Raw genomic sequence first — 133058 nt, 5'->3', positions numbered from 1 at the left:
ACTTAGGGTTAAGTGTCTTGCTCAGGGACACAATGGTAGTCAGCGGGGTTTGAACCCGGGTCTTCTGGTTCATAGGCGAGTGTGTTACCCACTAGGCCACTACCACCCCTGTTGACTGAGAGGGTGTCGGGCTCATAACTGTCTGCAGTGGCGGCTTAGCCGCTCCACTGACCTATCTGTCTGCGGGTCTTCTGTGGAACGTTCTAAAGGGACGGGCCGAGGGGGGGGTTGGGGGCTATGGATGTTTGTTGTGACGACCTCGATTGACACGGCGGCATTTTCAATTGTGCACAACCTTCATTTCAACAGAGTAATGCGCGTTTTCCCCGTGGCTTGTGCGTTATTCCCTGAGCTCGGGAGGCTGAGATCAGATGGAGGTGTGGAGGTATGTAAGAGTGTGAGGGGCTGGGGGGCGTAGGTGGACGTGTGGTATTCCTGAGAATGCCAGGTTGTGCGTCACCGGTGGCCGTCCGTAAGCTGTCGCGGTTTGCGTTGTGCTGCTGACGCTGAATTGTGCTCTCACCGCATCTTTTTAGCGGCTACCCTGTGGGCAGTGGTGCACAGACACCGACAAGCACAGAAACCGGGAGCAGAGACATTCACATGCAGGCAAAGCGGCCTTCACAAGGAAAAGCCCCGAGTGTGGCCTGTCCGGTAATGACAGCGGCACGGTGGGGTCCATCCGCTGCTCACCTCAACTTAATCAGCTCTCGACGTGGCCGTGACCTCCACAAGTAGACAAACCGGGTGCAGACATATTCATATACAGGCCGAACCTACCCATAAAGCGTCCATTTTAAATCAGCCCGGGGAAGAAAAGAAAGAGTAAAACGCTAAAAGAGCTTAACATTTTCTTGCCTGCTTATGGGGTTTATGGACAATGTGGAATTCTTTGTGCGGCCATAGGAAATGCGGGATCAGTCTGTGGTGTTTAGTCCACCGTGAGTGAGGGAGATAGAATGTGTGTGTGTGTGTGTGTGTGTGTGTGCGCATGTCCTGTAAATGCAATGGTACCCTGGGCTGTGCATGTCTGTGTGCGAGTGTTTGTGTGTGTTCTTGCATGTTTGTTTGTGCTTCGGTGCAGATAGCTATCAAGACGCTGTACGATGTTCCACAGTGAGCGGTAGAGTGACCTTGACTGTGATCACAGGGCTGAGAGAAAAAATAACACAATAAAAACGTTCTTTTCCTCTTCCTGGTCTTTCATTTTTTTCAAATGCAGGTCAAAATGCATTTCTATTTGCAGTACAGACAAATGCACAAAAGTACACTTTTATTGGACTCCATCGGGAATCTATTTAGTGACAAAGCTGCACTATGATAGGTGATGACTTGACAGTTTTCATTCTTTTCGACTATTTCTGATGCATCTTTTATCTCATAGTGCACATTGTAGCTGCATGCTTTTATACTTTGGAATGATGTTGCCATTCTTTGAAACAGGCTTTTTTTCTGCAACTTCTGGCTCAAATCTTCAAGTTTTGGAGATACTTCGTGAAGAGACCTGTTAAGGGTGGTCACAGAGCTGTCCATACAACTGACCTGAAAACAGTTTTACACTAGATTGCCATAAGTGAGACGCAGCCCTCCCCATTTTCCTGGTCTTGGGACAGGTACCAAGAAACACACTGTCACATGCATCCCCAGTGGCTGGTTTAGGCCAGTACAAGATACAACATTCCTTTGTTTTCCATAGACACACAGCAAAAAGGATTTTTAAAAAGTAAACATTCTGGTCCTTTCATGCATGAAGTAGCCAACCCTATTATGTGGTCTGAGAAGTTCTGAGTAGTAAATAGTCAAAACGCATTTTGGCAATAATAAAATAATTCTAATGTCATATAGATGCACCCAAATTAATGTTGTCTGCTCACATCCACATAGAAATCACATCCACATTTCCTAGTGCACCGTGTGCTGTGCTGTATATCACAGTGACAATCACTGGTGCATTGTAATCCATTGTGCAAAGACACTGATCTCCATTACGGTGAGTTGTGCATATTATGCACTTTATTTTGCTTTATTATGCACATACATGATTTTTTTGGTCCATGCTGCAAAAAAGAGAGGAGGCCACTGCTTTGTAATGTAATGCAGAACGTTCTGCAGCGTGTCCTCTGCAGTTTCTCAGGTGAGCTTTTCAGCTCTGAGAAAATGCTGTGCCATGTAATAGTGTGAGCTGGCAAATAAGCATCAGTCATGGAAGGAGAGCAATTTTAATATGCATAGGGAATTTTAATCTTTACTTTTAATAAGATTTCGACCTTCTTGTGTCTGAAGACTATAATTAGAAAGTCTAGCTGGCTGGATTGACAGAACGCTTCGTCCCAAGAGGGCCCTGTGCTCCGTAGACCTTCTAAATCACGCAATTGCTTGAGAAATGCTTCATCTAACAAATTGCTTTCTTCTTTTTTCTGCCCCTTTTTATTCTTCTGTCCAGCGAATATTCTCAGTACGGAGGTGACGTCATTGTCTCATCCTTTTAAGAGTCGCAGACGGCCATATATTTCCCTCAGAATGGAACAAAAGGTCTTCTAGTCTGATGGACTCCTTTTATTTACATTTTTTCATACTGAGACTTAAGACTTTATCTGGACTTACAATGAAGTTTGGCGTGCCGGTGACATTGGTGGACACCATACCCCATGAGCAGCCGTGCACGAGCCTGACGCGTGTTGGTAAACATATACCCACCGTCTAACCACAAGAGACAGGCTAAATTTGGCTGAAAACGTATCTGCCTTTGTCCTTTTAGTGGGCGAGGGTCTCTACAAACCTTCCCCTCTCTCTCTCTCTCTCTCTCTCTCTCTCTCTGTCTTTCTTCTTGTTTTTCTTTCTCTCTCCCTGATGAAGGAGAGGAGGAGTGTTGCCTTTGTCAGGAGGTACTAAATTTAGCTCAGGTCGGCCGGCCGGCATTTATTTACCTGCTGTCCTTGCTGGAGTGTCCTTGCTAAATCAAGGCGAACAGGGATGTCGCCATCCAGAGGAGAACGCTACCCGCCACCAAAGTGGCTGAATGATCAGACACAGGGAGAGAGAGAGTGTGTGTGTGCGTGTGTGTGTATGTGAGAGAGAGAGAGAGAGAGAGAGAGAGAATATTTTTGTATGTCCTGTGTGGGTCCCCCACAGTCTCTCACCTCTAGTTTAAGCTGCTTCTCAGCAGACCTGTCCAATGTTATCAGGTTTTTTTAAGGTGTTGCAGTCTGTGTCTTAGGGTGCTTTTTTCACTGCAGTAATGGAGTAATGGAACTTGTAGTCGTAGTGACTAGGTCCAAAGGCTCAAGTAGTTGGCTGTTGTTTAGCTTCTATACTTTGGAGAAGGATCTGAGAGCCGCTTATCACGTCAATCAGTCTTCATTTGTAGATCTTTATTTTTCTTCACACTGCTCTGTCATTGCTGTAGACTCAGGAAGTAGTATAGTTCATATAGTAATGTGCAGTTAGGTCCATGTGTGTCCCCAGACTGGAGACCAGCTCCAGCCAACAACACAGATCATTTCAATACATGCTATACATATAACGAAACATTCATGCCACAAATCCACAAGAATAAAACTCGTCCTCCGTTCCAACACCTAGCGACTAAAGAGCAAATAGAGTCAGTTTTGGTGCAGGCGATGATGGTCAGTCTATATTTTGCTGGAGGTCATTTCAAAGGTATAGTCACTCTGAAAGCGTACCATATCGTTGGATGGATGTGAAATCTTTCATTTCCGGCTCTGTGCCATCTTCATTAACTCTGACCCAGTAACATATATATCCTGCTTCTTACACATCTGCAGCAACCTCACAAGTTATTGCCAAAACCGTACAAAGTGTAGCTGCTGAGATGTGATCCATTTCTTTTCAAGCAGGGGTTAAAAGAGGCCTAGTGTCATCTGCTTCTTTAAAAGCATGGAAAACACAGGTCCACGGGGTGTCCGTGGATCCATTTCTAGCTGGTAGAAACATTACGGCCGTGTATTTTGGATGTGTGGCTTTTAGAATCTTGAAGGCTGTTGCTGCTCGTGCTACATGACAGATTCGTGCCTTCTGCATTTTTGTCCTGCTGCTCCCAGTGCCACAGGTGAGACGTGCAGTGACCTCTGAGCTCTGACGAACCCTAAAAGCCGCCTGTTATGAGGAGGCCTTTTTTTTTTTCAGGGAGGAGTATTTGTTGCTTTAGCCGAGGCCCTGCGTTGTGCCCTTTCTCCGTCCCTGTACGGATCACTGCCTCTATGTGCACCTCGGCCGGAGAAGACTGTTGTTCCCGCGGCATTCCAGGTGTCTTCCTGCCACGGCCCTCGCTCCGCGCTGAGTGATACGCGTCCGCCGCTCTGCTCGGACCAATCAGTCTGCTAATTGGCGTGAGAGGGTCGACTGCTGGTGAGGCGTCGCCTCGTTCATCTCTGTCACCTCGCGCTCAGCCACTGGACTTTTTTTTTCCATGTTTCATTTCTCCATTGGTGCTCCAGGCTCCTTCTCTCGTCTCTTTTCTGACCCTTATCAGCAGTGCGCACTGTCTATCTCCCCTCCCTGCCGCATGTATGCGTGTGAGAAGATCGCGCACTTGCTGTTCCTGCAGCACCCACGTCTGAGTGTGTACATGCAAAGGTGTGTGTGTGTGTCTTCATGATGGAATAGGTATGTGTAAGTGTGCACAGGTATGCATATATTGGTGTGTATGTGTGAAAGAGGCATTGCATATGTGTTTATGTGTGTGTGTGTGTGAGTGTGTGTGTGTGTGCAAGAGTACTTCACACAAAAGGGGAAGGTAAATGTTTGCCTTGCTCTGTTTCCATTAGTAACCAGTGGAGCTGTGTGGAAAATGCCGGGCTTGTGGAGCTCCACTGCGTTCATCATTCTCCTGCTGTCGCTCTTTCTTTCCGTTGTGCAAATACGCCGAGTCCCTACAGTCCTACGGAGAGGCGTGCTTTCATCTAGTTTCATTTGCCTCACCTTTGCCCTTTAAATTTCCTGCAACCATTTCTGGTGCTACTTGACAGGACCTTTGATGAATTTGCAGTCATCCATGAATCCTAATCACAGGAGCCATTAACCAACCGCTGTTTACTGAAGTACACACCAGGCTGCAACCAGGCTGTAGAGGAAATACAAGTGCATCCTGCTCCTGCCCTGCCTGGTGCTGTGTGTTGGAGCTGTGCGGGCTCCTCTGGTGCTCAGCAATGTTGGTGGGGTGGGGGGGGGGGGCTTTCACCAAAACTCAGGGATTGGCTCCTAGGTGCCCCCTGTTGGCCCCCTTCCTATTCTCTCCTATCCAGCCAGCAGCAGCAGGTTGATATCTGAAAGTGCTACTAGAACAATCCAGTTCGCATTTTGAAAAATGTAATAATTAAATTAAATAAATTTATATATATATATATATATACATTTGGCCTTAACATCCCTCTTGTTTCATCAGTTGTTCTCTCTTTCCCTGCCCAGCTGATTAATGGACGTGGTGAAACAGCCGTCTCCTTTCTACCGCTCGCTCTGATTCTCTCCTCTTTCTCTCTGATGCCGGAGAGGAGAGGAGTGATGAGGTCTGATGAGGGGCTTCATGGGGCACAGCAGGACCTGCTTTACCTCTCTCTCTCTCGTTCTCTTTCCCTTTCTCTCTCTCTCCCCCATCACCACACCAGACCGCTGAGCCTCTCACACGTTGATCACGTAGCCGCTGATCAGACGCCGTCCCCCTTTTCCTGAACCGCTGAGCACCCGTCTTGTTCCTCTCTAAAAGAACAGGCTTGTTTAGCCTCATATTCAAGATTATGTCCCCATTTGGAGTTATTGCTTGGCATGGCTTTTTTTTTTTCACTGCTAAGTAAGGCTCTTAACATAGTTTGGGGATCAGGAACTAGCTTAGGAGCAGTATAGTCATTCTAATCCTAACATTATAAAAGTAATGCCCAATTCACAACATGCCCACCGAAAGCATGCACACTAACAATGCTGTTGCGTCTGCCACACACAGCAGCGGAGCGCGTGTGACAGAATTTAAAGCCAACAGGCTGACCGTAAATATAATATAATAAATGAAAAGAAGATGATTTCCTTCGGCAAGGTTACCATTGCCAGGGCTGCGCTGTAATTGGTCTCGCCGCCGTTCCCTGCCGTCACTGCACACGTTATTTCAACCCTGACCTCGCGGAGAAAACACATGACCTGCAGACTAGCACTGTGAAAGAGAAAGAGGAAGAGAGATAAAGAGGCAGAGGCGCTCAGAGAAAGGGAGAGGTGGATAGTCCCAGGCCGGGGAACCGCAGATTGTTTGGGTTTGGTTATGAATGGCTCATCCTGGTAGTGACATTATTGTCATTAATCACATCCTTTACAAGCCAAACGTTTCAGAGCTCTTAGAGGAAGAAAGGGTCTTTATCACCAAGTCCATGCCTAAATAACGGCTCGGAAAGAGGGGCAGCGATAAACTTGAGTTCCTCCGTTTTGCGGTTGAATTCTCATCAAGTCCATGTCAATGACTGGAACAAACTTGAATCCATTTTCTTTATCGATAAATTTTTTTAAAAGTGTGTGATGCTGGTGCATTTTACATATAACGCATACTCGACATTTTGCAGAGTGTGTGCACATTTTGGTGTAATTACAGTATAATTACAGGTTTGGGATGTAACACAACATGTGTTAAAATATGAAGTTACATATTACATTTTTGGGGAAGAATTTAAAATACACTCAACTTCAATTAAAACAGAGATAAACGTTTCCCACAATATAACTTTTTTTTTTTTTTTTCATTTAAATAGGTTTTGAGCATTTTTGGTCTTCACCATCAATTATGCATTATGCAACTTAGATTCACTTAAGTCAGCTTAAGTTTAGGAAATAAACCAAAAGATTGCTTTTTAAAAATGCTTTGGGACACTGATGTATTTCTGGTACGTTTATTTCGATTATTTTATTATTCATGTTAATGCTTATGAGGAAGAGAAAAAAAATAACTTCACCCCTCAGAAAAACAATCGAATAATGATACATTTTTTTTACTCAGTGTATTTTTTGTGTGTTCTAAAAATATTCAAAACACATTGCTTTTTAAGTACTGTAATGGAACAGGCTTATGTCTAGACCTTATTAAAAATGAAATGCACCCTTGGCATATGTGATGCACTGTGTACGTGTGTGTTACTGAAATGTGAGGAATCTCTTTGCGGCTCTTTCTGGCCCGGCCGGTATTGCGAGAGCAGAGCGGAGGGCCGAAAATTCAACACCTCGCGGAGTGGCGCGCGTGAGTCTGGCCCGGCCTTGGCTCTGCAATCTGGCGAGTGGGTGAGCTTTTACGCACCCTTGTGCAATTTTTGGGGGTGCCCTGCAAGGAGAGGATGTGGCTCGGTCTCGCAGGCAACGAGCTCCGTTCCTGTAGGTGGAAACCCGGGTGCAGTCTGTTTGGGGCAATGTGTGAGATTTGAGCAGAGAACAATATGCCCGTAATGTAACGTTTATTAAGGTGAAACATAACCAGGCCCTTCTCAGTCCATTTTACCCATTAGAAGCGCACTGTGCACCGGAGGATGAAACAACCTAGGGGCAAAGGTCATGTTCTCATTCGCAAGGCACATAGCACAATCATAAGCCCTAGATCAGATTGTGTTGTTATTCCGTCTTCAGGGGTGTAGGTACGGTGTTTGCAGACTTCAATCCTTGCGTTTTTATTATGGTTTGTCAGAAACGGCTTGCTCACCTTAATACCTTTGGTACCTCTTAATCAAACACTGTCCTGTGTGGATCTGTAGGTCTGTTGTCTGTGTTAAAGGGGAAACACACACACACACATACACGCGCACACACACACACACACACACACACACACTACACCTGCTTCTCCTCTGTGATCCTGTGTCTGTGATGTAGGCCTTCACAGGGTTTACTGCCCACAGTAGTCTGCAGTAGCATGGCTTTACAGCACCCCAGCCCGGCCCCTCCCAGTCTGATAAAATGTGTTTCTCCTCTAAGGCTGTAAAGATAAAGGCTGGGGTGCTTTCCCACCTGCGCCAGCTCAAGAAGCCCCACAGTCGCTTTGCAGGTGAATGCCACGGTACTGAAGTTCAACGTCTGAGGGAAACAGCTGCTTGGCAGGGCACACAAAGCACCAGAGACAGGCAGTAAGGTTCCCCCTGATCCTAAAGTGCCGTATTTCCTGTATCGGGAAAAGTCCTTATCAGTAGGCAGTGACACATTATAGCGTTGATGATTACCTTACCTCCCGCTTTTATTCAAATAAACATAAAACCATACAAAGCCAGATTAATAAAACCATGACCAATGGAAATGTAACATTGTGTGAAAGTGTAAAGGTCAACACAAAAAAGGGTTATGAAGTGGAGGTTGTATAATAATCATAATAATAATAATAATAATAATAAAAGTTATTGTTATTATTATCAAATAACAATTGTTGTTCTTGTTGTTTTGTGACGATTATTAATATTACTAGTTTCACTAGTACTGATATTAGTCTAAGAATTGACACTATTAGTCCATCCTTGAAACACTCTGTGCAGGGACAAAGCAATTCCTATGGCAACTAGGGAATGAAACGGATGAAGACACGCCCTTTGTGAGCAGCGGCGACAGAGACTGCGAGAGAAAGACAGAGGCCGTTGGAATGAGGAAGACACACCGCTGAGACGCACATTAGGAGGACGCTGTGATGCACATTACATCACCGAAGAACGGTGGATCAATAGGAACTATTGATCTGAAGCTCGTGGCTTTGAAGGCCTGTCGCTAACCTATTGTTGACCAACTTCACAGAGATTCAGACAGAGTTCAGAGTTTAGACCGGTTGGAAATGAATAAAGCGTGAAAAGTGTCAAACTTCTTAACCGTTCTTGCTGTTTTCCTTGTTTTTGGCATTATTTGTAGTATTAGAATTTTTGTAATCCCTTGTAAAATGCTGCCACCTTTCTGAATTAATACCAGGTTTTACATAACTCAGCATTTTGTAAAGTTATTAGACATTAATACAACACAGGCGAGGCACAGACGGTTATTATTTTTTTTATTTCTTTTTCTTTTTTTGGGGGGGGGGGCTGTTGGCCATAACCTGTGAATGTGTGGTGAATATTTGAGCACAAAACAAATAATAAAATCAAGACAGAAAGATTCCTGGGCCGTAAACCCATGGTAAAGGATCTGTGAGGGCTTTCTGATTAGAGACAGACAATTTTATTAAGCACCATAAAAGGATTTTGGAGACAAATGTCTCCTTTGAAGTGTCCTAGGGCTTTAACCTGTTGTTGAAGATGATCAGCAAATCCAGTAGGGTCCTGGACGGGCTGTTCATCACCCCTTTGCCATTCTGTGTCCATGTGGCATGGACTCTGGAGGCCAGGATGGTGCAGCCTGTCTGGCCTGTGGTCTCTCTGTGTCAGAAAGGACAGTCTTTTCTCAGCTTTTCTGTGTGGGGTGATACACACAGATCCTATTGATCGTCGCGATGTCACATGAGATATTATCAAGGGCAACCGGATAGTCCCTTGTGTGTTTTATTTGAGTCATGCTTTCTCTGAAGTGACGTCTCAATTTTAACCCCAACACTGCCTCTGCGGAATTACTGGCTGACTATGAAATGATCGTCACCAACAGCTTTTTTGTAAATGCCCAAGCATGCAGCCTACATAGACATAAAAAAATCTGTCCAGACGTCTGACACTCTGGGTTTGCAGACGATGAAGCAGCCCAGCGAATAATTCACATCTGATAAGGCGATAATAAGGAAGTGAGAAACCTGCGTCTGTTTCCAAAGGCCAGATGCTGGAGAGCTGACCTGACGAGCCTGACGAAGTATGGCGAGTGTGGTGAGCAGGTTCTTACGTCCAAATTGGACTTTCATGTAAATTCATATTTGCAATAAGAAGTAATACAATATATAAGGATGTTATAATATAATATAATAACATAATACAGTACATTTATACCAAATGATACTAATCTGGGGGTCAGATCACCTCCATGTACCCTTTGAACCCCATCACATCCCAACAAGTCCAGCAAGCCCTCATAAATCACACACACACACACAGAGCGTCGGGTTCACCTGGTGGCCCTGTCTGTCTGTCCTCGGCCCTGAGAGCACTGGAGAATGTTTAAGTAGAGGGAGCGGCCATCAGGAGCAAATAAAACGCCTTTACAGTCACTGTGACATGGAAACCTCAGGTAAAGGATTGTGAAATTCTCTCCTTTCAGTCCCTGTGTACCAGAATAACACGCAGGGCAGTGACTTCTCTGTGGAACTCCCGCCATGGGGCCACTCAGATCCACCGTCTCTCTAACGTTTGTCCAAGTTCAATTACATATTTGTGATTTTTATTAAATTGACTGACTTTAAAAGACATCAAAGTTGACCTAATAACAATTGAATCCCCCTTCCCGTTGTCTTAGGTCTTTTGTACACCTTAAACCTTATTGACTGGCCTTAGTGATCAAGGTCAAGGCCAGAATTAAAGCCCAAGCATAGAAGAAAGATTTACCAACCAGACAAAAGCAAATGTGAAAGGTCACTTTCTGTGTGTGTGTGTGTGTGTGTGTGTGTGTGTGTGTGTGTGTGTGTGTGTGTGTGTGTGAATTTGATTAATTGTCTAAATTCAGCTAGAAATGGTTGCTAGATCCCAGACAGGTTGTCCGGCCAAATTTGATATCCCCATGCTAATGGCCACCGTGGCCACCCGCTATAGACATTTGTTTGCTTTGTGAAATTATGGACCACAGCGATGACTTTCATCTTAATGCCAAATCTGACATGCTCTTTTTGTCCACCCGAAGGTGAAGGATTCTTAAACCTCAGCTATGACTGCAGGGTGGTGCAATTGAGACAAAGATGAGAGGCATGACTGAGGTTCTAGGTTGGAGTGGGTCACCCGTGTGTCAGACGGAGACTGGGTTCCATCATAAACCTTGTCTTACCCGATACTCTGACACTTTTTCACACACTGAGCCCTGTTTTCAAAGTCTTAGAATAGACACGGCACTAATTTAAGTTAAGTGTAGTGATTGTCACATGTGATACACAGCAGCACAGCACACGATGCACACAGTGAAATTTGTCCTCTGCATTTAACCCATCACCCTTGGTGAGTAGTGGGCAGCCATGACAGGCGCCCGGGGAGCTCAGCGGCACCTTGGCGGTTCAGATGACAGGCCCGCTTCCTTACCCACTAGGCCACCACTGCCCCAAGGGACTGCTTGCTGGTTATCTCTGTCTTGGAGAGGTGTTTGTGTGTCTTGATTTGTGTCACCCAGAAAATGACTTGAAAGTTTTTTAATGTTCTTGTAAACTAAGTAGATTACATTTACAGCATTTATCAGACACCCTTATCCTGAGCGACTTACAATCAGTAGTTACAGGAACAGTCCCTCCTGGAGACATTCGGGGTTAAGTGTCTTGTTCAGAGACACAGTGGTATTAAGTGGGATTTGAACCTGGGTCTTCAAGTTAATAGGCGAGTGTATACCCACTAAGCTAGTACCACTGGATACACACCAGATACCACTACCACTAAGTAAAAAGGGAAGAGCAAATGGTGATGATGGACAGCACCCTATTTTGGACAATTTAAACCCACCCAAATACATACATACACCTTTTCTCTCTTTATTTATTTGTTTTTTGTTCGTAATCTTGCTCACAGCACCATCACTGGGCATCGCAGACAAAATCTCCTTTATATTCACCTCAGGACCATGTCCACTACCAAATTTGCCGATTTATTATCAGCCAATTCTGGCAAATGAGTGAAAGTAACACTTGTGGGCATCCCCAGAGGCACTCTGATTAAAAAAAGCCCCCCAGACAACAACTCAAAGAAAAAAAAAAGTGAATTTTGTGTGTTTGTGACAGCGTCCTGGTTGCCCGACGCTTGTGGATGGTCTTCACAAAGTCCAGGTTGTTGAAAGCATCAGAGATCAGGCCACTGAAGGCCTTGTGGTTGGGATTAGGCAGAAAATTGAACTTTATCCCAGATTTGATCTCTCGCCGTGGTCCCCTGTAATTTTCTCTCAGATACATTTATTCTAATTTAAATCAGGCCCCAGTCCTGCCAGGTCAACAGTGTGATGATGCCACCACCACACACATTGACCATGTGCTAGTCACATCTCCATAACAATCATGGCAGAACGTTCTAGATCCAACACACTGCACACAGTTCTCTTATATTCTCTCATATTTGTACATTTAATTTCCCACGGCCTTGACCGGGTAACCTGAGGGAGTTGGCACACAGATGGCATTGGTCTGGAGTGGAGAGGGAAGCTGTGGAGGTCTGACAGGACAGGGTCGGGATTTAATCTGAGACCAGACATAAATCCATAAAATGGAGCAGGAGAACCTCAGTTCCGGGACCAGGAAGAATCCCTTACCATGATCCCTCACCATGGTGCCGATATTGTGCCAATAAGGCTACTCGTGTTGTCCAATCACACAACATGAACATTAATTCTTTATTCTTGGTCTGTAATACCATTATGATCCAGAGATTTTATCCAATTCTGTCACATTTGGGTGAAGATGAAACATGTTTTTTATTCTGGGGGCCTGTCTTTCTCCACCATTATCAGCAACGTTCATATATCTCACACGACAGAGTGCCTCAGCCTCTGAGAAATGTAAGACAACAAGAGAAAGTAAGACAATAAGACACATACCTCGCCGGCTACTATGGGGCGGTGAATACAGTGGTTACCATGGCTTAATCTGGCACTAAAGCAGACTTTTGGGACCTTGCAGCTGATCTCTCGCCCAAACAGACTGAGGTGCATTTGTGTACACTGGACAAGACAATTCAAACTCAAACAGCCAAGGATGGGGAGGCGGTTTCTTTCACCTTCTCTGTCTCTCCCTCTTTGTCCTTGTCCCTTAGCGCAAAAAATAATAATAACTTCAGATTTGTCCATCTATCTATCTATCTGTCCTAGGTCTGCTTTGGGGAAATCTCCTCATTGTTGGACATGCCCAAGGCGCCTTAACTAGCTGCTCACAATGCAAAGGACAGCTTCGCTTCATGGTCCTCCTCCCTTCTCCCTCTCTCTCTCCCTCTCTCTCTTTCCCTCACTCATTCTGTGTAATTTTACAAAAACGCTCCGTCAATCAGGAAATGAAGGATAATTATAGCCAAATCAAGGCGTTTGTTAACATTTTCTCCGTGGTTCCATGGCAACCCTGAAGTGATCCAGTGTGGACCAGTGGAAAACTTGTTCCCCAGTCAACATTTTATGAATGAATGAATGAATGGGTCTTGTTTATTAGCAGTTAGTTGTTTATTAGCAGTTAGTTAAAAAAAAGTCATTGCTCTAGCTTCGTTGTGTGTGTGTGTGTGTGTGTGTGTGTGTGGGGTTGGAAAAGAACAAAGAGTATAGTTCCTTATTAGGCAGTAGCCTCCTGTTATGTCAATATTTTATGACAGGCTTGCTTTTTGTCACTTGGCAGATCTTAAAAGCAGGTCTTGCCTTTTTGCGTTTTTTATTTTATTTTATTTTTCGTTCAATTTACAACAAATTAGTCTCGAATGAATTAATGATCCAATAAATAATCAGGGGAGCGCAGAGTTATAAATGTGAGTGATGTTGCATTAGGGGGGATGTTCGTCAACTCTTTTTTAAGGGGAGAGGCATAATTCGAATGTCCGCCCCTCCCTTCTAACCCACCCTTCAGGTGGGAAAAAATCTCTTAAGTGTGTGTGTGTGTGTGTGTGTGTGTGTGTGTGTGTGTGTGTCTTTTGTGGGATAACATCAGAAGGGTTTGTCTAGTCGAGCCAATCACGTCCCTCCCTGCCACAGATCGCAGCTATAATACAACCGGGAGTAAAGGCGCGTTCCTCCATACAGACTCCCGCTCCTCCGCCGTTCCTCCGACGCTCTCCGTTATCTCATTTCCGCACCTGCCGCGGTGGGGCTCAGCCGTGGGGGTCCGCAGCGGCGGAGGCAAGGACGTCGGTGAGGAGCCGGTTTCCGAACCGGAGGGGCTCGCCCGTGGGCTTTTTTTTTTTTTTTTTTTTTTTTTTTTCGGGGGGGGGATTTTTTTTTTTTTTTTTTTTTTTTTGGAGGGGGGGAACGATACGCGGAACGATATGCTGCTGCCGACGAGAGTCGCGCTGCTCGCCGTGCTCTGCTTGTCCTTGGCGTCCTGCGGACTGGGCTGCGGTCCGGGCCGGGGCTACGGCCGGAGGAAACATCCCAAGAAGCTGACGCCGCTCGCCTACAAGCAGTTCATCCCCAACGTCGCGGAGAAGACCCTGGGGGCCAGCGGCAGGTACGAGGGCAAGATCACGCGCAACTCGGAGAGATTTAAAGAGCTCACTCCCAATTACAACCCCGACATTATCTTTAAGGATGAGGAGAACACCGGCGCGGACAGGCTTATGACACAGGTAGGTCGGGGCCAAAAACCTCCTTCCTTACACTTTTCTGTCCCCTTCCCTCCTTCCTTCCTTCCTTCCTTCCTTCCTTCCTTCCCTCCGTCCTCCCTTCCTTCCCGCATCGGATGCTGCCTAAAGACCACCTTAACCCCGACACGGGCACCCAAACTTCACATTTGTCAAAAAAGAAACGTAAATGATCTTCTTATCCTAACGAACATGCACGCGTCGCGGGAAATAAGTAAATAAATAAATAAATAAATAGGGACCCGACCCCCCCCCCCCCCCCCCCTCTCCCACACACCCACCCAGACCGGCGGCCTGCTGCCTTTAAAATATTAATGCTGTCCTCTCTCTCTCTCTCTCTCTCTCCGTTTACGAAGCGCGTCCATGTTGAGTTCGGTTACGACGCGTCGTGACGGGACCGCGCCGGTCGCGCGACGCGTCTAATTATAGGCGAGGATGAGGAGGGGGGGGGGGCGAGAGAACGTTGACGTTTCCTCCGAAAGCGGGACGAAGTGAAGCGATGAGCGAGTTTGCGGTGGAGACGCGGCGGCCGGTGGGGTCGCGTGGTGAGAGGCGTCACGCGTGGGGACGGAACTCGCGAGAGCCTGCGCTCGCGTTGCGGCGTTCGTTGCGCAAAAAAAAATAATAATAAATGATCAAAACTAAGAGGGTCGGGACCGAATCCGCAACACACACGCACACACATATAAATAAATATATCCACTTTTTTTTCTGGGTGCATATATTAAAGGGGGGGGGGGGGGGTAAATAATTCAGCGGCGGTCAGCGCGCCTGCGTCTCGGAGTTCACGTGCGTCTCGAACCGAAGGCCGGCCCAAGCGCTCCCACTTCGAACTGCACCCATTTTTACCAACAGAATAACGATCGAATCAGCTGCGTATCCACCCACGCCCTTCGGTCTGCTCGGTGGAGTTTGGCGAAGTTCGTCAGAACATTTGGGTTAACGGGCCGTTCGCGGTGATGGCGGGTGTCCGGGACGTCATTCCCGGCGCGCACCTGCAGCGGCGGAGCGGCGGCGACGCTCGTAACGGGGCCGGTTAATAATCACCGTATCACTCTGGAGCGGGACGTTTTACGACCTGTTGGCCAGTGGGGTGAGAAGCGGGGCCGGTTAAACGGGTGTTAAACCTCGTGCCTGGTGAGGGTCCCTCGCACCTCAGTCGACTGGCTGTTAAGAGCCATTATCACCCCACAGCCGGCCGGTGGCCGCTTTTCCCACGCGACAGGGCCGCCCGTGGCAAGTTGGGATCACGAACCGCCACCACCCCCCCCCCCCCCCCCTCATCCCCGCCGCGCTTCACGGTGACTGCGCAGAATCGGGCTCGATCTGCGGCACACGACCCGATGAATTAATATGAATTAATAACGAGCTTCCAGGCCCCCCGACGTCCACTCTCCTCGGCCGATCGTGTCAGTCCCGACGTGGCGTTTCCACGCGTCGCTCGCCACTTGCGACCGTCGGGAGGAGGTGGAAGTCGGGCGGGCGGGCGGGAGGAGGAAGAGGAGGAGGAGGAGGAGGACGGGGCCTGGATCTATACGCTTTAGGCCAGTGAAGCGAACGCAGCGCCTCATCCATTTTTCATCGCCAGTGCCACCCGAGCGCGGCTCCGAAAACAGAATAGTCGTCCCTCTGGAGAGAGAGAGACGCGTCGGCCTCCCCCCGAAAAGAGAGGGAGGGAAGGGAGAAAAGAAAGGGTTTTTTTTTTTTTTTTTTTTTTTTGACAGCTTGACCCTCAGCTGTGTTTGCCTATGAAATTATTGCTGGAATTCGGCGAGGCCCCTTGCGGGTTCGTTGCAAATATCTGAAACGTTAAGCACTTTAGCGAGTGATTTGTCAAAGTAAAGCTTTAAAAAAAAAAAAAGCCAATAAAGCCGTTCGGGCGGAGAAGGAACGAAAGAAAGAAAGAAGGAGAGAGAGAGGCCGCGTGACGTGAATAAAGGCCCCGTGTTCGCGCCATGAACACGGTGAACACGTGGGCTTTTTTTAATTTTTATTTTATTACATCTGTCAGGATTCGGAAATAAAGCATCGGACCAACACGTCGGTTTTAGATGGGGACCAGTGGTCCCCGTTAACCGTGCCGGTGCCCTCACGATCCTGGTGGTTGGCACTATGGTTATACTGTGCCTCGTTGAATATTAACCGAGCCTCGACAAGTAAGAAGCTAAAAGACAACTGTGACGTTTCATCCAGAGATTCTGCGGGTAGATGAAGCGACTCGGAACTACGCAGCGCGAACTCGCCGGTCTTTTACGCGAACGCTTCGAATGCGAAACAGCGCCGAACAGCCGCCAGCGGTCAATAAAAGTACTGCACGTAATCAATTCAAATTCTGAGATTTTAAGATACAGAGAAAGAGTGGGAAATTAATTAATTAGGTTGTAATTCCCCTGTGCCATTTGCATATTTATGGTATTTAATCGTATTAAACGATCACAAACGTTGCCTGGCTGTGGGTGATTCTTGTTTTGGGTTGAGAGCCAATCCAGCATGAAGTAGCCCCAATAACAACCAATTTCTTTGTCTCTCTCTCTCTCTCTCCCTTCGGCTCTGTTGGCAGCGATGTAAGGATAAGCTGAACTCGCTGGCCATCTCGGTGATGAACCAGTGGCCCGGGGTGAAGCTGCGTGTCACTGAGGGATGGGATGAGGACGGACACCATTTCGAGGAGTCGCTGCATTATGAGGGGCGTGCCGTGGACATCACCACCTCCGACCGGGACAAGAGCAAGTACGGCACCCTGTCCCGGCTGGCCGTGGAGGCGGGTTTTGACTGGGTCTACTATGAGTCCAAAGCCCACATCCACTGCTCTGTCAAAGCAGGTGAGTCTCTTCCAAGCCCCTTACCAGCATCTCACAGTGCGTGCTGTCCTCCCATACAAGTCACCCACCTACAATCCTACACACACCACACAACACACACACACACATATATATATGGTGCATTTAATATGATAGATGCATATGTCTGGATGTGGAATTCTGACCTTGAAACATACAGATGACATGGCCTCCTGGTTCTCAACATCAGAACACATTTTTTAAAAGGAGATTTAGGTTCTAAGGTGAAATATTGTGAACTGCCATTCCCACATGAAGAATACACACACACACACACACACACACATATATATATATATATTGCCTTGTTCTACAGTTTTGCATTGCAGAAATGAACCTTAATTTTAAACGCAAATTGATTTTACAGCCAGCGCTGTGATCTTATATCTGATCTTATATCGCCCCTCTCTGTTCCTTCAACGCCATCGCTGCTGAGCTCGGCCTTTATGATAAAGGGACCTTATTATATATACATATATAGAAATCTGCTGCTTAGAAGTCAAAACACAGACTTCGAGATCGTACTCAATTCGGGGTCGTGTGACTTTACCAAAGGGATTTGGGCCGATCAAGGCCGGACTCGCTCGGGCCAAATCTGTTCCTCCAATTGTCGCCGCCTCACGTCCATGGCCCGGAATCCCGCGAGGAGATTAAACGCGGGAAAGCCATTCTCCCGCCTGTTTACTGATCCCCCGAGGCGGGAATGCGACGAGCTCCTCCCTTTTTTTCACCCCAAAATTTGGCATCAATATTGACACCGGAGCAGGGGAGGGACGGGACATCGCATTCAAACGCTTTTAAATTCAAATGCGCGCCTTGAGAGGCTTGGAAAAGTGGATCGGCGGGGGTCAAATACGAGGCTTCTCCCTCTCTCCCCGTCTCTCTCTCTCTCTCTCTCTCTCTCTCTCTCTCTCTTTTTTCTTCTCGAGATGCGTGTGAATTGTCGCACAGAAGTCGCCGCACCTGAGCAAATACGAGCCGAGGAGCCGGGAAAAGCGGAGTTGGAATGACAATGGCGCGTCGTCGCGGGTTTTTAATTAGACCCGCGGTCCCCAGTCCCCCCACCCCCCCACCCCTCCCTCCCTCGTTTTACTGAACTGATTCGTTTGTTCTTCCAGCGCTGTTTTTAATGATGCGCACACTTGAATGAAAAAGGACGAATTCGTTTTGCAATTTAGTTCCCCAAAATCGTAAAGCACAAAGAAAGTTCAATAACTTAATGATGATTAGTATTAATCGATTATTCGATTGGGTTTTGGATGTGTATAATTTTAGTACATTCTTCTGACTTGTTTATTTGATGTGGAATTGAATTCCAGAAAACTCGGTCGCCGCTAAGTCCGGCGGCTGCTTCCCGGGCTCGGCGACGGTCACCCTGAAGGGCGGCCGGACGGCGCAGGTGAAGGACCTGAGGGCCGGAGACCAGGTGCTGTCCGCGGACGCCGCGGGGAACCTGCTCTACAGCGACGTGGTGGCCTTCGCGGACCGGGACGCCGCCACGCGTCGCGTGTTCTACGTGATCGAGTCCCGGCAGGCCGGCCGGAGGATCACGCTGACCGCGGCCCACCTGCTCTTCGTGCTCGGCAACGCCACGGACGACCTGCGCGCCATGACCGCCACGTACGCCAGCGAGGTCCGGCGCGGCCAGAAGGTCGTGGCGGTGGACGCGGACGGCGGCCTGGTCGCCGTGGCCGTGGACCGGATTTACACGGAGGTGCGCGCGGGCGCGTTCGCGCCGGTCACGTCGCAGGGCACGATCGTGGTGGACCAGGTGCTGGCGTCGTGTTACGCGCTGGTGGAGAGCCACGACCTGGCGCACTGGGCCTTCCTGCCGCTGAGGGTGGGCCGCCGCGTCGCCAACTTCCTGTTCCCCGCCACGGACTCCGGCCTGTCGGCCAACGCCACGGCGCAGCAGGACGGCGTCCACTGGTACTCCAGGCTCCTGTACCACGTGGGGACGTGGCTGTTGGACGCCAAGGCGCTCCACCCGTTGGGCATGTCGAGTTGAACCCCCCCCCATCCCCTTCCACAGTGGAAATAACCCGCGACGAAAACGAGACTAATGTAGGATGAAAAAGAACAAAAAAAAAAAAAAAAAAAAGGCCCCAGGCGGAGTTGGGATATTTATTTCATTGACTTTTACACGTGTCTTTTTTTTTTTTTTTTCAAAAGAATAAATGGAGCCTTAAAAAGTTTTCTTTGAATAATTTATTCTCGTGTGAACTCTTCGCTGGTGTCGACCAGCCCAATTGTGCAGAATCTATTTTTGTATGCTACGTATCTCAAGTTCAACCATAAAGGAGAAAAAATACCACATGTACAAAAAGAAAAGACAAATAATAATAAGAGAAAACTTCTTGACAGGTCGTAATGTTCCGTGCATATGAGCAACTGACTGTTATATTTTGGGGGACAAAGCAAACTTCGTTGGGGTTCCATAAATTATATTTTTATACACAGAATTGTAAATTAGATTTTGACAGATCGTTACCGAATCACGTTTCGTTATTTGAAATAGTGTAAGATACGAGAATATATTTTAATTTAAATAGTTGAAGTCAATCTTGTGCTGTTTTTTTTTTTTTTTTTTTTTTTTTGTGTGTTTATTACTTTTTTATTTTGTGGAAGACAGCAAAGCCTCATGATCTAATGTTCTGTCTTCTACGGTTTTATTGTGTTTATTATTATTGTTATTATTTTTTCCATCATGAACATCTGAAATGCACATACTGGCAAATCAGTAACGATATAGCCTCGTAGTACAGAGCAAAATGTTTCGTTTAAATAAATTAATAACTGAGTCATGTGTATATATATATACTAAAATGTATTATTTTTGCTTTCCTTTTCATATTTTGTAATAGGGAAATAGTTTTATAGAAATAATAAAAAATGCGACAGATGCACAGTTTGGGATAGTATATGATAGCGTGACCTTTAATTACAGGGCGATGTGTCAAGCAAATGTCTAGAGTTTATTATTTATATGTTTATTATATAAAAAAAAGTGATAAAGAAAATACTCCCGCTTGCAACTGTTCTTTTTTTCGTTGTGTAAGAGCTACCAACACCCTGAGACATTTTTACAATTTATTGCAATCGAAAAGAAAAAGATCGCAACGCAAGTCGGCCGTTTGCTTAGTTTTTATTTTATTGCCAGTTTAATTGTACCGATTGCATTTCCATTCCCTCCGAAAGAAATGAATTCCACACCGGCGTGCCGGTATGAAGAAGATTTTCCAGCCGCCTCCTTTCAAGCGCCTGGTGTCTGGCCGCGAAAAGTAGAAGCTCCACGTGTTTTTCGCGAACAAGCTCCGAGGCGGAAAGAAAGACGCGCCCTTGTCGGGGCCGTGGCGTGGCGTGGCGGTGTTTGCTCGGCCCACGGCAGAACACACTCCTCTGGCAGGGCTCCGGGTCGTTGGTGGGGACGCAGCGACACCGTGTGGACGGAGGTGGGAAAAGCACTGAACGCCCGGGCGGGCGGGGAAGACCCGCTTCTTTTCAGTTTAATAAAACACCCAATTTTCCCCCAAAAGCAGCTTAATTTGAATACGGTAGCTGCTAATGTATGTAACCGGCTGAAAAATAAAGGAATCACGATTCTAATTACTGACTATAAAAAAAAAAAAAAAAAACCTAAAAAGGAAATATAACAACTTCTAAGTATATTTGACTAATTCTGATCGCTGAGAGGTGACTCCACTACTGACGACAAGAACGAGAAGTCTAAAACCCCTGGGTGACACTAGGGAAACCACCCAAAGGGATGGTAGTAGCCGAGTGGGCAACCTCCTCGCCTCTGAACCAGAAGGGCACAGAGTTACAGGGTCAAAGCCCACTTACTGACACATTCAACCAGGAGCTGCTTCCCAGTTACTCTGGATATGGGCATCTCATAAATACACGTAATGTCTTAAGATTAGTTCACAACATCTATAATAAAAATGCCAATTACTTTATGTACATTCTAATTTAAACATTTAAACATTTGCTGTGATTAATACAAATGAACATACACTTTTAAAAATGTTTTATTGCATCTCAAGAGTGGAAATTATGTAAACGTACAGGACATTTCAATCATTTGCACAAGTCTTCAGACATTAACAGCAGGTCAGTTTTACTCAGTGAGAACTTGACAGTCTGATAACCATGTAACAACATCCATGTGAAATTACACAAATGACCAGTGATCGCGCACAGTAACACAACCGTCATCTTGTGGTTTAACAAATGAGAGCCATGCAGGTCTGACAAGTCAGTCCGTGCACAGTTCTTTCAGGTGATTGGTGTCTTTCAGTGTTTGTGCACTCTGAACCCCAGTCGTCTCACAGACGTTAAACCTCCGCGGCTTGGGCTAACAAACAAAGGAAATCCAGGGAGCCGGACAGCCTGCTTGATACAGAAAAGTTAAAGCTCATTCAAAAAAACAGCAACAGCAAAACAGTGCAGCATCCACCCATTTCCCAGGCAAGAAGTGGTTAGAGTGAAACAGGGAGCGATAATGGGATGAAGGATGGAAAAGGAATGGAGGGGGCTACAAAATACGAGTTACGACAAATGGGAGGAATGGAAGTGTCAGGAACGGTGGCGTCGATGTGGAGACAGTCATTCACAGAAAACATTAAAAACCATAAACCAGGTGACTGAAAACTGGTCCCATCAAATGCGAGAAAAGATCCTGTGAACAGAAGAAACTCAGTGAAAGGGTCGTGATGATCCTGCCCTCCTGAAAACCTGAAAAGAAACAAAGAGCGTTATCGGCAGCTCCACCCACTCCTCTGTCAGGCACACCCTGTTTAGGGGGAAGAAAGAAGAAACGTTGCATGCAAAAAAACGTGAAACATCAAAAAAAAACAATGATCACAACAGAGCAACTACACAACCTTCAAACTGACTAATTACAACACAAATGACAGTTCAGGCAAAGGCACACAAAGTACACATTCAAAAAAATCACATCAAGCACTGTGATGATTCCAACAACCTCCAGAACAAGGTTACCAACTCAAAATAATGACACACACACCCCGTATGCATTGTACATGAACACCGGAAATACCTTCAAGTGTACTTATAAAACCCTTTGAGTAAAGGTACGGATTAGGTCCAACATGAACCTGGATTTGACTTTTTATAACAAGTACATGTTATAAGTATTCTCAAGTGTCTTGAATGATAAACCAGCATAGCTGTTACTTTAAAATCCATAGGATTTACATCTTAACCACTGCCGTAGAGTTAAGAGACTCTATTAAGAAATAATAAAAAAGGTAAAACAATCTTTTACAAATTAAACGTAAGATCCAATATCTGAGTTAAGAAAAATAATAATAAAAAAACAAAAAAAAAACAAAAAACACTTCTTGATCAGGCACTGTGTTCTCATTTATGACATTTCTTTACTTCTTCACGTACTCCATGTGCATCTATGTGGCTCTCCCTCATTGTCATACAAAATGGCATATGGACACTGGACAGTGTACACAGAAGAGTGTGTACACAGAACAGAGCCAGTAGAAAATAAGATCTTATATTAGATTAAAAAAAAAAAAAACTAACCACAGGAGGGGCACCACATTGCATGATGAAGCCTTACACTTGATACAAGCTGCTCGAAAAATGGAAACTATAAAACTTTTTTTTAAAAATTGGTTACTTGTACTGGGGAAACACACAAACACACGCCACACATAAGGGATAAGGGCTCAGGGAGGTGTGACAAAAATCACGGGTCAACAGACACTTAGGGAGAAGAGTAAAAGCACCCTGTCAAACGATGTGGTAGAACGTACCACTCCACAGTTTAAAAATTTTTTTCAACAATACACAGACACACACAAACACACAAGCGTTAACTGGTTTCTCATACCCATAATCATATGGTATATACAAGACCAAGTTTTATTTATTCATTTTTTTTTTTTTTTTAAATCGTCTACTATATAAAAATGCTTTCAAATGAGACGAAACCATGGAGGAAAACTGCTACTGTACAAAGGAGACATCTGAAATTAGAGTGAGATCAGTGTTCATACATGTTGTATGCATCAAGAAGTGTTTTGCAGTACATAAAATTAAGAAAGTCATTATGCACATTAACAAGTGAACATAGAGTCTGGCGACGTGCTCTTCACTATGTACATTATGAATACACGGATGATGGTTGCCCCTTTTCTGCCCCACTTTTCTTCAACTCTAGCTTATGGACAGCGCTGCCAAATCACTCTAAATAGCCAGAAATGTTCTGTCAGTTACAGGCGAAGTAACAGGAAAAAAAAAAACTTTGAAAATAATAAATCACTTTTCCATGAAGCATTCAAAAAAGTAGGCTGTTGGGTAAGGGTTGGGGATCATGGAAGGTACTGCGTGCATGTGCATGTTGTACGTTTCAAGAACGGTTCTCTAAATGCACCCACCTGCTAGAACTAAAACAAACCAAATAAAATTTAAATGGTCTCTACTGCGGCGCTTGCCTCTGTACACAAGTCTGAGCTCTATAGCATTTCAATTCTCATTTCATTAAACCCAAAATTATTATGTTGCTCTTAGTTTAAAAAAAAACAAAAAAAAACATCATATCTAATCAGAATTTCGGCAGTCTTCCACACAAATTTAATGTTGTGGTGGTAGTTCAGGATAAAAAAAAATTTGTATGTTCTGGATTGTAGCTGCATTTTTACTTCCTGAGCCTGAAAATGCTCCGTTTTAAGATGCCAATTCCACAGAGAATAAAAAAGGTGGCAGCGTTGAGGACATATTGAGTCACACCCTTTCATAAAAAAAAAAAAAAAACGAACAAAAAGAAAAACACCACTATAACGATCCTCTACTCTTCCCGTCAGGCCAGCAATATTACCTTCCAACTCTAGATTCTTCCAACACCATAGTGCTGTGTTCCTCGTAATTAGTCTAAAATTAAAATATGCTGGCCAGCAGGCCTCAAGAAACAGGGAAAATGCTGCGGAACTAGCCCACACTAGCCCACGTACGTCAGGTTGGTTAGCTACCACCACGGGTTTTGCCCCTAACTCATCACGTCTGAAACGTATCAAGTTTGGCCTGAATGCAGTTTGGTGGAGCAGTGTGCCTGCTGCACCGCAACTAAGATAAATCAACACCAAGCACCATTTTGCTGCAATAAAATATCAAATTACTAAAAATATATATATTAAATAAAAGTACTTTTGTTTAAATACTTGCTGCTGTATGAGTTGACCCTACTCACTGTCAGGAAATGAGCATTCTCTGACCGATCAGTTGCCAAACGCCTTGCCTAACCTGCATTTACCAACAGATTTTCCTGATCAAAAGTAGGTAAAAACGGGTCCTCAAAAGGCTAGGCTATCAGTAACACACAACAGCGAGCGAAACTGAAAACCCGTCAGGAATGACTTGAATCCCACCGCCAGGTTTGCTGCATCAAGTTATTCTTGAGATGCAAAATGTTTCATCTTGAGACAGAGGCCTGTATTGTCCTATATTTACAGGTATATATATATATATACGTCGCATTCAAATAATGCAGATGTTTGCGCAAACACACACACACACACACACAAGCATGCTCACCAGGTAGTGCTAAACTGAGGAGCTCCGTGCAAACCATGCACAAGTACAAAAGCATCAAATGGCGCCATCTGCAGGTGCTGAAATGCACTGACACAACGCACAACACATTTGGGTGAGGAGTCAAACCTGTGACAAGCCATGTCGAACACTAGCGCCTATCAAATTTGAGAAAATGCCCAATGCAAGGAGCCATTAAATAAAAGCCTAGAAAGGCGTTCTCACGGCATAAGATGGGAGCAACCATCATCAAGTGTGTTGTTGGAACTGTGCTGAGCACACAACCTGCACAGTCTCTCTCTGTTTTACTCAGTCTGGAAATCACTTCAAACAACCCAGACCGGGAATACACTCATGGGGGACGAAAAAAGAAAAAGAAAAAAAAAAAAACACTTGTTTGTCGTCTTTTTCAGTGGTCCAGTATCAACAGGGCCAGTAAGTTGGAACTTATGCCACAACGTGATTGAGTTCTTGCCCACAGCGTTGCAGATTCACAGTTCTGTGTGTCCAGGGTCTCTCTCCCAAGGTTGAGTGTTGAGATCTGCATCACAATTTTGATCTGTGCCTCGGTTGGTCTCGTTGGAGCCTTCTGGAACCCTCAGCCATCGATTAACACCACATTGATATGGGACAGATCGATCATGTGCCTGCGTGATTGGTAGAAGCGGTGCATTCTTAATAAATGGCTATGCTTGGCCACAAGGCTTGCATCACCAGTGGCAGGCAAAAAAAACATTGTGGAACGGCCCATCTAGCTGGCACTAATGAAGCCTACAAGCCTCAAGCTGGTGTTGCAACCACATTTCAACGATTAGCGAATAACATTTAATAATGGCCCAAGAGCCCATAACGATGAGACTGACTTCCATGATATTTTACTATAAACATTTGCGGATTTGGGTTTGTTCACCCATAAGCCTGCTGTCAGACATTGGAAATGAGTGGCTGTGTACCTGTGGAAACTGTGCTGGAAACTCTGGGCATGCTGTGGATTGACAAACTTTGCAACAGCCCTCCTCTGCTGGGGCAACATTGTAAACATCTGCAAAACACATAAAAATATAATTTTGCATAAACGTATGTTAATGAAAAGAATAAAAAAAGTTACTCTGTATGCTACAGGCCACCATCACATAGGCAGAATTAACTTGAATGAATATTCCAAACCATAAATAAAAATGTTTAAAATGTAATGCAACAACCTATACAGTGCGTGGAATTTTATGGATGTGAAAGTGAAGTGATTGTCATTGTGATACACAGCAGCACAGCACACGGTGCACACAGTGAAATTTGTCCTCTGCATTTAACCCATCAGCCTGAGTGAGCAGTGGGCAGCCATGACAGGCGCCCGGGGAGCAGTGTGTGGGGACGGTGCTTTGCTCAGTGGCACCTCAGTGGCACCGTTGCGGATCGGGATTCGAACCAGCAACCTTCTGATTACGGGGCCGCTTCCTTAACCGCTAGGCCACCACTGCCCCATGTGTAAGTTTATATACGAGGTAACAACCCCTTGCCTTTATGACAGCAGCACAGATTCTTTTTGGAAATAACTACACAGTCCTACAACAGTGTAAGTGGCAGCCACATTTTCTGACTAACTGCTCTTCCTGCAGATGGATGAGTGGATGAGGCTGTCATTTCACTATATACCACTAGATGGGGCCATATAAACTAGATTTGAAAAAAAGAGATGAAACCAGTGAAAAGCTGACCTCAGTGCCAGGCCTCAGATGAAAAGATGTTTTGCTACTTCATTTATGTCAATACTGGTAAACAAGAAAAACTGTTGATGATTGTTATGTACTGTACCTTTATAGGTCCAATGGAGCTGAGCAAGTTTGTGAGCTGCTTTTCAGTGGTGGAGGATGACAGGCCCTCGATAGACACCATGCAAGGTAGATTCTCCATCCGTGGGCCTTGTCTGTTCCCAATTAGATGACCCCCGCATCCAACTGGACCCCCTCTGCCTCTACCCCGCACAGGCACAACCAGCTGAGAAGAGAGGACAGGGGGGTTAACAAAAGTTAAATGTATTAAAATACGCTGCGCAAAAAAATAAAGGGAAGACAATAATAAGATATCCTAAATCTAAATGAACAGTTGAATGTGATGGCACCAAAACCACACAAAAATTTACGAAGAAAAACATTTATCAACCCATGGAGGTCTGGATTTGGAGTCACACTCAAAATTAAAGTGGAAAAACAGACTACAGGCTGATCCAACTTTGATGTAATGTCCTTAAAACAAGTCAAACTGAGGCTCAGTAGTGCGTGTGGCCTCCACGTGCCTGTATGACCTCCCTGTAAGGACATGCTCCTGATGAGGCGGCGGATGGTCTTCTGAGGGAACTTGGACTGAAGCACCCGCCAACTCCTGGACAGTCTGTGGTGCAATGTTGCATTGGTGGATTGAGTGAGACATGATGTCCCGGATCTGGGGAAAGGGCAGGCCAGTCCATAGCATTTTACAGGACTGCTGAGACACTCCAGCCACATGAGGTCTAGCATCTTCTTGCATTCGGTTGGTGCCAACCGCACCAGTTTATGGTCTCACAAGGGGTCTGAGGACCTCACCTTGGTACCTAATGGTAGTCAGGCTACCTCTGGCGAGAAGGCAGAGGGCTGTGTGGCACCCCACACCATTTCTGACCCACTGCCAAACCGGTCATGCTGGAGGATGTTGCAGGCTGCTGAACTTCCTCCACGGTGTCTCCAGTCACATCTGCAACATGTGCTCAGTGTGAACCTGCTGTGCACAGTGCACCAGTGGCACATTTGCCAGTCTTTGTGCTCTCTGGCAAATGCTGAACATTGTAAGCACAATCCCCCCCAACGAATAAACGAATAATCTGGAATTAGATTAGAAACTTGAAATGCTTTACCAAGATTAACATACTTCCCATGCACACGGACAAATATACCAAGAAAACAGGCGGCGAAGCCGGGCGTGAAAGAGGAGGAGACAGAATCTCAGACTGCAGCCTGCTCTTCCGATGCTCACAGACAGGTGTGTGTGTGTGTGTGCATGCACCCAAAACACCGGGAGAGATGAATCGGGTGTGTACTGGCTCATGTGCGTGCATGTGTAGAACTTTTATCAGCAGTGCAACATGCCTCCTCTGAGATGTTGCCGCGGTGACAGGCGCACACGGGAGGCCAGGGGACCGCGTGTAAAAGCCTATGCGGGGTGCCCCTTGTCTGTCAGCATTACAGCAGCTGACATACACTGTATCACATTACTACTGTGCCTGGTGTGTGTCTGCAGCTGCTGTGGCCCCTGGGACAGAGAAGTGCAGCACCGAAGAGCGACGAAGAGCGACTCAAATGGAAATGTTACCTGGGTTTAGAATGTATACATGCAAGGATAGATAAATAAAAATCCACACTTGTATGCACACAATAAATGTACGGAACATTCTATAACAGAGATAAGCCTACGTTCCAGATACATTTTGTTCCGCAAAGTCAATTCTACAGTGCAAAAATTGACTTTTGACCTTAGGCATCTATCTATATTCATGAAAGGCTTCATATGAATATTAAATTGCAAAAACTAGTTTGGACACAGGATACTGTTTCCTGCCAAATGCACAAGTGCATTAAAGCTCACTGAAACAGTCATCTTTCATATTCAGATTCTACACTGACACCAATTAACCATTGGAATGTGTAATGCGAAAAATGTGAAACGTTGCTGCACACCACCTCAGCATGGTGGAAACCTTAAATTTCTCACACAAAGGTTTAAAAACACCAATACAGGTAGTGTTATTGTTCAATTAAACCGCTTTTATCACATGAATGATGGGCTGGTCCTCGATCTTGAAACCAAACCATCTCCAGTCAAGAGACGAAGAACCACATCTTTCCTTAACAGATGACTGTGAGCTTGTTCGTAAATACTGTGGTAAATACTTTATAATGCCTGTTGCCTCATCATGAAATAAGAATTTTGATATTATAGAAAATGATATATCACACACCCACTGTTAACTATTTTATTAATCAAAGAGAATTATAGTACTACAACAACCTGTTTGTTTAAAGGGTTTAAGAAAGAAGTTTAAGTATTTACTCCATTCATCTTGTATCATGTTCCCTATATCTCACTCCTGCTTTCCCCCTGATCTCCACTGCCTTAATCCAGCATGAGCACACACGCCCCTTGCTGTTGATTGGCTGAACTGTAACTCAGTCCAGGTTAAGGCTGTAAAGGAACACTGTTTTTTTTTTTCCTCTCTTTGCAACATATGCAGTGTATGAGGCTAGTAGAACTTACCTGAACTTAAATTTTTTATTTTTTATTAATTCGTAAATGTATTTATTTCACACACAGACATATACATAGCTGATTTTTAAGCATTACTAAGTTGCAGTATAATAGTAAGCACAGATCTGTGTGTACCAACATGTGCTCTATGGAGGGAAAGTATTAATTCTACAGCGTGGGTTTGAATAACGTGCCATACCCTGTGGGGCTGCGGATGGCCCATGCCCCTCCCTCCTTGCGCCGAGTGTTGCTCGTGTTGCTGTGGCCCGCTTGTTGCCATGGTGACCTTTCGGACAGGGCCCGGGCGCGGTTGAGGGGGCAGTCGACTGATTGGCTGCGGTTGCTGGGTGGGGGCTGCTGCGTCTTCGCCCTCCTCTCCCTGGGGAACACAGCGTAGCGGGCGGGTTAAAGACAGGTCCGCACAGAATTAAAAAGCCTTCAAATTACTCTAAATCACTGGTCTGTGATGGTTCCATGCATCTAGCAGAAGGGCAGTGCATGATAATTTGGGTTTAATGCAACAATTTGTAGGAAAAGAACCCAAAACTCCAATTTCTCATGTAGATAGATCATTTTGCCACAAATTCAAAACACCAAAATGACCTGGAACAAAGTTGGAAAATGTTTAGCAACTAACTTTCTGCCATTTCTGCCATTTTAAGCTCTGTCGCGGCTTGAAACTTACTCTGACCCCGCCGAACAAAAGAAAGGTGCGGCGGTGGCGTCGGCACTGCTATCGCTGCCCGGCCCATCTCCAGCTCAGGGCCGATGGATTAATCTGCTCTATAGAAAACCACGGCTCCCTGATTACACCCGTCAGATTCGGAGCGGCATTATTTCACTGCCGCACCGCGCCGCCCCGTGCCCCACCCCCCCTGCTGCTGCTTTTGTGCGGCGTGTTCCTTGCGCATTATTCCTGATGAAAATTTAATTTGCTCTTATCTGTGCCGTTAAGCCCTGAGAAGCAGCGGAGAGAGGGGGGGGGGGGGGGGGGGGGGGGAGAATACACAAATCCGTCCAAAGTGGCATCTCTTTCTGTTCTTTCAGGTATTACGGCACTAAGACCCTGCATGCAGAAAAAAGATAAATTGCTTGAGTCTTGAAGGACTGACATCTATTCGTGCGCACCTGAGTGATGGGTTGACGGACAGTGCAGGGGAGAGGCGGGAGAAAGAGATAACATTGTCAAGCTGCCCTGGATGACAGCGAGACAATGTCTTAGGCCCGGCATCAGGAGAATCAGCGCCCCCCCTTCTCTCTTTCCATAGCCGATCCGGCGCCCTTGCTCCCCCAACCCCCTCTCAGCATCTCAAGTTTCTATTAGTGCCCCTGACATCCTGTTATCTTCATTGATAGCAGCAAGACCAACATTCAATACCCCGGGCCGTGGCAGACCAGTGAAAAGCTCCAAACACGTCTTGGCTACTCTATTATAGGAGCTGAGGAAGCCATTACGGCGGCTTCAATCTCGTGTCAGGGCCCAACAGCCATCCTGGCAAATAAAAGCCAAGCGGCTGGACAGGGTTAAATGCCCCCCCCCCTCCAGTCCTCCTGTATACTTTAGTAAGATCTCCGAAAGCAGCAGGTTTTAGTGACAAAGAAAGATGCCAACCTTTAAGAGGTGGGAGCTAGCGCTTTCCATCGGGAGGCTAAATGTCACACTGCTCTTTTTATTGACTTGAGAGGCTATGCCATTTATGCACTGAACAGGTCTAAAGAGACATTTCACGGACCTGGACTGGGGATGGGGTACTTTATGGATCAATTCAGCGCAAATGACACTTCCGTGACTTCAATGTCACTCACAGCAGACTTAAAATCTTAAAACTTTGGCCAAGAGGACAAAAAAAAAAAAAAAGGTGGTGGTGCGTGACTTTTAAAAATAATTGGAAATTTCCGTCCCAAAGATCACTTCTATGTCTTTTTCCCAGAGGCAGTCGTGACATTTGTGTAAAGAACGTAACAAAGAAAAAAAAACCCACAAAGAGTGCTCTCGTAAGCCGTGAACTTTAAAAGAACTTGAGGGATCCACGAGGCCTTAGTAATAATTTGTCACAAAAGGAGAAAAAAATAAAAAAATAAAAAACAGACTCACCCCTCCAAGCACCTTCACCAGTCTGACTTTGTTTGGCAGCTGAGGCGAGCCGGTGCTGTTCTGTCGCTGCATCACTGTCCTCTTCACACCTGGCCTCGGCCCCTGACCCTGGCTTTGGCCGGGACCCGGGCCCTCCACCAGGGCCCCGTGCACTGGGGTGACGTGCTGAGCTACTGCTTTCCTCTGTGGCTGCTGCTGCGGTGGTGGTGGCTGCTGCTGCGGTGGTGGTGGCTGCTGCCATTGGCCCTGCTGGCTGGGGCCGGCCTGACTGTTCTGCTGTAGGGCTCCAGGCCAGCTGGATGGCTGTGGGTGGGTTTTGGTTGGCTGAAGCGGCCAAGTCTTTACGTTCTGTCGTGGTGTGGTGGTGGTAGGGGGGACAGGTTGTGGGGTGCCATTGGTGGGAATGGTGGGGACAGACTGAGCGATCGGAACTGGGTTCTGAGGCTGGCTGTTACTTGGGCTCTGGGTGCTAAGGCGCTCCAAAAGCTCTTTCTTGCGTAAACCAGCTTGCATCTGTCTCCGCTGCTCTTTGCGCTTCAGAATCTCCTCCCTCAGCCTCTTCTGCTCCTCTATCTTTAAACGGTACTGCCGAGTTTCTTCATCTTCAGTGGGATCCTGCTGGAGCGAACACAAACACTGTCAGAACACACTTCTACGATAAAAAATTGGTTCTATCTATTCGTTCTATTGTAATCTTTGGTTTGGGAAGCAGGAATTGGTCTAGGCCATCAACACAACTGAATTCCTTTCACCCCACTGACAGCCAACAAGCACCGTAAAACACGCCTTGACTTCAGACACGCAAAGACTCTGTCCACTGTCCACTCTGAACTGACTGAACACACTCTTATGTTCAGAAAATATATCCATTACATTTCTGTTTGGTGGTTTGGTGGTTTCTGTTACTGCAGCATTTACACATTTTTACTCTATATCCTTATTTCACTGGATTTTAATGCCGTCTGTGTTCTCTATTGGCTTCAGGTTTTGTTTGATGTACTCTTGCCCTACCTGTGTCCCATGTTTTTGCAATTCATGCCGATGTCGGACAAGTGCACTTCATGTCATCTGTAACCTTGTTTAAATGTCACATGTAGCACCTGGTTCTGGTGTTTCATTTCACTATAACTATGACTTTTAAGCCTTCCTCTGCAACATTTTCAGACATTTGCAGTGAACCTAGTGATGTGGTTCCTCGCTCGTCTCTAAGGTAGTAGCCTAGTGGGTAACACACTCGCCTATGAACCAGAAGACCCAGGTTCAAACCCCACTTACTACCATTGTGTCCCTGAGCAAGACACTTAACCCTGAGTGTCTCCAGGGGGGAATGTACCTGTAATGTACTACTACTGAATGTACTACTGATTGTAAGTCGTGCTGGATAAGGGCGTCTGATAAATGCTGTAAATGTAATTATTCTGGTGCCCCAGCAGCAGTATCTCCATTTAGATATAGTGTAAATAGAGTTGAAAATCTTTGCACGAACCAGACATGAGGAAACAATGTGCATCACTCCTTCTTGTTGGAACAAGAGAAGTGAAATGCATATTATAATAGGCTATTTGTTCTTATCTTTAAAATAAATTAAAAATTGCAAATGTCCCCACTTGAGGGACTAGTTAAAGATAATCTTATCCAATTATATCCCTCTTATCCACTTTTTTTTTTTAATCCTCTTTTTGTCCACTTTTATCCACTTATATTTTTTGTGTGGTACTCTCTCTCTGCCATGATGCTCCACTGAACCAATAACAGCCAACCGCACATCTATATTTAAAAGTTTCGTAAATACACACAAAATATGTCAATTATTATGGTGATCAAGAAAAATGCTCAAAGACAAAAGAGCTGAATTTTTGTTGCGACCATTGGCCAGCCCCAGTAAATACAAACAAAAAAGATGATCACTTCAGCCATTTTTATCCTGATGGTGAAAGATACCCAAAGTTAATCACAGAGATCGAGCAGATCGTTTAATCGCCCAGCACTACTTGTTTGCAAATCAGAATGAAGAAGTGTACGAAAATTCTTAAATCACCAATGAATCCTAATACATCTTCCTACTTATTGTACGTACATAACAATTAATTGCTATATACATTTAAAATGTAGACTGTAATTAATTATTGCTATGAGCAGCAAGGGTTAGCTGACCTGAGGTGTAGTAGTGCTGGATGCAGAGCTGGGTTTGGCTGCTGGAGCTGTTTGGTTTGGTGGTTTGGTTTTGGCCTCGCCCACCTTATCTGCACCACCGGACATGCCCTCAGGTTTAAAAAGGCCATGTCCCCGCCCTGCTGGTGCTCCTCGAAGCCGAGGCATCCCGCGGGAGTTGAGGCCTGGCCGCAACCCAGGTCCTCCCCTGCCTCCTAGACGCTGGTGGCCACCAGGAGTCAGAGCAGGCCGTTGGTGGTGGTTGAGGTTACTGGGGGCAATGGGGAGCTCTCTGAGGTTGCTGTTGCGTTGAGGGAGGGTCTGAATCTGCTGTATTGAGGAGGCAGAATTCTTCAAAAAAAAAAAAAAAAAGTTTTTTTGTTTTCAAATAATCAAATCAAAAACATCAAATCAAATATATTATCATGCAACGGTTGACTGACTTACCATTCTGGGTCTGGGTGGAGTACTTCTATGCTGAGGGTTTTGCTGGTGGGGCAGCATTTGGCGCGGGCCCCCATGCATGTGCTGCTGCTGCCGAAAGGGTGACTGGGGTGGGTGCAGGAACTGGAGCTGCTCTGAAGGGTGGGGGTGGGGGTGTGGTGGGTGCTGCTGCAATGGCTGATGTGGAAGCAGAGGCTCGAGGTGTTGTGGCAATGAGTGAGACTGAGGCTGAATTATATCCTGAAAAAGCAGTAAAACCTCCTTTAAAATACGAAAGGCTCTGCAGGTTATACATATTAAAAAAAAAGCTTAAATTATAATGATGGCTGGTGAAGATACTCTGGTTCAGGACACTGTGTCCTCAAATAACCACAATCAGTGCAATGCAGCAGGTCGCAGCACTAGGGGGCAGACTTGACTGCACCACTCTAAACAGTGAGGAAGGCATAAACATATAAAACACCCCCTTCCCCTGATGAATGGACAGTGATTTAGAGCCAACCCACATATACCAACGTGATTTAATTACATGTAGAGCCTTTCTTTCCAGAGTTACAAACATTCCTTCAGCATAGCAGTCTGACCTACTGGCCTGATTTTCAAGGAGCTGGATCTTTCAGAACGCACTGATAAATCTAAATCAAGACCGGGCAAACCCAAAATTGTGTAAAGCGCTTTTAGAATTTTAATTAAAAAAAAAAAATTTAATTAAAAAAATGTTTCTAATACATAGAAATCTAAATTAAATCTGATTCTTATATTTATTCTCAGGATATCCTAGGTTGTTAATGCATTTTTCAGATGATTATCCTCTGACTTACATTGTGGTGCTGTACCTGCATCCCAAATGGCATGTTCTGGGTGTTGAAAGGAGCCCCCTGTTGTGGAGAGAATGGCTGTCTGTGGCCCACAAAGTTATGGGGTCCAGGGTGGCCCGGGGGTCCGCTGTGCTGTGGCGGTAAATTCGCTCGGAGAGGCTCTCTTTGGACCACCCCACCTAGTGGCCCTTGGCCCTGACCAAGCTCAAGACCCAGGGGGCCAAAGCCTGGCCGACCAAGCCCCTGCCCAGACTGGGGGAAGGACAGGGGTCCCTGGCCTGGAAGTGGGTGGGTGTTATTCATGAGGGGGGTTGGCATCGTCTGGTCAAACATGTGTTGCCCAGGGAAACGGGGATCTATAGAAGAGGAAATTAAGATTAGCCGATATTTCATGTTCTATGGTGAAGTATAATATAGAGCAAACAAACAAACAAATATATTTTATACATAGACACACACACACATTTTCTGAATAATGCAGCACATGTTTATATTGATGATCACCACGAGAACTTTGCAAATAAGACAATATTAATACAGAGTAATGAAACAGAAAACAAGCTGAGGGTTGCTTAAAATATGTGATGCTCCACTCTGGCAAGAAGACAGAGGGGGAGGGGTCTCGGCCCAATACCTCCAATCAAAAAAGGTTCTCGATCCTGGTGTGGGGGTGGGGGACCCCTCCAGGTCTCAGGAGGGTGTGGAGGTCTTTGTTGCTGCCTGAAATTCCCAGGGATGTGCTGCTGGAAGTCTGCCGGGCCCTGGAAGATGAGCAGGAGGAGGAACGGAAGAGTGTGGTGATTGAAAAGGCAAAACGCTATTTAAATAAAACCAGCTTTCAATACATAAAGGAATCTGTGCCGCCATGGTTGAAATTGAGTGAACGCTCTGCCATACTGGCATGCCTTATTGCATACATGGCTCACGTAGACAAAATCCCCCATCTACCTTCTCAAGGCAACAGCAGATAACAATCCCATAATCCCCCCCACTGAATACCAATCCCATCACCCTGGCTTCTTTTATTCTCTTAAACATCCATCTCTCTTAAGAAATTAACCTCCATTCACTGGTCGGCACCTCCACAAATTGGGGCGCTTACCTGCACTATAACTCATTAAGAATGACTCACAATGTTATCAGCGCTTAATCCTCGTCCCCTAGCTGGGGCCGACAGTGACCTTCAATGAAGGTGTGTGTGTGTGTGTGTGTGTGTGTGTGTGTGTAGTGCAAAGATTTGCCAAGTTCCTTAAGAGAAAAGTTAATCAGACAACTCGGCAAAAAAAAAAAAAAGAGACTAAAAAGGGGAGGAATCACATGGTTAGCAGGGATCCTCTTGTTCCTTTCATTGACGGTCAGTTCCTTAAACACAATGGGGTTTAGGCACACTCAAAATCACCGTATTCATTACATAAAGGAGGGGGTCCATGTCATCTCGTGGCTAATCCTGGCCAAATCCGTATGGATCTGGCCAATATGTAACCAATGTAATGATCTGGATAAGAGATTAAGGTAAAACTGAGACAGACAAATGTCAACTCTTCATCCCAGACTTTATTTGGAAGACTTCATGTCGCCTGGGTCAAAAAACGAAGACATCCAATATCGCTCAAGCAATTATATTTTAAGGGATTACAGGATGACATTTGAACGATTGTAATACCGGACACATACACAGTCTCTGTTGACACAAATGAAATTATTTTAATTTTTATGTGAGCTGCAGAAATGTCAGCAACCGTCCAGATATTTATAAAGATCAGCAAGTAACAGTTGCATATTCAGTGGCCATTTCTGGGGGCTATTCCCAAAGCTTGGGAATTAAATCTAAATATTTGAATTAAATATTCGAGCCATTTGACTAATGTGGAAAATACTCAATGCACGGACCCAGAAGACGGCCACAGCCCACCGCAAGATTGGATGTGATCCTATGCTAATGCATGCTAATGGGGGGGGAGTAATCAGGTGCCCGGTTGCTAAAGGAAGTGGCTGGCTGTTTAGTTGCTGGCATTTTAAATGGTGTCCAGCATGCGCCACACCCCCGTAAGCACAGGGCCACACACAGCTGGGGGTGTCAGACCCTTTTTGTTACCATGAGACCCTTCATGCACTTCCTTCATATTTTGAAAGCAAGGATAAAAACGGGAAAGCTTATCCATAGACTCCTGGATCCTGAGGCACTATCAATTGCAGCTTTTGCAAAAAAAAAAAAAAAAAAAAAAAAACACATCAGAAGATTGACTGCCAGAGAGCGCATCCCAACCTCCATAAGGCAAACACCGCGCCAAGCCCTGGCTCATTTTCAGCAAGGTCTGGAGCACCGGCATCAAATGCTACTGGCTGCTAAGCCCCTTTTCCAGGGACTGATTAGCATAAATCCATATAAAACACAGTTTCCCTGGACGAGACCGTCAGCATGTGTATCACCTGATGCCCTGTCTGGCCTTAATTAGACAAAGAGGGAGGAGAGGGCATGGACCTAAAAAAATAATAAAAAAATTAAAGAGCCGAGTAGATAGTGAGGTCGAGCGAGCACTAGAGAGAGGGTTTACAGCGCGAGAGCGAATGAAGGACAAAACCCATTTAGGTGGCTGGGACTCCATTTCGCTCAGAGGAGTAATCACTTTAGACGCCAGAGTCACGTTGTCGTCGGCACCCTGCTCTCCGCACAGGCGTTCGGCTGATACCGCGAGCAGCGAAACAGCCAGTGTCTCCACATTGGCCAGACTAAGCGCTGGTGGTTGAAGGGTGGTAATACTAAAAATGGATCAAACTGATATTTCTGCACGAGGCTTCAAGGCTCAGCGTTTCCAGGCACCCGTTCCTACGTTCCAGTGGAAGCCCATCAGAAGCTAAGGCCGATATCAAACGTTTCCAGTTGTGCAGATACAGAGGCGCGCGCACACACTTATTTCACAGATTCTTCCAGAAGACGCCCGGACACAGCAAGTGCATAATGACTGTGGTGATGCTGGACTATTGCAATGACAGGGCAGGCACACACATACACACTGACATGAGCAGAGAGGAGGAAGGAGCAGCTACTCACTGCAAACCTCTGGGGACCAACAGCAGGCCTGGGTTGGTTCTGAGCAGGAGGCATCAAGGGCACTGCAACATGGGAGGGAAGGAGAACAAAGAAAAGGGTGGGAAAGGTTAGATCGCACTAGATATGAGACTGACAGCATGTTGTACATGTCCCCTTAACAATATAAAAGACCCTGCTGTCGACGAAGACGAAGCTGTAATAACCTCTCTAGCTGGAAGCAGGAAGGAAAAAGACAACAACTATGCGCCATATGGTGTATTGCAGGGTTTAAACTATTCGGTGTAAATAATGAGTCATATTTATAAGCTATATAGATGTTGCCCATCAAGGAAATCATTCTCTCCAGAGAATTCATAGCAATCATTCCTGCTTGGTAGAATATTAAAGAACATACAAAATACTGGTACGAATAGATTCCACTTACTCCACCCAATGAGGCTGCCACATAATTGAGAACAAGGTCAAATATTTAGCAGCAGTGTGGGGAAAGCCACACACACACACACACACACACACACACACCTTGTACAGGTGAAGAGGAGGGGCCTCTGAAGTGAGGGTTGATGTGGATGTTCTTCGGCTGGTGTTGATGGTGGGGGGGTTGTGAGTGAGAGTGCGACGGGGGTTGGGGGCTCATCATCCTCTGGTTCTCCAGCTGAGTTCTTATCAGAGGCCCATAGGCTGGGGGTGAGCGCCGGGTCCGATGAGGGGGCAACAGAGGCTGCAATGGTTGCTGGGGCAGAGGACCGCCAACCTCTACGAAGCCCCCACTTCCTCTGGGGCCTGAATGTCGCGGCTGGTGGTAATGGAGGTGATGAATTGGCATTCGGTTCTGATGATGCTGAAAGGGTGAGAACCATAAAGTGGCAGATTTTATTTATTTTTATTTTTTTTAAACAAAATAGCTCAGTTTCTTCATATGCTACATGAGGAGAGAAAAATAAATACGAATTAGCATTAGAATCCTTAGAGCATCCAGACAGGAAATATCTCAACCTGGTTCGGGAACAGCACCATGAAGGACAGGCGAGCCCTACAGAGGGTGGTTCGATCAGCCAAACGAATAGTCCGTACCAAGCTCCTTGACCTTCAATCTATCTACAACAAACGGTGCTCTACCAGGGCCAGGAACATCGCGAAGGACCTCAGCCACCCCAACAATGGACTCTTCTCTCTGCTGCGATCAGGGAAGCGCTTTCGCTCCCTGAAGTCCAACACAGAGAGAATAAGGAGGAGCTTCTTCCCGCAGGCTATACAAGCTCTCAACAACCACAACACTTCATAGGACAGAACTCTACTACACTCCAGCACTTTCACTTACTCTGGACTCTTTGCACAAAATCACTTTGCACAAAATCTTTGTGCTTTTTACTTTACTGCTCTTTTGTTTTTTTTTATACATTGTCTTTCACTCATTTGCACACCTTCTCCCTACCTGTTACACATATTTTATGTTAAAGACGTAAAAGTGTAATATTTGGTTGTGCAAAATTTGCATATTGGTCTTCATTGTATCAAAATTCGCAATACTGTGGTCTGTAGCAGTCGCAAAAAAGCATTTCACTGCATATCATACAGTGTATGACTATGTATGTGACAAATACAATTTGAAGTTGAGAAAGAAAGTGAAGTTATTGTCATTGTGAAACAATGCAGCACAGCACACATAATGAAATGTGTCCTCTGCTTTTAACAGTCACCCTTAGTGAGCAGTGGGAAACCATGACAGGTGCCCGGGGAGCAGTGTGTGGGGACGTCCCCACTTACTATGTCCCTGAGCAAGACATTTAACCTTCGGTATCTCCAGGGTAACTGTACTATTGTATGTCACTCTGGATAAGCGTGTCTGTTTCGAACCGGCAACCTTCTTATTACGGGGTCGCTTCCTTAACCGCTAGGCCACCACTGCCCCAGCAGATGTATACACGTTACCCTTTCAAAAATAGTTAACATTTAAATTTACTTACCAAATGATAAGGCACAATGTATACGGTCTATAAAAGTTAAATTTATATTGCAATACGAATTTCATGCCATGTCACAGCCCCTATGTGAAACGATAGTGAATTAAGCTAAAAGTGCATCCAATGGTGTGTGACCTCATTTACTTTACCTGCCAATTAAAAATATATACACTCGTTTGGCATGTCCTAATTTTACAGCCTTAAAGTGGAGACCGCACCTCTGTGCAAATTTTGAAGTCACATTGTACACTTTATTTTCCAGATCTAATAACAGCACACCTTCTGCACTGCCAATCATCTGTAAATTGTACCCTATGGATATGAGGGCTCACAATTTGTAAATTGCTTACTGCCTATAGACCTACAGATATTCATCCATGACCACTGCACTGAGCCCCCCTCACATAAAGACCGTGCCATATTCATGTCATAACTCAAACAGGGGCAAAATTCAATTACGGTGGTGTTTTCTCTAAATAAAGACATAACTGTTACCTTTCTCTTTACAAAAGCGTTTACAGAGGATGACGCATCTTGTTGAGTGCCTGACACGGCTTGCCTCGTCTGTTATGAGAATTAGCTGGAAAAGGCACTGCATGAACAACTTAAACGTAAGGATTATGTGCTCTGGCAGATTCTGAATAATAAAATAAGTGCAAGAGCCTAAATCCTAGGCAAAGTACAAATTAAATTTTATGTAATGCTTTCTAAATGGACTCCTGCCAAGTTATTTGGCATAATCCACATATCAACATGGATGAAAGCAGTAGGAGGGGGGAGCCGGGATAATTGACTTTTTCCCAAAAGCAAACCTCTCACCATTCTGGTAGGGCATGACTACCATAGGACACAAGCAAACAAGCTACATTATTCATGAGTAAACAATGGGACTGTGAAAAGGCAATTCAGTCAACAGGACAGTATAGATATCGCTCACAAACAACATGCACAGCAGGGACAGCGGGTGTCATTACAAACATTTCTTGCCACTTTCCAATGACAAACTGCTTTGAAGAAGGTCACTGGCTAAGTGGCTGGGAAGGGGCAGATGAAGCTGTAGCCTGGATTTCTCTTGATATTCGGAGATTAGCATACATTGCATAAAATAACTGTGAATTACATGTTTTCAGCCTGACAGTTAAATTTAGGGATTGATGAAATTGGATTTATTAAATGGCATGGTATTTTTACTGACTTGTTTTTTTTTTTTACTTTCAGCCTCTGAAATTATTTTCAATAGATGGTCAAACCCAAATTATTCACAAACTTCAGAATAACTTTGCTAACAAGTTATAATTTTCATATTAATTTATTAAGAGACAAATCACACACAATTCTAAATTACAGAACATATTAGTCAATTTCTCAAACCAATCTTAAGTGTTGTAAAATAAATAGATACTGTGGACCCCATGTATTTACCTGCATGCCCATGTGCATAAGTGAAGGTCTCTGGTCATTAGGGCGTCCTCTGCTGCTGCCATCTCTGAGGTTTCCAGGACCAAAAAGAGGGAAAGCACCCCTGCCTCCAACGCCTCTTCCTCCTATCATTGGTGACCCACCACGACCCACAACTCCTCTCCCTCCCCTGCCTCCACCTCTGTTTCCATAACGGCCCTGTGTCCTCTGGCGCTCCCGCTCCTCAAACTGCTGCAGGTCTGCTTTGGCTTCTTCTGAGAGCTCTGGAGCAAAGATGACAACTGGTGAAACAACTGATTGAAATGGCAATAAAAGAAATCTTTTGTTAAAAACGTCTGAACCGACCTAATGTTTCAGGGATGTTTCTCCTTTTGGACGACACATCAGACAGCCGTACCACAGTTGCATCTTTGCGCTCAGTTCTGAAGCGAAGCCGACCTGATTCTTCATCATCCTTGTCCTCCTCATCAGACTCTTCCTTTGCGTCTTCCTCAGGCTCTGGCTCATTTTCAACCTGACAGGATACAAATACAAACTAGTTAGACAACCAGTGTCTGCACTATATATATATATATATATACACACACACACACACACACACACACACACACACACACACACACACACCATATTATAATGAGTACTACACTTTATTGCCCATCAGAATCTTAACAGCATCTTACAGGGTGGTAGTAGCCTAGTGGGCAAGACAGCAACCCTAAGTTACTGTCTTGCCCAGCAACCCTAAGGGGGGGGGGGGTTGGGAGAGACAGTCCCTGTAACTACTGATTGTAAGTCGCTCTGGATAAGGGCGTCTGATAAATGCTGTAAATGTAAAACAAGCCTTGGTGTGAGGTTCTTCTGATGCGCCCAGATGCACACCAATGCAGTAGCTGCATCCATCAAATCCAAACCCCTCCCTAATGGGGAATGAACCTGCTGAGTAGATAATCATCTCCAAGCAAAATACATCACATTTTGAGAGGATGGGATGTTCAATTATGAAAAAGCTGCAATAACTGCAATTATAATTAATATATGATTGATTAATAAATAAATAAAAATGACGGCAATTAATGCCAAATTAGTTAAACATACATGCTAGATAATCTGCTAGAAGCTCTGGAATTAGCGCCATTTCCCTTATTAAACAGTAATATTATGACCTAATTCGGGTTAAAAAAAAAATCATTACAATTTCTTAGTGTCACAATGACATGATAGCAGCATAATGGCAATGTATCAGACATGAAATACAGTATATGAAGTTGATGCACTTATTTTTATTACCACTCAACACAGTTAACCTTGATTCTCAAACTGTAGTATGTGATTAACTACAGCTCCCCCTAGTGGTAGACCAAGATTCACATCAATGTTTTTCTGTAAATGGGAAAATGTATCCAATCTGGCCTTGTGTCCATATGGAGACAGCGTTTCAGGGGACCTGCGATGGTTATTTTTTAAAACAGGTTCCAGAGTGAATTTCTTTTGTCCGGCAAAGCATCTCTTTTGTGAAAACGATGACGTATTAGACCAACCTGCAACCTGACCTATAACCCCAAACTCAACATGCATACAACAGTGGCAGACAACACGTTCATGGTTGTGCTATAGCAGCTGCAGAAACTCGTAAAGCAATAACAAGAACTCCCCTCTATGGTGCACATTAGGTGGTGCAACTCAATGGTGAGGAGAGCACTTTGGGTGAGACCGGACAGTTACAGCGGCACTACCAGGTGTGGAGGCGGAGTTAAAAAAAAAAAAAGAAAAAGTGTAAAGCGTTCGGGTCTGTCTCTGTGTCTCGTGTAGTGAAAGTGAAGTGATTGTCATTGTGAAACTCTACACAACGAAATGTGCCCTCTGTTTTTAACCCATCACCCCTAGCAATGACAGGCTCCCGGGGAGCAGCACACAGTGAGGGGATGGTGCTTTGCACCTTGGCAGATCGGGACTTGAACCGGCATCCTTCTGATTATGGGGCCACTCCCTTAACCGCTAGGCCACCACTGTATATGACATTTCATTTCGATCCTGATGTGGACAAATTTTGTAGAAACCGACAACCCATGGTAGAGAAAAGCGTCATCATGTGGACAGGGCCTTTGATTACAGTTAATATTCATAGCTGCTCAGTCCTTAAATGCATTGTAGTTATTATCCTTAATAAAGTTAATATCCTCATGTGTGTTTAACTGGAGCATTGAGTAAAACTGGTCAAAAAATAATTACATTCATATTGGAAATAAAAATTCCTGCTGTGTAAACTAGTTGAATCGGCTTACACTACCTAATGCAGGTTAAAAAGGCAGATTTTGAAAATATCCATTCTCACTTAACCACACACACACACACACACACACACACACACTAACATCAGGTTGGAGCATTTTGTAAACAGGTGCAATGACGGTCCAGACTCCCTGCAGCACGCATGTATGTATGTATGTATGTACGTATGTGTGTGCATCCCTAATCGTACACGTAAAGGTGTAGTCAGAGCAATAGACAGAACTTTGGTCTGATTTATCGAACACTTATAACAGCAATCAGATCACAATACCTCTTCAGTCTCAAGGACCTGGGAGCAGTCTTCCTCTTCCTCCTCCTGCTGCTGCTGCTCTAGACTCTGTTCTCCCTCTTCCACTGGGACTTCCTGTTGATCTGTATGCTCATCCATCTGCTGCTCATTGTATTCTGTTGAGTAGTCATCGACCTAATTTAAAATAAATTAAAAAAAAAAAGAAAACAGAAAACCATCAATGAACTCCACTTTATTGACGAACACCATGAGAAGTCTTTACTGTGCCTTAAAGCCCAGCCCGTCTGCTCTTATCAGTAAGTGTAACATATAATGTGAATTTAAAAAGCACAAAGCAAGAACAGAAAAAAACGTAAAAGGCAATGAAAATGTTAACAGAATGCATCAAAAGACAAAAAGGCAGCGTATTGTGATGGTGCAGAGGGGGCACGGAGGGGAGAGCCCACCTAAATTACCATAACAGTGGGAGCCGAGGTTCATTACTATTCCTGGTGCCATTTGAAATTCAATGAGATGTAAATGTTTGACATGATACACAGAAACAGGAGATAAACACAGACAGACAGACTCTCTCTCTCTCTCTCTCTCTCTCACACACACACACACACGCCTCAGTAGAAGCACAAATATCACTGAATGAATTTGGCTTAAACCACACACACAAAGACAAATAGGCGCTTAAGGACGCATAAAGCGCAGCGATGGTGAAAATATAATCGACTGAATGCTGCACACATTCTCAACCACACACACACACACACACACACACACACACACACACAGTGTGGTGGTTGTGTGAACTGTGGAAGTAAATCGTTGCTTCATTTGTTTTCATTACTTACTCATTCAGTACCATCTCTCAAGCACATAGTCTTGCCAAATTGAGTGCTACACACTTGTTCCCCCCTATTGCTAGCCATTAGGTGCTCACATGACATCTGTCAACAATATTTTACCTTAACCTTAAACGAAGTTGCACTACAGCATTGCGAGTACGGACACACCACAGAAAGGCCAAATGCCCGACCTGTCGCTGCGGGCGCAAACAGCTTAATCCTTTAAACTGTTCCACACATTAACTCTCAATACCTGCAAACACAGAAACGTTCAGCCCCAGCAGGTAGGTGCCCTTGTAAACAGAGATATCATACATACAAACACCCAGACCAGATGTTGCTCCGAATGCCATACAAAGCAGCGCTGAAGGTCAAAGGCTTACGGTTATACTTAAAAGGGGCAGTGGAAAGCCATATATCTTTGTCAGTGCCTGAATGGCTAGATCATTGAGACAGCAGACACTTGAGATAATACCAAATGCATTGTAGTTTGGACAAATAAGCCAATTGTAGAAGCTCATCAATCACTCCAACTGTAAAAGGGGAAGATCAATAATCTTGTCAACGTTGGGAGTGGCGGAAGGTAGGCTATCAGATTTTGTCTGAGGCCAGAGGGATAAAAGCGGCACGTGTCAACTGCCGGCGTGTCACTTAAAGTGATCCTGACCTCCTCCCACACGGCAGGCAGCAGCAGGATTGCACCATGGAGTGCCAAACAAGCCATCAACACAATCAGCATGAATATGTTCGGCTGAAGTGATAATGGAGCTTATTTAGTCTAGACCAGCACCGCCTGCCATGAGCTCCCACCTCCCCCTGCCCTCGTCTTATCATTCAGCCACCAGAGAGCAGATTTCTGACCTGACACTTCTGAGGAAAAGAAATCACTGTTATCTATTTAAAAAGACAGTAAGAACGAAGTTGGGGCTGTGAAAAGGACTGAGGGACATACGTATCACATGACAAATGAAAAAAGGGCACCTGAGTTGCAGACAGGCATAAAGACTAATGGGAGACGGATAATGACAGAAGACAAGAACTTACTTGAAATTCATCGTTCAGCGACTCATTGATCTGAATGTCCAGCACCTCATCCTGATAAACTTCGTTGTCCATTGGTTCTTCAGAATATTCCAGTCTACCCTCATACTCTCCTGAGTAATCTCCCTCTTGAGAATAGCCCTCTTCATCCCCAAAGGTTCCATCTCCGTGGTCTTCTGGGTAGCCACCCTCCTCCTCTTGGAGATCAAATGCTTGGCCTAAGCTGGCATTCATGCTGACCGTGACTCCCTGTCCACTAAACAGAAATATATACAGATTAATCAATCAGGGTCTCAGGGAAATTGCATTGCTTCGTCCAAAGCTTGCACCAAAAACATCGAAACTAGGCCAGAAGCCGTGGCCTAGACACTGACGGTATATAACCTGATGTTATTTTTTATGTAAGAAAAAGTACAAAAGAAAGTGATACAACAAAATGTGTCCTCTGCTTTTAACCATCACCCTTGGCGAACAGTGGGCAGCCATGACAGGCGCCCGGGGAGCAGTGTGTGGGGACGGTGCTTTGCTCAGTGGAACCTCAGTGGATCGGGATTCGAACCGGCGACCTTCTGATTATGGGGCCACTTGCTTAACTGCTAGGCCACCACTGCCCCAATATTATATTCTGCTAACCTAACAACTCAATAAACCCACTCATATTTATTTTAAAGCTTAGATCATGCTTCTGTGGCGTCCTCATACCTTAATCACTGTTTCTGTGTGTTCTGTGTAACTTAACAAATGGCCAAATGTGTAGAATTGTGACATAACTACTCCTCCACTTCTCATATTAAGCGTGACTTTCGGCAGGTAATTTTTTGGGGTTCCCTAGATATTTGCAGATGGAATAAAAAAAAAACAACATTGAGAAAATGTCTTGTACTTGCCACAATTTTCACCTTTCCCCTGTGGTTATACTACAACAAAGATAAATGATAAAAACATCCCAACTTTGACTTTATTTTGAGAACAAAACATTTTAGGTCACAACAAACCCTTGAAATCCTGAAGGCCAAATGCAACATTTCTACAGCAGTCCAGCAGAATGAACAAACCAAACACTGCCCCTAGAGGATGCTTCACATTCGAAAGCATTCTTAATTCTTTCTTAATATGGACAGAAAAAAAGGTTTCACATACAAGCTATGTTTGTTAATATGACATAAAGGCTTGTCAACTACGAATGCGCTCCAAATAGGGCTGGCCGATTATACGATCGGTGATCGTGAAGAATCAATTCAGCTCGATCTCAGAGATCGATAAAGTGGCAGAAATTAGAATGTTTTGTGCGTGTCTTTATAATACTTTTAGACATGCAGCTCCCAGATATCTCAAGTCTCCAGGAATCTCCCACATATTGATGACGGCAAATTGCATAAAATATCCCAAAAACTAAACCAGGCAAACAAGAGCATGCATTGCATCATATACTCAAATGATGGAAAGAGAGAGAATGTGTAAATCTGGTTTTGAACGGGGGTTGGGGAGCGCGATAATGTTCCTATCTAGAGAAAAGGTTTTGGAACCACTGGCGTAAAGCTGGCAAAGAGCAAATGGCTGAAAATGGAGCCAAGGAGGGCAGTGAAACTCATGGATTCATATGTAAATAAACTGTTTATTATCTCAGGTTCAGTCTGGCAATATCAGAAAGAAATCGAAAAGTTGAATCGTTCAATATGGGAAAGCATGTCAGTTTTGTAGCCATATCGCCCAGCCCTAGCTCCAAATACAGTACTGTGCACATAGGAGGACATAAAAACAAACAAAACTCCAGAGTTCTGCTATCCTATTGTTCTCTGAGCAACAATAGGGGCAGTTGTAGCTTAGCAGTTAAGGAAGCGTATTCAGAAGCAAAAAAGTTGCAAGTTCAAATCTCTGGCTCATGAAAGGGTGATGGGTCCAAGTGCAGAGGAAAACATTTCGGTGTACGCTCTACTCTACTGTTGATCACAATGACAAATTCAATCACTTCTTCCATACCAGATTCTAGGTAACAGTCCTCTCGAAACAAATGAAATTATTACCACCTCCCCCTTTTAATAACGATTATGTGTGATTTACACTTATTTTAGTCCCTTCATGAACAATTTCACAGTTACTGTTGGGACGACTAAAAGCATTTCATTAAAAGCAGAGGACACATTTCGGCTGTGCTGCAGTGTATCACAATGCCAATCCCTTTCACATATTTACATAAGATACATTAAACAGCACTTGGAAAGAGCCCTACTGCTCCTGTAGTTTGTACAATAGAGCAGAAAACTAAGTATATTAAACACTATCACATACAAGAACATAAGTACAGACTATATGTATAAGAATTTAACACAGTACCTGATGTTCTGATCCTCCTCATCACTTTGCAAGAGGTCATCATTCAACTCTTCATCTGACAGATCTGAGGGATTCTGCAACATAAAACAAAAGCAATTATCTTCACTGTCAACAGATGAACAATTAGACTACAAAAAAAAGATTTAAAATATTACCTTCTTGGTTGACAACCAGTCCTCTTCCAGCAGGTCTTCTTCTAGATCACTAAAGAGCAGTTAACAGACTGGTAAGGGTTGAGTCAAAATATGATTAACCGTTGTTGTGGAAATCTTTCCAGCACCGAGCATCTGAGAAGCCGCAATGAGGAGACGGTCAACTGCATTTAAACCAAGTTTAATAACATGCGCATGGAGAGCTCGCTATGAGAACTTCCAACGCTCTGAATACAGTCACGAGCATATAGTCCTCTTACCATGCGGGTGTTTTCGCAACAATAACACCAGTGTCTGCTCATGCCTAGCACAGAAGACAAGCTCACACATTCCACAAAGATACGGGTGAAGGACAACTCCATATATGGTAAGCCTTGTGCTCATCGTGTTGCAGGTGCGAGACGGCTGTTCACAGTTTCACATGCAATAACTGAGGCTGGGTGTTAGGAACTCACTCAGAACAATACATGAAAAACCTATGCTTACTTCACACTGTTAATTTGAAAAATGATGTCGACGCTCAGATTAAGAGCAGAGATGCCAACATTAAAGCTGACCCGCATTATTTTCAAAGCTTACAGGTACAATTCTGTGTAAATACTTTTGGTTATGAATAATATGTTGGAAGTGTTTTTTTTTGTATAAAATAAACAATGTTGAAAGCTTCTGATCACCAGTGGACAGAGGGACAGCCATGCAAAAAGTGGGGTAGAGAGCAAGCAGACGCCTGGCTCAAGGCCACACAGTTACCTGTCAAGATCATCATCTTCTCCTCGTCGTCGCCTTGACCTCTCCGCACCTGGCTTATCATATTCATCAAATTCGTCGTCTGGACAGAGGTAACACAGGGCGGAAGGGCCACATTGTCAATTCGCTTCAGGCATTACTTGCAACAGATTTCAAAATATGCCAACAGATGTCAAAGTATGTAGTGAAACTCCTTTTACATTTCACCACAGTTTAGAAGGCACCCAAATTCAACTGCTGCCACCAGCCAAAGATACAAAAAAAAAACAGCTTCTACCCTGTTGCCATCAGGGCACTAAATTACATTTAATCTATTTTTCCACCTCCAACTCAAAAGGTTTATTTTTCACCCTCATTCATTTGAATTTTCTATTTTGTATCAGATTTAAAATTCAAATTTTATTTGTCACATACACAGTCATACACGATATGATATGCATTGAAATGCTTAGACCTCAATCACAAAAAAATATTGCAAGTATACAATGAACCAATATGCAAATATTGCACACATAACCAATTATTGCACGTAAAATGTGTAACATGTAGGGTGAAGGTGTGCAAATGAGTAAAGTGAAAGTAAAAAGTAAAACAATTTGTGCAAGAATAAATACATTTTTGGGGGGAGTTGAGTCTAGAAGTGATTGAAAGTGCTGGAGTGTAGTAGAGTTCTGTCCTATGAAGTGTTGTGGTTGTTGAGAGCTTGTATAGCCTGCGGGAAGAAGCTCCTCCTTATTCTCTCTGTGTTGGACTTCAGGGAGCGGAAGCGCTTCCCTGATCGCAGCTGAGAGAACAGTCCATTGTTGGGGTGGCTGAGGTCCTTCACTATCTTCCTGGCCCTGGTCCAGCACCACTTGCTGTAGATTGATTGAAGGTCAGGGAGCTCAGTACAGATGATGCGTTCAGTTGATGGGACCACCCTCTGTAGGGCTCCCCTGTCCTGCATGGTGTTGTTCCCGAACCAGGTTGAGATGTTTCCCGTCAGGATGCTCTCTATGGTGCAGGAGTAGAAGGTCCTGAGCACCTTGGAGGGCAGACTAAAGTCTCTAAGAGTGGTAGAGACGCTGCCGGGCCTTTTTCACCTCAGCATTAATGTGACAGGACCATGACAGCTCCGGCGTGATGTGAACACCGAGGTATCGGAAGCTGTCCACTCTCTCCACTGGGCTCCTGTTGATGACTGGTCTGGTAGTTCCTCTCCTGCTTGGTACTAAAGTCCACAAGTAACTCCTTTGTCTTGCTGACGTGCAGGTGGAGATTGTTCCTCTGGCACAGATTCTCCAGATTTCCAACCTCCTACAGGTAGGTTGTCTTGTAGTTGTCAGATCCCCAAACAGCTGGAACTCCTATTTTGTATTATATTACTATATAAGCTGGTTGTCTTCTTTTTAAGATAGCTTACTCCTATCTTACTTTCTTGTTCACGCACAGTGAATGTATAAAATAAAGCAAATGAAATTACTGGAGGCATGCTGCAGAAAATCCCTTCCGAGCACATTTGGAGCTGCCCGGCTCCAAATTAAAGCAAAAGAAAAAATAAATGCACAACTGCGAGTTGCGTATTTTTGCAAATGATAACATTAGCACCCTCAAAACTGAATATATGATGACATTATGCCACACTGTCGTCCTGGTAAAGAGATAAGTGGGAGTCATGACACGTAGACTGTAACGTAGAGACAAACTCCTTGGATTTCTGTTCTGTATTAATCATACTAGGACGATGGTATACTGTAAGAAAAATCTCAAGTAAAATCAGATACATGGCAGAAATATTGTCTTTGTGTTGGAATTTATGCTTTACAGGCCTGTTAATATGTTGGAAAATTGCAAAAAAATGACAATATAATGAACAATACACAGCCATGCGCATACCGATTTCCTAAAAAAGACTGAACCTTTCACCATAGCCTGGGATTCTGCTTTAAATGGTTATTATTAACATGATCAACCATTCTTTTTGTTTTTCTTACTAATGACCCGTAGCGATTCGCTGAACATTTACGATTCTAATCCCCAGCGCGCAAAAAAACAAGCGAGTAAGCGCTGCAGCAGAAAAAAAATCCGCGTAAACGTTCCCCGTCTTCCTCAGGCCTTCAAACGGGAGCTCAGCTAGCCCGAAAAAACCCACCCCACGCCGGACTCGACGTCTATTATTACTATTATTACTTTTGTCGTTATTGCACATTACATGAAGCGTGCGTGACGCGCAAAGAAAATGAAAGCCCGACGGTACGTGCGTGCAACGATACAAAAGAAAGCCAATTAGCAGCTAAGCTAACGCTCCAGCCAACTCACCCGCGGCCGGGGGCGGCAGCGTCATTGTCGGTGTAGACGTAAACGTGTGAAATCCTAAAATCGGCCGCGGTTTGATGGCGACAGGTAAATAAACGCAGAATGTCGGTCCTACGTCCCAAGAGCGCGTCAAACTGCGGGCTCGGCGAAGCAGCGGCCAGGCCTTCCCTGCCGCCGAGCACCATTTTTATTTTACGGGGGGGAAGGGGCCGTTACCTCTGGCACTGGCCGCCATCGCCCAGGACGAGTTCTTCGGCGAGTCTGGAGGCGTTCAAGTCAGCGCAGAAAGCATCGAGGCAGATCCGGCCCTGGTCGCGCGAAACACAGACTCGTCGCGATTTTATTATTGTTGTTTTTTTGTTTTTTTTTTTCCCCCGGTCGGCAGGGACGGTTCGACTCAAGACGAGCAAAACATGGCGGCGCCAGGTCGCCGCGGTGCATTCTGGGATGCGGCAGGACCGGCTTCTGCGCCTGCGCCGACGAGCCGGACGCGGTCTGCTGGATGCACCAGATGTGCGGTGTGGTACAAATCTACAGGAAACTTGGTTAGCATGCAAGCAGATATTAACATGCTGTGCTTTAAATACTCCAACATTTCTTACATTAATATGTTAGCCCCCTTTGTTCTCTTCATATCAATTTATTACAAACACAAAAGTGTCAGCTAAACTGAAGTAATACAGTACTTCACTTTTATACTTGGTGCTGATATGCAGGCACAGGGTAAGGGCTCTGTATAATAATGTATGCAATCAGATTAACAGATTTTTACTTTCAGGGGTCAATTCTGATTCCAAGTCAACTGAGATGAGAGTGAAACACATTTCTGAAAAAAAAAAAACCTAATGGCAAGTAAAGTTTTGTTAACATTCTGTTTTTTTGTTTTTTTTTTGCATTAACAACACAAACAGCATTTATCTACAGTAACAAAAAAAGAGAAGGGTTGAGCAGGAGAGCAATAAGTAGGTAAAGAAGCGGAGGGAGGTGTGTAGTCAAGTGTATCAGCAAATCAGTGGGATCCATTTAGTAGCTTTAGAGGTTTAATGTACAGGAGATGGAGCAGTTCAGATTAGCAGCGACTTTTAATTTGAGGGACAAGAGCTGGGACCTCGCCGAGAGTGACTTCCAGTGAACACAGACCATTTTAGGGAAATATTGAAATTTCCCACTGAATGCCCCTGCATTCCCCGTCCTACAGTTTCTGAAAATTTTGAATGAAAATACCATTGTTTAACATGCATTTAAAGTGGTAAACATGTGAGTTTTGTGAGACTTTTTTAATGCATATGTATATTTAACAAACGCACCAATATCTATGCATTTATAACACATTTATTAGGGTGCACAATAGTGTTAGTGTCCTCTCTGGTTTTGGGAATTGTGAAGGATGCGTGCTTCTCCAAAGTTACGTGTAAAAGTTTTTGGAATATTATTTTTTTACATCAGCATTTTTCAACATGTTTCTCAACTGCTGTATTAAATACAAATGAAATAAAACCACACAAGCTGAAGCATTGTCCCATTTACTACCATTGTCCCCGCTTACTACCATTGTGTCCCTGATCAAGACACTTAACCCTAAGTTGCTCCAGGGCGGGACTGTCCCTGTAACTACTGATTGTAAGTCGCTCTGGTTAAATGCTGTAAATGTACATGTAAATGCATTCGATTGTCTTGGCAATTTTACAGCAAGTTGTTCTGGGATACTGTTCCAGCTGCCTTCCAGATACATTGCTCATGGATACTGTTGGATACTCATTGGTCAAGGAAACGTGCACATATCAACTGTACCTGATCCATCCTGAAATCCCGCTTACTACCATTGTGTCCCTGAGCAAGACACTTAACCCTAAGTTGCTCCAATGAGACTGTCCCTGTAACGAAAGATGGTAAGTCGCTCTGGATAAGGGCGTCTGATAAATGCTGTAAAATGTAAATGTAAATGAAATGGAAAATGAAATTGACCACACACGCAACATGCCCGTCGTCCTGACGTCAAATCCAGACAGTCGCGGTGCATCACGTGTCCGTGCACATCCTGCACCTTTATCCGTCCGTACCAGCCTCCCCCCCCCCCCGCTGAATCCGGGGGAGTCAGTCAGAGGTTAACAGTTCCAGCCCGCTGCTAATTGGACGGCGCTCCCGGGCGCGCCACGCGATTGGTCCACGGCCTGTCAGTCTGGGGCGACCGGGTCTCGGAGGCGCAGCGCTGACGGCGCACGTAACTGGGCTGAGCGTCTGGAGTCTGTCTGAAACTGATACGACAAAAAAAAAGAGAAAAAAGAAAAGAAAAAAAAAAAAAAAAAAACACATTCTCGTTCTCTCAGAGTCGGCTCCGGACGCGCGGCAGACGCGGACGGAACGGACCCGGACTGCGCTGCGGCGGTACGGCGTTAGAAGCGTCGCGTCGCGTCGTCCACGCCGGCTCGCGTTGTAACGCGCACAAAGTTTTTATTGTGTTTTTTTTATTTTTTATTGTTTTTTTTTGGGTTTTTTTTTTTGCGAGTGTTAATCGCCAGACAGTCCGTTTAATTCTCAGGTAAGACAACCGTGGCGACGGGCAGGTGTTTCTCCGACGCGGCCTGGCGCCGGCAGCCGCTAGCGGAGACCGCTATTGTTTACCAGACGCGCGACCGTGACCGTGACCGCGGCCGCGGTTCTTTTATGACGCGAGCAGCGCGGCGCAGGTGTCGCCGCCCCCCACCCTGGAAAAAAAAAAAAGGGCAGGTGACCCGGCGAAGGCGACGGCGACTGGACGCTCGGACGCCGCGGGGAGAGGCGAGGAGAGGAGGCAACTTCGGCCGCACTTATGCCGCGCTCCGGTGTGTAAACGTTCAAGTCATTTTCAGCAAAAAAAAAAAAAAAAAAAGCGCGCCGGTTATTATTAATAATAATAATAATAATAACAACAACAACTACAGCGACGTTGTCACGTTGTACTCGAGTTTGGCCACGTTGGCTCTGCCGTCCGGTGCTCAAAGGGTGGCGCTAATTCGTCAGAGTGAAGAGGTCCGGCCTGGAGAGAAGGGCACAGTTCTAGAGGCCTGTAAGCAGACCGTGAAGTGTAGACACATCCAACCTGTACGCACCAGCCCTGTAGCTACGCTGTAGCCGTGACCAAATGAAAATTATATATATATATATATATATATATATATATATTTTTTACATTTTCCATTTTGTTAGTGTCATCAGGACAATTTGGATTGAAAGTGCTGAGATACTTGCAGGGCCGAGGAATCACTGGCATCGCTGGTCTGCGTGTTTTCAGAACTTTCCAGGTTGAAGGCATTTAAACAGACACATGTTAGGTTGTCCGGTACCTCTTCTCCTACCTCGTGAATTGCTTTACGTGAAGAACTCTTTTTGCACCGTCAAGTGAAAAAAAAAACAAAATCTGTTGGTCAACTTGGCTCTCTTTTCTTGTTTATCGGGGAGGAGCGCTCCTGTACTGCAACGAAGACGCTGATTTTTGCGCTTTGGTCATGTAGCAGGTTCCACGAGCCAGTCGACTCCGCACCGTCACTCCTGTTATATAAACGTGGGTTGGTCATATGACCGGGCTTTCTGCTCTTCCATACGCTAGGAAAAACAAGATGGCTGCCACTCAAGAGATTTTCCCTGGAATTGTGCTCTAGGTCACCGGTGTGATGCTCAAATCGATGTCCATGGCATCGCCGTCCGGTTGACATTTATTGACATCATAATGAAATATGGCTTCAGCTGAAAGAAGCGTTTTGATACAGAAAAGTCAGAATTTGCGCTGGTGTCGATGTTTTTGTCGTGATTCTTTTATTCTAGTTAAATGTAAAACGTGGCCTGAAGAGCAGTGATTTTGATTGACTGCGTCTTGCTATGTCCAGCGGTGACAGGGTCAGCTTGGATGCATTGCACAATGATTATTCATCATTTGTACGACATTTTCAAGGAACAAACGTTTGCGGCGTAACGTTCGCTATTTATGTTTGCTGCGCAAATTTACTGTTTTCTTTTTGCATTTTTGCAATACTTTCACAAGTCAATTTAGACCAAAAAAAATTGAAACCTGAGCAACAGAATTCGGTTCTACCGCTGCCAATCAGAGCACGGCTATCACAAACACACATTTAATGTATTTTGATGTTCAGTGCTCTATAAAATGCCTTTTCTGTGTTCAGGCACTTTGTGTGTGAAGACATACGACTATAATTTTTTTTTTTTTTTAACTTTTTGTATTTTTTTTGAGCATGCATTAAATGAACCTGTTCCACTTCTCATAGATTTATTAATATTATTACAAAATATTACATTTTTACTTACTACATTTTGTATAAATTATATGAAGGATGAGTGACAGGACTAATGGCAAGTTTAGTACAACGGACCCTTAGGTTAAAATTACCCCCAAAATCCCAATCTCAACATATAAGATGCCTAACTAACCATATTTCAGTGCAAGTCTTCAATAAATCTAATTGAATTTTTTTGCCAAGTGTCTTGTCAAATGTTAAATCTGCATTTTTAAGACACCCTTTGCACAGTATATTCAATTGAAGTATTATGTTACACATCTCTGCACAAATACAGCGAAATTCCTATGGCTGGTCCACTGTTTCTGTACTCAAACAATTTTCAATGCAGTTGAAATTACGTTATTTTCTCGTAGTGCTTTATATTTCACACTGCAACAAGCACTAGGTGAAATTCCTGGATTTTGTTCACATTGTAGATAGCATGTAAGGTTGTAATTGTGCAGTGCTACAGTTTGTGTATTTGTCTGCTTTGTAGGAGGCTTAGTGCCCTTAAGATGAATCCAGTTTCTGTGTCACTGGCCATGTCTTGCCTTTGCGCCTGCCAGCAGTGACCCAGCTCGAGATGAGGTGCTCCGTTGCTCACAGTAAGTTTCGAAACAAGCAATCCCGTTCAGTGCTTAGCGAAGCACGTTTGGGCATGTTGCCGATAAATGGCAGGGCCGGTAAGGCAGAAAAGATGGAGAGAACCTAACTGCCTGCAGGTGGATGAGTGAATGCAGCATGAAATAATGTATAAAAGAAAATGTGCTCTAGCTCGATTGTTAAACCTTATCATTTTGCTTTTGCTGAGTAATGATGCATTCGGCTAGAACTGTTCGCCGATCAATCATTTCAGACGACCAGTTACAGTAACCAGCCCTTCCAAACCTCTTCATTGTACAAAAAACGTATAGTGGAAATTTTAAAATGTTCGGAGGTTTTAAGCTGAAGCGCGGTGTCATGGCGAGACACTGAAAAACACCACAAACATCATAGAATTTTGTATGGCCTCATGCGCAGACTCTAGAATTTTATTATTTGAGGGGCACTAGACGATAAAGCACATTAAAGCATTATGAAGCACAGTTCTGTGTAAGGTTTTGCGTGACCAGCTAGAAGATTTTTCTCGTGGTTTTGGTGCAGAGCTCCATGTGTTCAACAGCGACACCTCTCCTAACTGGTCACTGGATACCGGTCGCTGGCAGAAAAGCATGGGGCTCTGTATGGCAGCGTTCTGGCATATTCCATATCACAAATCCCCATAGCTGCCTGCTTATTTTAAGTAGTTTGATGGCCAAATGGCTGCCCATCGAAATGCAAGGCCACGCCCGTCCGTCTTTCCCCCATTTCCCGCCTGACTTGATCCCTTTGCTTGTCTGATGGCGGCGTAGCAGTATGATTCTTCACACAGCTGCACCCATGAGCTGGGGAGGCTAGTAACATGCAGTGGGGCAGCGGCCTCCATTTTAGGGTGTCGTATTGAGCGGAAGATGGAGAATGTTGTGCTGTGGTGTGCAATTGCAATTATAATATTCAACGCAATATGTCTTTTTACGCCAAGTCTGCTAATACTATAAACATTTAAATAGAGATTACAGCTGTGGCCTTTTATAATTATGTTCCATTTAGTTTTATGTGTGTTTGCTTTATTTACATCGCTTGATAATTTCATAGCTTTCGTTAAAAACAGAAATAACGGGTTACTCTATGTGTTACATTTAAGTGGAATGGCAATGTGCAACTAAAGCAAGATTTAAAAAAATAATAATAATAAATATTTTTGTAGTACAGTCAGTACTTCTTTATGCTTTATTTTATTTTTGGAAAATACAAATTATGTAAAAAAAAAAAATTATGTACGGCAAAAAATATGCTATATCTTATACATAGTTTTTTTTCACGTTTTCATACTTTTGTGCTTTTTGTAATAACTAATAGATAAATAGTAATTTGGTGGTATTGATTTATGTTACTGATTATATGTAAAATATAAAATTATTTTTCGTTTCTTTTTCATACCAGTTTCTCAATGTGTGACCGTTACCATCTAAATTGTTTTACATTTTTTTCATTATATACGTTTTAGCACTCATTTATTTTTAGCACTTAGTTAATACTGTAATAGTTGGGTTCCGAATTTAACATTTTTTTATAGTTTTAGTTCATTTAAATTATTACTTAATGTTGATTTTTGTGTGTGCGTATTTAAGGTTTTTAAACAAAAAGAAAAAAGTTTTTTTCCTCACTTTTCACAGAAATTGAAATAACGTAAAATAACGTCATATCGGAATAATTTTTATTCGACAGTCATTTAAATGTATCCGGCAAGTTCTTTGTTTACACTATTGTTTTTTTTTTTGGATTGCATATTTAAAGTTAAAATATTTTTAAAATTACAATACTTTATTATTTGCGTAAGTGTACGAGCAAGGTTTATCACCTGCATATAAGATAATACATGTTTATCAAGATAAATTGCTATTTAAGATGATTCTCTAGTAATCGCCTTCGGTCAATTATGAAAAAATACTATTTCTAATAAATGAAGTAAAAAAAAAAAAAAAACAATGTTCACATTTGTGAAGTCCTCCTCTAATACGATGACTACTAGCAGTTTGATACTTTTCTCTCAGTCTGCTTTTTGGGGAATAGTTTTTGTTTATGCGGGTGTTAACATCCAGTATTTCTTTTTATTTTCTATTTTTTTGCTTCAGCAGGCCAGGTACTGGCATTTCAGGTGCATGCCAAACTCTGCTTTTGACCTTCAGCACTGACACACAGAAACCACAAAGTTTTATAACCATGTTACTTATGAGGGGAACACAGACCGACTCAGCATTCACTGATATTCGTCCATCACAGGACGGCTGTTGAAGGTGCGGGGGACTCCTTGTATACTGTACTTCATAAGGGGCAAGGACATCCTGGGTTTACAGTATTCCTAGACCTTCTAGTTAATCTATACAATATAGCTCTTTATAATGCATGAGGCATGTTTCTATGGCAATGCTCCTGTCTTAAAAACACTGGTTATAAAATACACAAAAATCCCTTTAAAAGGCACTTTATTCAACAGTTTGCAACTTTATAATGTTTGCTCAAATCACGCTAATGCATTTGGCAAAAGTTGTAAGTGAGAGAATCTATACAAACATGATGGAATTAATCTTTATTTAGAAGTAGAGTCTACTTTTTGTATACATCTCTGATTTGGCATTCAATGAATAAAGTTGTTACATAGTAAGTTTAGAGAATCAATGATTTAATTGTGACCTGTTTTCTGACAGTTTTTATTACTTTGTTTTCCTTTGATAATGTATATACATGCAATAAATATGCTATACAGAGAACAAGAGTAACCTTGGGGTTGGTTGATTGTTTGAGAGAGACATGCATGGTAATATTATTGGATTGTTTATTAGAGAGTGTGAATATTTTCATTAAGTTGGGGAATAGAGATTGAGGGGGGAGAGAGCATTACTCATATCCTTAAGGTCCCTAAAGGCACTGCAGTGTATTTTAATGAAATCTCATCTCCATTTCTCATCTCCCTCTCTCTCTCTCTCTCTCTGCCTTTCTCTTCTGTCTTCTTCTTTTTTTCCATTGCCCCCTCTATTCCATCATTCTCTTTTGCTCCATCTCTCTGCCTGTTTGCCTCTCTGTCGCTCATGTTTAAGTGCAGAGCAGCTGTGTTCTCTCTCGTCTAATGGGCTTTTAATTAGCGTGTACAGTAGAGATGAGGACTGGTGTGCCAGTGCTTGTCACTGAAACCATTGATGAACAGATCCCATCATATCACTCAGAGATGCTTTCGGCCCACAGAGGTATGGCATCACATGCCCTCGCACAAAACACTTAACAAGGCACTCAAGATGTGGTATGTGCAATTCTGTGAATGAATGGAAGGTTAATATGAGAGCCAGCAGCTGGGCTCCACTATCACAGTGGGGGGAGAAAAGCATGGTTAAATAAAGCTAATGGACAAGTTATTGCATTTGCAGTGCAAAACGCAATAATATGTGACATATAAAGGTTTTAAAAATGACTCCAGAAGTTAACATCTAAAGCTTACTAGTTCTAATTTTAGATTAGTTTGAATTTTGTAATATGTTTCCTTCACTTTAATTTACAGGACAGCAGACTTATATAATCATTCACAATTTAAAAGAGGTTTTATCATTAATAAAAGCATGTAACTTGCCTTGATGGCTATTTGATTTTTATTTGCCCAATTCTTGTACTGGCCATTTCAATGCCACATTCGCCTAAAATGGAGCATGAAGGCAAAAGACTGTGTCTGCTATTTGGCAAAATAATGCAAATTTATACAAGCATGTGATGAAAGGTAAGGACCAGCCTTAGGTTAATGGGAGAAATTATTTGGGGAATAAAGGTCAAGTGTATAAGCCTTGTTAAAGCACTTGCGACAGAAACACCCTCAAATTACCACTGCAAGTGTATGGTGATGGGGCCAGGTCCAAACACACACAAACACTGACAATGTCAATTTCACGTTTGGTCTCACACTTTAACACCATGGAGAGGTGTGTGACGGCAGTGCTAGGCTTCAGACAAAACAGCACTCCCCCTTCAGTATCATGTTATCTCCTATCAATCAGAGCCTAAAGGGGATTAACCCCAGGGCAGAGAGAAGGCCTGAGCCAGGGGGCCAAGTGTCTGAATGACCAGGGGTCAGCGCCGCACTTCATTAGGACTGAACTCTCCACTGTGCTGCCTTTCCTTATATTGCCCCCCCTCCTGTGCACTCTGGAAACAGGCATGCCTTCATGTGTACTAATATTCCCTCCTCATATTTCCCCTTCTTTCACTGGGGTAAGACCCTTATGGGCACATGAAAGTGAGATTGCTGGCTCATGCATGATGCACACATACACACTCACACACATAATGTTCTGTGTGGCTCTCTTAATAAGATGCCCTTCTTTGTTTGATGACCTAGACTTTGCCCATTTATTATAGAAACACTGGCAAGTATAAATGTGTCTTAAAGTGAATGAGAGAATTTGTGTCTTGAATTTTGCACAGTAGGTAGGATTAGGGTAGTACTGGTATGATCGTAAGAGTAGGAGGCTGTTTGGTTTGGTATGAGTGAACAGCATAGCTCATAAAAATGCAGTTGAAATGGCTTGCGTTTGTAGCTGCCTAAAGTAATGGGTCCAAATCTTAGGCTAATTGAAATTGCATTGAAAGAGAGTAAAATTTTGGGGATTTTTTTTTTTTCTGTAGGCCTTGTGCACCAGATTCCGCGCCAACTTGATCACGACCACAGAGTGCACTTTCATAATGAAGGAGGGTTCGTGAAATATGTTGAAATGCCACAAAGTATCAGAACATTGTTTTACACCTTCCATGACTCAACATTGACTACCAAATTCCATGGCGACCGTAAAACTATGCAAAGCATGGTAAAACCCCAAAAAACACATGCTGTTTGCTCAGAATACAATTTGAGATTTTAGCTGGCAGGAAAAGGCAGCACAAGACAGTGGACCTCACGCAAAAGGCTCCAGCATAATAGCAGGCATTTATTTGATCGTTTGCTGTGACTGCCTATGTGTCGGCCTATGTGAATTGCAGCTTTGGTGTATGGTCAGAATCGGGCATGTTTGAACTGCCAAACGGACTAACAACAAACTAATAGCATTTAATGCTCTGGCTGAACTAATAGGGACCTTTGCATGATTTCAGTTTTCTTCTTTTCTGTGAAATCCACTGTGTGTGTCTGGGTGGGGTGATTATCTCACCTCTTTTGAGGTTTATGTGTAGCAAATTGTAAAAGTGAGACGTGCTTTTAGCCCAATATGGACTTTGTTGGATGTTCTGTATGTTGTACAGCCTCTGTACAGTATGTGTACACCTGTGTAGCAATCACGTATTTAATCTGTTTGATGTGTAGAGACACGGTTTTGTGCCTCAGTCTCCAGAGCAAAATATATTTCTTCAAAGGTAAACTGGGTTGCACTTAGGCTATTTCAACATTGGCATCGTTGATGTAGAAATTAATTGTGTGAAATCTGGCTCTTTCCCAGCACTTTCTTCATCTCACTCTTCTCTGTGCGCCGTTCTTTAGTGTGCCATTCTTGTTGTGCGTAATAAAGATGCTGGCCCAGGCTTTCTCTTCAACCCGTTCAAACACTGACACTAAGGAAACCAAATACTCTGTCTGAGGCCTGTAGGCTCAGTTGGCATCCATCAGACCCAGTCTGTGGAGAAGAGGCCAATAGTCACTTTGCACAGGAGCAAGACTGGGCTTTGATATCTTTTTTTTTTTTTTTTTTTTTTTTTTTTTTTTTAACTGAGAAAAATAAAATGAAATAAAACGCAGCCCAGCTTATGCAGTTTAATGCAGCTGAGCATTTCTGATAGATCCGATAGGCTAGTGTCCATATGTTGAATTTATTTGACGAGATCTAGTGCAGTCATTTTGTTTTCGTAGCGTAAAGAGCTTGGTGCCCTCTGCATGGACCCAATATTTGATGTGTAAATTGTTTATCAGATAAGATACTTTTACTTCATATTTGTCAGCCTCTGTACTGTCTGTATTTTGTCTTTATGTCCTTATTTGTGCTCCATAGATGACGGTACATTGGCAGCGTCTGATGATTAAATTAAAAGTGCATTAGCAATGCTTTTAATGGTAAATGAGGAGGCTTAAGTATTCTTACATTTCCTGTTGTCCTTGAATGTGTACTAGATTAGTTGGGATTCAGGGATTTTTTTTTTTTATATCAGAAAGCCTTTGCAGAACTTTTAAATTTTAAGCTACCTTGGGAGGTGTTCTGTAAATAAAACAATAAGATGTCTAAGAAATAAAATTTTACCACGCCTCAACTGTTTTACACTGTTTTTTTTTCTTCTTTTTGGCTTAGATAAGAGCACTATCATGTCTTGTGGGTGTGCATTGTATAGAAAATGAATTTAGAGTATTTATTTTTATTTATTTATTTCCTTTTGAGTGAAAGCCATGGCCTTGCTGCGTTTTTTTGCTCACAGACTGCAGGTTCCATGTGGACTGGGAAGCTTTACTGTATGTTTTCCTGCCTGTCTGCAAGCTTGCTGGAACAGAAGCCCTTCAAAAAGAGCAGAGGATCAGGGAGGGGTGCAAGGCTTCTGCCCTGTCTTTTTTGGGATATTAGCACCCCAGATGGTAGAGGGATGCGGAGATGGGCCTTTGTGTGTGTGTGTGTGTGTGTGTGTGTGTGTGTGTGTGTGTGTGTGTTGAAGCGGGACGGGCCAGTGAAAGGCCTTGCCCTAATGTCATCAGTGGCAGCGGAAGAGGCGGTGAGCAAGCAGACAAAGGGTTGAGGACCCCAAGCCTGTCCGAGGGCTGTGCCCTCTCTGCCCTCTGCAGCCCCGGGCCCGACTCTCCACATGGGGGGGCTTTGATCAGCAGAGGGAGAAGAGCTGGAGGGGGCTTGTGCCCCCACCCTCCCCTCATTCCAGTGTTTACTATTTATCCTGCACTTGGCCACTGCTGACCCTTCTATCCGGTAGGATCCATGCAGGGGGCAGGAGGGAATGGGTGGCTTGGGAAAGGGGCACAGCCCACCTTGACCCGTCTAGACGCTGCTGTGTGCCTCTCTGCTGTTGCCAGGGGTGGTTGTGAACTCTGACCTCCTGTGTAGTTGGATGGGAAACACAGGTTTTTTTGAGAGCGTATGCTGATGTGTGTATGTTGATATTGATGTGTGTTTTGGGCGGAGGGTGGGTGTCTGTGTAATTTATTTGACATGGTATTGGCAGGCTCACTCGTCAAGGAAGGGAAATGTTCACTTTTTTTTTTTCTTTTGTTTTTAACACATTTAGGAACCATGGCTATGGAAATGGATTATTGTATTTCTAAGTTCATATCTGGCCTTTTATGAGTTATGACTGAAGTGCTTCCATTTTTTTCTGTAAGTAAACTCCAGTTTCTGAATATTTGAATCTATAAAAGTTGTAACTGTGCAGTCTCAATATTGCATTAAAAACCTGCAGTTTTTTACAGTTTTATTTTTTTTATCTTTCGAGTAGGATATGTTTGTTTTACTTGTTTTTACTCCGTTCATTGAGCCTCAGCTGTCCTAACTCATATTGTAGCATGCATCATCTGTGGTGAGATATTGCAGTGAATATTTACACTGATAAGCATTCAAATATTATTAGACAATAATATTTTCTTAATATAACATTGTAATAACCAAGTGATGTACAGCACACGTCAGTGTTAGTGTCCCTTAAAGCAATAGTCCGGTGACCATTTTTACCTGATAAATTTGGAGGAAGAATGACTGGTAGGATACTAATTAAATGGGAAAAAAATGTGTATGCATATAGATTTTTTCTGTTAACCATTAGAAGTGAAGTTGTAGTTGTAGAACTGAGAAACGTAAAATTTTTTGAGTGACCAAAAACCTATAGTATTCAGAGTTGGAATGACAAGCCATCCATATGAATATGGTACAGTGCTGTAGAAGGTTGTGGATAAAGCAGATGAGATGTGAGGCTTATGAAGTAACCAGTTGACACATTTCTATTTGCCCTCAGATGAGTGTTAATAGTGTCGGTAGTGGTGTTGGTGCCGGTCTATGCTGGGTTTTGTTGGGCTGGGAGACATGGCTGCAGGAAGTGCCATTGTTGCGTAGGCATTGTAGCCGCTGCCGCTGCTGCATTCGGGGTGCTGGGACGCCCCTGGTAGCTAACACCGATGCCGCCCCGCCCTCACACCGCAAAGCAGGTGGAGGGAAAAAAATGCCCCACTCAACTGCCCATTCCACTCAATCTCTCTCTAACGCCCAGTCCCTCCCCCTTTTCCTCTCCGCCCTGTTTCTCTCTCTCCCACCCTCTACCTCCCTCCCTTTAGGTCTTTCTTGTCTGGTAAAGCAGCGGGCGTGTGGTGGAAGCACCCGGTTTGCAATAGTGTGGAATTTTGTCTGCATTCAATGACCACCAGCCCTCTCCATTGTCGACTCTGTGTTTTCCTGACTGGGTTTGTGCCAGAAATTGAAGTGGACCAGTAACATGCGCCTGTGTAAAAGGGAAATCGTGTTGGCGGGACCAGTGCAGATATTCCTCTGTTCTGTCTATGCACGCCATCATCCTGCATACCGTGTTACCATGGAGAATGATTGACAGAAGGGTCCCGCAGACGTTTAAGAGGTTGGGAGGGGGGGGCTATGGTATGGGTGGGTGTGTTTGTGCATGCGTGGCAAGGAGTTCTGACTACACCACACAAATGTCCCTGCAGTCGCATGTGTCAAAGTCAATGTGCAGCCCAGTCCATGCAGAGACAACTTGTAGCACCCCCCCCCCCCACACCCCCACCTCCGAACAAGAGTCAGGTTCCTGCATTTGGCTTTATTGAGTGGAATGGGCAAAAAGTAGCGAACACTGCAACTATATCAGCTTCCGTCAGAAATACACCATGAGCGCTATCACAATGTATTACTGCTTACAATGTCCTTACAGAAGGATTCATAAGGCAATATAAGCAGTACAATGGATCTCTTAAGACTTTATAATGCAATATTTATATCTTTGAGTCCTCACGGCAAGTGTTATAATTCATAATAAATGCATCATAATGCATTAAACATGTTTTTGTTCTGAATTATAGATGTTAGCTTTAAATCTAATATGTTACTGTTTGGATCTGTTTAATGGGAAACCTTCTGTTTACGCCTGGCATATTATGGAACGTACTGACTGCATTATGTTTTATTCTTTATCATATTCCTCAGGTTCATTGTGTCTATGAAAGTCGTGGGATGCTACTAGGATTTGCTTTACTGGAATAGTGATGATCCTAAATGTTTTTTTTTATCATTTCTTTTATTAAGCAGAAAATGAATGCATTGTTGAAAGACAGTGGCCAAAGGAAAGTTTTAAAACACCATTATATTTTTCAGCTGCAGTGAGGTTTCTGATGATGTTTCTCTTTGTCTCTCCTAGGTTTTGGGAAGGTGTGTGAGGACTGTGTCGCTCCGTGGATGGTGGAAATGCGTTGATGTAGTAGGTACTGAGAAATTACAGACGTAACCTCAGCTGCCTGTCTCTGTCTCTGTTCTGTCTTTGTCCTTTTCTTTATTCCACAAATGCGATCCTGTATTAATGATATATGGTCCACTGTTAAATTAATGTACAATCTTATCCGCATACTTGTTAATGTTTTATTTTTCAACATACTGCCCAGTCTTTCCCAACCCTCCTCTGCTTACCAACTTCCAAACTCTTCCAAACAGTTCTATTTCTACCAATATTAAATTTTGTTACAGAAAAATAATGATTTGACTTTTTTTTTTCCTCTGTGTGTTAATCTGATTTGTGTTTCTCTCAATAAAGCTGATTTATTCATACTAAACTATATTGATAATGCAGTTATTGAAGCATCAGTTCCTATTTAGACTACTGTGATAGTTTGCTCATTGTAAATCTTGAGTGGTTGAAACAAAATTAGCATAATTGTTATCGATGAACAATATATGTAAATAAAGATATGCATATTCCAGTCAAACTACAATATAATAGTTTCAGAATCAGAATATCTTTATTGCACTGACACAGATACAGCGAAATTAGGTGCAAGTCTTGCGACGTCAAAGAATTGTAAAATGTATGTAAATATACATTTTAAAAATGAGGCAAAAACGGGTATTCAGTGGTAAAACCTTATTTCACTCAAGTTGTATAAAGGTGATTAGGTGACATTCAGCGCCCTGATAGCGACAGGGTACAAACTACTTTTCAATCTTTCAGTCCTTGTTTTGATGCTCCTATATCCTGATGGCAGCAGTTGGAATAAGTCATGAGCGGGATGTGAGGAGTCTTTTTTTTTTTTTTTTTTTTTTTCCCGCTTTGTTTGTCTTTGTTTTCCACATTTTTTTCTTGCATTTGGGGGGATAGCTAAATAATAATATAAGTTCAGTAACAGGTAGCAACAAGTGAACAGGAAAATATAACGTTTATGGAAAATATATGACCTAAAATGTTACTGCTTTGAAATTTCTGCCTCCATTTTTTTATTTTTCTATGAAAAGCGTAATCATTAAGATACTCAGCCGTTTGTTCATGTCCACACACGTCATACTGCATAAGGTCAAAAGTCAAGGCACCATGTTAAAAGCTGACAAGCAGGCAGACAAAGGTCAGCCGTTCGATATGTATTTGTCCAAAAGAGAAAGGAGAAGTGAGGTTGTGCTAATGACCAATGATTTTTATATTTCCCCTTGACTGAAAAAAGCTAATGAGCTGAAATTAACTTTTCATCCCATTTATATAGCATTGTTACATAAAAACTTAGCTATTAATTTTTTTCATAAGACTGGTATTTATTTTGATGTACATAGATCTTCGTTTTAAACCTGGTTGTGTTCAGTTTGTGTTCGTTTGGTTGTATATATTTCATCTCTTGGACAGGCCACTATAGTTCTGCAGTATTTATTTTGGAGGATCAGTGCTGTTGAGAACATCACTCTAAATATTATCCCACATTTCACTGTAGACCATCTCTATCTTAATCCAAGCTGTTGTAAGTTGCAGTTATTTTACAAAACATTTCAAATATGGGCAATATTTAGGGATGATGAGGTTTAGCTATGTAATAAACGTTCTTTTTTGTTACAAAGTGTAACTTTGTTGTTTTTATATATTTTGTTATATTTTATGGAGTGTTTTCTACCACTCCATAAATATTAGTTTGTGCTGCATTGTAATAAAATGACGCTGAACAAAACCAAACCATTATGTTCATGTAATATGAATCTTGCAGGATATATTTGTATGCCTAAGAAATTCCTCTTGTCTTGTGTCTCATATGCCAGGTGCTTTGTGAATTAATTTATTCTTTTATTGGCTTGTTAACATGTTGTTATATTAACATTGTGTGTATCTAGTTTGAATATTTACTTGGCATGTTATTGGTGTGCATTTCATCCAAGTATGAAAGTTAAAAAGTGCTTAAAAAGGACCAGGCTGTCTGACATCTCTACATTCATTACAAAAAAAACAACAAAAAAGAAAAAAATCTTTAATGTAAAATTTTAATTTCACCCTGGCTTACAGTTTCCGCTGTGACCACCTGTTTCTCCCTACAGCTTGTCACATGACAGAGCAAATGTGTTTCTATAGTGGGGATCACTCAAAGACTCATTTGAAATGAAGTGTGTGTGTGTGTATGAGAGAGAGAGGGGACCGACTGACTTCCCCACAATGCATCCGTTTCCTTTTGTCCTACTGTTGACTTCTGAGAAGCCGAGTGCCTGAGCCCCATACATGAGAGATCAAGAGTTACCAAGGTGCCATAAACAGGGGACAAAGTGGACCTCTACACACACACATTCTGTCCATCGGTCTGTCTCTCTCTCTCTCTGTCTCCTCTTGTTCATTTCCTCTGTTTATTAGAATCCTGCTGAGGCATTGGTTGCCGTCGTTGACTCTGGCAGTGGTGTCTTTGCTTTTAATAAAAAAAATTAAAAGGGCAAATCTGTCCTGCAAATCGGTGATCTGCAAGTTATGTTAGAATGTTCTGCCTTTTGTGTGAACGGGTAGAATCAACAAGCGTCAACATCACGCAATAGAAGTGGCGGATTGGGGGTCAGTGCAGTTCTTTTTCCATGTCCAAGATTTGTCCATGTGTATGTAAATGGGAAAGAGTGCATCAGTCTTGTAATGGAGGGACTGACTCTGTCTGGTCGTAAAAAGGTGAGAGTGGATCCGTCCTGTCTGTTTCCACCTCACTCTCTAGTCAGCGAGCTGTGGCATTAACTTGTATTCTAACAAGATTAAAATATATTTGTCCTGGGGATTAGCATAGTTAAGTGTCCTTTTTCGTCCTTTTCTGCCTGGGCTGGTGTGGAGGAGACGGGGCTTTGATCTGGGTTGCGTGGAGAGCACCCTGGTCTGGGCCTGGCCATCCAAGGTCCATGTGTGAAATTGGCCTGATGTCATCCCCATTCTCCTCTGCTTGCATCCCGCCCTTCTCTTATGATGTTTCCGCACCTCTGAGGCAGATTCCTCTTCGGCCGCAGGAAATGTTTAGAGAACTCAAGGTAAAAGACTCAGTGGGGGTGTTGAGGGGATGGGGAGCGGGGTGAAAGAGGAGTGCATTATGGGTCTTTTGTGTGGAAGGCAGACAAGTGGACATCAATACTTTTCTGATACCACCTACCCCCCCCCCCCCCCCCCCCCCCCCCCCCCCCCCCCCCCCCCCCCCTCAAATTATTGTTCTGAAAGCCGCCCGTCCTTTTCCATTATTCTCAGAATAACCGAATTTGGGTGTAATATTCATGCTATTCATGTCATTTCTTTGTATCTGTTCACACTGGATGTGGTTTTTATTTTGTGTACGTGGTGTTATTTATTTGTTGTTTGCCTCTCACTGTAGTCTATGCAGCTGTACAGACGTTTGATTTTCTTTTGGTTAAAGAGTTAAAAGCCGAATGCTCCAATGTGTATTGTAGAAACTTTGAATGTGTTTTCTCTGTTTCGTTTTGCCAAAAGGTGTTTAAACGTAACCAAAATGCCCACACGTCTGGGCTACAGGAGCGCAGAGTGGCAGGTGTGTGGAGGGCGTGTTGGGGGTGGGGGTAGGAAATGAGCCACCTGCAGCCATGACAGGAGGCTTTGACCTTCATTACTGTGTTGGGGTGTCTGCCCCCCTCCCTGATGCTGTTTTCTTCCCCCCTCTCCTTCATTCTTCCTCTGTCCAACCAGAGACTTTCCAGAGGCAGTGTGGAGCGCTTTTTAGGGGAAATCCTCCCTCCCTTCTCGCCCCCCCCCCCCCCCCCCCCCCCCCCCCCCCCCCCCCCCAAACTTCTGTCTCCCTTAAACCCTTATTTTTTTTCCTCCCTCTGTCTTTTTCGTTCACCCTCCCTCGCTCCCTTTCTCTGTGGCTGTGTATGTGTGTGTGTGTCTGTGTGTGCGTGTAAGCTCAACCAGTCAGAAACTGTTTGGTGTCACTTCCTCATACAAGGGCCCTTAGAATGGAAATGCAGATGAGGCTGATAAGAATTGGTCTTGCAGGCGTCAGTGCATGTGGAATGTTTTTATACAAAAACGTTCTACCCGTTGTTCCAGGCAAGACCCCTCACTCTGACCCTGTCTTTTCCAACTGCAGATTATGGGACCTGGGATTACGATTTGTCCAGCCTGAGAGAAAACATTTTGTACTAACTCAATCCATCTGTTGTCTGTACTGCTAAGCATTAGTTAATGATTGATTATGCACTGTATGGCTGATTATTCAATTATTGATTTGTTTTGTTGTTCGGTGGCTATAGTCTATTACGAGCTGATGGTTAAAAGGCTGAATCAGTGTTTTTAGCTGATAGTTGCCACCCCTCTGTTTGCTTTCATTCTTTATCTTGGTGTAATTAACACATAATTTATGGTTTTAGATAATGACAGACAAATCTATAACATTTATCTATCTATCTGTCTGTCTGTCTATCTATCTATATCCATCTACTAGTTCTGCAGATTAGTCAGGACCTGTTTTTCATAAGTTCTCTTTTCAAAGTAAGTAAATTTACTTTTCAAACGTATCTTTTCTACTTCTTGTTGGGTAGACCTGGAAGTGGAACCTCTAGACCAGCCCAAAGAAAGATTACTAAGAATCCCTGAGTACCCCCCGAACTGTTCAGATTTCCCATCACAGATCAGCACAGATACTCTCCAAAGCAGCTCATCACCGGGCAGCCCACCACAACCCATGAGTCATCTCAGACCTGGTTGAGGCTCGTGTTGCCAAAACGGTGACGTCACATCCGCAGAGCTCCTCCCTCATTTGGTGACTGGAAGCACATTCTGTTCAATCGCTGCTTCAGCCGAATACATTACATTCCCTCCAAGCAGCAGCTAGTCGGCCCGGCATTAGTCAAGAGATGGAACGGAGGCTGAGGTTTAGTATATTTCAGGTTTATTTACTTTTTTCTTCAGGTTTCTGGAGGCAGTTAATTACACAATTAAATACATACATGATACAAATTATGTACATATATACCAAGTAATACTTCCAACTCAAAATAAAAATAGCATTGTATTGTACAACTCAAATTGTAAGTGTGTTTTAAACATATTCTCTTATAGATATATTTTCGCTGACGAATAAAATTCACTAAACTCATTAGATCTTATCAGCAGTTCAAATGAAGGCCATGTTCGTGATTAGACATATTTGCTTTTTCAATACTCCTTTTCTGATTCGGCACAGTTCTGTGTCATAGAAGTTCGTGTTTGAACTAGTAAGGCAAAGTGTGTTTGGTTTGGATTTTAATTCACACACACTTTTCCCCCCCAAAATACAGCAAAACGATTAAGACAGTAAAAAGCCCACCTTTTGGTATGAATACAGTCTGCAACTTAAAACTCGCTCATTCATTTTTTTTTTGTTTTTAGACAAAGTCGATTAACATTTAAATCTGCCCTAGTAAGACAAATTGCAGCTTTCATGCAAAGGCCCCCAAACTGTTTCATTTACATAAAGAAGTTATTGCAAGATAAATAAGCAATGTAAACAATTATGAAATCTATTCTCATAAAAGCGAAACCGGTCTCTTGGCCCCCCGCCCCGCCCTTCCCGATAGAATCTATATAAATACAGAACAATATGAACAATAAAACAGCATTTCAACATGTAAAGAGCTGGTATTTTTATATATAGAGATATTTTTTCTTAAAACTGTATTTGCGTGTATATGCGACTTATTTCCGTGTTTCATTTGATTTAGATATTCATTCATTCGTTCGTTCGTTCGTTCGTAGGCATGTACATGGTGGTTTGAAGACGCGTTCTACTGCTCGGACACTAGGACCACGAGATGGCCACGCTCCTTTAAAACCTAGTCGGTGTGCTACACGTACACAGGCAGCTTCATAGTGTTCCTTTTAAAGACATCTTGCTACAAAAAAGACGATTTCATATTGCTCTCTCATAAAAACTATAATATATATAACAGGAGGCCACGATATAGCATGTTTTATGACATGTTCGAACGATTGGGCTCTCAGCACTTCCGACTCGGGGTTAAATGTTAAGAGTTGTAACCGTGCTAAAGAAACATTAGCATATAGGATACTTCGTAGCTTGCAGCCTAAGTTGTTACCTCTCTAAATTACTTTATTTTTTTTTATTGTATATACGGTTTTAATAAACTTTCCAAAGTAGGCCGGGCTAAAAAAAAACAAGAGTATCTAAAATATAGGCTATATGTAATTTTATATCTATATCTATATATATATATATATTCTGATTTGGAGCACAGACGTTAAGTAGAACGTCCGCTAAAGGCTCTTGCTATGCCCATTAAATAAAAAAAAAAACGTAAATCCAATGAAACCAACGAAAGTTGAAATAAAATACCTTCTCAGCAATTTATTAATATTCACAGTTGCCTGGATGCAGCAGAAAAAGATTCTTTGGACTTAAGCAAGATATTTTTTCCCACCACGTTACTGACACGGCTGAGTAAGCCTTGCGTAGCCTACTACTAGTTAGTTAGTCGGACGTACTTAGTGGTAACGCAACGTGTGTAGACTGTATTTAGTTTGATTGATAGCCCATTCTTTCCAACAGAAACTGTCCCGTTACGATGTACAACCTCCTGCACAGTCACTTCATAAACCAGGTTTATATGTATGTTATAGCAGATACTAATAGTCAACTCGGATTTATGCTGGTATATTTTATACACTGGCCCTTTATAAAATTATTGCATCGTAAATATAGCCATGTTTCGACCTCTGACGGCCCTTCAGTCGCTGTCGGACTTGTCGTCCTTGGTCGTGGTGGCGTGATTGTAGAGTCCCTGTGCCATCAGGTGCAAGGCCAGCGAGTTCTTGGTGCCGCTGGCCTTCTTGATCTTGGCCCGCTTGTTCTGGAACCAGATCTTGATCTGGGACTCGTTCAGGCCGAGCTCCTGCGCCAGGCTCTGCCGCCGCTGCTCGGTCAGGTAGCGGTTGGTCTGGAACTCGGCCTTGAGTCTCTGGAGCTGCTCGGCGGTGAAGGCGGTGCGCGGCCGCTTGTCCTCTTTGCTGGGGGTTTTCTTCTTTGGTTTACGAGTTCTGGGACCTGCAACGAGGGACGGAATGGATCCGTTAGGGTTTTTTTTTTTTTTTTTTTTTTTTTGGCGTAACGTGCGCGCGCTTGGAGAGGTCAGGTGACTTGTTTGCGTAATTCTTTAGCCGTGAGTCCTCCTGTCAAGGTTATGATTTCTAACGGGGTGGGTGGGGTGATGCAGGAGAATACCGATTGGGCAGAGGCGGCAGGGTCCGGTTTTTGGGTGATGAGATCGCTGCGCGCTCCCAAACGGCGATGTCGCGTCCACCGGAGTACCCACGATCCGTACCGAGCATCTGCGCGACACGCCCTTCCCATCAGCCACAATGGACCCCAGCAGCCCCCAAACCCCATCCGTTCGAGCGAACCCTGATATTTTATTTTATTTTTTTTACGATGAGCACCAAGCTCAGGTCGCCAACGCCCCCCCCGCCCCCCCTTCATTTGCGAAGCAACGCACGTCACGTAATTCATAAGAAAAACGCCGAAAGAGACCAGCTCAGCATTTTCTATTTCGTGATTCCACGTTGGGTACCAGTGATCAGGATCTGGCTTTAGGCGTAATAGCAGCAACAAAAGACACAGCGCACACTTGGATCGTAGTTATCAACAGTTGTACGACAACGGTAGAAAGATAAAAAAAATAATAATAAATCATAAAACATGTACAGAAGACAAATCTACGACTGGGGCGAATGGGTTGTATTTTTTTTTTTACTATGCTGGTCTGTATTAATCCAATGGCGTGTTGAGAAATATCTCAAAAACAGCCTAAAGCAAGAGGCCAATTCTTTTGTCAAAAATATGCAAATTCTTCATCAACAAAGACGGTTTGGTTCGGGGGAGGCCTGCTGTGCGCTATGCGATGGGAAACGAATATTCCTGCATTTTGTAGGTACACAGTGGACATGCGGGGGTCTCGTCTCTAATTTTCAAATCCGAATGGAACGGAGAACGAACGAACATCCCCAGAAGGAACCGTTGTCCCCCCCCGATTGCTCTGGAACGTATTTCGTGGCTTTGTTAATGACCTACGTCACTTTGGTCGGGAACGGCGCTACGGAGAGAACCGGCAAATGTCGGGGTCTTACCTGACGAGGGCCTGTCCGAGTAGCGCGTACAGTAGACCCAGGCCGGCCACAGCATGGCCCGGTTGGCGGGGGCGCCGGACGCGGCGTGGCCGCTATCCGAGTCGGAGCTCAGGCACGGGTCCCCGGTGTCCTCGCGGGACCTGAGCGGCTCCTCGGCGGCGATCTCGGTCTTCTTGCTCCCGCCGCTCGGGCAGCGGGCTGCGGAGGTCCCCTCCGCCGGCACGGCGTCCCCCGCCTGCTCCCTGCCGCCGGGCGTCGGGCTGCGGGCGTCGCGGGTCGCGGCTCCGTCGCCGCCGCCGCCTCCTCCCTCCTTCTTGCGCCCGAAGTCCGGCCGCAGGATGTTGTCGATGAAGAAGTTGGTGACGCGGTGGGGAAGTTGCGGGTTCCCCGGCGCCTGCAGGAGCGGCAGGTCCGCCGAGCCCCGACGCTCCGCGTCTCTGTGGCTCTGCTCGTTCTCTTCCATGGTGGTGCACTTTCCACGCACTTTCCCTTAACCCCTTTATCGCTCGCCCGCACCCCGGCGCTTACAATCCTCTTCGCGGGCGCAAAGTCCGTCCACTTTGCTGAGCAGCGGCGTTTAATTTTTGCACAAGTGGGGGGGGGGAGAATTACAAAATAATAATAATTTTAAAAAAATCACAATCTAATAAAAAAAAAAAAATCAGTTTTCATTCGGGACCCTTGTTATATCGTGTTCACCAAGGAAAATCATAGTTTTTTTTTTTTTTGTTGGGAGGGGGGCTCTTTTGTTCCCCTCCTCGCCGCGCTTCAGCGTGAGTAGCGAGTGAGCAGCAGCGCGCTTGCCGTGCGGAGTCCGCCGCCGGGACTCCAGGGCAGCTACAAAGGCGCTCCTAACTGCTCCCGAAATACTTTCACTCGCGGATTTTCGTTCTTATTTTTAATACGAGCCCCCCGAGTGACGTCGCGCTCCGTATCCCGGACACGTGCCTTCGGCCAATCAGACGGGAGCGGCGTGGCCACGTGACGCCGCCTTGCTAGTAACGGGGAGCGCGCGTCGGTCTTTAAAGGAACATCGCGAAACGTAGCTTGCGTTGGATATCGTTTTTTTTTTTTTTCCTCTCCACTTTACGGTACCGAAAACATTTTTAGGTTTAACATTTTTTCCCCGTATTTATGTACATTACGCCGGAACTAAATAAAACGTGCAGCCACACACCCGGTCTCGTTATTTATGAGTATTTATTAAAAGCGGCGCAGGGTTTTTTTTATGTTGGATTGTACGACTTCACGAGGTGGCCAATGCGCGTTGGCGAACGCCAATATATATATATATATATCAGGATAGGTGGGAGGGTGGGTGGACGGGTGGGTGGGTGGGGGCGGTGGCATTGGCGTCGGAATATCACGATTCCGACGAAACTTGTCGTACGCAGAACGAACGAATAGAACGAATATTCGACTTCACGCAGCAAACTCCGTCGTTTCCGCCCTCGGCCACGCTGCGACTGTGGGAACCCCGCGAGATATATTTTTTTCACGACAGTGCCGAGCACCTGCTCGCTAAACTCAGCTATTGTCACAAATTTGGGGGGGACACACACACGCACACACACCTTCTCCCCAAGTCTTTAGACAGAAAGTAGTGTCAAGTGTAGAATGGACTGCTTGCATCGGTGGTCTTGAATGTGATAGATCGGTGGGTGGGGTGGGGTGGGGTGCGTGGTGGTGTGTGTGTGAAGGGGTGGGGGGGGCGTTATAAGGGACCGTCGCCTCTTTGAAGAAATCGACGATGCAAACAAACTGTTGTGCCCGCGGCGCGCACGACGTCGCGCCAAAGACCAAACTTTTTAGCAAGTTGCGCGGACGGTTCCGCGGCGCCGTGGCGGGCGTGGCGCGTGGGCTGTTGGGACGGAGTGGCGACGGTCCACGCGGGTTAGGGGTAGGTTTGCGTTCAGGACCGTGGCGGAAAGCGTCGAGCTGCCACTGTGCGCGTTGGTGGTTTTATAAAGCAGGTTTCTTTATAATACTATAAAACGCTTTTTTTTGCGTGTGTCTCGGCGGGAGATTTTACTTCCCCCCCCCCCCTCCTGCCGCGTTGCGGTGAGTTTTTACGGGGCCGTGTCCTCACGTGGCCTCCGAAGCGCACCGGAGAGGCGGCCGGAGCGGCCCGCCAAGCTTTTCCAATTAACAGGCGGTTCTAGCGCACAATTAACGCCCGGCAAACCTCGTCATTCGCCGTTACTTAAAACCGGACCTGGACCCCGTCCTACTGAACGCCCCCCCCCCGCCCCGAATAGACGGATCGTTTTTATTTTTTACGCGTTGCGTCGGGGTGAAGGTTGGACGGGAAGGCCTCTCTCCCGCCGCATAGCCGGATTAATCTCCGGCGCAAAAAAAAAAACGAGCCGGAAGACAATAGGGCGCGAGCTGGGCCCTGCCCCGTCACCCCACTCCCACTCCGCCTCTCCCATTCACACTCGCCCCGTGTCGGGGCAGGGGGCTCTAATGAACTGTAATGTACATTTATAATAATGGCCAGGCTGTGGGATGTGGCCGCGTATACGCGCGTTATTATAAACCACGATGGCCGGTACGGTCTATACCTGTTCCGGGACCCCGGGCCCGTGCCTGCCCACGGCCGCGGCAGAGCAGAATCCGCGGTGTTGGGTGGTTGAGCGCCGCACACGCGACTCTGATGCGATGGCAGTGCGTGGGTTACGCGGCCGACGTCTGTCTGGCTGTGGCTGGCCACGCGGCTCGGACCGGCGTTTTCTCCGTCGGATGGAGCATCCTAGCCAGACGGTCAGACCAGAAGCCGTCTGGTTTCTGTAGATTTTATGTAAGCTACACACGTTTAGACTCATTTGGACCATAACAGGTCACTGTGCGTGTCGAAAGCGACCCGAACCCACGACCCGAACCTACGTAAAGTGTATTCACGTATTAAACTGCGTTTGGCGGTTTATTCGCTGATGGCCGAATGCGTATTTGTATTAAAATCTTTTTTTTTTTTTTTTTGTGAACCCAGCTGTCTCCTGGAACGACAATGCTGTTCGGCGCCTGCGAAATAACGGGCAGAAGCGGGCGCGTCGACGTCGTTACGCAATCTGCGTGGAACGCGTGTGTACGTGTTTTCGGATATGACATCACCGTGTCGTTGTGTGTGCGTGTGACCGTGTGCGTGTGCCAGTCAACAGAAAGGCCTCGCTGCAAAAAATAAAAAATCAGTTTACGTCTCAGCGAAGGAATGGCGCGCAATGGTTGCGCGTCTTTTACGCTCGCAGGTCGTAGTCCTGGCGACGGAAACTCTGCACCTTCGCTCAGGTCTTCCTCGACCAAAACCGAACCAAGACCATGGCGTCTATGCCCCAAACCTCGGGACCGAGAACTCCCAACACGCAATTACACGCAATTGTTTCAAAATGGCCACGAACTTCCATGGACACGTTCCGCTTGAAGCCCCACTCCGCGCTAGCGTGGCGTCTGGGCCCGCTTTTATGAAACGAGTCCGGCAGCCCACGGTATCCTGCAGGACTCTGTTCATTGCGCGCACGTCGGTGGAATAATGGCCCAAACCCAGCAAGGCGCAGTAACGTTTATTTTTTCCTCTCTTTTTGCGCAAAAACAAATAAAAAAGACGGCCAGACTTCTGCCTACGTGGGGAAATTACGAAGTGCGCAATTAACAGTCTCCGCTTGGCCGTGCAGAATTAATATTTAGCATTTACATATTCGTACCTTTAGGGGAAGTGGAAATATTGATTAACCTTAAGGCAACGAAAGCATTAATACCCCCCTCCCTCCTCCGCACCTGTCATTGGCTCGCCAACAACAAAAAAAAGTGGGCATCCAGACAAAGGCGCGTTCTCGTCGGTGGCGGGGCTGCGCGCGCACCCTGGCGCGACGGTTCGAAAACGCGTCGTCCCAACAACCATAATGATAACAATAATATTATTGTTATTATTATTTATTATTTTATTTATGTACGAGAGCTGGATACAACACGGCCCACGTTCGGCACATAACGGGTCCAGAGCGGACCCCACCCACCGGCCCACGGCGACACCTCGACACGCACCACGTCCACTCTCAGCCCGTCCCGAGCGCAGAAAGTCGGCCGTTTGAAGTGGGCCGATTTCCTCAACAATGCGCCCCAACCGTCGGGGTCCCCCGTCTTAGCAGAGTGGGCACTTTGTAGCTGTCGCGGGGAGATGCTCGGCGGCCTTTTAATTCCTGCCGGAGATAAACCTCCTTTCAGGCGGCCGCAATTAACGCCCTTTGGAGGGGATCACGCTAATTGAATGCTGCCCCCCCCCCCTCCTTTTCCAGGGAAAACGGCTTCATTGGCGGCGAGAGCTTTTGCCGTTTATCTGTCTTAAAGTTTCCAACAATGGCGTGAAGAATAGGGCAGGTCCAAACAAACAGATAGATGGTCCCTTTATTTCCACCCAGTTTCTTCTGAATGAAGGGCGACTGGATTTCAGGCCATTTTGCTGTTCTTTGTCTTTAAATGGAGTCGGGAGTGAAAATACCAACATTGTGAAACTTATTCGGGATTTGCTAAAGTCACCACATAAGCCGCGATAGGTTTAGCAGAATTATAATAAGTCTAATTATGCACAGTCTCTAACGGTTGCGTGCTCTGCTGTAGCAGATTATTATGAATATGAAGAATCTGGAGGATTGTTAGAAATAAAGAGTAACTCTGGGGAGGGGAGACGCCACAGGTGCTTGCAGGGTTCCAGCGCCACGGAATTCACGAGTGTCGCTTCTCGAGGCCCCGCCACGAAGTCGCACCATGCAGGCGCGTTTTTGGTACCGACGCCGTTAAGACTCGTTTTTATCCCCATAATTAAAAGAGTCGTCCATGCATGATCCACTATTGGGTATGTGCGAAATGTTCAACAACAACAACAAAAAGTCGTTTAATTTATTATAAAGTATTATTATTGAACGTTTATTCCATTGATAATAGAATTAATAATGTAGAACTTCCACTGAAGGTGAAGTAAGTCGAGCTCCTAAAACTGTTGGCATTTGTAATTTATACTACTTTAATATTTTTTACACACACACACACACACACACACACACACACACATATATATATACACGGTTGATTATAATCTCTTTTATTCATGTTAATGAAACATCGCTGCATAAAAAAGTTACTTTTGTGAACTATTCTTGCTATTTATTGAACTATTTATGAACTTCGTCATAAGTGCGAAGTATCAAATTGATTAAAGTGCGACCACTACAAACGATCTTTCCCCTAAAGAGTTTCCCCGAGAAACCCTATCTAAACACCACCACTATCGAATATAATGTCACGTGGCGGTTCAGACGGGACGCCACGTGGTGCCCGGTACCCACCGGCGAAGGTCCCCTGGTCACAAGTACAGAACCGACGAGAATACATCGATCCGGCGAGGGAGAGGTTACCGGGTCGCCCGGGCTGGGATGCCAGGGATCGCTGGCGAGGTGGGCGACAAGTGCAGGACGCGGGACAGGTGCAGGGGAGGCACTTGTCCTTTACTCTTTTTTTTTTTTTCTTTCATTGCGCTCAGGTGTGGTCTTTTACAATAAAAAAGAAAAATAATTAATACATACTGAGCTAAACAAACAAACAAACAAAAAAAAAACCCCGAATGTACTGATATTAAAAAAGAAAGTCATAAAACGAATTGCTGCGGATTTTCAGACATGTGCCAGCGTCGACGTGTGTGGCGGCAGCGCGTAAATATAGACGGTGTACCCTCTCACCTTTAACCCCTCCGTCTCACAGCTGCGTGGGGGTCACGCCACCACTTCACTTCCGCGTGGGAGGCATTTATTCCTTTCCCGTGGAATGAAAATGGCCTCCGTCTTTGTGCGTCTGTGCTGGAGCAGGAGGAACGTCCCTCGGACGCCCGAGTGTTGCACTTGAAGCAGATCGGCCGGTCCGAGTTTTATTTGTCCGTGTGCGTTTTTATAAAGTGCTGCCACATCATTGTTATTGTAAAATTTCTGTTATTATCATTGTAATCGTTATTAATAGACCATCGGATTTGATATTTGCTTCTATATGTTACAATACTGTAATTATTTACAGTGAATTTTACATGTTATCTTCAGAAACTAAATACATATATATATATATATATATAGTCTTATCAATATATCTATAATCGTAAACGGTTGTTCCTGGCTGTGGTTGGTTGTGGTCGTTCTCAACAAGGCAACAGTCGAAATAACTTTAGATTCCAAAGAGAAAACAGTTCCCCTCCCTGCAAACCGCACAAAGGATCAGCAGATTTGTGCGGTTACTGCTGAGCGTCCGACGAAGGATGTAATTGTGACTGAATGTACGGTTTAGCATCTGCAAAAGTGTTTCAACTTTTTTTTTTTTTTTTTTTTTTTCAACGTTTTCACGCTAAGCCACAGGTTGCGCTCCCGTGTTGTTCATGCCCGGTCATGGGTACTCAAACCTGAATTCCACAGTCGCACCTTCCCATCCAAAAACCGTTTCGAGATTCCTGCATTCGGATTCCGTGCGTTCAAATGCAGCGCCGTGTTACAACTTGATTAGGTTGTAATGTCTGGCGGGCTGAGTGGCAGACAGCTAATCCCACACCGTAATGTGATGTGTGTTTCATTTGCACTGTAAAGGATTTGCGGGGATGAGACGCATCATGTGCCATCACCTGAGATTTGGCCTCTCGACATGCAGTCCTGCCGCTTATCACTCACTAAAAATGCATGTGTGTGTGTGTGTGTGTGTGTGTGTGTGTGTTTTACTCCTTTCAAATGTAACTTTAATCCCGAATTTGGTGTGTAGAAAATGAGAGCAATAAAAACCCGAAAAAAACACACAGCAGTGTCTCTATTTTGTCCACGGTGCTTCACGGTGATACTGCTACTCCCCACCTCCCACCTCTAATCCACGCCATGTTAAACATTTAGACGACCTGGCTGGTTAATTATGCACATATGCATAAAAGATTGCAATAAAAAGATAGATTTTTATCGCATTAAATCCAAGTGTGAAGTGGCCGAAGCTCCAGTTCTAAATGATTTTCCTTTAAAGTGTTGAGTTTGGAGTCTCTAGCATCACCTATAGCAGGAGCCAAGTTTCAGAAGAGAGGTGCCACCGCCGGCTCGATGGCCTGAGGTGCGGGGGCTTGATTATAAACAGGGTGCCATCGCTTATTAAGCCGGCGGCCGGGGCGAAGATGGTTTTCCCGGCACAGAATAACTGCACGATTCGTGGGAGTCCGTTAGGAAAACACTATTATTATAACTCTGCGGCCGTATCCGCATACGACGGGTCGCTGGCGTTTTTTTTTTTTTTTCTTTTATCTTTACTCTTAAATTGTCTGCTATTCTGAGGGGAAGGAATGTAAAGGGTGGTATTTTAAAACGTCTGGTGTCAAATACGGGTACCGCGCAGCGGCGTATTTTGGCCCTGGCTTGCCCTGTCCCTTCATCACCCATGCACCTTCACACAGACGATGACCCTCCCTCCCTCCCTCCCTCCCTCTCGGCCTGTCCTCTTTTGTAATGGCAGTTATATAGACAGTGAAATGTCAGGCATGGGTCCAATAAGTCAGGGTAATTGCTATTCTGCCTCTTCACTCATTCGCCTGAATCATATTCCATTAGAGAAGCCATGGGTGGCCCGCAACAAGGGCCAAAGAGCAATTTAAATGCTCAACGCTTGTTAACCGGTAGATCTATTTGGGTTTAATTTACATAAAAAAAATAACATGGAGGAAAAACAGCTCGCGGAGCACTGTGGCATTCCATTATTTTTTCGACTGTTTAGTTGCATTTAATTCCCCACCCTGCAACTAAACACGAGCAGACAACCCCCCCGTAAGTGTCCTCCACCCTGACAGACGGTCATCCGGGGCACTTCTAACTTCTGGCAGAGTTGCATCACCTCCAAAATATGAACCGAGGGCGACACAGCAGCCCTGATGGTCTCACCACGCCCACGCCGGCTTTTTAATGGCCCCACATTCCCCCTTGGCTCGATCACAGATTTAGCTTGTGTTTAGAGGAGGCCCTTCCATCTGCGAGGAAAAGAGCCCTTCTGGAAATCGTGTTCTGTTCCTTGTTTAAGGACTGTTTCCCCAGGTCCATCAGGCAGGCAGGGGTCCTTGAATGACCTGTCAAATGTGTCTGGATGGTCCAAAAGGAGGGAGGCTGCCACCTAGTGGTTGATGCTTTTTTCATATTGGGTTTACACATTATATCAAAGTATAAACGTTACGTTAAAATGTTTTTTTTTTTTTATTTTTTTTTTTAGCACTTCTCACCCAGACACACACACAACCATTCAAAAGGCCATGAAGGTCACTACAGAAGCGCTGAATGTTTTCCGTGTTCTTGTGAAAGGTCCATTGTAAGCTGCTGCTGCACTGTGCCATGTGTTTTTGGACACTGGACCAGTGCAGCAGTTTTTGGAAACTGGCTTTGTTTCCATAGAGACACCCACGGTGGGCTTGCATCGCCCCTGTGGCAGACGCTACCCCTGCTGAGTCAGTACATTACTCGCACTGACACAGCACACAAATACGCCATGATCCCGCTTTTTAAGAATATTTTTCTTATCAGAATTACATTTATGTAATTTATCAGATGCCCTTATCCAGAGCGACTTACAATCAGTAGTTACAGGGACATTCCCCCCCTGGAGACACTCAGGGTTAAGTGTCTTGCTCAGGGACACAATGGTAGTACATGGGATTCGAACCCGGGTCTATGTTCATAGGCTACCCACTAGGCTACTAACACCCTTATTAGACCTCATATTTCCAAATTTCTGTTTTCACTGATAGAAAAATGGGGCTGTCAAGGGAGATCCGTTCATGTTTTTAGTCAGAGCCTGTGAAATGGCTTATGGATGTCTAGGCATTGCTGCAGTTTCTCTATTACAGCTACATATTGGTTGGTCAGTGCTGACCATCGGCCTTGTTTGTCTTTTTTAAATAGTACTGTGCTACAGATGTGCAAAAAAAAGTGTTAATAAAAAATCCACCAAATGACCCACAACAATGGGATTATAATGCATTTATTTCAGTCGTTGCTGTGCGATTTTGGTTGTCATTTCTGTAACTGAGTACCTGATCCACATGTTTTGTGCATATGGGTTCTCTGTGCCAGCTTTGGAGTGGTGGGCGGGATAAGGGTGTGTCAGCACCAACACTTTTCCCAAGTGTATTTTTTAGGCTGCTGGTGCAGTGCCAAAAGCTCAGAAGTCTTGTGTTTTTGGGGGGTAGGTGGAACACATAATGGCCTACTCAGAGCCATTCTTCTGTTTCATCTGGAAGAGTGGCATCCAATTCGACCTTTCTTAGAATTATTCCAGTTGTAATACCACGCGAAAAACACACCACAACCTGACCGCTCAGCGTGAGGCATCAAGTGACTTTGTATTCATGTGTCACCATTTTTTGTTCTTATGCAACAACGCGAGGGTAAACACAAATCTATGAACGCCTCCCCTTCAGAAATTCCGTACGACACTGGGATTTTGCTGTGGCTACAAAAAAGGGGGGATAGTAAGAATCTCATCGGTATGTCAACTGATCTCAACGCTGCAGTTTGTTGCAAGCACCAGACACCGCTGTCTTAATGTTCATTGGTTCACTTTCTTTGCGTATGGATTATGCCATTATAATCATCTCCTCATGCATGTCCCTAATTTTTCTAGCTTTTAAGTATTTTTATCAGTTGATCACAACCATCATTATGCATGAAATGCTGAAAACATCTCTTGGTTTGTATCCATTGCTTCCAACAAATAATGACAATAGTTAAATCTCATGTTTTATTTTTTTCCTTCTTATCACGTAAAATTCAAAAGTAGAAATACACAAACTGAAATGTACATGACACACACACTCTACATGTAAAACATCACCGCATGATGATAATAATAAAGCTTTCATTCTGGCCGTCGTTTTACAACCCCTATCTAAAGTGTAGTAACACAAACGTCAATGCCATGTGTTTTTTTTTTTTTTTTTACACTTTAACCTGTCCTCTCACAGCACAGCAGTCATTTTCTCCCGTATTTGCCCTTTATGTATAAAACTTAAGTGAGAAAGAAAACTGTGACAATTTTTTTTTTCTCCTGACAGAAGTCATTGGTTTGCAAAGTGAGCGCATGTTTTGTGTGTTACTTCGTCTTACACAGTACTTTTAAATCAAAAGACACAAAACACCCCTGTATTGCCCCCCCCACACTGCATGATTCTGAAAAAGATCATTTTGTATTTTTCACTGAAATAATAAATATGAAAGAATACCAGGTTCATACATGTATATTGGATTGCACATAATTTGCTTAGAGCCCCAAAATGCTACTAAACTAGGCCTAGCGTTAACATAAATTTGATTAGATAACATTCTATTTGTGAGCAATAAATGAGTTATGTACAAAAAAAAAAAAAAAAAAAACTACTTTATGAAACAGTGACCAAAGCACTTTTTAAAAATATAATACAAAGGCAATCACAGATTGCAAATCACTGAGGCTGCTGGACAAAACCGCAAATTTCCACATTTCACAGGTCACCCATCTGTGCTGTTCATCGTCCGTATTTCTTCATTCTTCAACTTATTTCATTAATGCTGACACCCACAACTGGAGCAGCTTTATGTATGCAAAATGATGGTTAATCTTATTTTAGTAGGATGTAGCAGCAGCAGAATGAATACCTACATCAGGTTAAAAACACAGCCATTTCGGTGGATTGGCAAAACAAACTTCAGTGTCACTCCTGTTCAGAAATACTTTGGGCACCAAACTCAAATGCTCAAGAGAGAGAGGAGAGGGGGGGGGAAAGAAGGAGAGGAGAAAAAAAAAAAAAAGAGAAAAAAAGCAGATATTTTTGCACAGCCCTGAAATGTTTCCCTTTCATTTAACTTCCTAGCATCCAGCAAAAAAAGGAATATATATATGTATATACACACACACAAACTGTTAAGAAACACCCCCTTTCCCTCATCCGTTCATTCACGACCTGCTTTGACTAGACTACGTCACCTCAGTACACAGCAGAACCTGAAAGCACACCCCTTCTTGTCACCTCACAGTACGCCGCTCATGGCGGTCGCTACACGTCATGGTGGAGCGATGTCGGGTTTCAGTGGTTGTAATGGCAGTTTTGGGTTGGGTCTCTTTTTCTTTTGGCCACAGGGAGGTGCAGTTCATGGCACTGTGGTTCGACTCTTCTGCCTTCTTTTATTATTTTTTTTGTTGATATAAAATTTTCAAGAGGAGCAAGAAAATAAGAGCAGGGCCGAAATGTTCCCCTCCCTCCGAGAAGTCCAAATCTGAGTGGTCAGCTGACCGGCTCCATGGGTTGCCAATAACCCCACTTCCTTTTCACCATCACCGTTTGCCTCCAGCTTAGTCATTATGGGGCTTCTCAGCACAACCCTGTATGAAAAGAAGACACGACAGCATTATATTTTAAGGCATCGAATGGAGCGACTTCTACATGGGCCTTGTGTCCTATAAAGGCGGAGTTATAAAAAGACGGTCTGAATTTAGTGGGACAGTAAAATATGATATTCATTAGCAACCCAAGGGAGAAACTGTCCTTCTACCCTCCAGTTGTCCTTACATAAGCACGTACAGGTCTAACTTGGGGGCTCTTCGACCCTTGAAGACAAATTAAACTCTCTAAAAATCACAGAAATAAATGGACCTGACCTGCCTGATGCTTGTCAGTAACCAATAAAATGGATGATTATCCAAATCACACAGCAAAAAAAAAAAAAGCGAAAGAACGAAGGCGTGTGCCAGCGATACAAACATCAACTAGAGCGCCACCACCGAGAAAAATTCAGGGGGTAAACAACTTTGTGGCTGGCTCACACACTGGACATTAGCATGTGGGGAAAGAAAAAAAAAACCCTAATCTGCTTTCATGCCTCGAGTTATTCCGGTAGGACAAAGGACGGCGCAGAAAAAAAAAAAAAAGGTCACAAGGGGGTCAAGTCTTAGATTAAGATGCTGTGGGCAGCCGCTGAGCATCCGTGTATTATGTACAAGAGAGATGTTATTTCAGCGCAAAGTTATCCAAGCTAAATCCCAATTGGGGCAAAGGTGTGGTGGTTATCACGCTCACCTCACACACGAAAGGTCACCGGTTCGAAACCGGGAAATTTGGGGCGGCCGTGGCCTGTCGGGTAATCGGACCCCGTAATCAGAAGGTTGCCAGTTCGAATCCCGAGCAAAGCCCCGTCCCCACACACTGCTCAACAAGGGTGATGGTTAAAAGCAGGACACATCTGGTTGTGTCACCGTGTGCTGCAGTGTTTCACAATGACACCCACTTCACTTTCAATTCGTTGACCACTTCAGCTAACTTTAGTTGACCGACACCAGCAGAGGGCCACAATCAGCAAAGATACCACTTGCAAGAGCGTGGACTGCACCATTTGCGCCGGGCCCATGTGACAGAAGTCCTAAAGCAGCCTCACTCACCATAGCCAGCTGACGTCCGATGTTTCCCACCGTGACTCCTCCAGAGAAGAATATACAGGGCAGCCATGAGCGAACATACAGGAAGTCTGGGGATGTGTACCTGAGGGGGATTTACAGTGGATTAGGTAAGATACGTCCACAGCACAATAAAATATCTCACTTTGGATTGTGGGGAACTGTTGAGGGAGCGCGAGACCAAAGAAAGAGACAGTTCACTGGGGGGCAGGAGTCATAAAAAATGCATGCTAAGAATAAAAGGATTACCCCCACTCTCTCTTTTCTCAACTCATTTTCACTTCATTTCTCCCCCTCGCTTTTTGACAGACGGTGAGAGCCCTTTTGAAGGCTGGGCTTTGTTTACTGGCTTAGCGAAGCACCAGGATTTTTACCTCATACCAGGATGTTTTTGAACAGGCCTCCATGTGGCAGGTAGGAGGGCTCGTAATTGGGTGGAGGCTCTCACCGACAGACACGCCTCTGGGAGTCCCAGTAGGGAAAACAGCTGCGTGCATTTTCATGTTTTAACTGCGAGGCTTCCCTTTGATGGCTGCAGGCTATAAGGGACACTTGCAATGGGGGGTTTCACCTTTAACTCCGCCTGATGCTTCATGGGGAGAATGCCAAAGCCAATAATGAACTGTCTAGCTTTGTCTTGTCTGGCCACAGTGAACAAGGTGCTTTTAACAAGCAAACCCACACGGCTGCCCATTTCTCACTAAGCCGATAGTTTAAATGCAGAGGACACATTTCGATATGTGCACCGTGTGCTGTGCTGCAGTGTTTCACAATGACACATCACTTCACTTTCATTTTACAATGAATTTTGAATTGGTTTAAGATGGTATTAATAAATTGATAAAGATTTAGGTAACCTGGTGATCATGGTACAATCATTATCTTGGAAAATTGGCTCTAATTAAAGGTGTGCCCTTCAGAAGTTTATTAAATACTGTGAAATAAATTAGTGATGGCTGACATGACTTGATACTCACTGATATACGCCATTGTAGACCAGCAGCTGTGTGATCAGAGTTGCCAGGAGAGCGGTGGTGAGTCCTAGGCCAAACCCACTCCTGGAGCGGTCAAACGTCCACCACAGTCCCAGTGACAAAGCAGCTAGCGTCAGGGACAACTGCACATTATTGGCAAAGTCCAGTTTCTGAGAATGGAGTTAAAGAAAGGGTGCACACCACAGACGATACAAACATCACAGCGACGCAGCATTATTTACATAAGTGCGCAGCGTATGCCACTGGCATGATGGAAGGATACAGCACTGGCATGGTTGATGCCCACGAAGACAGCGATGCAGCGCATAACACTGGCCCACTCCCTCTTGAACTTGTGTGGCTCCCCGAGATGACTGTCCAAGCAGGGATAAAGCAGCCCAATCACAGCTGTGTTGGACATATATGGTGATTAGATCAAATTAATAAAAACAGTTAATTAATTTGATTGATGCGAGTAAAACGGACTTGTAAAATCAGACTTCCTCAATAGATGAATAATTTTGAAAAACAGGAGGGGCTGGCACATGATATGTATGTATGTGTATATACATATATACACACACACATACAGTACAGGCCAAAGGTTTAGACACACCTTCTCATTCAATGTGTTTTCTTTAGTAGATTCTCACTGAAGGCATAAAAACTATAAATGAACACACATGGAGTTATGTACTTAACAAAAAGTGGAGACCTGGCCTCCAATCGAGATGGTTTGGGGTGAGCTGGACTACAGACTAAAGGCAAAGGGCCCAACAAGTGCTAAACACCTCTGGGAACTCCTTCAAGACTGTTGCAAAACCATTTCAGGTGACGACCTCTTGAAGCTCATTGAGAGAATGCCAAGATTGTGCGAAGCAGTAACCAGAGCAAAGGGTGGATATTTTGAAGAAACTAGAATATAAAACATGTTTTCTGTTATTTCACCCTTTTTTGTTAAGTACATAACTACACATGTGTTCATTCATAGTTTTGATGCCTTCAGTGAGAATCTACCAATGTAAATGGTCATGAAAATAAAGAAAAAACACATTGAATGAGAAGGTGTGTCCAAACTTTTGGCCTGTACTGTGTGTGTGTGTGTGTATATATATATTTATGAGACACGCGACTTCCGTGTTTCTCTTTTTCGGCAAGTGGCATGTTCGAGCCGGCAGCCAATCACGTCGCGCCTACGCGGCTCACCCGTTCCACGGCAGCCAATCAGCGACGGGCATACCCCACATGACCCCCCGCATACACTGCTGTTTCCAGGGCAGCCCCGCGAAAAAAAGAAATCGTCAGCGGGCAAAACAAAACACATCCTTTCATCGGACGTTGAGTGGCATTACGTAACCCGCCGAACGAAAACAAACGACCGTCCATCCCTCGCCGATGGACGCCCCCTCACAGTTCTCGCCTTCTCTCTGCGTTCACGTTAGCACAAAACTCACCAGCTGCGGTCCCGCAGCACGGCGGGATCCACCAGGCGGACGAGAACAGGGTCGCCATCACCTCCTCGGGGAAGAGGGTCACGTTCCTCTGGATCTGCAGCAGGTTGAGCACCAGCGCCAGGAACACCCCGATGGTGAAGAGCACGAGGCCCCGCCGAATCAGGTTGGCGGTCTGGATCCGGTGCAGGGAGCCGCAGGCGTGCCCGGCCACGGAGGTCACGATGGACATCATCTCTTCCGCTTTCGACGCGACCCAGCTGGCGCTCGACAGCTCTTCGGCTTTCATCCGCGTCGGACAGGAGCAGCTCCAGCAGTGTTCCTCTAACCTTGGCATTTGTCCCGTCGAAGAACGAGCGTTTGGGTGAAGTTTCAAGCGACCAGTCCAGCACAAGAAGGGTTGACGAAGACCAGATCAGCTGCTAACCTCGACCTCCAGGCGTCCAGATGCGACCGACAACACCAGCTTGCGCCGCCGGGGCATACGGGGGGGTAACAAGCGCGGCTGGCCGCCCTCATTCCGCGGCGCGCCGCTTCCTCTGCAGAAAAGTAGCGCGGCGGTGTCTGGTGAGGGGCGCCGGCCAATCAGAGCGCGGCGGGCCATATGACGTGAGGGGGGCCACGCCCCTCCCACTCGACCACGCGCGCACGTTTCCCGCTTGGTCGACGCGTCGATGGCGGTCACGTAGCTTCGCAAGACTGGGACAAAGGCGCCACTGCAGCAACGTCACTCACTGGGGGCCTTGTGATGGGGTCTCGCTTTTCTTTTCTCTTTTTTTTTTTTTGTTGTTGCATTTGACAGCACGTTGACGATGACTTGCATTTTATAACTGTGACATAACTTATCACCGTCTGCATATTTTTTAAAAAACACATTACCAATTACCAACAGAACGTTTTCTTGAGCAGCCTTTTTCCTGGATGCAAATAAAAGTATTTTAATACTTCCCTGAAAGCAATGATACACATACTATATTACAACATCAATTAATATGTCAGAAGTTGACATTTGTGTCAAATATTTAATGACTTCTGGTTGAAAAACACTGTTTTGCTTAGAAAGCTCCATGGACATTAGATAACGCGATAAAACCTGCTAACAAATTCATTTTGATTCATTAAGTTGAAATCAAATAGATTTTCATTAAAAAACATGATGTATTATTGACCCGAAAAGAGTAGACGCACAGGAAGAGCAGGGGTTAGTGGTCAGTGACGCCTGAATGTGTTGCCTGACTCGTATCTCAAAGGGTTGCTGACACACAGAGCACACAGTGGGGTCAAAACTGTATATGTATGTCCCTGCATATCTTGAGTTATGTAATGGTACAATTTCAGCATGATAACAACATCAGACATTGCTGTTCCTTGGGGATTTGAGTAGCAATGTTTGCACCCATATTCTAAATTATAACATTGAACTAATCTCAATTATAATGAAACATTGAACTAATCTCAATATTTCTGCTATCTTAAAACACCAGTAATCTTAAATTTATCTTAAATCAGATAATACATTTCGTCTGTACAGTTGGCGTGTAAATACCTGTGTCTGGGTGTGTGACTGGTTAAAAAAAATATTGCTTTATCTCAGTGTGATACTTGATCTGGCCACAGGATCACCTGAGCATCGTGCATGAAAAGGACGGGGGCGGAGCCTTTAATTTTCAAACGAAAACACCTTCAGTGCAAAACTAACAAACTTGTACGACCCAAACCGCAAACTAATGGACTTGATGTTACAGATTAGAAGGTTAGGAACATGACATCGAAACAAATGTACCATACCATGTAAGTGGAATTCCTCTATAGAGAGAAGTTTGAGCCTTGATTTCCACATTAAGCATTGTGGTGAGCATTTGTGTATGGTTGATGGACCCCCTCAAAATGACTTGCTCAAAGGTGGGGAAACTTTGTTCTATTTCAAAAGGGAGAATTCTGCAAGCTGTAGAGTTAGAAAATATTTAACATGCGGCCAACACTTGCTTTAGACAGAAGAAGGCCGATCTGTCAGTTTTGCTTCTTTTTTTGTGGCTTTGCCTGTTCCTTCCTCCTTCCTGCACCCGCTGGTTCCTGTTCATGTTTTGTACTGGATCTGCTGTGCTTACAAGGCAACTCATTTGTACATTTCAGGAAACGGCTACTGTGACAGAGTGCCTGAGTGCTTGCTCTGGTTCAGTATTTGCTCTGACAGCCATATCAACAAACCTGACTGTGAGGTCTAGTTGCAGATATGGCATCCTAGACGCCAGGGTCCAACACCGGATGAGGTGACTCCATGTAAAACATCAGCCTGTTTAAGTTTTAAGCAAGAATCTAAGAAAGACAATCTTAGTGAGACCTATTTCAGCAATCTAAAAGGCTTTTTTCCCCACCTCACAAACCAAATTTATTTTAATGTAAAATTTACTAAAATATATATTTCTTCCCTTATTTTAATTGCATAGCTATATGTATGTAATTACTTTTACTGTTCATTAGGTAAAACAGTGTTTCTTTTTTGCATTTACATAGTGGTCCCCTAATACTATATTTGAAGTCTCTTTCAGCCTTGGTGCAGAATTGCAGCCACCCTGGGCCAGTCCCACAATGCGATTTCCCCAGGATGTGCTGTTTCTGTGTCTGTAGCTTTAAATGATAATGACAAGGAGGTGAGCGGAGGATAGAAGTTGAGGGGGGCGTCATCAACACCATTCACCAACAACAATGTTTGGTACAGACATTAAGTCATGTTGGCGTTTTTCCAGAAAATAATAAAATTAACCCCCTGGTTCTTCAGATTCTCGTTTGACGGAACATAAAATATATATTTGTGCTAATTTTAACATCCAATCACTGAGCAACTGACAAGCTTTGCATGTTTGCAAGCGATGGTGGTCAGTGGTGATAATGGTTTAGGGCGGGAAAAGCATGAGAAATGGGGCGACATAAGGGGACAAATTCCAGATCTGACCATCTGAACTGCCGCTCTCTGCACGGTGAAGCAGAATGACCAAAGCACTCTTTACACCAATCAGCATTTCTAGCCACTGCAGGACCATAGACAGGCTAGGGGAACACGTATTAAAGTTAAATAATCTCACAAAGTGAAACGTTCATGATAGTTGACCTATAGGGCACCTAAAAGAAGAGAATGGATTCGTACATGAACATGTGAGGCTGCACCTCACATTTTAGGTATTTTGTTAAATATCATCAAAACAAAGCCCAGTAAGTGATGCACCTAACCGAAATGGTTCATACAAGTCATTATGCGGCTCTTGTCATCTCAGTTTATAAAGCTTGGGAACGTGAATTGAGCCTAATTGAGTTGTTAGGCTCGGGGATTAACTAAAATCAACTGTGAATTCATCTAAATTATCAGACCAGGGTAGAACATGATTAACTCTAGTTAGCTCCTGGCACTGTGCTGAAACTACTACCAAGGGTGAATTTTCCTGGAACTCCCTTATCAAGTTGCTCCACTCTCTGAGATTCGCCATCAGATATTTTTCAGACTAATTAAATATATTTTTTTCCTGCTGTAATGTAATTTTCGATGGTTGTATTCTCACGGGTTGCACATTTCAATTTAAACAATAAGTTGTGTCAAAGACACAAAAATGAACCAGGCATGAATAAACCCAATTTCAAAAATACATTTTTATATTATTGGTCACTTTCCAAGTTTCTGAGCTTCAAAGCTTTGAATCAGCTATTCAGATTTTGCCACACTTTCATGTCAAAGGCTTATTTGGCACTTGGGTATGGCAACATGTACACAGGGGAGTTGAAGTGCAGCTCTCCTGACAGAATTAGAATTTGTTTACATGCCATGTTATTGAGAGTAGAATAATTCACACGCCTGCTTCGCGCACGCTTATATTACATCCTGCTAGTTGCATTTAGCTGCTCTGCCAAATACACATTCGGGACGCCACTGGCGGTCTGGACCGAAGGTTGCCAGTGAAGCAGCATGTGAGTGAGACTGCCTTTGAAGGATGACTGCTCAGACATCGCAGGCAAATAAAAATGTCAAAAAATGTGACTGACAGTGTCCACCTCGAGCAAGAAAACACATTTTTAAGTTCAGGCTCCTCCGTCGCCCAAAAACATTTCCAATTACGAGAACGTGGTGCCAGCCTCCAGTGCTTGATGACTTCAGCATGCCGTACAGGATAAGAGCCCTTGCTGAAAAGAAGGATTGCTGTCTTTCATAAATTTAAATCCATCTTTTCACCCCCCTCTATCACAGGATGTCTAAGTGATGTCTATGTGATGCATATTTTCCTGACAGTCTCTCTCCCTGTATGGCAGCTATTGATTTTACAGCGTTTATTCAGACATACCTCGAGCAAAAAAAAAAAAAAGACGTGCAGAGAGGATTGTGGAAAAAGGAGGCTTGTGGCCTTCTTTCAAATAATTTGTGGCAGAAAAGCCCGCTGGGACATGTGGCACATGGAGATAAGCCTCGTGGAGAGGCTGGGGTGTGCAGTAGGTGGGGGGAGGGAGGTCAGAGGAAAGTAAGACAATCGGGACTCTCCTGCAGGCGATCCTTCAATGTAGTGACCTCACAACATTGCAGCTTTCCCCCTTGTGTACCAGAAAGGTGGATGCGCTTGTGTTCTGCTTATTGGTTTGTAAGTAAGATGCTAGGGGGGTTCTTTGATAAGGTAAATGAAATCTCAGAGCCCCAGACTTTGTTGTGCAACATATATATATGTGTGTGTATGTATGTATGTATGTGTATATATACACACACACACACACACACACATATATAAATACACACACACACACACACACACACACATACATACATACATACATACACAATACGTATTTTATCAGTTGCAGACTAGGGTCAGGTATTTGAGACAGTTTATGACCATTGTATGTCACATAGAACTAAGGGAAACATAGAAAAAAACTCATCAAAATCACATAAGATCATATTATGTGAGATCTAAGTTCAGGAGAGGAGATTACTTGAAGAAGTAGCTGTTCTGGTGACTCAAAAGGATTTGGGTACAACAATAAACCTGACATAAAAGATCCGGATTCATGTTTATAAAAGATCCTGTTTAACATTACAGGTAGACAAACGGCATACAGAGACAAATAACGTACAGACTTCTCTTCTAGCATTACAGTTATAATAAGCTCCGCACAACTCCCATCTCTCGAATGACATTTCATCAGAGAATAGACTCTATCTCAGCTGCTTTGTCTTTCTCTCTCCCTCTCTCTCTTGCCGTCTTTCACTGCTTCTATTTCAGTCAGTTTCTGTCTGTATCTTACTTTCCCTCTCGTGCTCTGGTATAGTCTCTCGCTCTCTCGCTCTCCTTCTCATCTCTAGCTGTGCTGGGTTTCATCTGAGGATGAAGCAGCAGGATGTTATGACAGATCAAATGAATCCTACTTCAAGCCCGGCACAGATTAAGTACCCAGTCTGGGAGGAATAGCAGCATATTTAAAATAATAAAAATGTTAAAGCGTAAATTGACTCATCAGATGGCATTTTGACATTTTCATCCCGGCACTCAGTGACGTTGCATAGCGAAGATGCACTAATCCACTCTCGCAGAGACGGGATTAAGCCTAAAAAGTCAATTTCATCCTCGTTTTGAGAATATTTACACCGCAGCAGATCTGTCACAATGATTGTTCACGTTGAGAATTCCGTACAAGATGTGGTTTTCAAGATCTGCGTTCACAATACCTTTCTTTCTTCTGTTCTAAAACCTGCCACCACCAAATTGATTTAAATAATAGATATTGATGACACCTGTTCAGTACTTACTCTTGCTATGAGAAAGGTTTTTTTTTTTTTTTAAACATTAATAAATACTTGGTAGGAAAATCTAATTATTTATTGCACTGTTTAATCAGTGACAGCTCCGAAAATATACTGACCGTGTGGTCTCACCCTTGTCAGCCAATAGGATGGTATGTTTTGTCTTCAGTATCAGACAGAGCCAATCACGGAGCAGCCCAAGGGTGGGTGTGTGCAGGCAGCTGTCAGTGTTTTACCGTGTTGTCATTCATAAAATGCTGACAACGTGGTACCTGTGTTTGTGTGAAATTTATGGCGCCTTGAAAGGCAAAGGGCGCAGCGTCCCTCTCTCTCTCGGGACGGCTTCCGCTGCTACTGTTATATGTTCCACCTAGCTTGGGTCAGAAACAGTGGTACCAGGGCCCACCTGTGTCTGCATTGTGGTGGGAAAGGAACGGATGGCTTCTGATTCGCATACATTACCAATGAAGAGAGCGGCTTCTCTGTAGTATGTGTGGTGATGCACGCCACCCACCCGCGTACTGGAGCAGAGAGTCCACACCCCCGCACCTTCCTATGTCTGGATGTTAATCGTTAACATTTGCTCTGGATCTGCTCTCGCTGGCATCAGCAGTCGAGCTTATCGGGTGTTTTGAAACTCAGTGGAAAAATTGGGCTGCGTAGTAAACATAACCTTGATTTTCTAAACCTCTTGTTTTCCCGTTGCTGTCCCACTTGGGCTCTCACCAAAGACACTTGTGTATAGACTTCTGTTTTGCAATAAAAGTCAATAGCAAAACTACATAATAGTTACGCACGCTTATGAATTGTTATCTGAAAATATATAGTCATTGTTGAAATAAGACTGTTAATGGAAAATAGAATTGATGTGAATTAGCTTAAACGTATACTGTTGATGTGTAAAAATGTAACTCCTCTGGTGCATGGATCCAAGAGGCACATGAATCTGCAGATGCAGAGGGACTTGGCCAACTGGGCGTCATATGGCGTGAATGGTGCAATCCTGGGCATTCCAAATAATTAATGAGGAAAGAAGACTCAATGTAAGCCCTTTCTGTGGTTACACAAAGCCACGGGTTCAACCCCAACTTACTAGCATTGGTTTCCTGAGCAAGACACTTAACCCTGAGTTGCTCCGAGGGGACTATGTCTGTAACTACTGATTGTAAGTTGCTCTGGATAAGAATGTCTGATAAGTGCGCAACATGTCAATGTTTGTTTTGTCAGAGACACCAAATGTGACCAGTGTTACGTCCCTTTTTGTGTCCTGACTCTTTTAGGTTGACTTCATGGGAGGAGCTGAAGCCTACCAGCTCCACCTACCATCTGCCTATTGGTCACCTACACCTATATAAAGAGGCTTCGGATGGTGTTTGGGAGGTCCCCAGGGTCTGCTAGGCCCTTACTTATTTGGGAGGTCCCCAGGGTCCACGGAGATCTGCAAGGAGCTCCGTTGTGGATTTCATTTGTGTGTGTTGTTGCTTTGGGTGATAGATCCCTTGTTGTTAGTCTGTTAGCTTTGTGTGTGTTTATGTGCCCTTTTCAAAGGGTTTTCACCTTGGCACCATTTTTGCGCCATTACAGAATACACAGAGGCCTTCATTTACTACACAGATCATACCACTGTAAAAAGAACCATGATAGACAATGATCTATCTTACATGGTCTGTGTGAGTGAGTTTGATTGAAAAAGAATTGGTTCTTAATTCTCAGTCAGTTCCCTGATTTGCTTATCTGAAGAGGGAGAATTTAGAAGATGGTGGATAGGGAATGCATTCATGAAGCCATTGGCCTACTAAAAAATCTCCAAATGTCGTGGGATCAGTGTCAGAAATGTTGGCACAGAGATGACAGTCATCCACAGGGGATACTTCTATCACGGACGTTGCAATGCAGCGGCTCTTCAGAGCTGGACCAAGCGGCTCCAGGAGAAAAAAAACCTTCATGAATGGGATACATTGGTGGCCTAGCGGGTATGAAAGCGGCCCCGTAATCAGAAGGTTGCCGGTTTGAATCCCAAGGTGCCACTGAGCAAAGCACAGTCCACACACACTGCCCCGCCGGGCGCCATGGCTGCCCACTGCTCACCAAGGGTGATGGTTAAAAGCAGCGGACACATTTCGTTGTGTCACCATGTGCTGTGCTGTTTCAATGACAATCACTTCACCTTCACTTTCATTGCAGAAAAAAAAAAGAGATGCATGCAAGGATAGAATACCAGAATAATATCAGGTATTGTGTTGTCATAGTATTAGAATATTCTTAGGCAATTTAATTAATTAATTAATTAATTAGCTTAGATTGTTTATTTATTTAATTTGGTGCGTTTCCCTTTTTCTATTTTTCGTTTTATTCAGTACTGGACTTTTGATGCCATGTCGTTTCACCAAAAACAACAACAACAAGAAAAAATACTTTCCACACTTTTCTCATTTCAAAGGCATTTAAAATCTATGCCCATTCATGGCGCTTTCTTTTGCTTGTTTTTCTTTTGCTTGCAAATTTCACACCGTTGTGGATGAGGTAGAAGTATAACATCCTGATTCTGGATGGTAGAGCTGAAAAAAATATATATATAATTGGGATTATTATGACGACATGACGACTGTATTTATTTAAACTGAGATAATAACACATGTTATGGCAGCCTTTCTCTTTAAACATGCATGATGGACCTGTTATATAACAGCTATATATCAAAATTAGCAATAAGTTCAGTGATATTTCCCCTTTCCCCTTTGTTCTTCAGGGCATGCTAGGAAAACAGCTTATCCATTAGCAGTTTGACATTTTGACACGAGATGAGATGAAACAAGATTCTCTCTAACATTTACTATCATTCACTCATACATTCACTATCATTCTCTCTTACATTAACGATTATTCTCTGTTACTTTTACTATAATTCTCTCTTACATTTACTATCATTCTCTCTTACATTCATTATCATTCACTCTTACATTTACTATCATTCACTCTTACATTCACTATCATTCTCTCGTACATTCACTGTCATTCTCTGTTACATTTACTACCATTCTCTCTTACATTCATTATCATTCACTCTTACATTTACTATCATTCTCTCTTACATTCACTATCATTCTCTCTTACATTCACTGTCATTCTCTGTTACATTTACTACCATTCTCTCTTACATTCAGTGTCATTCTCTCTTACATTTACCATCATTCTCTGAAAGAAACTGAGATTGGTAGGAAGCGCTTGAAATAATCTCCATAAGAAGTCTGGTCCAGTGTACAGCGCCTGGTACAGCGTACAGTGTTTCTCTGCATATGCACGTAAGAGCAGTGAATGAGGGATGGTGTTTCTGCACAATGAGTTACACTGGAGGCATGTGTGGGAATCTGCTGCCTTATAATGAATGTTAGTTGGCAAGGTGGCATTTTCTGATTTGATCGACATGACCAGAAATGTTATTCTGGGGCCTGCCTTTGCAATATTTCCAAGTATACTCTAGGGCTGGGAGACACTCATTTGAGTCCCCAAGAGTGCTTGGGGGGCAGATCCAAAAATGTCATCAGAATGACTGAGGACTACTATGTGTGTGTGTGTGTGTGTGTGTGTGTGTGTCTGTTTTCTAGGCAATAAATCCTTGTTGAGAAAGTTGAATACCTCACTGATATAACATCAGATATTAAAGGTGTCAGGTGTACTTCCTATCACACTGGGACATGGTGAATGTAGACTCATTAGATAACATCACCTCTTTCCATTGATTTTCCAGGCAATCTTGAAGCAATTTCCCTAAATTAGTTTCACTAACAATTGGTTTTCTCTGGACCACAGAGCTCTTTAGTCCACATTCTGTAGGTTTCCAAGCTCTTGTTGCACAGCACGCATGGAAATGCTTTTACTTTCACAATTAAACAGAGCTGTACATGTTCTACCATGTGACTTCATCAAACGTTCAAGACTGTTTCTTTAAAGGTTTTAATAGTGCTTAACCCATTATTAGTCAGTTGACGAACTCCTTAGCAGCATTATAGACAGTGGCAGCTTCACCACCTCCTTGTCTTTGCCAGCCTTGATGAGATGCCATGTGGAAAATTGATGGAAAGACCCCCTCACATGGACAGACAGGGAACTGTGTTCTTTCTGCGTTAAAGAACACAGTGAGAATGCACAGTGATGGGTTCTTGTGTCCAGCCTGAGGCAGTCCTAGACTGTTTGGTGCCCTGGGTGAACACCACCTCTGCTCCCCCCTCAACCCACACCACACACACACAGAGAGAAACATAAAACATATTAAGAATTATGTATTAACCTATTTTATTGTAAAATCTGTTGTTGGAACCACACTGATTTTTTTTTTACCAGATAAACATATACTGGGCTTCGACCTTTTCTTGTCCAACTTCCATCGAGGGTGTTCCCCCAACCTGAGGATCATCCCAACGTGAATGAAATTACACTTTAGTGTGCAGATTCGGTTTGTGTTTTTTTTCTGTGATTTTGCACAACCCAGGAAAAAAATGTATTGTGAAACAATGAGCTTGGATTGGTAATATTATGAATGAATGAATTGAGCTTCCCTCCCCTTTCTACAAGTGTGAGACTTCAGCAGCAGCAGCAGTAAACAGGCACACCGAGGACCTCATGCTCACGTCCCGCTTATATGGGTGTGATAGTAGTAGCCTAGTGGGTAAAACACTTGCCTATGAACCAGAAGTCCCAGGTTCAAATCCCACCTACTACAATTGTGAGCAAGAGCAAGACACTTAGCCCTAAGTTGCTCTAGGGGGACTGTCCCTGTAACTACTGATTGTAAGTTGCTCTGGATAAGGGTGTCTGATAAATGCTGTAAATGTGATAGAATTTAGAATACACAAAGACACTGAAGTTATTCAGCCCATTATTCGAATGGTTGGTTCCAGCTGCTATTTTATGTCCATATTATGTTTTTTTATGTTCCCAGGTCAATTTTAAAGGGAAAAATGTTTTGGGCCAGACAGGTGTTATTTGAAACTATTTCTACACATGTCAGTGAAGATTCTCAGTCATCCAAGTGAATTTTTCTGAAAGTTGAGTCATGGCAACTGGACTTTCTTTCTTTAAGGTAGAGACGTTTCATTCTGCATCTTCAGACTATTTCTACACATCATATTCAGACAGGTAACACGTCATACCATTTCTAATAGTTCAGGGTGTTGAGTTGGGCACAGAGATCATCACCACATACAGATGTATTTCTGGTGGTGAGCCGCGCTGAACTACACCCCCTACCGGCGAAGTACGGGTACTGCAGACCGCTGTGCAGTATTTATGTGTCATTTTTTTATTTTTTACTTTTATTTTGTGGATGACACGAAAACGGTAAATACATCTGAGTGGAGGACCAGACATATCGATTTTAAAATCTGAAATCAGAAACGAGATGGATCTTTCAGCAGAATCACACTTGAATAAACTCTCAGTGATTAATTATGTATAAGCAGTTTTGTAAATACCAATCCCAACTGCTCGCCATCTACGTCGTGTTTTATTCATGCCATGTCTGTCAAAAAGAGACCAATGAAGCAATTAAGGAAAGTGTCGGAAATTACGCAGTTTTTAAGTTTTAAAAATGCATGTGTATTTAAAAGTACCCGGAATCGAACGGACTTTTAATTTTATTGTGAGTGTCTTTATATAGTGCCCGTCCACTCGTCCATTCGGACGTACGCAGAGCCGAGGTTGTCCAGCAGAGGGCGACATCGCAGAACGTTTCACTGTCCACGTGTGAGCGCAGCAATGTTCTGAACAGTGGAATAGTTGGGCAAACATCGGAATTCAGCTATGCAACTGTATATCGACGGCTGCATTTCAAAATAATAGCAAATTGATTGTAAGTGGATTAGGTATACAGACACAAACTAAAATAAGAAAAATAAGTTTTTAAAATAAAACTGAATGTGGCTAGGAACACCAATGTTGTTCAGGTTGTGTTGGTGAGTCTGTAAAATGTGGACCATTTTGTGAATTTGGCCTTTAAATATGAATAGTCTGTGACCATTCAGACATTGCAGCTGATGTGAAATGTGCATTCACAAAAGCTATCAGATGATTGCATGTAATTACCGAAACGTCCTAATTTCTAGTAATTAAGAGAGCTGAACTGGAACTTTTAAAAAACAAAAGAAGAGGACTCGTACTTTTGTAGCTGATATCCATATCAAAAACCACAATTAACTCAATGGCCACAAACGTCCATATCCACAGGACTGACCTCAAAAAGGCAGAATTGCTTAGCCTGGACTTGCACAGGGACACACGCAGAGGTGAGCTGGCACTGTTCAGACAAAGGAGAGTGGGGAAAGTGCTGCACACTGAAAGCCAGATTGATTAGTGGGTTGTGTGAATATAATGAATATAAACTTGGTGTGTGCTTTCATGAAAAAGCACTTCCTGGTATACAGGTGGACTTTCTCAGCAAAAAACAAAAAAACTCCCCAAAGGACAGCTTTGTGAATCTCTTCCCACACAAAGGACACTCAGATGTCTTGAGTCCACACGACTCGTCCAAAAATGTTTTCTGTTGGTTTAGAATGCGTCCCTGTGACTCATGTTTGATTAATCTGAAGAGAAATATGCAAAGTGGATTTCATTCTTTTAGTAAAGTACAACCTGTTTTTCTAATTCTGTAGAGAATTCCCCCCAAAAAATGACATTATGATACAAATTAAAATTGTATAATTGTAGACAGTAGGGTTCCTGTTCCACACCTTAGGCTATAGACTGCAGGTCTATAAAGTGCTGCTAAATTAACTTTTTGAAATAATTACCAGGATTATAGTTAAGCAGGGTGTGGAAAACAGTTACAAAAGAAAATAGATTAAATCAATTAGAGTTCTTTAATAGAATTAAGTGAAATGACGGTGACTTTAATCAACTCATGTTATTAACAAACCAGGAGTTTGGTGGAAAAGAATATGCTATAATTGAAAAATTAATAGCAGCGTTATGAGTGGGTCAGGAGGTTATGTGTGAGTGTGTCTGTGTGAATGTGTGTGGAAGGAGAAGGCTTCATTGTACCTAATATATGTTTAATGTGACGCTTATCCTCTAATCTTCTTCTAGGTCTTGGACAAGGTGGACACCAAAGCAGTGTAAAGCAGCCCTCTGTGCTCTTTTACAAGCAAATAACAAGCCTAGTATCCATACTAATATGTCCTTGATACTAGTATTCCTTGATCATCCGCGGTGTGAAACGAAGTGTCAGACGCTACATCCCATGCTACATTTCATTTTGAAAGAAATAAGTCTTACGAATCACATTTTCCTTGAGATTGCATTTTCCAGTGGCACATTTTAAACATTTGGATCACTTTATATTGATCACTTTTATATAGAATTAGGAAAATTAAAACAGCATAATACTTTATACATATAATATAACCAGTTCACAGATATTGACCTGGGTGCCAGTGGGTTCTCAGCCAACATAAAACAACAAAAGTCTAAGATCATATCCATAAACGTTAAGATTGCAACGAACAAGGAGGCCAAATCCTTCCTGTGATCCTCCAAAAGGCGCAGATTTGGCAGTAAATTACGGGCGCTTCACTGCCCATATTTCAGCCACCCGACAGCGAATCATTTCTCGTGCATCAGCTCTAATGTGTCAGTAAGCCTGGAAAAATGAATCAGAGCGCGCCCCTTCGCATATGTGACATCATCCTTTGTACAGCTTTGGAGAAAGTTTTTTTAGAAAAAACAAAGATCCCAAAATATTCCATTAGTCTTAAGTCAAGTCTTACTTTAAAATGTAGGGTTTCTCAAGATTCAGAAGCACCGCTCGTCACTGAAGGCAGTTTCTCCATTTGTCGATCCAGTGGGGTCACGATGCCTCTCTGGTGTGCCCCCCCCGTCGATCTGTACACATTTCCAGCTCCCCACTTTCCATCTCCTGGCTCATCGTGTCCTTTGGTTTTGCAACCTGACCTGACATTCTTCTGTTTGCGTGCACCGTCCTTCTCTGACCGCCGGGTGAATATGTGTGAGTCTTCTGTTTGTATTTGTCATGAAACATGCTGCAGAATGACAGCATATATATGAATATGCTTTTCGGGCTGCATCCTTTGATTAAAACCTAGCCAGAAGAGAAGTGTGTGTGTTTATGCGTCCGGCCGGGTGGGTGAATACAGGCGTAGCCAGTGTGAACGGGGAAAGGTAGAGGTGCACCGTGCACGTGTGAGACGGAAGGCCAGAGAGAAGAGGGAGGGAGGGAGAGAGAAAACCCCCACGGCAGCAGCAGCAGGTGCAGTGATTTGGCCTTTTTGATCTTCTGATGGACCACCTTCTCATGACACACGTTACTGAGCTCACACACTTTCATTGTTTTGTTTTCCATTTGTCCCTCCCCACGCTCCACCGTTCTCTCCGACACCCAGCAGGAAAAGCGCTATGTTGCATGTGAATGAGCCAGTACATTCGCTTCAGGCTGGCTGCGTCTTTTCTTTTCCCTGCTGTCCATGCTGACAGAAAACCGCAAAAATGAGTTCATAAGAAGCCAGGGCCTGTTCAAGCACTGGATGCAATGCATTTCCCTCCTCGCTCTTCTCAAGGCCAGTCGACTGCTTCCAGAGCTGGCCAGCCGGGGCTTTGACAGACTTCCTTGTGAAGACCCACCCACAATTCCCTGAATTCCCCAAGGTGTTAAATGTGCTCAGAAAAGAAGTGCGGCCATTTCAGCAGACCTCTCGGGTTGAGTGAGAGGCGTATCTCTCAACATGCACTGACCGCATCCCCTTAAGAGTCATTCCATCTCATTTTCCTTTTTTCTGCAAAATACACGTGGTGAGAAATGATGCTACTTAGCAACCAACAATGGCAGCATTTTGATTGTGTACTACTCCATAATTAAGTTCAGAGACAAGAAGTATGGATATGGCACATGTGGCACAACAGACAGAGCACTGTTTTTAACATTTACAGCATTAGTTTTTAAACTGCTGTGGTGATGTGAGGCTGCAGCAAAATGTCTGTAGCGAACAACACGAGGGGCAAAAACCATATGTTATCATACAAACTGCCTACTAAACACAAACACACACACACACACACACACATAGACACACACACACAAAGACTAAGTGGCCCACCTCTTCACCACTTTCTCTCAAGATCGGTAATTGCCATGCAATCAATGGCATCAAACGGCGTCATCGGGCGGTATGAATATAAATCAGTGTCTTTCTCATTCTCCCCTATCGTGTTTTTTACATGGAGATTTTGCCGTCACCGTGGATACCTAGTTTCTTCCTTTCTCTCCCCCCCCCCACCCCATCTCATTCCGTGTTTTTTGATAGTCGGCCGCTTTTATTAGTAGCGTTTGTGGCACCGTCTCTATGTCGGTGCGTCTGTCTGGTACAGGTGGACGGTCTGATGTCGGAGTTCATTCATCATTCATGAATTTTGTTCCATTCACTGGCATCAACCTGTTTGTAAGTGCTGCAGAAAGCCCTGGCAGGGGGGCTGCAGTTGTTCTTTTTCTGTGTGTATGGGTGTGGTGTACTGTGTTGTATAAAACACTACCCTTTGTCTGAGCCGTCTTGTATCTTTGATGTGGCTTGATCAAGAGGGAAGACAAGATGTCCAATCACTCAAATGACTTCATGTGTCGGAGACACCCTCCGGTCTTTCTCAGCAGGGTGGTGTCTTCTTGGCGCCCTGTAATGACAGCACAAGCCCCCTTCCCTCTCTCCACGGGGTCCAATGGTCTGATTGACAGTAGTGTGGAGAGCTGGGTGTGGTCGGCGCAGAACTGCGTTGGCCCTCCCCACCCAATTCACACCAGATGCTCTTCATCGAGAGTGACTCACGGGTGATGATTACAGCTGTGGAATGTTCTGCATTCTGGCTGAGAAACGTCGCTGTTAACCAGTCACGCTGCATGTTAATAAGCAAAGGGTGGGTTTAGGCCTGGGGTTACGCTTCATTTTCGATACAGGAGACGAAACACACAGACGCAAACAAACAAGCGGCACAGAAACAGGCAGAGAGAATATTCATGAGATGTATTAACCGCACATTATCACCAAATGTTTTCATTTAATGTAGGGTCTGATCCAGCACCACGCACACAGACAGCTCCTCTGTTCTTATTCAGTAGCACTACATGGGCTACTGAAAATGACTGCATCCATACACATTTATATTTACTTAACACACAGACATTTAAACATGTTAAACATTTAAACATTTCTCAGTCAGACACATTGCTAACTATAAAATACATTTTGAAAAGGGGTCATGGCTCTAGTGTGTGATTTAGTTACGATTTACCTGTTTACCTATATAACTCCTCAATTCAGTAGTGGTACAGAAAACAAGTATTTTTGGAAAAAATGTCTGGCTGTAGCATTTGCTATCATGAAGATGTTGTGTCCCTCATTAGGAAGGAGTAGAGTGCATGAGAGCCATTGTCAATAATGGCCGGCAGTTTGGCAATCACTCCTATCTTCTATCATTTTCAAAGTCCATGTTTGACCCCAGGACAAAGCCTGCCATTGTGATGAGTCTCTCGGTGTCACCAATGTCAGATGAGGTTGGTCCGACACACCATCACAGCAGACTGATAGGACACGTGCAGCACTTCGCGGCACGTGGTAAAGGACATGCGGTTGCCCAGGAAGAACAGCCGGCCTTGACGCTTCTCACACACACCTGTGGTGCTCATGGTCCATGGTCCATGGCCTCAGAGCCTCATGTCCACCCACAGGTATTATTTGTAAGATCCAAACCTCCACGGGAGTCAGTTCAGCCTCTATCCAGCCTAAATAAGTTTTTTTTATCTCATTTTTTTATTGTTTGATCTTACATATATAATAAGACAAAAAGAACACACTGTGCTGCGATCATACAAACTACAACTTGTTTGTAAGGTAGTTGGTTACCTGCAAATTACGAGCAACCTTCACAACTTACACAACTGCTGCTGAAGTGGGCATTGGCAGATCACATAGCTGACAACATATAAAGGCTTCTTAACTGCACATTCAATGCGACATGAGACGTTTTTCCACTGCTTGTCTCAAAGTTGGGAACAGGTCTCATGGCAGCCGTGTGCCGACAAGAAGAGTGCAGTCAAGAAAAATAGAATTCTTGGGTTTTACATATCAAGATTCTATCTGTGTCAAAAATGGAGCAGACTATAAGGAAAACAATACACACTCACAGCGTCCATAGGAACGAGGAGGCAAGGGCGCCAGTCAAACTGATAATCTTAGCCTGTTTTGCAGCCACATCACCTGTGTATTGGGTGGTACATTGAGTAGACCATGAACTCCTCTGCCTACGAACATATTCTGGAGTCAATTTGGAGGCCATCTGTTTGACAAGCTCGGCTGAAATTTGGTCATGCAACATGACAACCATAGCAGCAAATGGACAATAGCATGGCTGAAAAGGAAAGATGTATTAAGGTGAGGCAATGGTCCTGTCAAATGTGCAAACCTCAATCCGACTGAAAAGCGCTGTCCTTAAGGTAATTGTGCAAATACCAAATGCCACCAAAACAATAAACTGGAACAACACACATAAAGAAGAGTGGGTCAAAATGTGATGAAAAAAGAATTACAACCTGTCAGCTCTGATATCATACTGGCCTGTGACTGTGGCACTAATGCAGGGTTTGGATTGTTTGTTGAAGAGACACACAATGTTAAGAGCTTTTTACAGTGCACCCGGAAAGCATTGATAGCGCATCACTTTCCACCTTTTGTTATGTTGCAACCTTATTCCAAAATGGATTAAACACACTTTCCCACTCAGAATTCTACACACAATGTGAAAAATGTTTATTTGAGGTTTTGGCAAATTTATTAAAAATAAAAAACTGAGAAATCACATGTACCCACAGCCTGTATTCACAGCCTTTGCTCAGTACCTCTTTGCAGGCACCTGAAAAGCAATCTGCTTTTACTAGGGGCTAGATTCTCTGAAATTTGTTAGGATCCGGCAGTGGACGGCCTATCACATAAGGAAATGGACCTGTAATCGGACGGTTGACCGTTCGGATCCTGAACTGCCACTGAGCAAAGCACCCACTGCTCACCAAGGGTTATGGTTAAGGACACATTTTTGGTGCTGCATTGTTTCACAATGACAATCACTTCATGTACACTTACTAAGTCTATCCACTCTACCATACAGGCTGCAGAGGTAGTCCTTCTACAAGGTTCACCTCTGTGGACAGAGGACCTGTGGAGCTCTGACAGAGTGACCATCAGAGTGACCATGTCTCCCACCAAGTGATCCACCTTCTCACCCTCAATTTCCAGTCACTCCAGCCACTCCAGCCATGTTAATAAATTTGTCAAAACCTCAAGTAAACTCATTTCATATTGTCAATGTGGGGTGTTGTGTGTAGAATTCTCAGAGATAAATATTTAATCAATTTTTGAATAAGGCTGTAACATAACAAAAATGTGGAAAAAGTGATGCACTGTGAATACTTTCTGGATGCAAAGTATATTCCATATGGTCACCTTAAAAGATCAGAGAAATTAAAAGTCATGTGAAATCTCACTCTGCTCCTTCTAGTTCTATATGGGAATCAAGAGAATGCCTATGTAGCAACCATTTTATTTGTGCTTGAATGAATCTAAAATCCAGTGTAGATCACATGAGTTTTTTAAAGGCCTTTCAATCTAATCAAAACCAAGGTGATTTCAAGACTTTACTTGTTTTCACCATAATAACGTGATTAACATAATGTCATTAGACCTGGCTTGGTTTGACATTTCATTGCATTACAGACACACTAATATGAACATAGACTAATATGGAAATATTTCCAATGATGGCTGAATGGCTGATCAAAATGCTAATGGAACTGTATAAGCCATAACCATGCAGCCATTTTAATCCAAAGCTGTAAATTACTCAAAAATATGGCCTTTCCGCCGCATTTTAAAGCCAACACCAGATGTATAGAGGCTTTAGGTACATTAAGGATAATTTGCATCAGACAGTTCAGATGACAGATAAAGGCTGGAAGCCAAATCTCCCACCCGGCAAACCTCCAGCACAGAATCTTGGCCGTCTTGCTCACCCTGCATCTTATAAGGACTGGCTAGGAAATTGGGCAGAAGGACACTTAGGGGTCTTTAACTTAGTTTGACTTTATTGAGTCATTTTAATGACTACTCCATTTTCTCACTATCTTTTAAGCCCACTTCTTACCTATTATTGATAGAACAAGGGCTAGTTGTTTGTTCTGATACTATATGGTGCTTTGAAGTCAAGTAAGTGTAAGTTGATGAAATAAGTGAGTTATGTAAATGATTTTCTCATTTAAACGAGCATCTGTATGCAAAAGGCATAATTTCCAATGGAATTAAGAAACAACGAATCAATGAAAGTTCTGAACTTTCAAATGTAACCTTCAGCACCTGCTGTATGTAAACCCATTGGTTGCTAGGATTGCATTAAGTGTGTTAGCATACAAAAAAGGCCACTTCAGTCATGCTTAATCACACCACCAAACCCTGTGAGGCAAACATTTGCGCCCTTGTTAATCAGAGGTCGCAGTGGTTAAAAGCACACACATGCATGCCTGGTGCGAATACACACACAGACAACAAACTCGTGCACTGTCCTACCCTCCATCCCCCGCACACAAGGGACAAGTGCCCCAAGTGACACGTGCACACGGTGCTCATTTCCTGTTCACATCATGAATGCAAAGCCTTGTGTCGTACTGAAAGCCGAAACCAACTGCAATATTTCCCGTTATCCTGACATACAATACTGACTGTTCAACAGCGGGATGATCATGGGCATGTGCAGACAATGCACAATTTCTAACACTGACTGGCCGCAGTGCAGAATGCTCAGAGAAGGAAGGTGGAGGTGGGCAAGCGCACTTTATTTTATCGCGGAATCTCAGTCACTATACATGGCTGAAGCGTTAGCAGCTAATTGCACGAAAAGGAGCCGTCATTGATTTCACACATATCACTGCAGTCAATCCACCGTGAGGATTTAGGAGTGAGGATAATTAGCACTGTTTATTCGAGAGAACCGAAGGGATTAACATGATTCACAACCTGAACACTTACGAACTTAATCAGCTCCAGTAGCAAAATGTTTTTTTATATCCAGCCTGTTGAGTTCCCTGCGTTTCAACTTCTCTGTTGTTACTCCTGACAGAGAGCCGAAAATAACACACATAAACATGCACCCTCACAAACAGCCATAGACTCACACTTCTGAGCTCAGATTGGGGATTTGAGCCTGAACCAGCAGTGTGTGACGTGTAGCTTGATGGGGAAAAAAGAGCTCCCAAATCCCCTCGCTGCTGACTGTCGGTATACAGCAAGCGCTTGAGCCATTCAGCATGTCTGCATTGTTGTGTTGTAGGACTACACATGTTCATTTGCACATGGCCATGTTGACCTAAGGTAACGCTGTTACACATACACCAGTCCAGCCTTTTCATTCCTGATGTGAGCAGCGACACCAAAACATTGAGCGCCGATTCAATGCCAGTTTTTCATTATTAAACTGTGTGCCTAACTGTGTGGAAGAGATTATTATCATTAAATTAAAAGAATTTGAATTTGGGTCGATCAGCCCCATTCCCATGAACGTCCAAGCCAACTATCAGCATCAGAAGAATGATCTGGATCAGTGAAACCCTACCTATTACATGTTAGGCAAGCAGTGGACATGGTTTCTTGAGACTGTGAGCAGCCAGATATGTGCAAGCAGCAGTCTTTGAAGCCACACTGCCACACATAGATGAATACATACAATATGAAGATACAAAAGAAATTGAATGACTTTGTATTAGCATGTGATTGTAAAGTATGAATATAAATGGGAACACCATGTTGGCATTAGAATCTGCATGTTATGTGTGTGTGTGTGTGTGTGTGTATGCTTGTGTGTGTGTGTGTGTGTGTGTGTGTGTGTGTGTCTTCTCATCCAAATATTTTTCCAAATATTTGGAAAAAGTTAGCAAGCAAGACAGTCCTGAGAAAAACAATATCTGAGACCAAGCATCAACAGGTGTAATTACAAGCTGCCAATCTCTGTTATTATGGCTGACACTGATATCATGGGTGGCAGTAGAAGACCAATTAATCTGTGTGACTGGCGTCTTCATGACTGGCCGCACATATAAAGACTTTCTAACTGAAAGGTTAGGTTCTTTCAGCGCATTTTGCAGTCTTGCTGCTGCACCATTGACAGTAAATGTCAGAACACAGCATTGAGTGGAAGTGGAAGTGAAAGTGAAGTGATTGTGAAGCACAGCAAGCACAGTACACTGTGCACACTGAGCAAAGCACCGCCCCCACACACTGCTGGTGGCTGCCCATTGCTCACTATGGGTGGCGGTTAAAAGCAGAGGACACATTTCGTTGTGTGCACCGTGTGCTGTGCTGCAGTGTTTCACAATGACAATCACAACACTTTCACTTAACTCTAGTGATTTCATGACAGTCTTGTCCCATTGCACTGTGTTTTACGTTTGAAAACTGCTTGAAATTCGGATGCAATTCTTGAAAATAATTGAAATTGTAAATTTATTACATGAAGTAAATATACAATGAAAACTGGGCCTCCATTGTGTGTCTGGTTTCAGCTGTTACCCAGAGTGATAAAAGAAACAATATTTAACTCAAATAAAACCAAATGATGCACTATGTAACGTGACTCACTGATTAATGTGGCTGAATGTAAAAAAAAAACACAAACTGAACAACATGTACAGGCAGTGCCCATAATTAGACCCACGACCTGGAACATCCATCGACAAAATTAATTGGCAGATAAGATTTATAGGGCCACCAATCACACTTACTATAGCTTACTATAATGATTATTTAAAACTGTGTTTGAGCACCTCTGCAACCAGGTGTCGTAGGTCATAGGTCAGACCCCACTCTGGAAGTGTGCTGCTCCATTAATTGTGTTAATTTATTTGACCACAATTAACATGTTCATTTTAACAACTGCACCAATTTACCAAGGTGCTGCTTAAATATTGACCCTGAAAATGGCTTGAATTTGAACTCTTAAGTGAAGCCTGATTTTGATCACAAGTTTCTTGTCCTCTTTGGTTTCAAATTGCATGGGTCCATAATGACACTACTGCCTTTCACCTAATAATCAGACATCATAATTCCATGCAAATTGTCCTTCAGATGGGCATTTCCATTTCATCAGAATATTAAATGAGCGACCATGCAGACAGATAATTGCTGTCTATAAAACACATCAGTAATAGTCTTCCAGGTCTGCAGTTCACTCAAACAAGGCACAGGATAAAAACACATCTACAGACCATATGTTCAGCTGCAATACTCGGGCACATTGGCACATGATTTAATTGTTTTAATTAACTCTATGCATATGCATGACGGCTTTAAAACATTACTGTATTCTGTATATTATTAATCTGTGATTAAATTGGCGCAAGCACCGCAAGAGTGATACAACAAACGAACAGCTCTGCGCTCCTGGCTCCGAGTCCCGGCAGATTTCCACCAGCAACCTGGAGGTCTGGAGAAGGTGCGTGGAGATTATCTGGCACTCATTTGCAGTGGGTAATTCATCAGCCACCCCCCACCCCCTTCCTTTTTTCTTGGTGGAAGGTGTGTGCTTGTTTATCTGTACCCTGCCACTGTGGATTGTGATTACAGCAAGCAGATACAGATGTGCTCAGGCTGCATCTACAGATGCTACACCTTCTGCGGGTCGAGGAGACACAGCTCATCTGTGCAAAGCATTCATAATAGGCCAACAGATTGTTACTGATTGTATTTATCGTCTCGGCCGATTTCATTGTTACTGTTGCTGATTAATAATTAAACACAAATTTTCTTCCATGGAAAGGCCCATTGTGGATCCTTCAAAGTTGTAAGTGGTTTAGGTCATTTAATTAAGAGGCATTAATCGAGAAAATCTTGAGCAATAACTTCAGCCCCCAATCACATTAATTATATTCCAGTGACATTTTCCCTGTGTTTTTCATCAAAATTGTTTGTTCCCTGCAATGCATAGGGCCCCCCCTAATAAAGTACAAAAATTCTAATTTAATTTGGTCAGTGCTTTGGAAGGACAAATGACCATCTCTGTAATTTGGGAGGAATTGGAAGGAAGTATTGGCTTCACAGCTGATGTAAAATTTATGATGCCACAGGATTTAAGAACATTGTGAGCTTAAAGTACCTTTTTTTTACTGCTGGGATACTGAGTCATTCCTGTCCTGTCTTTTTTTTTTTTAAAGCTGATGTTTCAATTCACTTTTTTGGGCTGTAGCCATCCATCTATTCATCTCATACAGGTCTTAGCCCCTTCCTGAGATTCTCAAGACAGTTACTGGCTGGAGAGGTTGCTTAGATTCCCAAACAATTTCATCTGTAGCATCAGTAACTCAGTCCTACTGAGAGTGAAGATCACCTCCACTCCACAATGGCTGCTGCCATAAGTGAGAATTAAAAAGAATATCCAATGAATTGCACTCTAGGTCTAATATCTGTGATTGATGCACAGTGACATTTTATACAACCTTTCACTTGCAAGTTATACTCCTCCTTCAATGAATAATCCTTATTATCCTCTGTGACATAATTTTTTTGATGCCAAGAGAAGACTACTTATTTTTCTCTCAAACCCAAACAGGCTGCTGTCATCCAGGCTATTTGAAGCAAAAAAAAAAGTCTGGTTGGCACAGTGTGACAACCATTTCTCAAAATGTGCTGCAACCATCTGTAATTTTGGGTGTGAGCATGGTTTTACTGTGGAAGCATCACTAAAACTTCAGGTGTCCAGAGCCACTAAGCAGGTCCAATAACTTTATAAGCTTTATAAAAAGAAAAACTCTCCAAATCTAGACTCTAGACTAATAGCAAAATGTTTCCTTCTGTCATGCACGTTCCCATCGGTGCTTAGTCAGGGTCCGTACTTCTGACCTTTTTGTTTTGGGAGACAAGACCCCGACAGCTTAGTTCTGGTGATCACCGAACGTGACAAGACCCTCTGTCATTGTCGAGAATTGACTGAGGAGTGCTTTGACTTTCTATTCATGCTTTAAGTTGATGGAATACAAATGGAACTGACCCAAGGGTCCGGGCTGGTAGAGTAATTGCTTTGGCCCAAAGCCACGGTAGATTGGCGGTGAGGTTTAAGTCTGTCTTTAAAATACTTCAAGATTTTTGCAACAGCCACGGAGTTGTTGAAATAGCTTTACAGACATGACAAATGCGCACACACGGAAAACCAAATTGAATTGAGCAGAGCGGAGCGAGGGTACGTTAAAGAAATACCAAATGAATGAAAGGAAATGAATGGAATGATATACACAGTTCTGTTGTTTTTGTATTTAATGCATCGCTGCCTCATCATATAAAATTCATCATATCATAATCTCTCATTATAGTGTCTGAACTGGCAAAGGCTCAGATGTAGCTAAGAAGAAGAAACCCAGTACAGAAAACACAGGGCACACGCTCCATCGCTGTGCCCCCGAGTGTCAGCATCGTGTCTTTAATCATGTTGGTCCATCCGCTGTTCATGAGAAACACCATCAAGCCAGCCGATGTCTGCGCTGTCCATTCCTATTCAAATATGACCTCTCCCAGCGGAGAGGGAATTCACACTAAAAGCCATTTTTCTTGCAGAACAACAAATGCATTCGGTGCATTGGAGAGAAACAGCAAAGCAAACATCAAAGTGCAGTAGTGGGAAACCATCCCAGAGGCCACAGACACAGCTTATGGAAATAGAAGCGCAGATTTGTGAAGGTGGCACTATACCTCCAACTAAATTCATAGCATGCATTTTTCAAGCTGAGCTTTTCCCTCTCGTTGTTTTTCGAAACTTGCGAATGCAGTTTTCTCCCAGCTTGCCTTCTCCGTGCTTGGTTCATGTATAGATCAGTCGTTATGCCCGGCAGGGAGAGCTGGATATATGAAATGGTGTGGTCATGGTGGTTCACACTGTGACATTTACTAGTCTGCCATTTGCAGTAAATGGTAAGGTGTGCATACAGTAATATATGTCCCCAAAGATGTTAGAAGTGTGGACTGAGCAGATTTCCAGATGAAATGCAAACATATTTCACTCAGAAAACAATGAATTCTGTCGTAAAGAGGGGCTACTGGACTTCAGGCCAATTTGGGGACAAATAAAAATGTGTAATTGCTTTCAGAGAGATGTGCTCAGTGTAATCAGTGTAAAGAAAAGAGTACACCACAATTTGATTTGAACCCATTAACAGGGTGGTAGTAGCCTAGTGGGCAACAACCAGAGGACCACAAAGTCACAGGATCAAACGCCACTTACTGCCCTTGAGTCTCTGAGCAAGACACGTAACCCTGAGTGTCTCCTGGGGGACTGTTCCTGTAACTACTGATTGTAAGTCACTCAGGATAAGGGCTAAAAATGCTATAAATGTAAATGTAACATATACACCCCTACCAGCCAATCAATGATTTTAGTAAAATAGTGCATTACTTGAACAAACTGGAATAGGCCCACAGGTTACGTCCTATAGTTTCCTTACCTCTACAGTTTTATGTTTTTTGTTCACTAACATAGAAACACAATGTCATTTAGTGCACTGCTTTAAAGTCTTAAATTGTGTATGTCAGCAGCTTTGCTTCATGCTTTCAATAATTTGTTTTGTTTAGTTTTTGTTACGGCCAATTGATAACTTTTTTTATTAGTTCTTCACACGCTTTATTAATAAAAAATAATATTAACACTTGCTATAATGCATATTTAAAACTACGATAGAGAGATAAGTATTGGAAAGAGGCTGTGATGGAGAGATTATCAGTGGTCTGCTTTTTCAACAAGTGCCCCAGCTCTGCTTCTGGCTGACACCAGCGGTCATTTAAGAGTAACATGATGGTGTCACATGGCCACCGGGCACAACAAACACCAAGGCAAAGAGAGTTATTCCTTCAGCCTTGAGTCGAGAGAAACAGATTGTCAATGTACATTGTGCGTTTACAGGCACAGCAACACACATTTTTTATTTAGTCGTGACCTTCGAAGGTCAACAATTTCTTAGTTTATATGAGGTATTAAATGTATTTACGAATGGGCCGAGACGCGATGAGAGAAAGGCTGACATTTTGAGTATCTGATTTCCCTGCAGATCCCTGACATTTTTGTAGCTCGGTGAAGGAGCAGGTTTTTTCCTTTGTGGACACAAATCAAGCTTGGATATTTCAGCCTCTGAATGGGATCAGTCTCATTTATTATCACCCGCTATATCCAGAAAAAAAGTGTACTTTTGCAAGGAGATCCAATACAAGGTGTTTATCACGGTTCTGTCGTGTGTACTCACTCAGATGAGGTCAGGAGGCCAAAACCTAATGAAAGGTTCTGTGCTGCTGCCATATAAACCAGGTCTGGTTCTCAGGAGGCCTTCCTGCTTGGCTTAATTTGTTAATTAGCCCAACTAAATTTATTGAATACCTCTAACCACACTGCTTGTTATCTAATTAAAACCTAATCACAGTTTATACAGGGCTGCGATAGATTAGATTAGTAGAGCCATTTTATAAGCAGGTGTTGCCTTAAAGAATCTATTTTCCTCCTTTTTTCAGTTTGAATCTTTTGTATAATTGACATGTTTTTCTATTAATAGTCATATTCTCTTAGATTTTCCAACCACGTTTTGATTAAATGAGCTGTGGAAAAAGTGGAAACCAGTACAGCCTTTTTGGTTTTTATTTTTCACATGTATAAGACTATTTTCCTGCTTTACAATAACATCATATACTGTTAACATATAGTAGCTAAATAATTGGCATCCGTGCGTTTTACTAACGTTACAGCACACCTATGTTTACTTAGATATACAGTAGATCTTTTGCTATGTACTGTAAGGTTCTGCATAACTAAGCCTCCACTGAGGAGCGAGAGACGGAGTAGCAGAGACGTAAACAGAATTGGCAGATACACGGCGCAGGCTTTCCTGCCAACTGCAGCTTTGTATCAACACTTTAATGTGCTTTTCTTTGTTCTGCGCCTGTCTTTGTAGTGAGGACTCAGCCTTGCCCAGACTCCAAAGGTAAAGGGAAATGTTTACTTCATAGCGATTGTCTAAAACAGTGTGTGTCAGGCCATCTGTAGCAGGGGAAGATGAGCAAGACAAGCTTATTAACAGGTTCGTATTTTTCGCTATGCTGCTTACACAGACTTCGCTCCATACAACAAAATGGGTGCATGGTTTATGACTGAGGTGAGTAGTGCATATTAAGTAGCAAAATTCATCGCCACTTGATAGACTTATGAGGTGGAAAGCTGTCAATAAGCAAAGTTCTTATGCTGAGTAGCTCTGCTACTGAATAAAGCAAATGGGGCTTATCGTTGGGTTGTTTCCTGCTAGCAGTCATGCCTAGATACTGTCAAAACATCTATTGTGCTACATAGCTCACCAGCAGGGCTTATCTGATGTACGCGTGGTGACGTTCATCATGGAATAACATCAATAATGCTACGGTGGTTTTGTTTAGGGGTGCTGCTAATCCATCGTTACTGCCTCTGTTGCTTAAACATAATGAAGAAAGAGCTTCCATCTATTTTCACCCATCTGACTGTGATCCAGCAGTTGCCAAGACTACAAAACCATAAGCAACCATAAGCATGCAATGTCGCACTAGCTGTGTGTAGTGTTGCCTTCAGAGCATGCATCCCCATTTATCTGACAAAATCAATGAAAAGACTTTAATTTTCACACAACAGGTTGACACATTCATTTGGTGTCAGTCGTGGCAGTAACTTCTTTTAACTAGTCCTCCTGCCGCAGTGGCCGAGGATGGTCTGGTGCATCCAGATACTTCTGACATAGAAGGATTAAAGCAGCATGGCAGGCTGCTTTAATAAAAAAAGAGGGAAAATGTCAGATGAACTGGCCAGGAGGACGAGTCCACTGTCAAAAATTCAGATGCACCATATGAGGTCAAATGGCAGCACTGGACATGCTGGAGAATAAGGATGACAGAAGAGTTCCCCTTACCCACCCCCAGCTCTTTAAAATACCTATGCTGCATCTCCTCCTGCTTTCAGTGACCTCTCGCTTTCATGTTGAAAGGAGAAGCAGGGAGTGAGCATCACTGCACTGGAGTGCATGGGATATGAATCACAAAAACACACTTCCACTCACTCTGTCTCCTCCTTTGTCTCTCTGTCTGTCACTTTGGAGTCTGTGGCTTTCAGGGTGAAGTACAGACCTGACACTTGTCTCCACAAACACAGAGAGCTTGTGTCCTTGTTTTGTAGTGCTGGAGAGATGTCTGGATCTGTGGAATCTGAGGATCTAATATGACCTACAACAAGAACAAATTAAATTTCTTATATAGCACATAATCATGTCTCAATGGGCTTTGACAGGCCCTATAGTTGACAACCCCACACTTGACTCTTCTGCACACAAGGAAAAATTCCACACAAAAAACTCTAGGAGAGAGAAAAAAAGAAAGGATGAAACCTTGGGAAGGAGTGATACAGAGAGGGACGCCCTTCCAGGGTAGAATGAGCCTGCAAATGGTGTCAGTGCAGGGCTGGTGATGATTTGTCCAATAAGAGAAAAAGTCCCTCTGGTTCATTTTATGCTAGTTTCAGTTAGCAGTTGCCAGGAACCAGGATTTTTCTGGTGGTCTCTTCACTTTACTGCGGTGGCATTGTGCAACTGATAATGAACGACGATTGTACGACTGATGACTGATACTGAAATATGTGGTTATAGTGGAATATTTGTGCAGCAGTGGCCCGGTACCCTAACCAGGACAGCCTAACTAAGGTGAATTTAACAATGTCTGTGTTTGACTAGATGACTGTGTAATTAAGTGGACTTAGTATTTGACACTGTGTCTTGGACTTTAACAGAAGTTTACAGAACTGTGGAGCTCAATACGAGAAGGATCTGCACCCAGCTGTGACCTTCTGTACTTTGGGTACCAGTAGTGAGCCCGCACCCGTTGAACGCAGGGGGCGTGGTGGTTCGTAAATAGCTAAGAGTTCACTCAGGTACTGTGGAGCGAGACCATTTAAAGCTTTATAGGTCAAAAGTAGGATTTTGAAGTCAATCCTAAATTTGATGGGTAACCAGTGCAGTGATTGTAAGACTGGGGTAATTAGAACTCTGGCTGCAGCATTCTGTACTAGCTGGAGTTTACTCATTTACCTACTAGAGCATCCAGACAGTAATGCATTGCAGTAATAACCTTGATGTCATAAATGCATGGACCACTTTTTCTGCATCGTGTAGAGATGATGTTTCTGATGTTCCTTTACTGAAGTTTCTTATCTTTGCAATATTTCTAAGGTGAAAGAATGCTATCCTAGTGATATTGTCTACATGCGAATCGAATGAGAAACCTGCATCAATGAGGACACCTAGATCCTTTACTTCTGTACTCGGTGAGATAGAAAGGCTATCCAGAGTTGTGCATTCAGACATCTTACGTCCGGCTGCTTGAGGCCCAAGTACAAGAGCTCTGTCTTATTAGGGTTTTAGAGAAGAAAGTTGGTGAGCATCCACTATCTAATGTCCTTCAGACAATTCTCGATTCTGTTCAGCTACTGCCTCTCACCTGGCATTGCTGATAAATACAACTGGATTTTGTAATACCGTGTTTGCATCGTCCTATTATATTTTGTTTAACTCCAACTGAGTCTAGTATAGACAGGAATGCTGTTATTAGCGAGTCTTCTGATTATTCACAGTGGTTGTTAAAGTCAGCAACAATTAAGGCTTTATCCACAGATACAACCAGGTTGGAAACGAAGTCTGTTAATTCACCGAGAAACTCTGAGGAAGGTCCAGGAGGTCTATAAATAATAATCAATGGTTTTCATTTTGCGAAACTACATGGGTTATGTTGGTTTGAGAGAATCTGCAAAGAGTTAAATCCATGTCTGTGTTTATGAGTAATACCGAGGTTATCATTATAAATTACTGCAACGCCACCTCCTCTTCCAGTTAAGCGAGGTTGGTGTACATAGGTTGCTGTATCCAGGAGGACTCGTTTAATGCTACAAAGTTGTTTTGTTTTAACCAAGTTTCGGTCAGGCGCAGTACATGAAATGTTGTAAGTGTGAGAGATCTTTTAATGATCATTTAATAATCCTATTCTTATATTGGAGGTTCAGAAGGAATGAATGTAACGGGTAATGACTTGCTGAAACAGACACACCGTCCAGCCCGGGGAACAGACGCAGTGTCAGCATATTTAGGAGTTTTTCTTGTAGTTTCTTCCTGTTTCTTGTAGAATCTCTTGTTTTAACTGAGCGCGGTAAACAGTGTACACGCTGGGTGGCGATGCAAATGGCAGATGCCAGTCTGTCTGCCGCCTGGTCTCGGCCCTGGTGATTCAGGTTTGTTTTTTTTATTCTAAGACTATAAAATAACTGAGTGGCACCTGCTACAGGTCTCGTCGCTACGATAAACTTTATTGTTTAGCCAATTGAAGCATTTCTATAAAATGATCTTTAGTTATTTCCGAGTGGTGTAGCCGGACATCGTTAGCACCGGTATGAATTGCTATACTGGAATATCTACGGTTACTTTTTCGCCAGCGCTTTTAAATTTGTGCGGATGACAGGAGCTCTGAATCCAAGAAAACACAAGATTTTATTCTGCTATCCTTGCGTTTCCAGCTATGGAGTCACCAATGACTAGAGCCGGTGGTTTGTAGGCCTCAGCGGATGCCTCGCTGAGGGGGGAGGAGCGGTTCTGAACATGAACCGGCGAGTGTAGGCCTGGTAGATTCACGCCGTGCAAGCACCCAACTGCCCTGCTGTCCGGAGGGTGCTACTGGTACCGGCGCCTTACTGGCTGACTGGGCTGGTGTGCATCTGGGGCTAGAAACGATTCTAAATGAGAGCTCCCCTTTACCCCCACACAGATTTAGAATATAAGAACCACAAATATAGAACCTCAAGAAGCTCAAATAAACACCTATAATTAGATAACCTGCGTTGGTGCACATCAAGATGTGGGACTTTGAAGTGTGATTGTCCCGGAAACATATTTCCTCCAGTACCCCACTGGCCTGCATTTCATTGATTCAACCCCATGGATTTACCTTGATGTGATCAAAGAAAAGCAAAGAGCAATTTTGGTTGTGTGCGTGGTTCACCAATTTTATTTAATGATGATCTCTGATGATATGTGCCAGTGCAATAAAGCTAAAAAAAAAGTGCAAAAAAAAACCCCTTGAAAAACAAGGCTGCTTTACTGAGAACAAAAACACCAGAATGATGGCCTGAATAACAGAAACAGAGGATTATAATAGAAGCAAAGGATGTCCATCAATGTAGGGCTGTGAAATATGGCATAAATTCATATTGCGATATAAATTGAACCATAGACGGTAGACAGTATATACTGCGGTACATATAATAAGGTATATTTAAGTAATATATTTAATTAAGTAATTTATTTATATATAAGTAATATACTTAATGAAGTAATTTACTTATATATAAGTAAACTTAAATGCAACTGATTTGAAAGGGTAACATGTGTCCATAGCAAAGGCCCTTCAGCAGGAAGTTGTATAATAAACTTTTTACGGATACATCATCATATAACATAACTGTATACCAGATAAAACAATATCTCAGCAATTTTACTGAAAGTGGCCCATAAGGTCAGGGAAATACCAGGTATTTGTATGAGTGATTAAATAAGTAATTATATGAAGTAAGGATTTTCTGTATTCAGCTGCAGAGTTTACATAATGTCAGAAAATATTTAAATGACACTATGCTTGTTCACATTTTATCATGCAGTACCTCCTGGATTCCAAGATTTTATTTTGTGATTTTTAAAATCATAATGACCTTTTTGCACAGGGCACCAAACAGGCCAGAACTGGTCCTGGTCATTTCCATGGTCATTTTTATTGGGTCTGCAGAATTTTAGGTCCTCTAAACTCCAGATTTAAGGATTATTAGTCATTTTTAATCATATTTAAGGGCTTTTTTGGAAACTTGAATTTAGAACTTTTTAAGGATTCGTAGAAAGCCTGCACTATGTCCTCTTGCCCAAAAATAGTTCCTGATGCTGCAAGTAGGCGTGGTTTCATGCAGGTGATGCGACTTTTCGTGAGGAATGGGTATTTCTGCGGCAGGGCGGTATAATCAAAATCTCTCTTGTTGGCCAAATTTATATCGCATACCATTTATACCGTTTATACAGCACAGCCCTACATCAAAGGCAGCCTTATTTGCTAGCCTGATCACACAATCCAGAAGCCAGTACTGTGCAGTCACAGTGCTCTCAACTATTCAAGGTATCCTGTTCTGAGGGATGCCCCCAACCTACATATCAGCATAACAATACAGACACAACCAAATTACCAGGTATGAGAACAAGAACAGACAAAGCTCTTTCCACGAGCGGGTCCCTTCAGGGGGTGGACTTAAATCAGATGGTCTATTTGTGTCACTAGCTGTCACTGGAGCAGATTGAATATTGGAATGCGTTGGTTCAGCCAGGGACTCTTCAGCTTTGTTGCACTGCAGAGACTGACGCAGCATTTGGAAGCTGCAGACCCGGCCTTAGGACAGAGCTCAGAAGAGTGCATGGCAGGGAGGCGTGCACACACGGGGGGAACATGTGAACACAACAAGAGAAACGAGAGGAAGGGCGAAAGCCCGTTCTGGAGTACATGGGAGCGGAGTGGTGGCAGGAGGACGGGGGCGTGACACGATAACAGCTTTCTCACAGAACCCGCCCACAGAGAAAACACTTGGGGAGGTGAGAACTTGAATCCATTAATACCCTTGAGCATGACTGGAACAACACGGCACGCTGAAGCCAATACATAGGTACAGCATGTACCCTGCGTGTGGGGTGACCATGAAATCAACGTTGCAGAATGTTTGCCGTATGGTGACAATAATGTTCTAGTGTTCACTGATGTCCCACTTCTTATAAATCCGGGGAACAAACAATTTTTATCTGCACAAAATAGCACCTAAATAGCAAAAAAAAGTGCTACTGTAGTAGCATGAACCTTTGGATACCAACCTTACAAACCATAGTTATCAAGACCCTAACCTCGTCCCTTGCCCGTCACTTGCTTAATTCAATCCCTTTTAACTGGAAGCAATACAGTAACTACACAATAATACAAAAATGTGCTTCTATTAACACAATGAAAACAACACTGTGAAAACAATGTCCTGCACCATGCACTAGTAGGATACATGACCCTTAAAATAATAGGATAAAGTATACCTTAATGCTAAAAAGGTAATGCTTTTTCAATCCATTGGATCCTGAATGTACATGCAGTTAAATGTTTAGCAACATGAAAAAAAAAAATCCCAAACTTATGGGAATTGGTAGCTAGTCTGCTATCTCTATAGAAGCTGATCTATCACTTCCGACTCATTTGAAGAGTCTGGGGTAAGTCAAGGTATGGATGATGGAAGGCCTTTAGATCTGGGTTGCCAACTCTAATGACACTTTCATGGCATCTATTCTCAATCTATTCCCATTATATTTTATTAGCCCATTCACTTAAATATGATGATGATTTGCTAAAACAGAGAATATTTTTTAAAATGAGTTCAGAATGTAGATGGGCTGACCCAGAAAAGATAGGCCTAGTACATAACATTAACAATTCCATTAATCCATTATAAATAAAACATTTCCAAAAGGAATAGACCACACAATACATTTTAAAACCAAAAATATGTGGACAAAAATTACCAGTGAGAACAAAGGTATGAAATAGTTACATACAAATAAGTATGTGTTAATATTCCCATGACATGATAATTTTTTTTCCGGATCGGCTGATCTAGTACCCAGCTGTGAGGGTTCAGCAGGATTTTTAAAAAATAAATATTTACTCTCATTATAATGTCCATCCACAAGAAGGCTCACCAACAGCTCACATCTCCGGCTTTTGAAGACTCCATCACCCGCCTCTAAATAAGTCATGAGCATTTGGCTCATTGTTTTTTTCCCCACTTTCTCGTTTCTCGCGAGGCGTCTTTGTGGATCAAGGCCTGTCTCTCTGCATCCCCCAAATGGGCCGCTGGCACGACTCTGCAGCCCTCCCTCCTCTGTCCGTCCCCTCATTCACGCTCAGTCTCAGCGCTGCCTGCTGAACAAGTTCCTGAAGGCGTTGTTGTAGTTCTTGTTGAAGGCCGTGTAGATGAGAGGGTTGAAGAAGGAGTTGGAGTAGCCCAGCCAGAGGAAGATGCTCTTCCAGACGGGTGGGATGTCGCAGGAGCAGAGTGGGATGATGAGCTCGGCCAGGAAGAAGGGTATCCAGCACAGCACAAACACGCCAATCAAGATGCCCACCATGAGTGCGGCACGCTTCTCCTTCTGCTCTCGCCACGTCTCGCCGTCTGTCTGGAAGGACACGGTGGCGTGCCGCACGGTGAACACCATCTGAGGCTGCCTCGCCGCGTCCTTCACCTGCCAGCACACGAATCAGACCACGGCTTTAGAATCAGCATCTGCCACCTGTCAGGAATGTCACAACAGTTTGGTCTATAATTCATCTTGTTGGCGAGCCTCGATGAGAGACGCAAAGCCATGAAATACAAACCTTTCTCCTCACTACCAATCCCTTTAATGAGAGAAGCACGATCCCCTCATCTTCTGGCTTGATTTTTATGCATCTTTAACTTTCATCCCTGCCCTTCATTCAGGCTTCAGCTCTCCAGTTTGCTAGTCTGTCACAACCAAATCTTTGAACTGAATTCAACGCTTTCACTAAAACCATTAAAAAGCATGATCTGTCTGACAGAAATAATTACACACCAACAAAAAGGGTTGTTTGTTTCTCTTCTTCTTATTTGATCTCTTTACATAAATGTCCTAACACAAGGCCCACGTTTAGTGCACTGCGCAGTTCTAAAACAGTGCCCTATGTATTTACAGTCCTATACAGAATTGAATTAATTGTATTTCATATTCTCATTTTGAATAGTAAACCTTACAGTAGTGAGATTTTGTGTAAATTTAAAAAAATACACACATCAAAAAACCTCTAGATTTTGCTGAACAGCCAGCTTCGTGTCCTTCCTGAACATGTCAGCCTGACCTTAAATGGAGGAAGTGCAGGTTCCAGCTCACTGTCTGAAGTTACACAAGGCACCCTGGGAACGACGTACCGGAAAAAAGAAATGATGAAACTGTCAGTGGTGACAGGGGTCGGGAGGGATCCTGAGCTAAACTCTAATGGTGTGAGAAGAGGATGAAATTTTAATTTCAAGGAGCAGCTAAAGACCCCTTGGAGCTGCAAGAATGGAAGACCAAAGGGACTGTGATGATCAGAGAAGGACGGGTGGCACAGAACAACTAACCAAAAGTTCCTGACTCCTTCAAGAAAAAATATTCAAATTTCAAAAAGACAGCACTATCTTAGATGTAGATAATGGGATTCCTCAGTCTAGTGCCATCAGTTCTGATTCTTTAAGATGTGCCAATTCCGTCTTGTGCCAGTTCCTACAATCAGATGTGACTGAGAGACAGAGAGTAAAAAAACATTAATTCAATTAATAAGTCAATTCGACTACACATCTCATTAAGTTTGCTCACTGAAATTGCACTTAAGGACCTGTGCTTGTTTTTTATTGGAAGAAAAACACAGAGAATGTAATATGGCTTAGTTCTGGTAGTGGCAGACACATTTTCCACTTTGTCACATTGGAAACACAGAAAGTGAAAGTGACGGCACTTTTTTTTTTTGTGCAAGCGTGTGTATCTGTGTGTATGAATGACGATCTTTTTGGCAGTACGCGTTAGACCACCCAGAGTTTTCAGCTTTCAGACTTCGCAGGCACGACACAGGCTGTGGCAGCGCTCCAAACTTCCACGGCCTTGTGTGTAGCACTGGAACTAAAACCAAATGAAATAATGACAAAAATACAATCCGCAGGGTGCAACAAAGCGCAAGTCTGTTCTTTCAGAGCTTTGTAGTTTCCATTAGAGTGAAATGACCTCTATGCTTTTCCCCAGAGTAATCTTTACAGGATATTAATGAAATGCAAGGTTTCATCTGCAAGGGTATATTCTATATGAATACAACTGTATTACAATTCTTGGCTTATAATAATGATAATAATAATTTTTGCCATTTTTCAAGATACCCAAGGGAATTATAAAATGAATAAATAAGAACTCATTATTTTACCTATGCACTTTCACTTTTTGCTGACAAGATGTACGATGCTGCAGGCTGTTTTGCCGTTATATTGGAGTGCATACATATCTGAGTCACCTTTTTGGACCATATGCAGCTTGGTTTCATAAGAATCATTTATATTTGCGGTGTAGCTGGAACATCATGCGGGGATGTTTATAACTGTATCACATCGCTTGCCTAAAAAAGCAGGAATTCTAATTATACAGCATCGTTCCGTACAGATCACGTGGACTTGGAGGATGTTGCTTTAAAATTATCTACAGAAAGAGAGGGGGAGGTAAGAAGAAGGAGGGTGAGCGGCAGCGTGAATGAATGTGAGTTAGCAGGGGAGTTGAAGAAAAAGACTGATAGGAAGATGCAGGTAGAGGAATTATTAAGTGAACTGAGGTCTTAATGGCGTGTCTGAATAAATTAGCGGTTGGGATGCACTCATGTCTTCCCTGAGGAAAACTATCGGTCATCAAACCAACACTAAGAAACGGGTCTAATAGGCTCCCAGGCTCACTAAGGAACCATGGAATCATTATCAGCAGTAAGAAAACAAAAGAAAAAAATGTAATGTGCTTGTTTGTGTCTCTGCACTTCCCAAAATATGGAATTTACCAAATAGCCTAATGTACCTTTGTCCATTTGCATTGTTGCCCTCGTTTTATGAACACAAAAAAGTGATTAGAGGAAAAATAATAATTGCACAACCTACAGGCAGAGTGACAAATTGGCATCAGCACCTTGTACTTATCACATTAAGGATTATTAGATTAAGAAGGTAAATTTGAGTTCTTGAATGAAGAGGTTCCCTGAGGAAGCTTTTACATTTTTTTTAATGCCATGAGGACAATCAGTGCCAGTATCCAATGGCAACAGACCAAAGTATAGCAGCATTCTCCCAATGACTCCACCAGAATCACTCTGAAGTGATGGTCGTTGTGTAGGTCAAAGAACTATGGATGTGTTTGGAACCTTGTATACATTTCCCCGCTTTTTTTAAAGGGCAGGCAAGCTCCTCATGAAAACAGGGCTGCACAATCCATCATAAAATATTCAGTGTTGATGCACGTCCCATTTCGTGCGAGTCGAGAACAGCAGTGATTCTGCAGCACTGACACTCCATCAGCAGGTTCATAAAATCATGCAACTCATTCCCCTCATTCATTAGCTCAGCGGATCTGTGAATGGAAATAGTGTCTCAGGTTTCAAACAATGGTTTACATAAAAAGGAAGAGTCACCTCAGCCATGGGCGTTATGGTGTTGGTTTTGCGTGAACCAATCCGGAACTTGGCAGCCTTGTAGATCTTCCAGTAGACGAAGAGCACCACACAGAGCGGTAGGTAGAAAGCTCCAAAAGTGGAGAAGACGGTGTAGGACGGCTCCTGGCTCACCTGGCACTCCAAGGCCTCCTCTGAGTACGTCTCCCCCCAGCCGAACAGAGGCGAGAGGGAAATGACTGACGACAGCAGCCAGGTCAGCACAATCATCACGTTGGAGATACGCTTACGTGTCTTCAGCGTGTACTCCAGGTGCCTCGTAATGGACCAGTAGCGGTCAAGTGCTATGGCTGTGACGTTCCAGATGCTAGCGGTACAGCAGAGAACGTCGAAAGAGATCCACACCTGGCAGAGGACCCGACCCAGCTTCCAACGTCGGCCGTTCAGCTCATGGACCAGGCTGAGGGGCATCACCAGCCCAGCCACCATCACATCTGAGATGGCCATAGAGGCCACCAGGTTGTGGGGCACTCTGTGAAATGTCCGCACTCGCAGGATCGTCACCAGGACTAGGAGGTTCCACACGAACGTGGCCACCACCAACATGGCAAGCAGCGTCAGCGTCAACACACTGAATACGGAGAAGGGCCGATATAAATTCTCTGAATTTTCCCCGCTGGAGTTGTTGGTTGTGACTGTCACGTTGGGGTAAGGCATGGCGCGTGCTCAACCGGCCCAACCACGGTTCACTCAGTCGCCTGTTCAGGGTGGGAAATGGCCCCAGACATTGCGATTGGCCCATCCTGAAATGAAAAGCACAGGCGCAGGTTTACAATGACATTCACAGACCAGCACGCAGCAACAGTTTCAATCTCTTGGATACCGTTGGACTGAGTAAAATAAAAAAAAAAACATATCTGGAAAAAACCTGCAGACGCCACCTTCTGCTATAAATAAATGAAACCGATGGTTCATGCGAAGATTCACAGACTGCAATTACTGATGGAAAAAAGCTCCATGAGGACAGACACTATGAAATATGCTGTTAATTTATACACACGTTTAACAGTAAAGTGTTTAAACTATGACTTCCATGAGGTTCCACAAGGTCAGCATGAAGGCGTTTCTGTGCTCCTCAGCTATCATTCAAGTACAGTGGATAAAACAGGTCTAGAGGCTAATTTCAGCGTACACCGATCCATCGCCCACAACTTTTTCTGCCTTCTGCATTGCACAGCACTCCAGGACAGCTGCTCTCATACAGTTGGGCCATTAATATTCATCGGCGGAGCGGATAGGAAAGCCGCGCTTATCAACATCTGTAGTCCGGCGTCTTTTCCAAATGCCATAGTTAATGATGGAACGCAGTGGGAGCATGGCAGGTAAACAGTGGTGGACCAGGGGAGCATGAGGAACAGGTCAAACTGCAAGAGGAGTGCTAATTATAGTTTAGCCTTAATCTGACGGGTATGAGCATATAATACCGATGCCGAAATGGCTTGTTTCAAGGTTGTCATGCGGACAGTGTGCCACACAAACTTAGAGCGTTGTCCTACATCCAAGCACCGAAATATTATCTTGGAAGGACATTAGAGCTATCAGAGGCGATGTGGTGTTGTACGGACTGGACTGTGTACTCAATATGAAGCATTTTGCATCGAATTGCGGGCACAATCTGGGATAATTATCCTATTATCCCCGCAGTCCAGCCTCACAATTGAGCCAGTTGGCTGGACATTCATGCTGCGTGTTCTGCTGACAGTGCCAGTGTGCATGCCTTATTATCTAATCCATCAACGATGCGCTCATTTCACGCTCACCTTGCATGTCTCCATCTAGCTGGTTACCTTTTAAGGGCGTTGGAGGGCTGCACCGCATAATCTACTCAGGAGTAAGAAACAGGACCTTTTATCTCACTTTAATATTAAATGGCAGTCCTACTTCTTTATTTAACAGAGCAGAGCTGTGAGGTGTGCAGGAGCTGCAGGTTTTTGAAGTCCTTAGGTTTTTGGATAATTTGATTTTGTGTCACTTTATATGGGAATGATCCCATTTACATTGGGGTGTGTGACTCCATTTAAATTGTGGACTTAATTCAATTTCCTCTGAATTAAAGCACTTAATTGAAAGTCTAGAAGCTGGCAGGCTTTAGCAGTAACTACGTTATATTCACAGCCTGGGGATTCAAGGAGGCGGCATCTGTGTGCTGAATACACAATGTCACGGCAGTTGACAAGTGAAGTGTTTGACTTTCTATTTTGGGTGAACTTGAAGCGCAGGTGATGCTGAATTGCTCAAGTGAATGATCTGATTCATTGATACTCAAAATAAATCTTCATGTGTCTTCATGCAGCTCGGTTGAGGAGGCCAATTCCAGCATGCACGGATCCATTGCCTCTGCCTTCTGGATAACAAGGAACTCCAGGACAGCTGCATTCATTCAGGATAGCCATTAAAATCAAGAGATCAAATCCACACTACCAGACAACAACAGGTCACGCCAGTCGTAAATACAGAATCAGGGCATTACTATCTGGATGTTGAATGCACAATCAATATGCAAAGCCATGTGTTGTAACAAGGTCCAAAGGGTAATATAGCAGGCCCCCGATTAACGGGCGAGTTTAGAAATGCCATGATTTCTTATCGAGAACCTCTTGAAAGGAAATCTGTGCCTTTGGTGAGTCTCTGAGCCTCTTTTCAAATTTCCGTAATACACATAGTATTTGGGACTTTTGTTTGCTAGTGTAAGGTCAGGGCTTGCTCAGGATTATTATTAATATTTACTAAAACAAGAAAATTTGCATGCTAGTCAAAGGTACCCTAGTGGGTAAGGAAGCGGCCCCATAATCAGAAGGCTGCCGGTTCAAATCCCCAAATTTCCAAGGTGCCACTGAGGTGCCACCAAACAAAGCACCGTCCTCACACCCCGGGTGCCCTTCACGGCTGCCCACTGCTCACCAAGGGGGATGGGCTAAAAGCAGATGACACATTTCATTGCTGCGCTGTGTTTCACAAAGACAATCACTTCACTTTCCATATCTTCCATATCTATCATATAGATAGATATCACATACCATATCTATCTGGTGCAGTGGTGGCCAAGCGGGTGAGGAAATGGACCCATAAGTCCGAATCCCGAACCAGCAAGGTGCCAATGAGAAAAGCATCATCCCCACACACTGCTCCTGCAATGTATCATGCTGATAATTGTATCATTACTTCTGTCACCCACATTTTAATAATAATTAACTTTAATAATATTTTCATAAGCAGTTTGAAATAATAATTGGGGGTGAGTGACAGGTCTCACACACCCTAATTCCTCATTCTGGATGAATTAGACCTCCTAAGAATAAATCACACATGCCAAGTAGTGCAAGTAGTGTTCCCAGGTATGCAATTTAAACCCACAGTCAGGCAAAAATATTCCATAACACACAAATAAACTGCCTACATGATCACTATTTAATTGCCGATAGAGCTAAATATATTTAAATAAGAATTGTGTTCATTAATAACTGTTATCAACAAGCAAGTGAAATGTACCAAATCTGGCAACACCAAGCACACAATCCTGTCCCTTTCCTCTCTTTCTCCTGTGTTTGCCTCTGTTTTCTTTGCTCAACATGATTATCAACAGTCAGGACCATATCCATTACTAAACATAAAATAAATGCAGATTGATTATTAGGGCTTTTATTTGACAGGAATGTGATGAAAACTTCTTCCTTAGTTTAATTAAAATTGACTCTAGTCTAACATAATGATTTTTGTCTTGGAAGGTATCGCCACAGTGTGAGGGCTTGTAAAGAGAAATATTTGTTAATCCTGTTCAAACATTTATATTGTTGTCGTAGGGTTTGTACAAATACCTTACCGTTACACTCACTCTTTCTTACGCGCACGCACACACACACACACACACACACACACACACACACACACACACACAATAAAAATTCATCTATCAACAGCACTTCTCAAAACCGACATCCCCCCTAAGCAGAAATGCACTTCTTTAAAACAGAAAACTCCTTCGGGTTCTTACTAAGGCTAACTAAAACCGTGCTGGGCCCAGAATTGTAATCAATTATTCCAATTTATGCAGGGGACGTGAAGCGAAAGCGAAGGATCAGACAGACTCCTCTGTCTGTGCGTGGAGAGATTAAGGGCCACAGGTCTGACACACGCACACTCTGGTCTGCGTAAGTGATCCAGTTGTTTGCACGGGAATTCATTGAGTGGCTGCGCTGTGCATTTGATTGATGTGCTCCTGGAACAGCGTCAATCAGTTAAGGGGTCGATTAACCCCTTCGTGAAGTCAAAATGGATTTTTAAGGTAATTGTTTTTTTTTTTTTTTTAAGGTAAGGAGGACGTTTTTATCGCATTCCTGTCCAATAAAAGCCCTAATAATCAATCTGCATTTTTTAATGTTTAGTAATGGACATGGTCCTGACTATATATAATCATGTTTATGGTGTTGAGCAACGAAAAGAGAGGCAAACAGAGGACACTTCTGACACGGTACTGTTACAGTGTCGGACACCTCCGACGACCGAGATTCCTCTTTTTTTTTATTCGTTGTTGTTGACGCTCGAACCTGCGGAAGCACCTGTCGCCTCCTTGCGTCCCGCGTCCCGCACCAGCAGTGCGTTAAAGTGGCAGAGAAGCGATGGATAAAGCGCGACCTCCCACCACCCCCGTTATTTCCCCAGAGCCGTCCACGTCGGACACGACCGGAGAAACGCCGAGTTCGAAGTTTCGCGACACTTACCGGAGCGGGAGAGGGAAGGCGGGCGAAGGAGTCCGCGCCTCCGCCGCAGCCGACCGCGCGTTTCCGGCGCAACACACGCCGAGAGACGCCGGAGCCGAACCGCCGGAGCCGAACCGCCGGAGCCGAACCGCCGGAGCCGAACCGCGGACCGAGCGGCGGGAGAGGGAGGGGAGGGAGGGAGGGCGGGCGGACGCGCAGACGCCGACGCGAAGGTGGCGCACGCCGCTCGACTTCATTCAGAAGAGAGAGAGAGAGGGGGGGGGCAATGCGGCGTGATGACAACTATGCTCGTACTGTTCGAATCACCGAGTACGATCATTCGTCGGGTCGCGGCGGGGGGGGGCGAGTCGCGCTCGGGCATTTCCGTGCGTCGGAGACGCGCTCGGCGATGGAGAGGTTGAACGCAGCAGAGGCATTAAGTCGTCAGTGCTTGGAGAGAGGAGGGTTAACGCCCTCCACCAAAGCCCGTAATTAAATTACTCCAGTCGGACGCCCGATTTCATCAGAATTATCGGCTTCTCTAACGGGACCCACGACGACAGCGGTGCAAATTATTACAATTCTCTGCGGAAGCCCTGCTTAATTAAATTGATAAAATTCATTACATGTATCTATCTGAGGCTGGAGCATAGGGCACGGGGATACACCAGGAGTCTTTGTTTGGGTTCAAGTAGGTTAAATGGCTTGAAATCTTTGCTGTGTTTTTGACTTATGCTAAGATCCTCACAGGGGAAATTTTCACAGGAAATGCGTGCGAAGCGATTACATTTACATTAAGTGCACCTTAGTAATGCATTCATAATATAGTCGTAGCACATGCATGAGCCAGATGTAATTCTACATTAAAGCTTCGTTAAGCAGCCATAAAGCATTTATAGATCAAAAAATGGCAGGTTAATTACATTAATCAAAGGAGCATTTAAATGCTTTATCCATGTGCTATAGGGCATTATGCAACAACAAATTACATTCATGTCTTCATAGACAACAAATGCAATTAAAAGAAAGCCCAGTAAATCATGTATAATAATTGTAATAACCAATATATATATATTCCAATATATGTTTATATATGAATACAATAAAGCCATTTATTAAAATACAATGAATACAATAAAGCCATTTAAAATACTTCATGGATTCTCCTGTTTGACCCTACTAATGCTAGAACTCTAATATACTACCTCAATAATACGTCATGATGCATATCTGGACTACACTCATTTCTATATGCAATCATTTCCTGGATGTGTCTCACTGAACAACCCAGTGCTGACCAGAGGAGGATGGGTTCTGAGCCTTGGTTCTACTCCCTTTCTTTATCCCTGGTCACTGTCATATTTGGCTTGCTTACTATGTGGCCTTGAGCCATGTTCCAGTGTGAGGTGCTTTGTACCAGTGTACAGGACTGTACAAAGAAAAATTGATTGATTGATTAATTGATTGTTTCTTTCATTCATGTACATGCAGCATCAGCCAATGATCAGCAGACAAAAGGTTATATAAGCATTCCTCACAAAGTTATACAGACCAACACTTGTACACAAAATGCCATGTTTAATATTTAAAAAAATAGAAAATAATAAAAATGGTTGGCAAATTTTGTCAAAAAGACTGAATAGTGTAATTAAATCATGAAATCCACAACAAAGTATTGGTTTAAGGGTGTGCATACTTATGCAACAAGTTCCCCCCCATCATATTTGTTTTTCGGTCGATTGAACAGCTTGTAGGCTATAGGAAAAATATGTGGTTTTACAAAAATCTTGACACTATTTTTCCATTCAAAATGAATACATCTGCCTAAAACTCTCCTTGGGTTCTCCTTCCAATAATATATGCTTAGACATACAGCTCACACATCCTTTTTGAGAGGGTGCAGTGTGACGCCTTTCCAGTAGCAATAACACATCTGCGTGTGTTACAGAGTCGTGTTGAAATAGCTTTCCAAATAGATCACCATCATGTCATGCAGCTCATTGCTCCCATTTCGATTGCTGAGGTGTGAGTAATGCCAGAGGGGGGAATCAGTGGAGGAACTGAGATGTGTTTGCTGTAGCCTTTCCTGCACTGTGAGAAGGCCACTGCTTTAGCTGGGGAGCTTTAGCTGGGGAGCTCTCGCAGAGAAGAACTGGGGCCCAGCTGGTCCGGTTCAGCTCAATTTCTTTTAAATAGCATGTGCTGACCAGTCAGAAAAACAGGCTGTTTTGCATAGAGCGGGTGGCTGTCAGCAGTAGCTTGTTACATCATTTGATTAATTGTGTATTGATTGATTTTCCACTGATCTGTTTGCAAAGTGTGTCATCTGGCCTCATGCCCTTGTCATGCATCTTTCTTGTTGTGGGACTCCTCTTAAACTGTATGGATGCATGATCTGTATATATGTCCTATATGTCTCCCTCATCCCTGTTATCTGATGGATAATTGATGTGTCAGGATACAGAGCAGCTACATGCACCAGCATACAAACAGAAGGTCATTTTTTATTTTCCTTCAAGCAGCACATGCAACACTGATCTTTTGAAATCTGGCCTGGAGCCGCATGTGCCAGAAGAAGTAAATGTTACCAAAGCAGGGGGAGGTGTGAACGGATGATCAGCGGCATCCCCACTGTAGATGAAGGAGAAGAAAAAAAAAAACAAAAAAAACGAGTTCCTTCCTTCCTTGGAAGTGAAGGCCAACAGGGAGCTGGAGGATCGAACTCAGCCAGGAGGGCACTGGCAGCATGTGGTCTAATCCCAGTGAGTCTGGCACCTGGAGCACCCCAACCAGGTGGCACATCTGTAGAGTGTACAGGTCCGTGTGTGCTTATGTGAGTCTGTTTCTGGGAAATTAATGAGAAGCGAGAAAAAAAAAAAAAAAAACAGTTCAGGTTGGTAGCAGAAT

The 133058-nt window shown here is 43.7% G+C and overlaps 5 protein-coding genes and 1 long non-coding RNA gene across 9 annotated transcripts; 2 read left to right on the top strand and 4 right to left on the bottom strand.

Annotated features, from left to right (window-relative positions):
• Positions 1-14047: 14047 nt before the first annotated feature.
• Positions 14048-19316, top strand: shha (sonic hedgehog signaling molecule a). Of its 2 annotated transcripts, none has more exons than XM_028967790.1 (3): positions 14048-14366; positions 16942-17203; positions 18541-19316. In XM_028967790.1, the coding sequence occupies exons 1-3, from the start codon at positions 14067-14069 to the stop codon at positions 19227-19229; spliced, it is 1251 nt and encodes a 416-aa protein (XP_028823623.1). In that variant the 5' UTR covers positions 14048-14066; the 3' UTR covers positions 19230-19316. The 2 variants fall into 2 exon arrangements, with proteins under 2 accessions (XP_028823623.1, XP_028823624.1); XM_028967791.1 differs by lacking the exon at positions 14048-14366 and adding an exon at positions 16460-16688.
• Positions 19317-21234: 1918 nt separating this feature from the next.
• On the bottom strand, positions 21235-51361 carry rbm33a (RNA binding motif protein 33a). 3 transcript variants are annotated; one of them, XM_028969917.1, is made up of 19 exons: positions 51172-51361; positions 48664-48742; positions 47917-47965; positions 47762-47835; positions 45431-45683; positions 43572-43724; positions 41354-41522; positions 41012-41271; positions 38148-38466; positions 37626-37687; positions 35208-35334; positions 34592-34929; positions 33759-33995; positions 33315-33662; positions 31161-31778; positions 29265-29444; positions 26603-26785; positions 25744-25832; positions 21235-25437 (listed from the first exon to the last, which is right to left on the bottom strand). In XM_028969917.1, exons 1-19 carry the CDS (start codon positions 51188-51190, stop codon positions 25389-25391), a joined length of 3606 nt encoding a protein of 1201 aa, XP_028825750.1. In that variant the 5' UTR covers positions 51191-51361; the 3' UTR covers positions 21235-25388. The 3 variants fall into 3 exon arrangements, with proteins under 3 accessions (XP_028825750.1, XP_028825748.1, XP_028825749.1); XM_028969915.1 differs by having other exon boundaries at positions 34577-34929; positions 51172-51360; XM_028969916.1 differs by having other exon boundaries at positions 31161-31775; positions 34577-34929; positions 51172-51359.
• Positions 51362-53392: 2031 nt separating this feature from the next.
• LOC114784341 (uncharacterized) lies at positions 53393-65580 on the top strand. Its single transcript, XR_003748845.1, has 3 exons — positions 53393-53494; positions 55723-55831; positions 65178-65580. It is a non-coding gene; the product is annotated as an uncharacterized LOC114784341 (long non-coding RNA).
• Positions 65581-70926: 5346 nt separating this feature from the next.
• Positions 70927-74220, bottom strand: en2a (engrailed homeobox 2a). Its single transcript, XM_028969722.1, has 2 exons — positions 73371-74220; positions 70927-72291 (listed from the first exon to the last, which is right to left on the bottom strand). The coding sequence occupies exons 1-2, from the start codon at positions 73831-73833 to the stop codon at positions 71975-71977; spliced, it is 780 nt and encodes a 259-aa protein (XP_028825555.1). The 5' UTR covers positions 73834-74220; the 3' UTR covers positions 70927-71974.
• An 8913-nt stretch (positions 74221-83133) lies between these two features.
• On the bottom strand, positions 83134-88940 carry insig1 (insulin induced gene 1). The gene is made up of 5 exons (XM_028967763.1): positions 88261-88940; positions 87090-87214; positions 86810-86976; positions 85818-85917; positions 83134-84764 (listed from the first exon to the last, which is right to left on the bottom strand). Exons 1-5 carry the CDS (start codon positions 88592-88594, stop codon positions 84735-84737), a joined length of 756 nt encoding a protein of 251 aa, XP_028823596.1. The 5' UTR covers positions 88595-88940; the 3' UTR covers positions 83134-84734.
• A 30285-nt stretch (positions 88941-119225) lies between these two features.
• On the bottom strand, positions 119226-130398 carry htr5ab (5-hydroxytryptamine (serotonin) receptor 5A, genome duplicate b). Its single transcript, XM_028969520.1, has 3 exons — positions 130173-130398; positions 125416-126197; positions 119226-122453 (listed from the first exon to the last, which is right to left on the bottom strand). The coding sequence occupies exons 2-3, from the start codon at positions 126109-126111 to the stop codon at positions 122121-122123; spliced, it is 1029 nt and encodes a 342-aa protein (XP_028825353.1). The 5' UTR covers positions 126112-126197; positions 130173-130398; the 3' UTR covers positions 119226-122120.
• Positions 130399-133058: the final 2660 nt, after the last annotated feature.

The sequence above is a fragment of the Denticeps clupeoides genome, chromosome 2 (assembly GCF_900700375.1).
Source record: "Denticeps clupeoides chromosome 2, fDenClu1.1, whole genome shotgun sequence".
Lineage (NCBI taxonomy): Eukaryota > Metazoa > Chordata > Actinopteri > Clupeiformes > Denticipitidae > Denticeps > Denticeps clupeoides.
This window is presented reverse-complemented; position numbering and strand designations above follow the sequence as displayed.

Excerpts from the sequence above, each read along its gene's own strand:
- shha (XM_028967790.1), top strand. The coding sequence starts at position 14,067 with ATGCTGCTGCCGACGAGAGTCGCGCTGCTCGCCGTGCTCTGCTTGTCC. Across the intron at positions 14,367-16,941 it reads CGGACAGGCTTATGACACAG|CGATGTAAGGATAAGCTGAA; the intron begins GTAGGTCGGGGC and ends CTCTGTTGGCAG. Across the intron at positions 17,204-18,540 it reads CCACTGCTCTGTCAAAGCAG|AAAACTCGGTCGCCGCTAAG; the intron begins GTGAGTCTCTTC and ends ATTGAATTCCAG.
- rbm33a (XM_028969915.1), bottom strand. Across the intron at positions 33,996-34,576 it reads TGCAGGTACAGCACCACAAT|GATATAATTCAGCCTCAGTC; the intron begins GTAAGTCAGAGG and ends CTGCTTTTTCAG. Across the intron at positions 25,438-25,743 it reads TTCCAGCACAGTTTCCACAG|GCACATGATCGATCTGTCCC; the intron begins GTACACAGCCAC and ends CCAATCACGCAG.
- en2a (XM_028969722.1), bottom strand. The coding sequence starts at position 73,833 with ATGGAAGAGAACGAGCAGAGCCACAGAGACGCGGAGCGTCGGGGCTCG. Across the intron at positions 72,292-73,370 it reads CTCGGACAGGCCCTCGTCAG|GTCCCAGAACTCGTAAACCA; the intron begins GTAAGACCCCGA and ends CCCTCGTTGCAG.
- insig1 (XM_028967763.1), bottom strand. The coding sequence starts at position 88,594 with ATGCCAAGGTTAGAGGAACACTGCTGGAGCTGCTCCTGTCCGACGCGG. Across the intron at positions 86,977-87,089 it reads GCATCAACCATGCCAGTGCT|AAACTGGACTTTGCCAATAA; the intron begins GTATCCTTCCAT and ends CTCCATTCTCAG. Across the intron at positions 84,765-85,817 it reads TCGGACGTCAGCTGGCTATG|GGTTGTGCTGAGAAGCCCCA; the intron begins GTGAGTGAGGCT and ends CTTTTCATACAG.
- htr5ab (XM_028969520.1), bottom strand. The coding sequence starts at position 126,111 with ATGCCTTACCCCAACGTGACAGTCACAACCAACAACTCCAGCGGGGAA. Across the intron at positions 122,454-125,415 it reads CCATAACGCCCATGGCTGAG|GTGAAGGACGCGGCGAGGCA; the intron begins GTGACTCTTCCT and ends GTGTGCTGGCAG.